The following is a 107,907-nucleotide window of genomic DNA, read 5'->3' on the forward strand; positions in this document are numbered from 1 at the left end:
GAGACAAATACTACTGGCTCCCCAATACCCACCACCAATACCACCCTCATCTGGGGTCGCCCATTTGAGGACCCACTGATTGAACAGACGTAAGTCCCATATCATTTTGGCTTTTTGAAAGGTCAGTTCACCCAAAATTGTACATTTCAGTTACGACGGTGAAGAGACAAATCACTCACTTGCTTTTTAAATTTTTTCATGGTTTCCATCATTGACTTTGTGCAAGTAGCCTAGTGCCATAATGTACTGATATGTGCCAGATATTAACACAATTTAGCAGGCAAACCTGCCAATCGATCCCCTCCAGCGGCAGGGTGCAAACGCTTCTATCAAACACTGGCACTTCCATCTTTAACTTATCTTCCTTCTGGATCTTGATGTCCTAGTGTAGCACCCTCCTATTGTATTGTAGGCTGCTAGGAAAATGTAGCTAGCTCCTCTGTAATCAGGGTTGATTATCTAGGGCTGCTCAGTGTTTCACGTGCTGCTGTTCTGTTGCTTCCCCCTGTCTTCTAGAGGATTCTAGAAGTTTAATGAGAGGAAGGGCAGAGCAAGCAGCCTGAATATTTATGGGATTCTAGCTCATCCCTGGGGTGGTGCGCCCAGAAGGTGGAGAGAGAGCCCATAAATAGTCAGAGGCCTGGGCAGCAGGGTGCAGTGTTCCTGGTCCCAGTCCTGTAGAAGGGAGACCCCTGTGCAGGGGCTATACCCCTTGAAACAGGAGTGCATGAGAAGCCTTTGTGAAGACATCAAGGTCCCAGCTAGGCTTAGCTGGGGACCTAAACGCAAGTCCAGGGATTAAGTTAAGTCTGGAGAAGCTCACTAGAGAGAGCCAGGAGGAAGATGGTAGGACAGAGTCCAGCTGTACTATGGTGGTGTGAGTCTACATCTACCACACTAGGAGGATCCTGGTGAATATCAGCAGGAGGCAACCAATGATACAGTGGTTGAGTGAATAGTTGACCTTCAGTGCTGGAGAAAAGTGTGTAGCTTTTAACTCTACAAGGAGTACTGGTCACCAACAGCATAAGAGATCCTGTGGGACATTCAGTAGATTGTGCAGTATAGTCAGCAGTTTGTACAGTACAGGCAGCAGTTCTGTGCAGTGTAGCCAGAAATTGAGGAGTCCTCAAGTTATACAGTTCTACAGTTTCGGGGTATCCCCTGCTCTCTCTCCCTATTCAAGTTTGTTGTTTCCAATAAAGCCCCAAAACGAACCCCTAGACTGTTTTCTGAGCCTCTGGAAGAATGAAGAAAATGCTGTGTGCCTGACTGTGTGTGCTCTAAGTGTAAGTCTAAGTAAAATAGGACTGTATAGGACTGCAAGCAACAAGGCAGAATGGGGGAACGCCATCACTGGAAGTTTTTTGGCCAGGCTTCGGGAGGTGGGTAAATGTCCTACACCTATGGAAAAGTCATCCAACTTACTCAAAGTTGCACAGTTTGTTTTTATCTACAGGTGCCCCTTACCTACATAGGTGGTTTGTTTGGAAAAACTAACCCATTAAGACTTGATAAAGGTGGCCTCTCCCAACCCCTGAAACACATTTTTTTTTTTTTTAAATAATAACAAATTATATCTGAGCTATAAAATAGCTTGGTGTCTATTTCCTAAATATTTACAAGACCCAAGAAAGTTCCCTGCACACCAGATAGCTGACTACGGAAAGGTCCCACACCAAATTAGGACTTCCTCCAATGTCAGGGATCCAGCACTTCACCAATCCAATTCCCTATCATGTCTGAGATAATGGTATTAGTGGGATACCGTATATACTCGAGTATAAGCTGACCCGAGTATAAGCCGAGGCCCCTACTTTTACCACAAAAAGATGGGAAAAAGGATTGACTCGAGTATAAGCCTAGGGTGAGAATGCAGGGTGGCGGGCATGGTACAGGAGAATGCAGGGTGGCTGGCATGGTACATGAGAATGCAGTGTGGCTGGCATGGTACAGGAGAATGCAGGGTGGCAAGCATGGTACAGGAGAATGCAGTGTGGCTGGCATGTACAGGAGAATTCAGGGTGGCAGGCATGGTACAGGAGAATTCAGTGTGGCAGGCATGGTACAGGAGAATGCAGGGTGGCTGGCATGGTACAGGAGAATGCAGGGTGGCTGGCATGGTACATGAGAATGCAGTGTGGCTGGCATGGTACAGGAGAATGCAGGGTGGCAAGCATGGTACAGGAGAATGCAGTGTGGCTGGCATGTACAGGAGAATTCAGGGTGGCAGGCATGGTACAGGAGAATTCAGTGTGGCAGGCATGGTACAGGAGAATGCAGGGTGGCTGGCATGGTACAGGAGAATGCAGGGTGGCTGGCATGGTACATGAGAATGCAGTGTGGCTGGCATGGTACAGGAGAATGCAGGGTGGCAAGCATGGTACAGGAGAATGCAGTGTGGCTGGCATGTACAGGAGAATTCAGGGTGGCAGGCATGGTACAGGAGAATTCAGTGTGGCAGGCATGGTACAAGAGAATGCAGGGTGGCTGGCATGGTACAGGAGAATGCAGGGTGGCTGGCATGGTACAGGAGAATGCAGTGTGGCTGGCATGGTACAGGAGAATGCAGGGTGGCAAGCATGGTACAGGAGAATGCAGTGTGGCTGGCATGTACAGGAGAATGCAGGGTGGCAAGCATGGTACAGGAGAATGCAGGGTGGCAAGCATGGTACAGGAGAATGCAGGGTGGCAGGCATGGTACAGGAGAATTCAGTGTGGCAGGCATGGTACAGGAGAATTCAGGGTGGCAAGCATGGTACAGGAGAATTCAGGGTGGCAAGCATGGTACAGGAGAATGCAGTGTGGCTGGCATGTACAGGAGAATTCAGGGTGGCAGGCATGGTACAGGAGAATTCAGTGTGGCAGGCATGGTACAAGAGAATGCAGGGTGGCTGGCATGGTACAGGAGAATGCAGGGTGGCTGGCATGGTACAGGAGAATGCAGTGTGGCTGGCATGGTACAGGAGAATGCAGGGTGGCAAGCATGGTACAGGAGAATGCAGTGTGGCTGGCATGTACAGGAGAATGCAGGGTGGCAAGCATGGTACAGGAGAATGCAGGGTGGCAAGCATGGTACAGGAGAATGCAGGGTGGCAGGCATGGTACAGGAGAATTCAGTGTGGCAAGCATGGTACAAGAGGTTGCGGGCATACTAGTGCGGCTGTCTCACTTACCTGTTCCAGAGGCGCCTTCGTTTTAAAAATGGCGCCGCCCGGCCCCGACACGTCATTGCGCACGCGCCGCCGCCGCTCGGGACAGCTGGTATACGTTTGGCTATTTCCGGCCTGCCCCGAGCGGTGGCGGTGCATGCGCGGTGACATGTATACGCCAGGCGGCGTCATTTTTAAATCTTAAACACGTCGGAGCGGCCGGGAACTTTTTTTTTTTTTTTTTGACTCGAGTATAAGCCGAGGGGGACGTTTTCAGCACACAAAAAATGTGCTGAAAAACTTGGCTTATACTCGAGTATATACGGTATGTTAGGTCAGAGTGCGTTCCATTCTTAAGTATCTCACCCTCTGTATTAGTTTAAGTTACGAGAGCTCCCTCTGAGTATTCCTGTTTCGATATGTACTCTGTCAGTTCCTTAACATGTTGGTGCTATCTAAATTTGGGAAATAACATAACAATCCAATTCTCTTTTTTCTTTCCAGCAATGAAAACTACATCTTCCACCCAGAATTATGGGACATGTGTGTGGCACCTCCCAATGTGGTGGGGTTCAACGTCATCTTTTTCTCTATCTTGATTGGAGCGAGTTCCATTGAGGTCCTCCTGGGCGCCGTCCAGCTGCTCAACGGTCTATTTGGTCTCATCTGCGGAACCTGTAGGAACAAGGATGACGACTATGAGGACATGATAGAAGATGAAAAGAAAGAATACAAATGTGAGCAACACCCTACCTCATTTATCACCAAGCCATACAAAACTGTCTGTGTTGACCCATTTCAACCAATCAGATTAAAGAGACATGGTTACTTTGCATTATCAGGGGAAATGACAAGGTCTGCACATAGCCTATCCTGATGACAGGGGAACAGTCACCCTCATCATTTCCCCACACTACTGGAGCCCTCGCTGGTTGAGTGGGGCTTCTGAATCAGAGGGAGCATGACCAGTGGACGCTGTGGTTCAACCTACTCTGTCCTGTAGTGATGTAGTGGTATTAACCAAAACACGCAGAAGGATTCTCAAGTATCCAACACACTACAAAAAAAATAGAACAAAAATATTTCTTACCTTAGATATTTCCAAGGAGAAGGTGTCATGGCTGATCCTAACAATTTCTGGACCGTCCTCACCATGAATGAGCTATTCCTAATAAAATACAATGCAGGAGGTCGGTTTCTAAATTTGAAACCCTTTGTAAGGACAGACAGTGTTAAAATCTAGTTTACAGATGATAATGAAGAACTGCGAATGCAGTACAGAGATGGCGTATCATCTATGTGTGCAGTGTGTGCGGAGTACATGGCCCCCCGAAGGAAGGGGGGGCAACTGCACCCTGATACACATTGCACACATAGAGTAATTAAACGTAAGCCAATAATGTGTCCCTCCCTGAGCCCCATCATTTCACCAGAGGTATAGAACCTACTCCCAAGGGCTGTGGCTGTATCATTCATGGTTGCACTATATACTATCAAGGAGGTCAGGGGTAGCAACGGTATGCAGTGCAACACCACCAGCAACCTGTGTCCTACTGTACTGTATACAGGCTGTACAGTACAGTCTGAATGAAGTACAGTAAGACACAGGCTGCAATTTTTCTTTTTACCAAGAGGGTCTATCAGAGGCGTAACAAGAACCTTCAGGGCCCCGGTGCAAGAAACCATGCAGGGCCCCCCGGAAACCTGGCCGGGGCCCTTCCCTTCAAGCCTTGGGCTCCTCCCACTGATCCTGGAGCCCTTCACTCTCGTTGCGGGGCCCTTTATTACGGTCCCGCAGTGGGACCCTTTTACAAGTTCTGCAGTTGGCCCAGTGAGGGGGGGGACCAGGGGAGCACACATGGGCCCAGAGACAGCAGAACACAGGTGAACTGGATAGGAGGAGTGGCGGGGGCAGCATACAGAGGAATCAATCTCCTCCATTTTCCTCCTGCAGCTACAGGAGGAAAAAGGAGGAGAGTGATTTCTCTACATGCTGCCCCCGCCGCCCCTCCTATCGAGGTATACAGTGGAGCTGCACGGGCCCCCTGGAGCATGGGGCCCGGTTGCAGTTGCAACCCCTGCAACCCCTGTAGTTACGCCCCTGGGGTCTATACTGGGGGGATCTGTATGGAGGAATGGGGTCAGTATGTAGGGATGGGGTCTGTATTAAGGAAGGGGGGCCCATGCTGAGAGGGGGGGCCTATAGGGAGAAGGGATCTATACTAAGAGCATAGGCGTGCGCACAGGGTGTGCCAGGTGTGCCTGGGCACACCCTAATCACCCCATGTACATTAACATTATCACTTTTTGTGCTGGCAGGAAGATGGCAAAAATCTCTCTCTTACTGGATCTGCCATAAGAGAAGTCTTTAGGCACTTGCCTTTCAATGTGCCGGCAGGGAGATAAATGTGCTGGGGTCATATATATGTAGACACACACAAACACATGTGTTTGAGCTTTGGGGTGCACACCCTAATTTAATAGGCTGCGCACACCTATGACTAAGAGGCAGTCTATAGTGAGGGAGGTGCCCTGTATTGAGGAGGAGGGTCTATAATGAGGAGGAGGGCTGGGAGGGGGCCTATACTAAGGAAAGGTGGGCCTATAATGAAGGAGGGATGTAGGAGGGGGCTTTGCAATTGGCTAGTAATGGCACCAAACACAAGTCCCTGCCCTGCTCCTGTCCTTTTGCTAGAACACTATCCCACCTGATGAGGCCTAACCATCCGCCATATTGTGCCCACTCAATATCTGAGGCCTCCACACAGCATTCCCTGCCATTGACCTTTATATCCTAAAGAAGGAATGTCCATGCATGAATAGGGTTGCTGCAGTTTACTGTTGGTACTCAGGAAATGGCACAACAGTCACATCACATCGACATACACTTGATATTACATAGTCAATCCCATTTAGTGGGTAGTTTGCAGCAGTCACATGTGAAAGCATATGCAGCACTTGGAGCAGCCATCTCCCTCTAACAGTCTCTCCTTTCAAATTCCACTCCATAGCTCTACCCAGCTGGGTATGCTCCTTACAGTTACTCCCCCGCTCCCAGACTTATTAGTAATCACCCAGAGGGCTCTAACTTGCCCATTAGGCTCTAGGCATCCAGCTCAGGACTGTCTTTTAGTCGTTCCAGAGGCAGGATTGATGCAGCTGGTCCTACTGAACTCTGCAATCCTCTCCTAGGACTTCTGCCCTGAGCAGGGCCTTGGCTGTGCTGACTACATCTGCATAGATGTGGGGGACTTGGCTCCCAGGCCCAATCCGGTCTAGGGCTCCTCCCAGCCTGGCTTATATATAGGTGCTGCCTCACCCATGACATAACTGCAGAGGGCTCTACCTAAAGAGAAACTAACACCTGATGACACTGTCTATTGTAACTAGACACTATTCTGGCACAGAGCCACCTGATGGCAGGTGAGCTAACTGCACGTGCCTACATTGGGCTGTATTGATGAAGAAGGGTCTGTGCTGAGGGAGAGATTCGATACTAAGAAGGGAGTCTGACCCAAGGGAAGGGCTTTTCTAAGGAAAGGGGTCTATTTTCAGGGGGGTGGGGGGCTTTATATTAAGGAAAAGATGCCATGGGAGGGGTGTCTATACTAAGAGGGTGGGCTGGGAGGGGGTTCTATATATAGAGGGGATCTATAGTGAGGGAGGGGGTCTGTACTAAGGAAGAAGAGTCTATAATTGGGGGTCTGTGCCGATCAAAGGGGTCTGTACTGAGGAAGCGGGTCTATACTGAGAGGGTGGGCTGGGGGAGATCTGTTCTAAGGAGGGAAGGGGACTGTACTGAGGAGGTGGTCTGTGCTGGGGGTCTGTACTGATGAGGTGTTCTGTACTGGGGGTCGGTACTAAGGAGGTAGTCTATACTGGGGGGGTCTGTAATGCGGGGTCTTTACCGGTGGTCTGCACTGAGGGTCTGTACTGAGGAGGTGGTCTGTACTGGGGGTCTGTACTGAGGAGGTGGTCTGTACTCGGGGTATGTACTGAGGAGGTGGCCTTTACTTGTGGTCTATACTGGTGTTCTGTACTGAGGAGGTGGTCTGTACTGGGGGTCTGTACTGAAGAGGTGGTCTGTACTAAGGAGGTGTTCTGTACTGGGGGTCTGTACTGAGGAGGTGGTCTGTACTGGGGGTCTGTACTGAGGAGGTGGTCTTTACTTGGGGTCTGTACTGAGGAAGTGGTCTGTACTGAGTAAGTGGTCTGTACTGGGGGTCTTTACTGAGGAGGTGGTCTGTACTGGGGGGGTCTGTACTAAGGCGGTGGTCTGTACTGGGTAGTCTGTACTGAGGAGGTGGTCTGTACTTGAGGTCGGTACTGGGGGTCTGTACTGAGGAAGTGGTCTGTGCTGGGGGTCTGTACTGAGGAGGTGGTCTGTACTTGGGGTCGGTACTGGGGGTCTGTACTGAGGAAGTGGTCTGTGCTGGGGGTCTGTACTGAGGAGGTGGTCTGTACTTGGGGTCGGTACTGGGGGTCTGTACTGAGGAAGTGGTCTGTGCTGGGGGTCTGTACTGAGGAGGTGGTCTGTACTTGGGGTCTGTACTGGCGGTCTGTACTGAGGAAGTGGTCTGTACTTTGGGTCTGTTCTGAGGAGGTGGTCTGTACGTACTGAGGAAGTGGTCTGTACTGGGGGCCTGTACTGAAGAGGTGGTCTGTACTAGGGGGTCTGTACTAAGGAGGTGGTCTGTCCTGGGTAGTCTGTACTGAGGAGGTGGTCTGTACTTGGGGCCTGTACTTGGGGCCTGTACTGAGAAAGTGGTCTTTACTGGGGGTCTGTACTGAAGAGATGGTCTGTAGTGGTGATCTGTACTGAGGAGGTGGTCTGTACTGGGGGGTCTGTACTGGGTAGTTGGTCTGTACTGAGGAGGAGGTTTGTACTAAGGAGGTGGCCTCTACTGGGGGTCTGTACAGCACTGTACATTCCCTTTTCAACACTACCACATTCAGACTCTGTTTAACAACACCCCTTTAAGCCATGCTAAGTATTTCGAGCGATGTAAATCAAACCTGTTTTTTACTGTGGTGCTCTATACATGCCACGTTTTCTTTTTCCCTAGGCTTAGGGCCCAATTTATGATACTGCACAGAGGCCTGAATACATAAAACACCCCTGATAGACAGGGTTATTTATTTAAAAGAATATGTTAACTCAACATTTCATATTGCTGAGCACATCCATCTCAGCGTGGTCAGTTTTCTGGGTGTGCTGTGAGAGCAGCCTGCCTGTTTTCCTTGAGCTGACATGCTCTCCTGCACAACCATTTGCTGGGAAGATCAGTGTTCTGCTGTTTCTCCACCACCACCTCTCTAAGCCCCTTATGTAGCTGAGAAAAAAGATTATGTGATCACTTATAAGAAAAAAATAAATAAAAAAGGTATTTATACTTTCTAATTTATATCTATACACAAATGTTTTGCTTTTCATTTCTGTTGTAAACTAAAATGGGTTGTTTTACAAGGTGGGGATTCACATATACTTCAAAGCCCCCTCCTAAACATTACAAAGCAGGGAAAGCAAGTGAGGATTTTTAGGCATAAAGTAAAAAGCACCTAAAAAGGTAACTAGCAATTTTATTTTTTAAGTTATGCTATGTTAATAGAAGCATGTAGCAAATCTAAAGTATGTGTTAAGACAATTTGGCTGCAAAAGGTTTCCCCCCACACTTCCTTTTCTGGTGACAACTGAAAATATCAGATTTCCCATCACTTTTTGTCATAATGACAATGGTAATCAGGCAACCTACTCATACCTACTTACAGGGGAACAAACAACAATACAACAGGGGTTCTAATTGCAGGTAGGCTTTTAACATATTATTTGCATTTGATTAGTTTGAATGCATTTTTAATTGTTTGTTTGTGTTCTCATTACAGGTTAATACGGTGACCATTCTTGGAGCAGGAAGCACGTTCCTTATAAACCTGTAATTTCCCCTTAAATTGACTGGTTGTGGACTGGTTGCTCTAGAAAATGAATCTACAGTAGATCTATACATGAGGCCCCATGTGTCCTTCAAAATCTCATCTATTACAGCGGAACTAAACTCTCCTATCCTTTTCAGCAATGGAAGCTGCCATCTTGGCCTCTGTTTGATCTGCAACTGCCATGGTGCTGCACATGTGATCAGTTATGACACCAGCTGTTTGATGGTTTGAAGGTTTTTTTTTTAAGATCACAAGCAAATGTAACAGTTAGAACTCCCGACATGCCGAGAATGTAACTGTTTTTTGAAACTGTTAAATTGATGGGTTTAGTTCCACTTTAAGCTAATAGAGGGTAAAAAAAAAAAAAAGTTTCTGCAGAAACGAGCATCCTGGGTTCCCACCACTGCTGCTTGGCCGAATACCCAAGTGCTGGCCATGTGGTCTCTGTCAGAGGGACATGTGAGACAAAGCCAGCCAATCAGCAACTCACCTGAACATTGATCCTCTCTTTCAGAAGAGATTACTTGACCAGCCCTGGTATTAGGTCAACTGCCTGGCACTGGGCGGAACCTGGGGTAACCATTTCTGTAAGAAGTCTTTTCAGATTTTATTTTATACCATTGGTCATCTTAATAGAGTAGAACTGGAAGAACACAAGGGTCTTTAGAATTTGGGTATAGGTCCACTTTAAGTAGATTTCTCCACCCTGAAGTGAGCGTGTTTTAAGTGAGAACTCCTGATACAGAACAACATGCAAAAATATATATATAATGTCAATAACTAAAAATAGATTAAAGTACACCTGTCAAGAGGACTGACCTATTACTATCACAAACTTTGTTACACTTGGCCTTACCTAAAGCAAACCCGTGGCAATAAAGGAGGTACTAATTAACATGATCCTAAGTTTTCCTTTTATGATCTGATTGGAAAATACCACTCTAAGCATCTTCACCCTCCCCTCTTCCCTATCCTCCAACTCCCTACCCCATCCTTCACCCCATTCCAGATCCTCCACCCATTTACCCTATCCTTCATCCTCCTTCCCTATCCTCCACCCCCCTATCCTATCCTCCATCCCCCTTCCTTATCTTCCAACAGCCTACCCTATCCTCTGCCCTCGTTCCCTATCCTCCACCCCCTATCCTATCCTCCATCCCCCTTCCTTATCTTCCAACAGCCTACCCTATCCTCCACCCTCCTTCCCTATCCTCCACCCCCCATCTTACCATCCATCCCCCTTCTCTTTCTTCCAACACCCTACCCTATCCCTATCCATCACCCCGTCTCTATCCTCTATCTCCCTTTCCTATCCTCCACTCCCAAATCCAGATCCTCCACCCCCAAATCCAGATCCTCCACCCCCTTCCCTGTCCTCTATCCCTCTTCCCTATCCTCCACCCCTATCCTCCATCCCCCTTCCCTATCCTCCATTCCCCTTCCCTATCTTCAAATACCCTACCATATTCTCCACCCTCCTTCCCTATGCTCCAGTCCCCATCCCTATCCTTCACCCCTTCCCTATCCTCCATCCTCTATCCCCCTTCGCTATACTCCATCCTCTACCCTCCTTCCATATTCTCCACCCCCTACTCTAACTTCCATCTCCCTTCCCTATCATCCACACACCTTCCCTATCCTACACCCTCTATCCCCCTTCCCTATCCTCCACCCTCCTTCCCTATCCTCTACCCTCTTACTCCATCCTCAACCTCCCTACTCCATCCTCCACTCTCCTTCCCTATCCTCCACCCCCCTACTCTATCATCCACCCCCTACCCTATCCTCCACCCCCTACTTCATCCTCCACCCCCCTACTCTATCCTCCACCCCCTACCCTATCCTCCATCCCCTACTCCATCCTCCATCCCCCTTTTCTATCCTCCACCCTCCTTCTCTATCCTCCTCTTTCTGGTTGTAAGAGATAACAATGGTGCCTTCCCACCCCACAATGTAGTGTATTTTGCAACCTAAGAACTGTAACCTTATTCACGTACTGTATATATTTATAACATTTTATTACCACAGTTCCACCTAAAAATTTGCACTGCACACACTGATGTTTCTTGCATCATTGGCCCTTCCTTCTGATACTTTCTCTTAATCATAAGTGGTCTTTGAATGTTAGGCTATTTTCTCTCCAGTTCAAATGTAATTCATTCATACAGAAGAGAGGGAATCAGAGAAATACCAATGGCTGCTAGATGGAGCTGGTGATTGTAGGAAATAAATATTATGAGCATCAGCTCCATCTAGTGGCCATAATGTGATATTTTCCCAAGCCGCTCTACATTTATGAATTGACAACATTTGACCTAGAGAGAAAATAGGCTAATAACATTAGATTTTGCCCCATACACAGAGGACACATGTGCATGCAGTTTTAGAAGATCTACGGCTCTGTGAATTTTTTGTAAATTGTATCAGAAACAACAAATGTTTATTTTCTGATTTTATGAATGTTTTTACTGACTGGAGTTCTGCTGTAAACACCTTGCAGACAGAAGAAGAAAAAGAACCTGCGTAAATAGCAACTGGCCCCTCCCTCCCCGACTGACCAATAAACATCTATTGCAGCAGAAAAGGGCTAACTGAGTTTTTTTTATGATGTACAGGATATGTAAATAGCTTTATTCATTATTCTATATCTTTGTGCTGACTTGTGAGATAAACTAATTATACATTTTTGTGTTTAAGCAATGGACTCCTTTGTGTTTTCTACAGTTTGATCTATAAAACATTCTTTGATAAAACTGGTTTTAGTATCAAAAAGTCTCAAATAGATAAAATGCAACACCAACATGCACAATCCTTAGTATTTAATACAAGAAAAACAGAAAATGTTAAACTGGCCATACATCTTACAATCTGATTGTACAATCTCCTTTAGATATACCAACAACTATGTAGTGGAATGGCCTGCCTGATTGGATTCAAACTGATTGGATAGATTAGGTAGGTCCTTATATTACACAGTTTTGGTAAATCTAAGGCCCATTTCACACTTATGCGACCTACAAGTTGCGTGATTTTACCGCGATTTTGACTGGACTTGAAGCAATGCCTATGTCTTTGGGCCTCAAAACACATTAAAATCGTCCCAAAGTAGTGCAGGGACTGCTTTGAAGTCGTACAGATATGAACGGTACTCATTGGGAAATCATGGGGTACGACTTGTCATGTGACTTTGCGGTCCCAAATCGCAGGAGAAGTCACACAAGTGTGAAAGGGGCCTAAAGTTGATAGTACAGGGATTGAACAGATAATAATGTAATGTGTATGGAGAACCTTAGAGAAGACATTTGCAGATGTTAAAATGATGATGGCAAGGCAAATGAATAAAAAGAAATAGAAGGAGAGAAGGTTCAAGATCAGTGGTCTCCAAACTGTGGCCCTTTGTTTGCCATTATCTGGCTCTTGGGCACTATTCCTCAGACGGACATTAACAATGGAGCATTATTCCGCCCACTAACACCAACTACGGGCCAGTTTTCCTCCCACTGACATTAACTATTGGTTAGTATTCCCCCCCACTGACACCAATGATGGGGCACTATTCCTCCCACTGACACCAATGATGGGGCACTATTCCTCCCACTGACACCAATGATAAGGTACTATTCCCCCCCCCCCCGACACAAATGATGGGGCACTACTCCTCCCACTGACCTGACACCAATGATAAGGTACTATTCCTCCCACTGACACCAATGATGGGGTGCTATTCTTCCCACTGACACCAATGATGGGGAACTATTCCTCCCACTGACACCAATGATGGGGAACTATTCCTCCCACTGACACCAATGATGGGGCACTATTCCTCTCACTGATACCAATGATGGGGCACTATTCCTCCCACTGACACCAATGATGGGGCCCCATTCCTCTCGCTGACACCAATGATGGGGCACTATTACTCTCCCTGATACCAATGATGGGGCACTATTCCTCCCACTGACACCAATGATGGGGCCCCATTCCTTTCGCTGACACCAATGATGGGGCATTGTTACTGATGCCAGGACTCCTCCTCCTCCTACTGACCACAGTCTGGCCCCTCTCTGAAGTCTGAAGGATAATAAATTGGCCCTTTGTTTAGAAAGTTTGAAGACCCCCTGCTCCTTGTCAGGCTCCTTGTCAGATAAGCAACAGTCCATTAAGAGCAGTAACTCGGATTCCTTGAAGTGTAGCTCAGATGTAGTGAAACATAATGTAACTTCTCCTCTGTGGCCACTGATCCCAGCACCACCTCTTCAGGCACTTCCAGCCCACCTGGCTGCAGCTGCCCCTTTCACTAGCCCTCCTGGCTGCCTATCTTCACCAGCCTCAGGAGGTCTCTCGGGGAAAGGGCTGAAGAATTAAGCACCCGACTGCCTTCAAGGGAGAGTTACTTCCTCATTTGTTAGTCCCCAACAGTGTTGATTATTCACTCTGTCCTCTCTTGCTCCCATGCCTCCAGGAAGACCTCCTCCCATGTGTTTTGTCAGGATCCTTCCAGCACCCGAGCCTGAGGCCAAAGCAGGACACTCCCCGTCCCCAGACTAGGGGGCACCACCGAGGGCCATTGACAGTCTCCTCAACACTGTATCTCCATCTTCCACCAGACTGACTCTGCTGGCATGGCCCATATCTATTTATTAGGTTGTCTCAGCCCCCTGCCAGCCCACCAGTGGGAATTGGCTGAGGCCTAATAAATATGCATGGCAGCTCCTCCTAGCCCCTACCCTCTAATTCTAGAAGATTCTCCAACCTTCCAAATCAGGGGGAGGCACCATAGGGCTGCCACGATACCCAGCCTTGAACTCTAATAAACCCTGACCCAATTAAGACTCACCAGTTTACAATGGGAATCATATGGTTTGCCTACACTTACTTCTAGCACACACTAGAGGGTGCTACACTTTTTTTTTTTTTGTAACTTTACCCATTTTGTTTCTTCCTTTATTAATCCTATGTTTTATATTTATAATTATATATTTTTGGAAGTAACAGATTATTATATATACTTTTATACATACAAAACTTTATTGATGTCCCATACCTCTTACCTCTCATTTTGTAAACTTTTGTAAACTTTTTTAACCACTTCCTGCCCAACGACTTCATATGACATCATACACTTTGGGTGGAGATACAGTTGTCATCGAAAGTTTGGGCACCCAAGGTAAAAATTTGTATTATTGTGCATAAAGAAGCCAAGGAAAGATGGAAACATCTCTAAAAGGCATCAAATTACAGATTAGATATTCTTATAATATGTCAACAAAAGTTTGATTTTATTTCCATCATTGACACTTTAAAAATTACAGAAAACAAAAAAATGGTGTCTGTAAAAGTTTGGGCACCCTGCAGAATTTATAGCATGCACTGCCCCCTTTGCAAGGCTGAGACCTGCCAGTGTCATGGATTGTTCTCAATCATCGTCTGGGAAGACCAGGTGATGTCAATCTCAAAGGTTTTAAATGCCCAGACTCATCTGACCTTGCCCCAACAATCAGCACCATGGGTCCTTTAAGCAGTTGTCTAGAAAACTGAAACTGAAAATAGTTGACGCTCACAAAGCTGGAGACACCTATAAGAAGATAGCAAAGCGTTTTCAGATGTCAATATCCTCTGTTCGGAATGTAATTAAGAAATGGCAGTCATCGGGAACAGTGGAAGTTAAAGCAAGATCTGGAAGACCAAGAAAAATATCAGACAGAACAGCTCGCAGGATTGTGAGAAAAACAATTCAGAACCCACGTTTGACTGCACGATCCTTCCAGAAAGATCTGGCAGACACTGGAGTTGTGGTACACTATTCCACTGTAAAGAGATACTTGTACAAATATGGTCTTCATGGAAGAGTCATCAGAAGAAAACCTCTTCTACGTCCTCACCACAAAAATCAGCGTTTGAACTTTGCAAATGAACATATAGACAAGCCTGATGCATTTTGGAAACAAGTTCTGTGGACCAATGAGGTTAAAATTTAACTTTTTGTCCGCAATGAGCAAAGGTACGTTTGGAGAAGAAGGGGCACAGAATTTAATGAAAAGAACCTCTGTCCAACTGTTAAGCATGGGGGTGGATCAATCATGCTTTGGGGTTGTATTGCAGCCAGTGGCACAGGGAACATCTCACGAGTAGAAGGAAAAATGGATTCAATAAAATTTCAGCAAATTTTGGATGGTAACTTGATGCCATCTGTGAAAAAGCTGAAATTAAAGAGAGGATGGCTTCTACAAATGGATAATGATCCTAAACACACCTCGAAATCCACGGGGGATTACATCAAGAGTCGTAAACTGAAGGTTTTGCCATGGCCTTCACATTCTCCTGACCTTAACTTAATTGAAAATCTATGGATAGACCTTAAAAGAGCAGTGCATGACAGACAGCTCAGAAATCTCAAAGAACTGGAAGACTTTTGTAAGGAAGAATGGGCAAAGATACCTCAAACAAGAATTGAAAGACTCTTGGCTGGCTACAAAAAGCGTTTACAAGCTGTGATACTTGCCAAAGGGGGCAGTACAAGATATTAACTCTGCAGGGTGCCCAAACTTTTGCAGACGCCATTATTTTGTTTTCTGTTATTTTGAAAGTGTAAATGATGGAAATAAAATCTAACTTTTGTTGACATATTATAAGAATGTCGAATCTGTAATTTGATGCCTTTTGGAGATTTTTCCATCTTTCCTTGGCTTCTTTATGCACATTAACCACTTTACCACCGGAGGATTTTGCTGTCTTACGTCCAGGCCACTTTTTGCGATTCGGCACTGTGCAACTTTAACTGACAATTGCGCGGTCGTGCGACGCTGTACCCAAACAAAATTTACGTCCTTTTTTTCCCACAAACAGAGCTTTCTTTTGGTGGTATTTGATCACCTATGCGATTTTTACTTTTTGCGCTATAAACAAAAAAATAGCGTAAATTTTGAAAAAATAACAATATTTTTCACATTTTTTTATATGAAATCCCCCCCCCCCCCCAAAATGTAAAAATCAAAATTTTTTTTAAATTTTGGCCAATTTGTTTTCTGCTACCTATGTTTGGTAAAAAAAAATCACAATAAGCGTATTTTGATTGGTTTGCGCAAAAGTTATTGCTTTTACTAACTAAGGGAAAGATTTCTGTCATTTTTGGTGTTTTTTTTTAACGAGTAATGGCGGCGATCTGCGAATTTTATTTTGCGGGACTGCGACATTGCGGCGGACAGATCGGACCCTTGACTGACATTTTTTACACTTTTGGGGGTACCAGTGACATTACTAAAGTAATCGGTGCTATACATATGCACTGTTACTGTAAAAATGACACTGGCAGGGAAGGGGCTCATTTTATTGGAGAGGGAGGGGTTAATGTATGCATGGTGCTTACTAACGTGTGGGGGGGGAGGTGACTGAGTGACACAGGGACAGATCGCAGGTTCAGAACCCTGCAATCTGACCCTGTCTGTCACTTAGGAGATCCGCCCGCTCTGTTTACACAAGCGGGCGGATCTCTAGACTCGATTCCCCGACAATCGGGGAAGAGCGGCTGTGATCACCACCGCTCCTCCCCTGGCCAGACTCCCGCTGTGACTGAAAACAGCGGGAGCGAGCCTCCGGCGGCGCGCTCGCGCCGCCCACAAGGGGAGGAGTCGCTGGACGGGAACGAGCCACTGTGCCGCAGTAGAGGCACAGTGAGCGGGAGTAAAGTGGTTAATACAAATTTTTACCTGGGGTGCCCAAACTTTCGATCCCCACTGTATCTGTATGGTGGGTGCAGCTGCAGGCATCATTCAGATATCTTCTTTTTTAGCCAGCGATTCCCTGCACCGTGAAAACAATTATAGCGGCTGTTCAGCTGCTTGATTGTTCTTACAGACAGCGGCAGGGGACATTCCCTCGCCCTCCGATGCTTCTACTTGGTCGCCGAGCTAGAGAATGAATCGGCCTTTTACCATAGAGCTGACCGAGGAGCAGATGGTCCCCGGTCATCTCTATGACCTTTGAAGGCCGGGCGTGACGTTATAACGTCATGTCCGGCCTCGGCAGTTGTAAACACTGTCGTTACCACGGTTGGAAAGCCAAGATAATTTTTTTTCTTTTTTTTTTTTTTTTTAGGCTTTCCAGCCGAGAGGAGAGATGTAGGGACTTATAGACCCCAGATCTCTCTGTAAAGAGGACCTGTCATGCCCTATTCCTATTACAAGGGATGTTTACATTCTTTGTAATAGGAATAAAAGTGATAAAAAAAAAAGAAAAATTTAAAGGGAAAGTGTCAAAATATAAAAATAAAAGTAAAATAAACTAAAAAAAAATTACATTCTTTGTAACAGGAATAAAAGTGATAAAAAATGTAAAAGGGAAAGTGTCAAAATATAAAAATAAAAGTAAAAAAATCTAAAAAAAAAAAAAGTAAAGCGCCCTCGTCCCTGCGTGCTAACACGCAAACGCATACGTACGTTGCACCCACATATGTAAACAGCATTCAAAGCACACATGTGAGGGATTGCCGCGAACGTTCAATAATTCTAGCTCTGTAACTCTAATCTGGGTAAACTGTAAAAAAATTTAAATGGTCGCCTATGGAGATTTTTAAATCCTGAAGTTTTGGTATCTATTTACTTGGCGTACCATCATCTTTCACATTATACAAAAAAATCAGGCTAATTTTAGTGTTTTGTGTTTTTTTTTTTTTTTAATTCATGTAACAATTTTTTTCCAAAGAAAATGCATTTAAAAAATTGCTGCGCAAATATCGTGCGACCTAAAAAGTTTCAACGACCACAATTTTATTCCCTAGGGTCTCTGATAAAAAACATACATAATGTTTGGTGGTTCTGAGTAATTTTCTAGCAAAAAATGTTTACATGTAGGAGAGAAGTGCCAGAATTGCCTGGGTGCCAAGTGGTTAATACAAGTTTGTAAACAATACATTAAAGAGATACTAAAGTTTTTTTTTTTATTATTTAAAAATAACAAACATGTAAAATTTACCTCCTCTGTGCAGTTGGTTTTGCACACAGCATCCCAGATCCTCTTTTTCTCATGTCCCACGCTGGCGCTCCTGGCCCTTCCTCCTGCCAAGTGCCCCAACAGCAAGCAGCTTTCTATGGGGGCACCCGAGCCGAGTCACAGCTCCCTGAGTCCATTCAGAAAAGGAGCCGCCATTTGCTCCCCCCCCCACTCTCTCCTTATTGGCTTACAGGCTTTGATTGACAGCAGCAGGAGCCAATGAGGAGGGAGAGTCCCTGTCAGCCTAGACTCTTGTGCAACATCGCGCTGGATCGAGTTGGGGCTCAGGTAAGTATTAGGGGGAATGAGGGGAACTGATGCACACAGAAGGTTTTTTATCTTAATGCATAGAATGCACCTTCTGCCTTTAAAACCACTTTAACTTCTTCCTGCCCACACTATAGCCGAAAGATGGCTACACATGGGCCTAAATCGCCGGGGAGCGTCTATGTATGTCTTCCTGTGCATGAGCTGCCTGTGCGCTCCCTGCGGAGCACGCGTGGCTCACTCAAATAGCGAGTCCATGAGACTCGGCTGATCACAGATCAGAGTAAGGGGCCAGTCCCAGCCCCTTACTATGTAATCAGCTGTCAGCCAATGACAGCTGATCACATGATGTAAATAGCAGCTGGCGTTCGGCTTTTTTTTCTCCTCATACTGTCAGCGTGAGGAGAAAAAAAAGCCGATCGCCGGCTGCTGTCAAAGGGACATCGATCCCAAAGAGGAACAGCAACGGTGCCCACCAGTGCCACCTACCAGTGACCACCAGTGCAAACTACCAGTGCAGGTCAGTGCCACCTATCAGTGCCACCTACCAGTGCAGGTCAGTGCCACCTATCGGTGCCCACCAGTGCCACCTTACAGTGCCAATCAGTGCCCCATCAACAGTGTCACCTATCAGTGCCCCATCATCAGTGCTGCCTATCAGTGTCACCTACCAGTGCCCATCAGTGTCACCTATCAGTTCCCATCAGTGCCACCTATTAGTGCCCATCAGTGTCCATGAGTACCGCCAAACAGTGCCACCTATCAGTGCCACCTATTAATGCCCTTCAGTGCCACCTATCAGTGTCCTTAAGTGCCACCCATCAGTGCCCACCAGTGCTGCCTTATCAGTGCCCATCAGTGCCAACTATCAGTGCCCATCAGTGCCCATCAGTGCCGCCTATCAGTTCCCATAAGTGCAGCCTATCAGTGACTATCCGAGCCCATCAGTGCCCCTCATCAGCGCACATCTACGAAGGAGAAAAATTACCTGTTTGCAAAATTTTATAACAAACTATAAAAACAGTTTGTTTGTTTTTTTTTCAAAACTTTTGGTATTTTTTGTTCATTCAGCAAAAAATAAAAACCCCAGTAGTGATTAAATACCACCAAAAGAAAGCTCTATTTGTTTGCAAAAAATTATAAAAGTTTAATTTGGGTAGTGTTGCATGACCACGCAATTGTCATTCAAAGTGTGACAGTGCTGAAAGCTGAGAATTGGCCTGGGCAGGAGGGGGGTTTAAGGGCCCTGTAGGCCAATGGTTAAATTAAAAAAAAAATCTAAATCTATCATTTATAGAAGAATGGAGCGTATATTTCTCTGCAGATCATCTGGGCGCTCCCCACCCAGTGTCATAATGTAGGTGAGAATTGTTGTGATCAAAGGTAACCAAGGTACAAGTAGTGACCATTAGCAGTAAAAAAGATAACTGAATTCCTGATTGGGAGTCACATCCATTTTCACTGAGCAGCAGTGAGACAAAGTCCAATCTACAAGGTGTCACAAACTAACTGACGTAAAAGAAAAATATCTGAAATTCCACAGAAGGGAAACTACAGATAAACCTTTTTTTCCAGGGAATGAATATTACACCACCCAAGTGTATTATATTTAAAGAGACCCGATATATCAGATATATACTACAAGATATGTTTTGCCCCACCTTTATTTATATGTCCCGTCTTATTAAAATGCATGAGGTTATCATTATTTAATAGTATGCTGATATCCAGCGGAGGTTGTGGGCCTTAGCTTATTTACTATGTGATTTTGTTTTCTTTCCTTAGTTCAGTCCTAGCTAGACCATGCCCATTCCATGATCCCTCTGTCATCGTTGGTTATTTACAAAGATGGGGCCAAGGAAAGCTATGTTTTCTTCTACTTCGAAAGACTGAAGAAAAAAAAAACATCCTTCTGCAATTATCTGCAGCAAAATTGTGTTGGATTCAACTTTTGTGTCTTAGTGAAAAGTTAAGCTGCCTGTGGATGGTGACAAGTCAGCAAGTGACTATAATGTCCTGACAGACTGGGTCTATGGAGGTGTGCCAATGCATAAAGTGGCATTTGAAACAGAACAAAATATATACCTACCTCAAGAATAGGATCCTGTATCAAATCCACATGGCCATTACAAAAATGTTACATTTTATTAATTAGATCTAATTAGATGATATCGCACATTCAAGCAGTTGAAAAGTTATTTTGATTCCTAAAATAACAAACAAACATGTTACCTACTTACCTGCTCTGATCAATACCGTGAACCTGAACCTCCTCTTCTGGGGCCCCCCGTCAGCACTCTAGGCTCCTCCTCTTCTGGAAGCTGCTTCCAATGGTGGCACACATGTGGACTCGACCCCACCCACTGAAACACACATTGTAGCTTGGCCCTGCCCCCTGATCTCCTCACTGGATTTGATTGACAGTGGCGGGAACAGTGGGGTATCATCCATGAGTGCAAGGTGTTCACTGCACACGGGGCCCGGGAGGGGGGGGGCCCACTGTGACTCACCCTGCACACATGGATGATCTCCTGGTACACAGGTGGTGTGGCGGGAGGGACAGCTGTGAGAACCGATCGTCTGGCAAGGCTTTTCAGCTGACAGCCGCTTCTCTTCCTCTCCCTCCCGCAGCTGCCAATTGAAAAGCCATGCCGGGAGATAGGTGCTCACAGCTGTCCCTCCCGCCCCACCGATTCCTGGCTGTTCCCTCCTTCTCCAGCCCCCCTCTGTGTCCTCTTCTTACACCTCTGCCCCCCCCCGTGTTTCACCGGCCCCCTGTCCTCTTCTTCTCCCCCCCACCGTGTCCTCCTCTTCCTCCTCTGCCCCCCTGTGCTCCTCCGGCCCCCTGTCCTCTTCCCACGCCCCCCCCATGTCCTCCTCTTCCTCCTCTGCCCCCCATACTTCTCCAGCCTCCTGTGCTCCTCCTCTGCCCCCTCCGTGTCCTCCTCTTCCTCCTCTGCCCCTCATGCTCCTCCGGCCCACTGTCCTCTTCCCACACCCCCCCATGTCCTCCTCTTCTTCCTCTGCCCCCCCCTACTCCTCCGGCCCCCTGTCCTCCTTCTCTACCCCCTTGATGTCCCCCTCTTCCTCCTCTGCCCCCCCCCCATACTCCTCCAGTATACATACTCCACACTCCGCACTCCTCACCTGCACATACTACCCACCTCTATACACTCCGCACTCCTCTCCTGCACATACTATCCACCTCCATACACTCCGTACTCCTCTCCTGCACATACTACCCCCCGCTGTACACTTTGCACTTTTCTCCTGCACATACTATCCGCACTCCACTTCTGTACAACAACCCACCTTCATACACTCTGCACTCCTCTCATGTACATTCTATCCACCTCCATACACTCCGCACTCCTCTCCTGCACATACTTCCCACCGCCGTACACTCCATACCCCTCTCCTACACATACTACCCACCTCCACACTCCGTACTCCTCTCCTGCACATACTACCCACCTTCACACTTCGTACTCCAACACTGTCCCAAACAGCCATAAAAAAAAAATTGTCTCACAAAGCTAAAGAGGGAAAAAAAAAAAATTGGACATAGATATAAATGTCCAGGCTGACCCCCCAACCCTTCAACCTCTGCAGCAATGCTGGCAGCACTCATACGTCTATTTCCCAAAGACAAACTCTGGATATGACGCTAAGCATGTGCACTCAACTTCTTTGGCGAGGCCTGTTCTGAGTAGAACCTGTCCTGGTAAACCGCTGTATGGTCTTGGCCCCCATGCTGCAGCTCAGTTTCAGGATCTTGGCATTCTTCTTATAGCTTAAGCCATCTTTATGTAGAGCAACAATTCTTTTTTTTTAGATCCTCAGAGACTTCTTTGCCACGAGGTGCCATTTTGAACTTCCAGTGACCAGTGTGAGAGAGTGAGAGCGATAACACCAAATTTAACACACCTGCTCTCCATTCACACCTGAGACTTTGTAAATTTAATGAGTCGCATTACACTGGGGAGGGGGGGAGGGTGGCTAATTGGGCCCAATTTGGACATTGTCACTTGGGGGTGTACTCACTTTTGTTGCCAGCGGTTTAGACATTAATGGCTGTGTGTTGAGTTATTTTGAGGGGGACAGTGAATTTACACTGTTATACAAGCTGTACACTCACTACTTTACATTGTAGCAAAGTGTAATTTCTTCAGTGTTGTCACATGAAAAGATAGAATAAAATGTGTACAAAAATGTGAGGGGTGTTCTCACTTTTGTGAGATATTGTATAAATATTCATCTAATGTGTTCCCTGAAGTAAATGTAAGGCTGAGGGCGTTAATCTTCCATGTGGGAATCCTGAGTCCAAACTTCACTTTGTTGTATTGCTGTGATTAAGAAAGCAATAAGGAAGTACAGTAGCGAGATACCCAGAAAGATCAATATATCTCTTCTTATTGCATTTGCCGTTTTTTTGCCTCCTGTAGGCTTTCAGTGACCATTCCAGAGGTCTTCTCTCTTCAATCCAATCTTTTAGAAACGCTGGGACATCATGTGTACGGGTCACTGTGCGAAGTTTATTGGGGTGGCCCTGTATCCATTTTGTGCTTTATGTATATTCTGTAACATTCTCCTCCTGTTCCCGGGGTGGAGTACAGATGCTGTGACAAATCCCGGAGAAAAACTCACAGAGGAAGTTCTGTACCTCGGCGGCTTCTTCGGTAGCGGATTCCTGGTGAGTAGAACTGGGTGGGCATTTGGTGAACTTAAAGGGCCAGTCCACCCAAGTCAGGTATTTCAGGGCAATGTGGTGAAAACTAAACCTATTGTGATTTTACTGTTATTACTATGGAGTAATAATTGAGTTGGAGGGTTTTTTTGATGGTTTTAGTCCATTATCACCATCTCCTGTAGGGATATTCTGTCTTGTTGGCTCCAAAACCCTACTCTATAGAAGCCATGGTTTCCATACACTGCACTGATGATGGCCAAAAAGTCTGAAACAGCTGTATACTTGCATCGCTTCTTGGCCCTTAGATGGGTACAGTGGGAGATTAGGATGTAATAAAGTGGGCAGTATGGGGGATTAGGATGTAATAAAGTTGGTACGGAGGGAGATTGGGCTGTAATAAGGTGGGTACAGTGGGAGATTAGGATATAATAAGGTGGGCACCGTGGGGGATCAGGCTGTAATAAGATTGGTACAGTGGGATATTAGGATATATTTAGGTGGGTAAAGTGGGAGATTAGGATGTAATAGGGTGGGAGATTAGGATGTAATAAAGTGGGTATGGTGGGAGATTAGGATGTAATAAAGTGGGTACAGTGGGAAATTAGGATGTAATAAGGTGGGTAGAGTGGGGGATTAGGATGTAATATAGTGGGTACAGTGGGAGATTAGGATGTAATAAAGTGGGTACAATGGGAGATTAGGATGTAATAAGGTGGGTAGAGTGGGAGATTAGGATGTAATATAGTGGGTACAGTGGGAGATTAGCATGTAATAAAGTGGGTAGAGTGGGGGATTAGGATGTAATAAAGTGGGTACAGTGGGAGATTAGGATGTAATAAGGTGGGTAGAGTGGGGGATTAGGATGTAATAAAGTGGGTACAGTGGGAGATTAGGATGTAATAAGGTGCGTAGAGTGGGGGATTAGGATGTAATAAAGTGGGTAGAGTGGGAGATTAGGATGTAATAAAGTGGGTACAGTGGGAGATTAGGATGTAATAAATTGGGTACAGTGGGAGATTAGGATGTAATAAGGTGGGTAGAGTGGGGGATTAGGATGTAATAAAGTGGGTACAGTGGGAGATTAGGATGTAATAAGGTGGGTACAGTGGGAGATTAGGATGTAATAAAGTGGGTAGAGTGGGGGATTAGGATGTAATAAAGTGGGTACAGTGGGAGATTAGGATGTAATAAATTGGGTAGAGTGGGAGATTAGGATGTAATAAGGTGGGTAGAGTGGGGGATTAGGATGTAATAAAGTGGGTACAGTGGGAGATTAGGATGTAATAAGGTGGGTACAGTGGGAGATTAGGATGTAATAAAGTGGGTAGAGTGGGGGATTAGGATGTAATAAAGTGGGTACAGTGGGAGATTAGGATGTAATAAAGTGGGTACAGTGGGAGATTAGGATGTAATAAATTGGGTACAGTGGGAGATTAGGATGTAATAAGGTGGGTAGAGTGGGGGATTAGGATGTAATAAAGTGGGTACAGTGGGAGATTAGGATGTAATAAGGTGGGTACAGTGGGAGATTAGGATGTAATAAGGTGGGTAGAGTGGGGGATTAGGATGTAATAAAGTGGGTACAGTAGGAGATTAGGATGTAATAAAGTGGGTACCGTGGGAGATTAGGCTGTAATTAAGTGGGTACAGTGGGAGATTAGGATGTATTTAGGTGGGTACAGTGGTACATTAGGATATAATAAAGTGGGAGATTAGGATGTAATAAAGTGGGTTAAGTGGGAGATTAGGCTGTAATAAAGAGGGTTCAGCGGGAGATTAGGATGTAATAAGGTGGGTATAGTGGGAGATTAGGATGTAAAAAGGTGGGTACGGTGGGAGATTAGGATGTAATTAGGTGGGTGCGGTGGGAGATTAGGATGTAATAAGGTGGGTACGGTGGGAGATTAGGATGTAATAAGGTTGGTATGGTGGGAGATTAGGATGTAATAAGGTTGGTATGGTGGGAGATTAAGCTGTAATAAAGAGGGTTCAGTGGGAGATTAGGCTGTAATAAGGTGGGTATGGTGGGAGATTAGGATGTAATAAAGTGGGTACAGTGGGAGATTAGGATGTAATAAAGTGGGTACAGTGTGAGATTAGAATGTAATAAGGTGAGTACGGTGGGAGATTAGTATGTAATAAACTGGGTATGGTGGGAGATTAGGATGTAATAAAGTTGGTACGGTGGGAGATTAGGATGTAATAAAGTGGGTACAGTGGGAGATTAGGATGTAATAAGGTGGGTACAGTGGGAGATTAGGATGTAATAAAGTGAGTACAGTGGGAGATTAGGATGTAATAAAATGGGCACGGTGGGAGATTAGGATATAATAAATTGGATACGGTGGGAGATTAGGATGTAATATGGTGGGTACAGTGGGAGATTAGGATGTAATAAAGTGGGCACAATGGGAGATTAGGATAAAATAAATTGGGTACGGTGGGAGATTAGGATGTAATAAAGTGGGCACAATGGGAGATTAGGATAAAATAAATTGGGTACGGTGGGAGATTAGGATGTAATAAAGTGGGCACAATGGGAGATTAGGATAAAATAAATTGGGTACGGTGGGAGATTAGGATGTAATAAAGTGGGCACAATGGGAGATTAGGATGTAATAAGGTAGGTACAGTGGGATTAAAATAAAAAAACAAATTTAGGGCGCACCGGCCAGGCGCATTATCCTCAATATTAGGCTTTATTAAATGTAAGTGCATATACTTAAAAAAACAAAGGTTTAAAAAGGCACATCAAATGCGAACATCAGGAACAATCTGTATCTGTATACAATGTCCTCAATAAATGATGGCTAACGTGTTTTGAGGTTTAGCCCCTTCTTCAGAGCCAGCAGGCCATATCCAAATCACTCATTTAAATAGCAAGATACCCATACCACCTAGGTGTGGTCTAAAGAAACTGGGGGTGATCTAGACATCTCTATGAGACCCTAACGGGTGTAACAATAGTCCATCAGTCCATAATCCACAGTCCACTATTAGATACAGCACCCTTCTGAATAACCTTGGGTAAGTAAAAAAAAAAGCAATTTTGAAAAAAGCAAAAAAAAAAAAAACAAATATGTTCTACTTTATGCTATAAAATACATCCAATAAAAAAAAAAAAAAAATTGGAAAAAAAAGCTAATTTCTTCACAAAGTTTGGCCAATATGTATTCTGCTACATAATTTTGGTAAAAAAAAAAATATCCAAATAAGCGTATATTGATTGGTTTGCGCAAAAGTTATAGCGTCTACAAACTATGGGTTATATACTGGAATTTTTACTTATTTATTTCGTTTTTACTAGTAATGGGCGCGTTCAGCGAGTTATATTGGAACTGCAATATTGTGACAGACAGTCTGACACTTTCTGACACTTTTTGGGGAGACCAATGACACTAATACAGTAATCAGTGCTAAATATATGCACTGTCACTGTACTAATGACACTGACCGGTGATCGACATCTGCTGTGTTTAATCGCATCATAGCCGGATCGCCTACCCAGACGTGTCAGATCACATACTAGGTACCTGACTTGGCATATCCGAGCCCCCTTGCCGCCATATATGAAAGTTATATGATCGGAAAGCGGTTAACATGCAATATTTCTTAAAAAGTGGAAAAGAGCGAAATTCTGTCTATAAAATCCTTGCGCCGTCCCCTGGAAATTCAAAAATTCTGAAGTTAAACCCAGGTCTGGTGGGAAAACAAAAACAAAAAGGGGGGAGAGAGATGCCAGTAGATCCTGGAGATGGGAATTTAACTGCTTGCGGACCGCCCGCCGCCGTTATACTGCAGCAGTGCGGCCCTCCTGCGCGAACCAATGTAGGTATAGGTCGGTCGCGCGCCTGCAGCTAGGGGGCGGTGCGCTCCCGCCCCCCCTCGGCAGCTGGGACTCTGATGCACGGGGGAGGCGGCTCCGATTGTGGCCTGACACCTACGATCGCTCCCTGCTGTGAGAGGATGGTCAGCTGTTGTAAACACAGCTGACCGTTCTTCTCTCTGGAATGATCACAGAGCCCCTGTGATCCTTCTATGAAGGATGATTTTTTCTGTTAGCAACTGCAGTGAAACACCACAAAACGTATAAATAAAACGCTCCGGAATGCATTACAGCAAAAAAAAAAAAAAAACAGGAAACGTAAAAGAAAAGCTAGAAAAGAAATGCAATGGAATGTATTGAAAATGCATCAAAAACGTGCCAAAACATTAAAAAAGGCATCAAAAACGTGCATGTAGAAACGCATCCAGACCGCTGTGGTCCAGTAGATGCTATAACGAGTGGACATTGTTAGTCTGGAGGAGGTTGCCGGTGTTCTGTGAAAACTCCAAGTGGCCAAAATCTCCAATCATTCCTGGTGTGCACTCACCAGAAGTAACGTTGTTGGAGTTCTCGGCAGAACATTACACCAACCAGCAGGCAGCAGCTAGGATAGGTTAGAATGGAACTGTATGGCCAAAAATTCTTCAAGTTTAACGTGTGTTCTAATGCGTTGGCATGCATCATGACGTGCAGTTTTTAACATATGCATTAAGATGTACTGTATTTTGAATAGAGAATGCATCAAGAAAAAAATGCAAAGATGTGAATCCAGCCTTAGGACCGGGTCACACTTGTAACATTCTTCATGAGGTCCCCAACCTCTCCTTTTTCTCCTCACTTCCGTTTCTTTGGAACGAGCAGCACACGTTATTTGCCATCATGTGCTCTGCTCTATGCCCACTATAAATTCCATGGTCCATAGTCCAATTTGGGAGCAAGCAAGAGCGGGTGGGTACATTCCTACATCTGGTGGGACCATGGTAGCCACCCTCTCACAAGAAATCAGATCAGAGCAGCAAAAAAGGAATTTAGAGATTCGGAGAAGACTGAGAGCAAGGGACTTTTATAAGCTAAAGTGATTCTAAGCGTCGGTTCACATTGGTGCGATGCGGGAACCATGCGAATCCACTGCGGGTTCCCACATCGCACCCAACTCACAGGCAGTTTACACTGCGGTATGCAAACTGCTGGGAGTGTTAAATGTTAAAGAAATTATGAATGTTTCATAATTATTATATGTGTTATAATCATTTATGCTTCCCTAGAACTGTATTTTTTCAGCAGATTCTGCTAATAATTTAAACAGTGGCTACTGCATATCCTGCCATATGTTCTTTGTTAAGACCTTATATGAAGTTTTCACATTAACAAAGACTTACTACATTGCCTGACTCCGTATATCCTGTCCAGATGTTCGTAGACGAGGAAGAATACAAAAGACTACTGTTCAAACCCCCCCCCCCTTAGGATATATTAAAGGCGGTACAGGCCATCAATAATTGTCCAAAGGAAGGGGGGGTTTCAATCTTAACGATGTCCAAAATGAAAATGTATATAAGGATATGAGACACGTATGCAAACCAGACGGGTCATAGTAGCTAATAGTAGTATGTCAGTATAACCTGTCTCCTCATATACGGGTATTAAACCTGTCTTATCTTGTATCAGCTTGTGGTCTAAAGGTGATTTCCCTTACATTAATACAAAGTTAATGACACCCCCAGATATCACAGTGCGAACTGTCAGTTCGGACATGAACCGGGTCACATATGTGTGAACAACAACAAAGAGCAGAGCCGCTCAGGTGTCAGTTCAATGGCTGGTGCTGGTCAGATCCGCCGTCCAAGCAATAGAAAATCCAAGAAAGTAGACCGCACTCAGGAAATGTAAGATAAAAACAATCAAAACTCCTTTATTCTTCTTCGGTACAGCAGACAGACAATACAATGCACATAACAGACGTGTCGGGTTGACGCGTTTCACAATGTAGATCGCTTACTCATAACCACACACTATGGAACCGTGGAAGCCGACATACATTTGTAGGTAAACCAAAAAAGGGAGGTGACCGAAGAATGTAATTGCATGCACCTTGAATTAATTGATTGATAAGAAACAGGTGTAGGTTCAGCAAGTCCACAGTTCCACAGTGAAAGACAATTAGATACAAAACTCCTTCACCACATAGGGGAATGGAGATATACATACAAACAATATAAAACCATATGTGTGACTAATACAAAGATATAATGCAATAGCTGAAAAAATAGGAACCAATAAATAAATGAATCATACATGAGTGAATAAAAAACCCCATCGTTGAATGCTTTAAACTCTGGTGGCAAGGACATAATAAATAAGAAACAAATATATGTAAAAAGTGGTTGTCCAATGTATGGAAAGGATCTCTCAGATGTAGTCAGTGGCTATATAAAAAATCATATATATGAAAAAGATAATTTATTGAAGCAACGTACCAGATCTTACACTGATATTAATCCTAAAAAAGAGAGGATGACTCCCATGCATATAAAGAATATTATGTGTGAGAAATAAAATGTGAAAAATGTGAAAAAAATTTGAAAAAGTGAAAAGAACTCGTGAAAAGAAAAAACAACATTTTTGACAATTGATGAAAAAACGTAAAATCAATGTGAATAAAATTAGATGATGATGGTAAAAAATGTGGAAGTATGTATACTTCTAGATATAAAATGTGAAAGAAATAGTGAAAAATTTAAAAATATTTAAAAAATATATTTATTCTTCTTCCAAAAACGTGTGAAGAAGGATGATCAAGTGAAAAAGATAATGATGTAATGTGATAAAAAATAACAAAAAGTAACAATCCGTCAAGTGTGTATCGTAATCAATGAAAATTGATCTATATATAAAAAAACGGAAAAGACGGGATAAAACTAAGAGTAGTGTGCATCTAGTGTGCGTGAGAGTGAAATGTAATGCAGTGTTAATTTCGTCGACTAAAACCGACTAAAACGTTTTCGTCGACTAACACAATTCAGATGACTAAAATACGACTAAAACTAAAATGGCATTTTAGTCTTAAGACTAAAATACGACTAAAACTAAAATGGCATTTTAGTCAAAAGACTATAACTAAAACTAAATCGAAATTTGCTGCCAAAAATTAACACTGGTGCATGTTCAAAGCATAAATAATAACATATTAGATTTTTCACTCCAGGACCAGCAGTAGTATATAATGAGTTTGGAAATTGTAGAGAAATGCTTAAATAATGCATTACAAATTACAATTGAACTACACCCATTTGATTATAGATGACTAAAATGAGTTTTAGTCGACTAAAATGTAGGGCGTTTTAGTCGACTAAATACGACTAAAACTAAAACACTTGCAGAAGACTAAAATGGGACTAAAACTAAAATGCCATTTTAGTCCTAAGACTAAGACTAAAACTAAATTGAAATTTGCTGCCAAAATTAACACTGATGTAATGGAAGTATAGGTTAACATATCAATGAAGACGACTCATATAGAAAATATAAAATATGTATTATCATGCCACCAGAGGATAAGCACCAAAAAGAAGCCTATAGGTTCCCATTTTTGCAGATGTATCTAGACTGACACCAAAGTCGCCATGTATAAATTCACTAATTAAGCATGTAAATAATTGATCGGCCAAATACATAGTTCAAAGAAACACTCGAAAACAGAAACGCATGCATACAAAATATATATAATATAAAGAAGAACCATTTCATGAAGGCATGTTCTATCTATTCGAGTGCGTCCGTGAATGTAATGGGACATATAAATATAGTGAAGAACCAGTAAACATTAATTTAACATAGAAAATCACTATATAGTGAATATAATAAAATATAAACTGGAATGGAAAAATATATAAAACATGGCGAGATGGTGTCAAAGAAAGGGAAGACCCCCTCTTCCAATGGTGACTTTAATAATCAAAAAGTCATTGAAAAAATATAGAAATTTTAACTAATAACTAGGGTTGAGCGGACACCTAGATGTCCGTGTTCGACGGGTTCGGCCGAACTTTAAAAAAAAGTCCGGGTCCGTGTCCCGGACTTTTACCGAACTTTTCCCGGACACCGAACCCCATTGAAGTCAATGGGGACCCGAACTTTAAGGCACTAAAATGGCTCTAAAACACCAAAGGAAAGGGCTAGAGTGCTGCAAATGGCAGCAAAACGTAATTAAGAGCATGGCAAGTGCTCTGCAAACAAATGTGGATAGGGAAATAACTTAAAACAACAAAAAAAAACAGAAAAATAAAACAATGTTCTTCTTCATCTCTGAAGGACGAGGCCCATATGGAGTAGGAGGGAGGTTGAGGTGGTGGTGGATGTGGCGGTGACATAGGCGTGCGCACAGGGTGTGCTGGGTGTGCCTGGGCACACCCTAATCACCTAGGGCACATAGCATTGCCAGTGAGGAGATGGGAAAGATCTCCCTGGGACCTGCTCTGCTCTATTTCTCCTTGCCTACAGGTACATGGCCCCGATACATTACTCTCCCTGCTGGCAAACACATGCATGTGTATTTCAACTTTGGGGTGCACACCTTAATGCAATAGGCTGCGCACACCTATGGGCGGTGTAGGTGGAAGCGGCGGTGGAGGAGGACCAGGGCCGGATTAACAGCATCATGGGCTTGGTGCTGAGGATTTTGAAGGGCCTTAAGGGCCGTGCCTTGCCATGCACCCAGAGGAGGAAGGGTGCAGCCATGCATGCCTAATTCAACATGGGATGCTGTCTCTGAAGCCCATAAACACATCCATGCATCGCCAACTGTCCCTCCTTGTCCGGCCTTCACGCTGTGTGGGGAGGTTCTGAGGGTGCTGCCTGGGGAAGCGAGCATAGAAGCCAGACTTCTGTGTTTACAAGTGACAGAAGAGCGGTAACAGTGAATATGGCCAACCCGGGGCCTATATAAAAGGTAGGGGCCTGGAGCTGCAGCTCCAATAGCCCCTACATTAATCTGGCCCTGAGGAGGAGGACGAGGTAGCCAACACTGCTTCTTTTCAAAAATTTTAAATGAGGGTACACCCCAAAAGAGTGAGAAAGAGCAAAAATGGAACAATGGGTGGGTAAGGTCGGTATCCATTGCTATTCTGCATAAGGTACGGAAAAGTCCCGTGGGATCCATGCCTGGTTCATTTTAATGAACGTGAGCTTGTCCACATTGTCTCTGGACAGGCGGCTGCGCTTGTCTGTTATAACGCCCCCAGCCGTGCTAAATACCCGTTCAGATAATACACTGGCTGCAGGGCACGCCAGCACCTCCAAGGCGTAAAGGGCAAGCTCAGGCCATGTGCCCAATTTGGAGACCCAGAAGTTGAAGGGGGCAGACCCGTCATTCACTACATGTAGGCGTGTGCACACATACTGCTCCACCATGTTGGTAAAATGCTGCCTCCTGCTAAGACGTTCCATCTGAGCTGCTGGTGCTGCTGTTTGTTGTGGCGTGCTGACAAAGCTTTTCCACATTTCGGCCATGCTAACCCTGCCTTCTGAGGTGCTGGCGGTGCCCTGGTTGCGTTGGCGACCTCCTCCTCCTCCTCCTCTGCCTTGTGCTTCCACTGTGGCCCCGCTGTCAGATGGGAATGCCAGCAGCATGGCGTCTACCAGCGTGCGCTTGTACTCGCGCATCTTGCGATCGCGCTCCAGTGAGTGAATTAAGGACGGTACGTTGTCCTTGTAACGGGGATCCAGCAGCGTGGCCACCCAGTAATCAGCACAAGTTAGAATGTGGGCAACTCGGCGGTCGTTGTGGAGACACTGCAGCATGTAATCGCTCATGTGTGCCAGGCTGCCCAGAGGCAACGAAAGGCTGTCCTCTGTGGGAGGTGTATCGTCCGTGTCCTCTGTATCCCCCCAGCCACGCACCAGTGATGGCCATGAGCTGGCCTGGGTGCCACCCTGCTGTGAACATGGTTCCATCTCCTCCTCCAGCTCCTCCTCCTCCTCATCCTCCTCATCCTCCAGAACTGTGCCCCTGCTGGACAATTGCGTCCCTGGCGTTTGCGTGTGCAGGAACCCACCCTCGGAGCCCCTTGCGAATGACTGCCCTGAAAGCCTTGGAAATGTTACCTCTTCATCCTCCTCCTCCTCCTCATCCTGTGCCACATCCTCTTCCATCATCGCCCGAATTGTTTTTTCAAGGAGGCATAGAAGTGGGATAGTTAAGCTGAGAACGGCGTCATTGCCACTGGCCATGTTGGTGGAGTACTCAAAACAGCGCAACAAGGCACACAGGTCTCGCATGGAGGCCCAGTTATTGGTGGTGAAGTGGTGCTGTTCCGCAGAGCGACTCACGCGTGCGTGCTGCAGCTGAAACTCCACTATGGCCTGCTGCTGCTCGCACAGTCTTTCCAGCATGTGCAAGGTGGAGTTCCACCTTGTGGGCACGTCACATATGAGGCGGTGAGCGGGAAGGCCGAAGTTACGCTGCAGCGCTGCCAGGCGAGCAGCAGCAGGGTGAGAACGCCGAAAGTGCGCACAAACGGCCCGCACTTTCTGCAGCAGCTCTGACATATCGGGGTAGTTTTTAAGGAACCTCTGCACCACCAAATTCAGCACATGCGCCAGGCAAGGGATGTGCGTCAAACCGGCTAGGCCCAGAGCTGCTATGAGATTTCGCCCGTTATCGCACACCACCAGGCCGGGCTTGAGGCTCGCTGGCAGCAACCACTCATTTGTCTGCTGTTCCATGCTCCTCCACAACTCCTGCGCGGTGTGTGGTTTGTCCCCCAAACAGGCAAGTTGTAAAACTGCCTGCTGTCGTTTACCCCTGGCCGTGCTGAAGTTGGTGGTGAAGGTGTTACGCTGTCCGGATGAGGAGGCGGTAGAGGATGAGGAAGCGGAGTAGGAGGAGTTAGGAACAGGAGGCAAACTGAAGCGCCCTGCAATCCTCGGTGGTGGAAGGACATGCGCCAAATTGCTATCCGCCTCAGGCCCATCCGCCACTGCATTTACCCAGTGTGCCGTTAGGGAGATATAACGCCCCTGACCGTGCTTACTGGTCCACGTATCCGTAGTTAGGTGGACCTTGGCACAGATGGCGTTGCGCAGTGCACACCTGATATTTTCCCCCACTTGGTTGTGCAGGGAAGGGATGGCTTGCCTGGAAAAGTAGTGGCGGCTGGGCACGACGTACTGTGGGACAGCCACCGACATAAGGTTTTTAAAACTGTGCGTCTCCACCAGACGGAATGACAGCATTTCAAAGGCCAATAATTTTGAAATGCTGGCATTCAGGGCCAGGGATCGCGGGTGGGTAGGGGGGTACTTCCTCTTCCTCTCAAGTGTTTGGGAGATGGAAAGCTGAACGCTTCCACGGGACATTGTGGAGATGGTTGTTGGTGACCCAGGTGGTGGTGTTGCTGACAGATCGTCTGTTTGCGGGGTGGCAGGTGCCGGTATCACTACAGATGTGGCTGGAGCGGCCGAGACTGCAGCAGAAGAGGAAGCAGGATGAGCCAGAGACGTTTCTTGGTTTTGAAGGTGTGTACTCCACTGCAGCTCGTGCTTTGCACTTAGATGCCTGATCATGCAGGTTGTGCTCAGGTTGAGAAGGTTTATGCCTCGCTTCAAGCTCTGATTGCACAGGGTGCAAACCACTCGTGTCCTGTCATCAGCACATTTTCTAAAGAACTTCCACGCTAGAGAACTCCTTTGAGCTGACTTTGGTGCGCTCGTTCCCTTGCTGCGTTGGGCAGTAGCGGGCGTAGTGTCTAGGGCACGGCCGCTCCGCTTCTGCACCCTGCTCCCTCTTCTGCTGTGCTGGTGGCTCTGTGCGACCACCGCCTCTTCCTCCAAACTACTCAGGTCACCTGCATGACGTTCATTCCATGTGGGGTCGAGGACCTCATCGTCCTCCACATCATCTTCAACCCAGTCTTCACCCCTGCCCTCCTTGTCGGTCTCCACAATGCTGAACGCCGCAGCAGTTGGCACCTGCGTTTCGTCATCATCGGAGACGTGCTGCGATGATCCTTGCATGTACTCATCTTGAGAAATAAGTGGTTGGGCATCGCTGCACTCAATCTCTTCCACTTCTGGGGCAGGGCTAGGTGGATGGCCCTGGGAAACCCTGCTGACAGAGTCCTCAAAAAGAATAAGAGACTGCTGTATGGCTTGGGGCTCAGACTGCTGGCCTGATTTGCAAGGGGGTGAGGTGAAAGACGGTTGGACATTGGCTGCAGGTGCCAACTCTGACCTTTCTGCAGTAGACTGGGTGGGAGACAATGTGAAGGAACTGGAGGCACTGTCAGCAGCAAACCAATCTACTATCGCCTCAACTTGTTCTGGCCTCATCACTTCTAGGGGCGTTTGATGCCCTACCAAATACTGATGCAGGTTCTGTCGCCTACTCACACTTGAGGAAGGTGTTTCACTTGTGCGTGTAGCTGGCACAGATCGACCACGTCCTCTCCTTGCAACAGGAGCTCTACCAGCAGCACCACGACCCAGGCCACGGCCCTTATTTGACGGTCTCCTCATATTTCTGTAATTTAAGATCTTGCCCTAGAAAGGTTTTTATTGAATAGCGGAATAGGAAATATGATCCAAAAAAGTGTATGTATCTCGCACGTACAAAACCACACTAGGCCCCAATTACTATTGTTTCTACCCCTAAAAGGATGGATGAGGAGTAGGAGGAGTATGGAACAGACAGCACCCTCAAATCTTCAGAAGTATGAGATGAACCCCAAAAACTTGGAAAGGTGGATCTCACACGTACCGACACAGACTATCCCGCAATTCAATTGATCCTCAAAGGTTTTTATTGAATAGCGGAATAGGAAATATGATCAAAAAAAGTGTATGTATCTCGCACGTACACAACCACACTAGGCCCCAATTACTATTGTTTGTACCCCTAAAAGGATGGATGAGGAGTAGGAGGAGGAGTATGGAACAGGCAGCACCCTCAAATCTTCAGAAGTATGAGATGAACCCCAAAAACTTGGAAAGGTGGATCTCACACGTACCGACACAGACTATCCCGCAATTCAATTGATCCTCAAAGGTTTTTATTGAATAGCGGAATAGGAAATATGATCAAAAAAAGTGTATGTATCTCGCACGTACACAACCACACTAGGCCCCAATTACTATTGTTTGTACCCCTAAAAGGATGGTTGAGCAGTAGGAGCAGGAGTATGGAACAGGCAGCACCCTCAAATCTTCAGAAGTATGAGATGAACCCCAACAACTTGGAAAGGTGGATCTCACACGTACCGACACAGACTATCTCGCAATTGAATTGATCCCCAAAGGTTTTAATTGAATAGCGGAATAGAAAATATGATCAAAAAGAAAGTGTATGTATCTCGCATGTACACCACCACACTAGGCCCCAACTACTATTGTTTGTTCCCCTAAAAGGATGGTTGAGCAGTAGGAGGAGGAGTATGGAACAGGCAGCACCCTCAAATCTTCAGAAGTATGAGATGAACCCCAAAAACTTGGAAAGGTGGATCTCTCTCACACGTACCAACACAGACTATCCCCCAATTTAACTGATCCCCAAAGGTTTTTGATTAAATAGCGGAATAGAAAATATGATCCAAAAAAAGTGTATGTATATCACACGTACACAACCACACTGGGCCCCAATTACTATTGTTTGTACCCCTAAAAGGCTAGATGAGGAGTAGGGGGAGTATGGAACAGGCAGCACCCTCAAACCTTCAGAAGTATGAGATGAACCCCAACAACTTGGAAAGGTGGATCTCTCTCACACGTACCAACACAGACTATCCCCCAATTTAACTGATCCCCAAAGGTTTTTGATTAAATAGCGGAATAGAAAATATGATCCAAAAAAAGTGTATGTATATCACACGTACACAACCACACTAGGCCCCAATTACTATTGTTTGTACCCCTAAAAGGCTAGATGAGGAGTAGGGGGGGTATGGAACAGGCAGCACCCTCAAACCTTCAGAAGTATGAGATGAACCCCAACAACTTGGAAAGGTGGATCTCTCTCACACGTACCAACACAGACTATCCCCCAATTTAACTGATCCCCAAAGGTTTTTGATTAAATAGCGGAATAGAAAATATGATCCAAAAAAAGTGTATGTATATCACACGTACACAACCACACTAGGCCCCAATTACTATTGTTTGTACCCCTAAAAGGCTAGGAGTAGGGGGAGTATGGAACAGGCAGCACCCTCAAACCTTCAGAAGTATGAGATGAACCCCAACAACTTGGAAAGGTGGATCTCTCTCACACGTACCAACACAGACTATCCCCCAATTTAACTGATCCCCAAAGGTTTTTGATTAAATAGCGGAATAGAAAATATGATCCAAAAAAAGTGTATGTATATCACACGTACACAACCACACTGGGCCCCAATTACTATTGTTTGTACCCCTAAAAGGCTAGATGAGGAGTAGGGGGAGTATGGAACAGGCAGCACCCTCAAACCTTCAGAAGTATGAGATGAACCCCAACAACTTGGAAAGGTGGATCTCTCTCACACGTACCAACACAGACTATCCCCCAATTTAACTGATCCCCAAAGGTTTTTGATTAAATAGCGGAATAGAAAATATGATCCAAAAAAAGTGTATGTATATCACACGTACACAACCACACTAGGCCCCAATTACTATTGTTTGTACCCCTAAAAGGCTAGATGAGGAGTAGGGGGGGTATGGAACAGGCAGCACCCTCAAACCTTCAGAAGTATGAGATGAACCCCAACAACTTGGAAAGGTGGATCTCTCTCACACGTACCAACACAGACTATCCCCCAATTTAACTGATCCCCAAAGGTTTTTGATTAAATAGCGGAATAGAAAATATGATCCAAAAAAAGTGTATGTATATCACACGTACACAACCACACTGGGCCCCAATTACTATTGTTTGTACCCCTAAAAGGCTAGGAGTAGGGGGAGTATGGAACAGGCAGCACCCTCAAACCTTCAGAAGTATGAGATGAACCCCAACAACTTGGAAAGGTGGATCTCTCTCACACGTACCAACACAGACTATCCCCCAATTTAACTGATCCCCAAAGGTTTTTGATTAAATAGCGGAATAGAAAATATGATCCAAAAAAAGTGTATGTATATCACACGTACACAACCACACTAGGCCCCAATTACTATTGTTTGTACCCCTAAAAGGCTAGGAGTAGGGGGAGTATGGAACAGGCAGCACCCTCAAACCTTCAGAAGTATGAGATGAACCCCAACAACTTGGAAAGGTGGATCTCTCTCACACGTACCAACACAGACTATCCCCCAATTTAACTGATCCCCAAAGGTTTTTGATTAAATAGCGGAATAGAAAATATGATCCAAAAAAAGTGTATGTATATCACACGTACACAACCACACTAGGCCCCAATTACTATTGTTTGTACCCCTAAAAGGCTAGATGAGGAGTAGGGGGAGTATGGAACAGGCAGCACCCTCAAATCTTCAGAAGTATGAGATTGTGTTCACTGTACCCCACAAAGATTGAGTTCACTGCACCCCACAATGATTGTGTTCACTGCACCCCACAAAGATTGTGTTCACTGCACCTCACAAAGATTGTGTTCACTGTACCCCCCAAAGATTGTGTTCACTGCACCCCACAAAGATTCTGTTCACTGTACCCCACAAAGATTGTGTTCACTGCACCCTAAAAGGATGTTGTTCACTGCACCCCACAAAGATTGTGTTCACTGCACCCTAAAAGGATGTTGTTCACTGCACCCCAAAAAGATTGTGTTCACTGTACCCCCCCAAAGATTGTGTTCACTGCACCCCACAAAGATTGTGTTCACTGCACCCCAAAAAGATTGTGTTCACTGTACCCCCCAAAGATTGTGTTCACTGCACCCCAAAAAGATTGTGTTCACTGTACCCCCCAAAGATTGTGTTCACTGCACCCCACAAAGATTCTGTTCACTGTACCCCACAAAGATTGTGTTCACTGCACCCCAAAAAGATTGTGTTCACTGTACCCCCCCAAAGATTGTGTTCACTGCACCCCACAAAGATTCTGTTCACTGCACCCCACAAAGGATTTTGTTCACTGCACCCCAAAAAGATTGTGTTCACTGCACCCCAAAAAGGATTTTGATCACTGCACCCCAAAAAGGATGTTGTTCACTGCACCCCAAAAATGATTTTGTTCACTCCACCCCAAAAAGATTGTGTTCACTGCACCCCACAAAGATTGTGTTCACTGCACCCCAAAAAGATTGTGTTCACTGTACCCCCCAAAGATTGTGTTCACTGCACCCCACAAAGATTCTGTTCACTGTACCCCACAAAGATTGTGTTCACTGCACCCCAAAAAGATTGTGTTCACTGCACCCCAAAAAGGATGTTGTTCACTGCACCCCAAAAAGGATGTTGTTCACTCCACCCCAAAAAGATTGTGTTCACTGCACCCCACAAAGATTGTGTTCACTGCACCCCAAAAAGATTGTGTTCACTGCACCCCAAAAATGATTTTGTTCACTGCACCCTAAAAAGGATTTTGTTCACTGCACCCCAAAAAGGATGTTGTTCACTCCACCCCAAAAAGATTGTGTTCACTGCACCCCAAAAAGATTGTGTTCACTGCACCCCACAAAGGATTTTGTTCACTGCACCCCAAAAAGATTGTGTTCACTGCACCCCAAAAAGGATGTTGTTCACTGCACCCCAAAAAGGATTTTGTTCACTGCACCCCAAAAAGATTGTGTTCACTGCACCCCACAAAGGATTTTGTTCACTGCACCCCACAAAGATTGTGTTCACTGCACACCAAAAAGGATTGTGTTCACTGCACCCCAAAAAGATTTTGTTCACTGCACCCCAAAAAGATTGTGTTCACTGCAGCCCAAAAAGATTGTGTTCACTGCAGCCCAAAAAGATTGTGTTCACTGCAGCCCAAAAAGATTGTGTTCACTGCAGCCCAAAAAGATTGTGTTCACTGCAGCTCACACACAGAAAAATGGATGTGGATCACTGACACCTGCCTATCTCCAATCCCACACCACACAGCAATATCGATTGTAGTTTGTAGAACACAGTTTCCCTAAAATTCAGCAGACTCTGTCCCTAACAGGATTGAGAAGAGATCGTAGATCAGGATTGAGTGCAGATTCACCCCACCCCCCACACAGCAATATCGATTGTAGTTTGTAGAAGACACTGACCCTATAATTCAGCAGACTCTATCCCTAAAATGCCTACAACTCGCCCTGCCTAAACACTCCGACCTGTCCCTCAATTCTATCCGGACACAAATGGTTTTTTCCTGCCTATCTTTCCCTAATCAGCAGCCAGCACATTGATGTGTGCTCTGTCCCTTAGCTAAGCAGCAGAATGACGCTGCTGCGGCGGCTGCCTCGAACTTATAAAGACTTGGTCACATGCTTCAGACGGCCAATCACAGCTACTAAGACATTTGCAGGCATGGCTGGGATGGCTTAAGGCACACCAGTTAAACGATTGTTGATTGGCTGTTGAAAGCCCGCCATGAAAAGAGCGCCAAAGCATGCAAAACCCGGAAATAAAACGACCGAACACGGATTTTTACCCGAACATACAGTAAAGTGTCCGTGTCCGTGTTCGGGTAAAAAAAATCCAATTATTCGGTACGAACACGAATAATACAGTCCGTGTTCGCTCAACACTACTAATAACCATTGTTGACACTCAGACAGCTTGTTGACCTTAAATGAATGCATATTGATGAATAGCAAAATATGACAATAGAAATAAAGTGACTGGTGCATAGAATATATCAAGAAAGGAAGGGCTCGAAGAAGCTCGGAACGAGCTTCAAATAGAGCCTCAAAACAGGGAAATGGCAATGACCTGATATGAGACTAAGGGCCTAAAAAAACCTTATTATTTAGAGAAAAGGAGAAAAGTAAAAGGTAAAAGGAAAAAGAAAAAAAGGAAAAATCTCAAAGCTATATGAAGCTACATGGCAGAATCCTTCAAACCATTACATTTTATTTCGCACACATAATATTCTTTATATGCATGGGAGTCATCCTCTCTTTTTTAGGATTAATATCAGTGTAAGATCTGGTACGTTGCTTCAATAAATTATCTTTTTCATATATAAATGGATTTTTGTAAGATCTTACCGTAAAATCCTTTTCTCTTAAGCTCATTGACAGACGTAGTCTTCTTGATTCTCAAGAGCTGGGTTATGTTGTCTCCGCAGGAGTAGGACTAGGCAGAAAGACAAAACGTTCTGGCTCCACCTTAGGGGCAGTCCCTGAGGGTATATCCTCCCTCTCTCTGCTACAGGGAATCAGTTCTGTTTTAAAGCAGTACAGAGAATTTAACCCAACCCAACTCAATGATAGAGGGGCGGGTACTACGTCTGTCAATGAGCTTAAGAGAAAAGGATTTTACGGTAAGATCTTACAAAAATCCATTTTTCTCTATCGCTCATTGACAGACGTAGTCTTCTTGATTCTCAAGAGCTGGGACATCCAGAAGCAGTGCCACAAAATGAGGGGTGGGATTGACAGAATCAAAATCCAATCTAGAAGGCCCAACCGGAGCCAACCAGAAGTATCAAAGGACTCATCGAGTAAACAGATGAGACCTACCCCACAAATCCTCGAGGTAGACCAACAGTCTCCTCAAACAGTGGCCTGCAGGAACCTTGCAGCCAGAAGAGGCATCTGACGATGCCATCACATAAACCTTATACAATATTGTAAAGGTATGAACCGACTAAACAGTCGCCTTGAAAACCTGAACCACTGACGCCTGATGGCGGAAGGTCCAGGAAACTCTAAGCGCCCGAGTAAAATGCGCCTTAACAGGGAACGGGGGATCCCGACCCTTAGATAAAATAAGCCTATACCACCGTCTGTCTGATCCATCTAAAGATGGTCGCAGCAGAACAGGCAACCCCTTCTTAAGGCCATCCGTGATCACAAACAGTGAATCCGTCTTACAAATTGAATCCGTAGTATTCAAGTATATCCTGATCGCCCGAACTACATCCACGGAATGCCATGCAAATTCTCGAGGATGATTGGGCTAAGGACATAGGAAGGACAATACACTGTCCTTATTCAATGAAACTTTGAAACCACCTTAGAAGGAAGGATGGATTCGGATGAAGAACAACCTTATCCCTATGAACCACCAGATCTGGGGAACAACAGGATAATGCAGCCAGTTCTGACACCCTGCGTGCAGAAGTGATAGCCACCAAGAAGGCCACCTTCTGGGATAAAGTAGGCAAGGGAATCTCCCTGATATTTTCAAAGGGAGGTGTCTGAAGAACCGACAGCACCAAATTAAGATCCCAGGATGGTAACGGCGCGTGCACTGGCAGAGCCAGGTGTCGCACCCCCTGGATGAAATTCCGCACCAAGGAATGAGTAGACAAAAGCTTCTGAAAGAAGATAGCAAATGCTGAAACCAGACCCTTGATAACACTCAAGGCCAGCTTCTGCTCAACTCCCTGTTGCAGAAAGCCAATATTCGGACTACCGAATAAAGATGTAGATGGAACCCAAGGGATTCACATCACACAATATAAGACTTCCATGTACGATGATAATCTTTCTGGAAGTCGCTTTCCTTGTTTTAACTAGAGTAGGAATAACTGAAGCTGACAATCCCTTGTCCTTCAGCACCTGGGTCTCAATAACCAGGCCGTTTAAAACCAGCGATCGTAAAGCAGGATGGAAGATCGGTCCCTGAGACAGTAGATCCTCCCTGAGAGGAAGTCTCCACGGGACGTCCGCCATCAGTCTGACCAAGTCGGCGTAACAAGCTCGACGAGGCCAGTCCGGAGCTGCCAGGATTACTGGAATTCCTTCCTCCTCTATCTTGCGAAGAAGTCTTGGCAGTAACCCAAGAGGAGGGAAGGCATACATTAGCTGGTATTGCCCCCACGGGGCGATCAGTGCGTCTGCGGTTTCTGCTAGAGGATCGCGGGAGCGAGCCACGAATCTCTGAACTTTCCTGTTGAATCGAGATGCCAACAGATCCATATCCGGGGTGCCCCATCTTAGGCACAACTGGTGGAAAACGTCTGGATGGAGGGACCATTCCCCCTGATCCAGAGTCTGACGGCTGAGATAATCTGCCTGCCAATTCTCCACCCCCGGAATGAACACCGCAGAGATTGCTGGAACAAATCGTTCCGCCCAGCGAAGAATGCAAGCCACTTCTTTGGCCGCTCGGACACTCTTGGTGCCCCCCTGGTGATTGACATAAGCCACGGCCGTGGCGTTGTCCGACTGGATCCGAACCGGGCTGCCCTGGAGCTGCTCGGTCCAGTGAATCAGACAAAGTCTGATCGCTCTCAGTTCCAATACATTTATCGGTAACCTGGATTCTTCCGGGGACCAAAGTCCCTGGACAGATAACTGACCGAGAATTCCTCCCCATCCGGATAGACTGGCATCCGTGGTCACTGTCGTCCAATATATTGGCAGAAATGACTTTCCCTGGCTGAGCATCGGAGACCGAAGCCACCAGACCAGAGACTCTCTGGTCTGTTTGCTCAATCGGATCTGATTGTCCAGGGATTCCGGATTCCATCTGAGAGGAATCTCTTGCTGAAGAATTCGGGTATGGGACTGGGCAAATGGGACTGCTTCGAAGGAAGCCACCATCAACCCCAGACCCCTCATGCAAGTCCGAAGGGAAGACCAGCTGTTGGTGGACTGCTGATTGAATCTTTCGGAGTTTCCCTACCGGAAGAAAAACTCTTGTCCTGACTGTGTCTAGAATTAGACCCAGATATTCGAGCCTCTGGGTGGGAACCAGAAATGACTTTTGCTGGTTCACCAGCCACCCGAATTCCTGTAAAGAAATCATAGTAATTTCTATGTTTTGTAGCAAGGTCTGAGGAGACTCTGCATGAAGCAGAAGATCGTCTAGGTAACCTAGAATCGATATGCCTCTTTGGCACAGAAGTGCCAACATTGGGGCCAACACCTTCGTGAAGACCCGCGGAGCCGTGGCGAGACCGAAAGGTAACGCCACAAACTGATAGTGGTTCTCTTCTACGGAAAAACGTAGAAACCGCTGATGTCCTGCGAAAATGGGAATGTGAAGATATGCGTCCTAGATGTCTATGGACGCTAGGACATTCCCTGGATGCAGAAAGGCTGCTACTGTGCGAATGGACTCCATTCTGAATCTTCTTATGTAGAAAAAAGAATTGAGTGCCCTTAAGTCCAGAATTGGACGCACTTTGCCCTCTTTCCTGGGTATTGTAAATAGGTTTGAATAAAAACCCCTGAAAGCGTTCTGTCCAAGGAACGTGGACTACCACTCCTTGTTGTAGTAAATCTGTGACTGCTCTCCACAGATCGTCTAAACGATCCGGGGATAGTCGGCTATTGGAAGGGAAGAATCGCGCCGGTGGGAGAGATCGAAACTCGATCTCGTACCCTGACCTTATGACTTCGCAAACCCATCTGTCCGGGATTCTGGAAAGCCATGGATCCGGGAACCGGCGAAGACGTCCCCCCACCCCAGTTATGGGTGGGGGGCGCACCTTCAGGCTTTGGACGGTTTATCTTCAGGTCTAGAGGGGGCGGGCTTTTGCTTGCCCGACCAACGACCCCTGACGCCTCCTGCAGCAGCTTTGGAGGACTTAATTTTTTCACCCGCGGGACGAAAAAAACCTCTTGTGAGCAGAAAAAGAAGGCCCTCGTCTTTGACGAGTTCCTTTACCTTTAAAATTTTGCGGTAAAAAGGTGCTCTTTCCACCCGTGAGATCCTTAATGATCTCATCTAAGTTGGCTCCAAATAGACGCTCTCCTAAAAAGGGGAAATTAGCCAATGCTTTTTTGGAACCTTGGTCGGCTAACCAACCTTTTAGCCACAGTGAACGCTTGAGAACCACCGCTGAGACAGATGCTCGCGCCAATAATGAAGTGGCGTCTAACGCCGCATCACACACAAACTGTAATCCCTGTATCATCTGTTCCAACAAATCTGATACCGCCTGAGGGACCTCTTCTAGGTCCCGGCGTAACCACTTGGTCCACACAGTTACAGCCTGCGAAACCAGACCAATAGCAATTATTGGTCTGAAAGCTGATCCAATCAAGGTAAACATGGTGCGAGACATAGCTTCTATCTTGCGATCCACTGGATCTTTAAAAGACGGAGCGTCTTCTAGAGGAATAACCGTGGCTTTATTCAATCTAGCAATTGGTGAATCCACCACAGGTGGTTCTGTCCATTTCTTAATGAGGGTTTCCTCAAACGGATAACGCCTGTTAATGCGTTTAGAAATAGTAGAAATGCGTTTTGGCAGACTCCATTCTTCTTTGATTGGATTGCCAAAACATTTGGGCAATGGAAAAAACCTTCGCCACTAGATGCATTTTTAGTCCCAAAAGGGATTTCAGTTTCAGCTATTTCTGACGGAATACCCTGTAATCTTAAGGTCTCTTGAACAGATACCATGAGTGCGTTTACCAACGCTTCCTCTCTGGCTATGGCTGATGCCGAAACATCCTCCTCACTGTCTGAAAAGACAGTACACGAGACACCAATACCAGATGAAGTACCTGCAACTGCAGAAATAGGCTCAGAGTCTGAATCCGAGGTTTCAGATAATAAGGGGTTAGGCGGGGGTCGCTTACTTGCGCCCTGTCCCTGACAAGCCACTTCCACCCGGGACACAAGCTTCCATAATAGCGGACAATGATTTAATCGTCAGTGGGGTGCTGGAGGATCCCGCAGACCCCTCGAGGGGATCCGGAGGAGATACATGAGTGGCAGGGTCCATGATAATTCAGGACACCTTTGCCAGAAAACACAAAAAAACTTTTTTTTTTTTTTTTTTTAAATAAAAAATACCTCTTTTTTTTTTTTTTTTTTTATAATTTTTTTTTTTTTTTTTATGTGTCTCCCCCTAGCGCAATAGCGCCCCTCAGAGTACCTGCTTCTCGATCCCACAGAGAGAGAGAGGGACCCCCAAGGCTCACCAACCGATGCAGTGAAGTTTCCAACCAACTGCAGTCAGCGTCTGTCTTTACAGACTGGAAGGAGCTGTTGCTTTTTCCCGGGTAGAAGGACGTGGCTCCGCCCCCTGTGTACGCCTTCCGGCGTTCCCAGCTCTCCACGAGGTAGCTGGGCTCATGAAACATGGCCGCCCCCATATAGGAGACATTAGACTCCAAAAACATGGCGGCCGGCGTGACCTGAGGACATGCATGCACCTGGTCTACGGCAAAATGGCGGCGGACCGCCGAAATCGTTTTTCCCAGCACATCCACCTGCATCTCTGCTGAGTGGCGATTGATAGATCTACAGGAGATACACTACAAATAAGGTAGGATTATACCTCCTATGTCTGCTGTAATGCTACAGTCTGCTGGGTAGAGTGTTAGCTCTCAAACCAAGTCCACTTCCCACAAACACATACTGTATTTACAAGGGGGACTTTTAGTGTCAGATATATACTGACCATGTATGGAGGGGCCCATAATACATACTGCCTCATAACGAGGAAAGAAAAAAGGTAACGTTTACTCACCATACCGAACCGACAGGCACCCTCTCTTCACAATACCCTCTCCACCGGGGTGGGGGTTTGTGGACCACTCCGGACGCCTCGACTCTCTGGTTCCTGGCGTCCAAGCGAGACTTTTAACTCGCAAGGTCAGTCCCTCCACTGGGACTCCGTCGCGGCCGACCCAGCGCGGAGCTCTGGTCTGCACGCGCTCGTAGGCAGAAACCGGGGTGACCACTGGATCTCAACATCCAGCCCGTCGCCCGGCCCCGCATACTTACTTGAATGTGTCGCGGCCGACCAAGCGCAATGCAATGGTCTGCGCGCGCTCGTAGGCCGGCTGGGGTGACCACTAGTGTCGCCCAGTCCGGCGTTTTTTGCTTGAAGATCTCACAGGAAAAACACTGGAGAAAAAACTACCTAAAAAATATTTCTTCTAAAGAAAAAATCTTGCCAGGACCAAAAAGATCCCAGCAAGGAGCTTAGGTCCTTACTCCTGACTAGACAGAAAAAAACTGATTCCCTGTAGCAGAGAGAGGGAGGATATACCCTCAGGGACTGCCCCTAAGGTGGAGCCAGAACGTTTTGTCTTTCTGCCTAGTCCTACTCCTGCGGAGACAACATAACCCAGCTCTTGAGAATCAAGAAGACTACGTCTGTCAATGAGCGATAGAGAAATTATTTTTTATATAGCCACTGACTACATCTGAGAGATCCTTTCCATACATTGGACGACCACTTTTTACATATATTTGTTTCTTATTTATTATGTCCTTGCCACCAGAGTTTAAAGCATTCAACGATGGGGTTTTTTATTCACTCATGTATGATTCATTTATTTATTGGTTCCTATTTTTTCAGCTATTGCATTATATCTTTGTATTAGTCACACATATGGTTTTATATTGTTTGTATGTATATCTCCATTCCCCTATGTGGTGAAGGAGTTTTGTATCTAATTGTCTTTCACTGTGGAACTGTGGACTTGCTGAACCTACACCTGTTTCTTATCAATCAATTAATTCAAGGTGCATGCAATTACATTCTTCGGTCACCTCCCTTTTTTGGTTTACCTACAAATGTATGTCGGCTTCCACGGTTCCATAGTGTGTGGTTATGAGTAAGCGATCTACATCGTGAAACGCGTCAACCCGACACGTCTGTTATGTGCATTGTATTGTCTGTCTGCTGTACCGAAGAAGAATAAAGGAGTTTTGATTGTTTTCATCTTACATTTCCTGAGTGCGGTCTACTTTCTTGGATTTTCTATCACATATGTGTGAACACCCATGCAATCTAATTCTGGTGCGGACCAAAAAAGGGTCCTGTACGACTTTGATCTGAATGCGATGCAAGGGGGAGCGTGGCCATGCAGCGGAAGAAGTCAGACGTTCTTCCATTTCTCTCCACCGGGCATCCGAGCATTGATCCTTGTACCGACTATCCTGCACACCCGTTTGTCTCCCAAACCTATCTGGTGAGCTTCCCTAGACCCTGCTCGTCACTTACTTACCTTCCACGGGGTCCTGCGACATGTCATTCCAGAGCAAGGCCCTCGGTTCCTTGGCCGAGGAAGCGACCCAAGATGGCGCCCAACCCCAGCGGTACAAGGAGCGGTACAAGGAGGCTGCACAAAAGCTGTTTTCGCTGGCCCACATCAAAGATTCAGCTGCTGTCAGCCCTCCGGAGGGTTCCTCGGGTGGTCAGTCTTATGCAGATGACACGGTCCCATTGGAGGATGATATGGGCACACACATGGACTGGAACGCAGTGAGTACCCCAGGGGATGCATCGGCCTTACACTCTGCCTCCATAGCTAATCCAGAGCCCACGCTGCCAGATATCTTCTCAGCGGTCACATCATGCAATTCCTCCATCACTGCTCTCACAGATGAGCTTAAGGGGTTCAAAACTGAAATTTCTTTCCTAAGACAAGATATGCAGAAATGAAGAGACCGCACTACTGCATTAGAACTAGGGAGGGTCAGCACCATCGAAGATGATATGGAACCATTGCAGAGGGATGTCAAATATAATACTCATCTTACTGCTCAACATGCAGCGTGCCTTGACGACCTTGAAAATAGAATGAGGCGCAATAATGTGTGGGCTATTGGCATTCCAGAGAGGACTGAGGGCAAAAACCCGGTGACCTTCATTGAACAGTGGCTAATTTCTACATTTGGCAGAGACTCCTTTTCCACCATGTTTCCTGTGGAACGTGCCCATAGGGGGCTAGCACGCCTGCTGCCTCCTGCCACCCGTGCCCATTCTTGTTTAAACTCCTGTACTTTAAAGATCGAGACGTTATCCTATCTAAAGCCAGAACTACTGGCGACAAGCTCACCATAGATAATTCTAAAATATCTTTGTTCCCTGACTTCTCCGCGGAAACAGCGTGCAAAATTTGTTGATGTCAAAAAGTGCCTTAGGGCCTTGAACTTACAATATGTAATGCTGTACCCAGCGTGCCTTCGAGTTGTGGCGAGGGGAAAAGTGCACTTTTTTGACCAGCCCACGTATGCTACTCAGTGGCTTGATAGAAAAGAAAGATCTTTGCGGGCCGACATGGCTCTTAGACCATCTGCTACCTGAATGGCTGGAGGACTACAACTGATTCTCTTATTGGAGACTTCATGTTCCTTCTGCATTTTGAATGAATCTTCTAAGACGAGGCGGGACACATGAGACTATTGTTGTTCGAGTAATTGCATGTCCTCTGCTGCCTGTGAAGCGTGGTATGATCTCTCTACGCTTACACCGTTCCCCCCAATGGAGGTCCTATGTGGACTGTTCAAGTTTTGGCTACAACTACTTTGGGCCCTGTTGGCCCTGGCAGTGCCTTTTGGATGTCTCAGTTTTTGTTCTTTTTTTCTTTCTTCCTATGCCCCTTGACCGACCTGGATGGTTGGTGTATACCTTACCTGCGGAGTGGCTGTCATGGGCTTGCAATAGTGTTTGGCAGCTTACCTGCTCCTTCAAGTCTGCATTAGAGGCCAGATTCCCCTTCTGGCTCCTTTTTATCATCTCTCCTTCCTGTTCGGCCCCACCCCAGGCCATCACAGGAAGTCTATATTAACCATTGCACTGCAGGTCTGCTTTGCTGTTCAACAGTGTTTGTTTCCTGTTTCCTGTCTGCCGTGTGCTTGATCTACCTTTCAGTGTACCGACTTTGGCTTGTCTCTGACTACTCCTGTTTGCCTGTGACCCTGACCTTTGGCCTGTCCCTTGGTTTCCCTTGTCTGCCTGTTGTCCCGACCTCGGCTTAATCCTCACTATCCCTTGTGTCCTGAATGACTGCTTCCCCTCTCTCCCTACGGAGCGTGTCACCCGGGGGACTCCAGGGGCCGCGACCTGGGACCAGCTACAGCCTAGTCCATCCTCACCACTAGAGGCTCTGGTGAACACCTGCTGGGTCTTAGACTCTGCGCCCTGGGGAATCTTGGGCTCACGTCCCGGTCCATCCGCAGCAGTCAGCTATTGGGTTTGCTACCTTGCGCTGCACCCATGCCTCCAACAGTGTGCAGTTGTCACCTGGCCACAGGTGACCTGACAGTGTCCCTGATGAACATTGTAGGGGGACCCTCTGTGGGGTATGGCTTAGACGTTGGCTCCATGGCTGATTTCAGTTCAGATGTACCCCAAACCCTTCACGGCTTTGCTGTGGCCTGGTTTCCACATGACTCTCTGGACACGGGTACAACCCACCTTCTCTTTCTTCAGTGTACATTATGGATACAATTGTGCGGATAGTGTCCTGGAACATTAGGGGACTTAACTTAAAAAGCTAGCAGTGTTTTGGGCGGTTAAGAGACTTAATGATGCCATTATCTGCTTACAAGAGACACATCTACCTCCTACACCACAACCTCGCTTGTCGCCACGCCAATTTGATAATCAATATCACTCTACTTACTCCTCATATTCCAGAGGGGTGAACATTTTTGTCCGCAGGGGAGTGGGGTTTACTTGTCTGAGGGATGTGGATACTGATAGGAGATATGTTATCTTGCTATGTAAGTTGCAAGGCCAGCTGTGTATTTTAGCCAATGTTTACATCCCTCCCCCTTCTCTTTTGAGGTCCTTAGACATCTGGTTAGCTATGTAAAACGTTTCCCTGACATGCCTTTGCTGATAGTGGGGAATTCCAATAATTATTTGGACTCTGGCTATGATAAGTTTCCTCCTCCGGTGCGTCCTCCAGTTGGGCGTGATGGACTTACCTCCTTTGCACGTTTCCTTAAGGAGCTGGGCTGGATAGATGTCTGGAGGATGAGACACCATATACAACAACTTACTCTTGTTATTCAGCTACGTATGGTGGGCTCTCTAGAATAGATCTTGGCCTAGGTAATGCGTTATTTATTTTGTTCCTGGGCTCTTCTCAGTTTGAACCTAGGGGTGTGTCAGACCACTCTTCATTTTGGGTGGATATGGTCATACCTGTCTCTCCTAAGCCTAGGTTATGGAAGCTTAATCCCTTTTGGCTCTCGCTGTCTCCACAAAGAGATCTGATACCGGCAGCCCTTGCCACCTTTTTCTCCTGTAATGCCAGCACTACGCCGGTGGATGTAGTGTGGGACAAACGAAAGCGCATCTGCAAGGCCAGTTTATAAAAATTCTCTCTCTGATAAAATCTGACACTAGGGCTTGGGAGACATCAGTGATGGCTGAGGCTAGAAGAGCAGAGGAGGCATATATTGCGGATCCCACTGACGACACAAAACTAGTCTGGCTTGAGGCTCAAACTATGTGTGGACAGATGGAGCTGCAAATGGCCGAAAACAAACGATTTTTCTTGCAACAAAAATTCTTTGAAGAGGGTGAAAATACTGGCCATACGCTGGCACTGTTAGATTGATCCCATCAATCTGCTCTAGTAGTGGCATCTATGCAAGATGCCACGGGAGCCATCCAATTTATGCCCTCTGCTGTTTTGAATGTTTTTCGTGCTTTTTATATGGACCTGTATGCCTCTAAGGTGCAGCCCTCCAGTCTGGAGATTGAAAATTTCTTGGATGGGTGTGAGTTACCCTGAATGCGATGCTAATCCAGCCATACAATCTGTACAATCGCACAGACATCGCATGTGATTTGCAGAGCAGTGCGCCCTGAATCACACGCGATGTCTGTCATCGCTATAGTGTGAACCGGCACTAAAGGACATTTTTTTCTTGACCACTTCAATACTGGACACTTTCACCCCCTTCCTGCCCAGGATAAATTATCAGAAATAGTAATTATTCTTTTTTTATATTTTTTACCTCCATGACTAAGCCCTGTGGATGGGGTGGCTGGCTTGGATAAAATTAAGTGGGGTACACACTAGAAGAAAATTGGGCAAACAATGATTTTCCTCATTTGTTTCAGAGCAAGTTGGAACCGATAAAGGACACAATGTATGACAATTTTCGTACGACAAGGACTTTTTTTTGTTGTTTATTGTTTCTGATCATGCACAGTCTTTCGTTTCTCATTTTTCCCATATGAAAATCGTACAAAAACGGTACACAGTAAACGAAAAACTTTTAGTTCTGTTCACGTACGAGAAAATTTTTGGAGTTTGTCCCTTCGGAAATTTTTGTTCAGAAAGTTGGAATCGGCTGTGGAAAGTTGTATACACACCATCAGAAAATCGTACAATCGTTCCTCGATTCACCGGATTTTCTTATAGTGTACGAGCCTTGAGGCTGCTCTCACCTATTAAATGCTGGGCTTGTATGCTCTGCGGTGGCTGAGATTTTTCTCTATTTGTTCTGTGGATTTTTTTCTTTTTTATTACATTTGTTTTCTTTTTTACAATTTGTTTTTTACATACTGTGACCAGAGCAATACAGTGTTATCATAGTAACCCTACTACTCTGGGGAGGTGAATAGGAATTTTTTTTTTTTTTTTTTACTCGCTATGATTGCTTATAACAGTGAATTTCACGGTTATAGGCAACCATTTTTTTCTAAATAAAACTATTCATTCAATGTTTAAATGTTTACTATTGTGATTAGCTGTGATTGTCTGTACCATCTGATCACTGTGACCAACACAATAGTACACAATGAATGACATGAATGAAAGCCATTCATTGTGTACAATTATCATTTGAACTGCTGTGATTGGTCACAGCGATCACATGGTACAAGCAGCTGTCCGGTATACTGATCTGTCATCTGCCATGTCCGGTGGACACAATGGGTGACAGAACGGCCCACATCGCAGCCTGTGGGGCGTGCACGAGGATGTTCTGGGGAGGACGTCATGTGACATCCACCCAGAACAAGAGAGCTCCCGCCCAGGCTATAGTCAAATGAAGGTGGTAAAAACAAACATGTTACACTTACCTGCCCTGTGTAATGGTTTTGTACAGAGCAGCCCTGATCCTTCTCTTCTCGGGTCCCCCCCCCTCACTCCTGGCTCCACCCACCCACTGAGTGCCCACCACAGCAAGCCACTTTCTATAAAGGCACTTGTGCGGTTTCGCTCCTGAGCAGGGCTATGTGTGTCCATTCACACACAAAGTGCGGCTCAGCCCCAGTCCTGCCCTTTCTTCACTGGCTGTGATTAACAGCAGAAGGAGTCAATGGCTCCTGCTGCTGCCTTGATCTCCGGTGATGAGAGAGGAGATAGCCGCTGCTCTTGTGCACAGGGCTGGATGGAGGTGGGGCTCAGGTAAGTATAAGGAGGGGGGGGGGGGAGCTGCACATAATGCAGAGAATGCATTAAGGTTTTTTAGCCTTAAGCACCTTTAGCCTTAAGAATGATTTTAAAGCTGCTCTCCAGCCAAAAAAAAAAAATTCCCATGCAGTGAGGCTGCGCCTGCACTGCACGGGTCAACTGTTCACTTTTGTCTAGGGCAGGGGTATCCAAACTGCATGTCTTTACCTGGCCCTTGGGTCACAATTCCTTCACTGATATGAGGCACTATTCCTCCCACTGATACCAATGACGGGGCACTATTCCTCCCACTGATACCAATGATGGGGCACTATTCCTCCCACTGATACCAATGATGGGGCACTATTCCTGCCACTGATACCAATGATGAGGGCACTATTCCTCCCACTGATACCAATGATGGGGCACTATTCTTCCACTGATACCAATGACGGGGCACTATTCCTTCCACTGATACCAATGATGGGGCACTCTTCCTCCCACTGATACCAATGACGGGGCACTATTCTTCCACTGATACCAATGACGGGGCACTCTTCCTTCCACTGATACCAATGATGGGGCACTCTTCCTCCCACTGATACCAATGATGGAGCACTATTTCTCCCACTGATACCAATGATGGGGCACTATTCCTCCCACTGATACCAATGATGGGGCACTATTCCTTCCACTGATACCAATGATGGTGCACTATTCCTCCCACTGATACCAATGATGGAGCACTATTTCTCCCACTGATACCAATGATGGGGCACTATTCCTCCCACTGATACCAATGATGGGGCACTATTCCTCCCACTGATACCAATGATGGGGCACTATTCCTCCCACTGATACCAATGATGGGGCACTATTCCTCCCACTGACACCAATGATGGGGCACTATTCCTCCCACTGATACCAATGACAGGGCACTATTCCTCCCACTGACACCAATGATGGGGCACTATTCCTCCCACTGATACCAATGATGGGGCATTATTCCTCCCACTGATACCAATGATGGGGCACTATTCCTTCCACTGAAACCAATGATGTCATGTTTGTTTTTTTTAAAAAAAATGGAGCTCTAGCTACCTATAAAAAGTGTAGCTGCTGACTTTTAAAAACAGCCAATCACCTGTCCTACGGTCCAGCAGCGAGCTCTCATCAGTGGGCTGCTCCCCCCCCCCCCCCCCCCCCCACACACACACTTCTCAAAAGTGCCAATTGTGCAAGAGGAGCGGGGGGACAAGTCCTTAAAGCGGAACTTACCCTTTTAAGTGGAGTTTCTCTTTAAGTCAATGTTATGAAATAACTCTGATTACTCATTTTGCTATCTCTTTCCTGTATCTGCCTAAATCTCAACTAAGTTTATTACTGACATAAACAGATTGCACAAGACTGATATCCTGGGTGTGGTATTGATAGCCTACCTGATACATCAACTGTCTATCCTTTTAATGCATGTAGAAGATAACTTGCTGGAACACCACTGGACGCCATGTTTATGATGAATGCCCTTCTGCATCCAAATCCAAATCCAAGTCCAAATCAGTTCAGCATTACAGTAAATCATTACATTAGTGTAGCACCCTTCTAGTGTAGAGGGGGCTGCTAGATAAATTTGGTTAGCTCCACTGTAAACAGAGCAGCAAGGGGTTGATTAATTAGGGCTGCTCAGTGTTTCATAGGCTACTGTTCTGTTACTTTCCCCCCTACTCCTAGACCAGCGGTCCCCAACCTCCCCGGCATCAGCAGGGACCATCCACTTTGGGAGGTTCCTGGGTTTTGGGGAAGAGGGGGGTTGGTGATTACTTGTGTGGCGGTTGCAGCCTGTCATGGAGGTAGGGGGACAGGGGAATGCAGCTTGTCACCTAGAGGGGGGGGGGGGTGCAGCCTGGGTCTCACCGGTTGTATTAGATCCTGTCCCCTACCCGGCTCCCCTCTCTCCCCTTCTCCTTCTTTGTGCCCACAGAGTGGGAAGGGTGTAGTGTGGTGCTAGGAGAAGGGGAGCCTCTAGTGGTCAGAGGGTGGCAGTGCAGGTTGCCCAGCTTGCTCTGCCCACCAAGCCTCGTCGCATGGCCCGGCTCCCAGCACGCCACAGACCTGCACCAGTCCGCCGCCCGGGGGTTGGGAACCAATGTTCTAGAGGGTTCTAGAAGTATTGGGGAAGGAAGAACAGAGCAAGCTTACTTAACTCACTTGCCGCCCGCCCACCGTCAAATGACAGGGGAGCGGTGTGGCTCTCGTTCTGGGAAGACGTCATATGATGGCGCCCCAGGACGGCCGCTCTCGTGCGCCCGCAGGTGCACGCAGCGCGACAATCGTGGCCGCGCCATGTTCCTAGAACACGGCGAGACTCCGATCTTGGTAAAAAGCCAATGACGTGGGTCTTTACGCATTTGATCGGCTGTGTCCAATCACAGCCGGTCACATGTAAATGAGGAAGTGCCGTTTATCAGCGCTCCTCGCCTCACACTGTCAGAATGTGTGGCGAGGAGAGCCGATCAGTGGCTCCTCCCCAAAGGGAAGTCCAGGACAGGTAATCAGTGCCCATTAGTGCCCCCCATCAGTGCTGTCCGTCAGTGCCTATCAGTGCCACCCATCAGTGCCCATTAGTGCCACCTCATCAGTGCCCATAAGTGCCACCTCATCAGTGCCCATCAGTGCAGCCTATCAGTGCCCATCATCAGTACCGCCTCATCAGAGCACATCAATGAAGGAGGGAAATTACTTATTTACAAAATTTACTAGCAGAAATTAGGAAAACTTTTTTTTTTTTAATTTTCTGTCTTTTTTCTTTTTTTTTAGTAAAAAAAAAAAAAAACCCAGTGGTGATTAAATACCACCAAAAGAAAGCTCTATTGCGTGAAAAAATGAAAAAAATTTAATTTGGGTACAGCATTGCATGACCGCGCAATTGTCATTCAATATGCAACAGCGGTGAAATCTGAAAATTGGCCTGGGCAGCAAGGGGGTGAAAGTGCCCTGTATTGAAGTGGTTAAGTGGTTAATATTTATGGAACTCCAGCCCTTGCCTGGGGATGTGTGCCCAGAAGGTGGTGAGAGAGCTCAAAAATAGGCTAAGGCCTGAGTAGCAAGTTCAAGGTTTCTGAGTCTAGTCCTGCTGGAGGAGACCCCCTGTGCAGGGGTTCTGCTCTGGGACAAAATTCTGGAAGGATCCATCAGGAAGACACCAAGATCCCAGCTAGGCTTAGTTGGGGGGGGGGGGGCCTAATCCCAAGGGATCAAGTTGGGTCTGGAGAAGCTCACTGGAGAGAGTCAGAAGGAAAGTGCTGGGGAAGAGTCAATTTGTCCTATGGTGGTGTGAGTCTACGTTCCCCTCACTAGGAAGAGCCTGATGGATATCGGCAGGAGGCAACCTATGATCCTGTGGCTGTAAGTAAGCAACCTCATCGCTGAGGAGTCAGTGACTGTGTGTAGCTTTTTAACTCTGGATGGAGTACTAGTCACTATCAGCATAGAAATTCTGTTTCATCTTAGTATTACGCAGCAAAAAAGTAAGAAGCCCTCAAGTTGTCCAATTTTACAGTTTTTGGGGTATCCCATGCTCCCCCTCCCTATCCCAGTTCACCATTCCCAATAAAAACCCTAAAAAACCCTAGCCATAAGAGGAATGAAGAAAATGCAGCGTGCTTGGCTGTGAGTGTGCTCTAAGGGGAAAATAGAACTGCTACCACCAGCAGCTCCTTAGGGGGTGTGCTACACTAGAAAAGAGTGTTTGGATAAAGATCCCAAAGCTGGGAGTGGTAGATCCACATCACAGCTTTATGTTTGCAGGCATCCACTTTGAAGCACCACCACACCCTTGAGAAAAGTTCTGAATAACGGGTGAGGACTTTTGGGCATGGCACCTGTCTCCTTCCTTCACCCACATGCTCAGTGCTTAAATCGGAGTTCCGGCCTCAAAAACCACTTTGGGCCATTCGCTTGCTGACAATCACCTGAAAAAGAAATGGATAGTCCCGATTTTATTTTTTGTTTACTTAACCTTGTTATTGAAGAAAATATACTTACCTTTCTTTCACTTCCTCCCTCTGCGGCCGCTGCCCGCGCCGTCTCTTCCTGCTTGCATTGACTCCTGGGAGCTAAACGGCATCGCTCCCAGGAATCAATGCGCTTGCACCGGCCCCGCTCATCAGTTGCGGTGAAGGCACGTCATTTCCTGCTAAACAGTTTCTGGGCAGGCCTGTGCAGGGATGACGCGCCTGCACCGGAACTGACGAGCGGGGCCAGTGCAGGGCATTCTGGGACCGAAGAGGACGCTCTGGCTTCAGCTGGCCACACCTGAGATGGCAGCGCTGGACAAGACATTTTCAAGGTAAGTATTTCTTCTATAAGGTAAGTGCAACCCGGGACAGATCAGAGGCTATCCATTATGAAATGCACTAGCCCTGACTGTCCCGAGGGTATTTTTATCTAAAAAAATGTTTCCAAGGCCAGAACTCCGCTTTAAGCAGCTTGTCATCAGAACCAAACATTGTCACATAAGAGTGACAGCAGGGGCACATTGTCCCTAATATTTTCTGAGGCCCATTTAGGCAAGATGTGGGTTGGTAGGGGTTCCATTGTCACTTAGACTGGACACTGCTGTTAGATAGGGCAGGGCGAAGTTGGAGGCAGTATACCAGTCCACAAACTGCTTGCCAAACTTCCACACTTCCAAATTGCAAGGAAGGAGGGGTGGCATCAGTCACTCATTTTTGGAATACCACAGGAATACTGAAACTCGACAATCAAGTAACATGGCGGCCATCTAGCTCAAATATTGCCTTTTCATTTTCATGGTATCCTGCTTTATTTTAGCATTTGCCCTTCTTAGATTATCAATGGACCAATCCAAAGGTAGGAATTATTGTAAGTACCAAAAAATCCCACATTTTACTACATAGGTAACTCATACCTATGTTTGTTGTAAAGATAAAAGTCATTTTTGTTCTTGGATGAAAAAAAAGGCTACTTTGAGATCCACCAATCAGCAGGTTTTACAAAGAAAGTCAAATTCATCAGTTGGCTTTCTTGAATCCCTGTAAAAAGAGGCTTCAGTCTGGGATCACTTTCTAATGGCTGCACTTGGTTGGCTTCCTTAGGCATCTGATGGGTTTTAGCACTCCAAAGAGACCCACAGCGAGAGGCAAATATCTGAGATTTCTAAAAAGTGTTCCACATAAGATAAAACAAAGCTGTAGAGCTATATGGAAGAAGCCATACGTATAGTATTTAGGTGTTTAGTCTGCTAGGCCTGATAAGTTGTTAAATTGTTGTTAAATTGTTTTAGGACTATAAAGGATGCCAGCAGTTCAGGTTTACAAAACGTAGAATTCTTCAATTACTATCAAAAGTATTATGTTTGGGCACTCTACCTAGCAACCCAGATGCCCCCTACTCTTTCATTGTACCCACTCTGCCCAATTTAATCTGCAACGTTCATCCATTGGTTTTACCACCAGATCTCACTCTGTGTTTCTGGAATGCCAACAATGGCTACTGTATGAATAAAGCTTGCAGTGTTTGCAGGCTTTATTCATAAATCCATCATAACAATGTTGTCTTGTGGTTAGAGCCTATGTGCAGATCAAAGCTTTTAATCTGCACATTATATCATATCTGGAAAACCTGAGGAAAACCTCTTCAAAGCCCAGCTCAAACTTGGGCAAAAACCTAAAAGAATACTTCTCAGCATGATTTAAAAAAAAATGTAATAAAGTAACTTCAGCTGCTATATTCGCCAGGGCTGTCACTTGCAGACTCACCAATTCAGTCATAACAGAGGCGACTCTAGGCTTTGTGAGACCTAAGGCAAAACTTGGACATGAGGCCCCACTCACGCCCATAATGGGAAAAATAATTCAAGTGATAAAAATTAACTGTATAAATTGCATATATTAAAAGCCTTAACCTTTGTACTATAAATTCACAGTTTCTAGAATGTTCTCTAACCAATTATTCTTTAATCAATGATTATTAAACATCGGGTATGTATGTATATATATATATATATATATATATATATATATATATATATATATATATGTCTGCTCTTACATCACAGTCCCCAGCATTTCCCTATAGGTCATGATTCCCTGAGTCTCTCCTTACATCAGAGTTCAGTGTCCCCCCCTTACATAAGAGTTCTCCTTTAAATCAGATTCCCCCCAGCATCTCCTCCTTACATCAGAGTCCACAGAATTCCTCTTTACATTAGAGTCCCCCCCTTTAATCAAATTTCACAGAGCCCCCTTTACATCAGAGTCTCCAGAGTTTCCCCCTTACACTGTAAGAGGGAACTCTAAAGACTCTGATGTAAGAGGAGTTCTGGGAACCCTGATTTAGGGGGAATGTTGGGGACTCTGAAATAAGGGGAGTGTGACGAGACCAACCTCGCCACATTGCATTGGAGGAGCCTGGTTGCCCGCCTGCTGCCTTTGGATTATGGACCGGCAGCTAAAGGGTTAATTTTACGGTGCAGAAGGATTTATTTCTCCCTTTCTGCACAGCCATTCTGTAGATTCTATCTACCGAACAAACAGCCCCTGGTTCTAATTCGTATGGATTTGGTGAATGCAGGGTGACCAGGAGGGTGTTGTACAAATGGGACAGTCATATTCAGGAAAAATGTCTCCCTTGTAATATGAAGATTTTTGTTCCCATTTGCCATGAGGTCTCTGAACAGGAAGTCAACTCCTAATATGGTCATTACAGGAAGTTCTGAGGAGACGGGCTGTCTGAGGTGGCTCTCCATTCACCTATTGTCAGGTGTGCTAATGACCTCACCTGTTGTCTGCTAAGGGATGTATTGACACTCAGAGTAATGTGTATTGAGGGCTCGTTAGGGAACCATTGTTCTGTATCTGACCAATCCCTGTTGACTCATTTTCAAGTCCTCATTTGCATGGCAGTGCTTCTGGTCAAGTTATCTGACCAATCACTGCTGACTCATTTTCAAGCCCTCATTTGCATGGCTGGAGAGGACCTTATTGGGAACTGCAGGTACTGTGCAATTGACCAATGGGAAAGCGGTTGTTGGGGGAAGGATGTTCCAAATTCTGTATAAAAGTGTGCTGTGTTCTTCCAATAAATGTTGTTCCTGTTTTACCTTCAACTCGGAGCGTTGTCTCGTTCTTGGGGGGATTCACTGTATGCTGTTGGAGACTGATTGCTAGGAGTGTAAGCTGATGTATGCTTTTCCTGTTCGTCTGCTAGCAGCTATTCGTGAGGTTCCAGGTTGGAGTGCTATTTTGTATCCAGTTCGGGTGTTTGGTGTTCTGCAGTAGCTGTGCCTGTCTCTCAGAAAGGGGCATATCGCCTAAACGGATTTTAACCCCTTGTCTGCTGAAAGGTCCGTTACAGGGAGTTCTGGGAACCCCGATTTAAGGGGGAATGCTGGAGACTCTGGTGTAAAAGGGAACTCTGTGGTCACCAAAGCTCCCCCTTGCATCAGAGTTTCCAGAGACCCCCTTACACTTCCCTTCCTCAGTCCGCCACAGTCTAGGGCATGACAAATCCAGCTGCAGAAGGCTGAGTCCCCACAGAGGGCACTGTAAATTGCAGTATAGTGCACTGCTATTCCTCCCTGAGGAATGGAAGCCTGCTATGCTTGGACTTGTACTGCTCTCTGTAGGGGACCGAGGAACTACTGCCTGCTATGCTAAGACTTGTAGTGCCCTCTGTGGGGACTAAGGCATGGCAGCCTGCTATTCTGGAACTTGTAGTGCCCTCTGTGAGGGACTGAGGATTGTTCAGTCCTCCACATTCTAGGGCACTATAAGTCCCAGCATAGTGGGCTGTCATTCCTCAGTCCCTCACAGCTGGGGGGAAAAGCAACAGAGTTAAACATCTAAAGGACAACTCCAACCAAAACCACCAATAATGTACAGAGTCCTTATGCTATATAATGTCACAGCCCCGCTACCCCTCACCTTCCACCTCAGGTGCTGTCATTGTGTAGGGCAAAGGGCTCCAACTCCACCATGTTTGGCTTTGATATCAGATATGCAGGACTGGCTCAGCTCCACTCTCTTCCCTGGTAACTGACTCTGGCGTCACGGGGGCCTCTCCTCCTCCCCCAGCCACCCAGGGGCCCTCTCCTTCTCCCCCAGACACCCAGGGGCCCTCTCCTTCTCCCCCAGTCACCCAGGGGCCCTCTCCTTCTCCCCCAGCCACCCAGGGGCCCTCTCCTTCTCCTCCAGCCACCCAGGGGCCCTCTCCTCCTTCTCCTCCAGCCACCCAGGGGGCCTCTCCTCCTTCTCCTCCAGCCACCCAGGGGCCCTCTCCTTCTTCTCCTCCAGCCACCCAGGGGCCCTCTCCTTCTCCTCCAGCCACCAAGGGGCCCTCTCCTTCTCCTCCAGCCACCAAGGGGCCCTCTCCTTCTCCTACAGCCACCCAGGGGCCCTTCTCCCCCAGCCACCCAGGGGCCCTTCTCCTTTTCCCCCAGCCACCCAGGGGCCCTTCTCTTTCTCCCCCAGCCACCCAAGGGCCCTCTCCTTCTCCCCCAGCTAACCAGGGGCCCTCTCCTATTCCCCCAGCCACCCAGGGGCCCTCTCCCCCCAGCCACCCAGGGGCTCTCTCCCCCCCAGCCACCCAGGGGCTCTCTCCCCCAGCCACCCAGGGGCTCTCTCCTTTTTCTCCTCCAGCCACCCAGGAGCCCTCTCCTTCTTCTCCTCCAGCCACCCAGGGGCCCTCTCCTTCTACCCCAGACACCCAGGGGCCATCTCCTTCTCCCCCAGCCACCCAGGGGCCATCTCATTCTCCCCCAGCCACAGGGGCCCTGTCCTTCTCCCCCAGTCACCCAGGGGCCCTTCTCCCCCAGCCACCCAGGGGCCCTTCTCCTTTTCCCCCAGCCACCCAGGGGCCCTTCTCCTTCTCCCCAGCCACCCAAGGGCCCTCTCCTTCTCCCCCAGCTACCCAGGGGCCCTCTCCTTCTCCCCCAGCCACCCAGGGGCCCTCTCCCCCAGCCACCCAGGGGCTCTCTCCCCCCAGCCACCCAGGGGCTCTCTCCCCCCAGCCACCCAGGGGCTCTCTCCTTCTTCTCCTCCAGCCACCCAGGAGCCCTCTCCTTCTTCTCCTCCAGCCACCCAGGGGCCCTCTCCTTCTACCCCAGACACCCAGGGGCCATCTATTTCTCCCCCAGCCACCCAGGGGCCATCTCATTCTCCCCCAGCCACCCAGGGGTCCTCTCCTCCTCCCTCAGCCACCCAGGGGTCCTCTTCTCCTCCCTCAGCCACCCAGGGGCCCTCTCCTCCTCCCTCAGCCACCCAGGGGCCCTCTCCTCCTCCCTCAGCCACCCAGGGGCCCTCTCCTTCTCCCTCAGCCACCCAGGGCCCCTCTCCTTCAGCCACCCAGGGGCCCTCTCCTTCAGCCACCCAGGTGCCCTCTCTTTCTGCCACCCAGGGGCCCTCTCCTCCTCCCTCAGCCACCCAGGGGCCCTCTCCTTCTCCCTCAGCCACCCAGGGGCCCTCTCCTTCAGCCACCCAGGTGCCCTCTCCTTCTCCTTCAGCCACCTAGGGGCCCTTTCCTCTTCCTCTGGCCACCCAGGGGCCCTTTTCTCTTCCCCTGGCCACCCAGGGGCCCTTTCCTCTTCCCTAGCCACCCAGGGGCCCTCTCCTTTTCCCCTAGCTACCCAGGGGCCCTCTCCTTTCCCCTAGCCACCCAGGGGCCCTCTCCTTTTCCCCTAACCACCCAGGGACCCTCTCCTTTTCCCCCAGCCACCCAGGGGCCCTCTCCTTCTCCTCCAGCCACCCAGGGGCCCTCTCCTCCTTCTCCTCCAGCCACCCAGGGGGCCTCTCCTCCTTCTCCTCCAGCCACCCAGGGGCCCTCTCCTTCTTCTCCTCCAGCCACCCAGGGGCCCTCTCCTTCTCCTCCAGCCACCAAGGGACCCTCTCCTTCTCCTCCAGCCACCAAGGGGCCCTCTCCTTCTCCTACAGCCACCCAGGGGCCCTTCTCCCCCAGCCACCCAGGGGCCCTTCTCCTTTTCCCCCAGCCACCCAGGGGCCCTTCTCTTTCTCCCCCAGCCACCCAAGGGCCCTCTCCTTCTCCCCCAGCTAACCAGGGGCCCTCTCCTATTCCCCCAGCCACCCAGGGGCCCTCTCCCCCCAGCCACCCAGGGGCTCTCTCCCCCCAGCCACCCAGGGGCTCTCTCCCCCAGCCACCCAGGGGCTCTCTCCTTCTTCTCCTCCAGCCACCCAGGAGCCCTCTCCTTCTTCTCCTCCAGCCACCCAGGGGCCCTCTCCTTCTACCCCAGACACCCAGGGGCCATCTCCTTCTCCCCCAGCCACCCAGGGGCCATCTCATTCTCCCCCAGCCACAGGGGCCCTGTCCTTCTCCCCCAGTCACCCAGGGGCCCTTCTCCCCCAGCCACCCAGGGACCCTTCTCCTTTTCCCCCAGCCACCCAGGGGCCCTTCTCTTTCTCCCCAGCCACCCAAGGGCCCTCTCCTTCTCCCCCAGCTACCCAGGGGCCCTCTCCTTCTCCCCCAGCCACCCAGGGGCCCTCTCCCCCAGCCACCCGGGGGCTCTCTCCCCCCAGCCACCCAGGGGCTCTCTCCCCCCAGCCACCCAGGGGCTCTCTCCTTCTTCTCCTCCAGCCACCCAGGAGCCCTCTCCTTCTTCTCCTCCAGCCACCCAGGGGCCCTCTCCTTCTACCCCAGACACCCAGGGGCCATCTATTTCTCCCCCAGCCACCCAGGGGCCATCTCATTCTCCCCCAGCCACCCAGGGGTCCTCTCCTCCTCCCTCAGCCACCCAGGGGTCCTCTTCTCCTCCCTCAGCCACCCAGGGGCCCTCTCCTCCTCCCTCAGCCACCCAGGGGCCCTCTCCTTCTCCCTCAGCCACCCAGGGGCCCTCTCCTTCAGCCACCCAGGGGCCCTCTCCTTCAGCCACCCAGGTGCCCTCTCTTTCTGCCACCCAGGGGCCCTCTCCTCCTCCCTCAGCCACCCAGGGGCCCTCTCCTTCTCCCTCAGCCACCCAGGGGCCCTCTCCTTCAGCCACCCAGGGGCCCTCTCCTTCAGCCACCCAGGTGCCCTCTCCTTCTCCTTCAGCCACCTAGGGGCCCTTTCCTCTTCCTCTGGCCACCCAGGGGCCCTTTTCTCTTCCCCTGGCCACCCAGGGGCCCTTTCCTCTTCCCTAGCCACCCAGGGGCCCTCTCCTTTTCCCCTAGCTACCCAGGGGCCCTCTCCTTTCCCCTAGCCACCCAGGGGCCCTCTCCTTTTCCCCTAACCACCCAGGGACCCTCTCCTTTTCCCCTAGCCACCCAGGGACCCTCTCCTTTTCCCCTAGCCACCCAGGGACCCTCTCTTTCTCTTCCAGCCACCCTCTTCTCCCCCAGCCACCCAGGGCCTTCCTCTTCTCCTCCTCCTCCACTAACCATTCTAAGACTCTTCCAACTTCCCTGGGGCTACTCACACCCTTTGCATAGTAGACACAAATCTATGACCAGCCTGCAGAGTGACAAGTCGGGGCCTGGTTACCTGTATGTTCCTGGGCCAGGGCAGAGCTCTCCTCCCAGAGCAACAACCGATGATAGCAGAGTGAGCTGACCGGGCAGTCACTTCCTACTGATGCAGGTACACGCCCACCGATTCCTCCACATCTTAGGATTACATGATCAGATGTCCAATCCTCAGGCAGAGAAGGCGGGGTAAGTGTCAGCGGACAACAGACACCTGGCAGCCGCAGTGAAGGGACTGCAGCACACTGCTCCAACTTTTATATCCGAGGATTTAAAACAATCTTTTACTTGGGAGATTTCCCTGACTACATCCTTCTAAATGTTGTCGCTCCACCACTGGCCGCGAGGCCCCTGTAGGTGCGAGGCCTTAGGCTACCGCCTAATTTGCCTAATTAGAGAGCCGCCTATGCTGCAGCACTCCTCTAGTAAGTCCAATGACTCCAAGTGTTGTTCAACCCACTTCCTATGAGCCCTGGGTATCAAGGATCTACCTTCTGCCCTGGCCTTTAGAGGAGAATGCTGAAGCATTTAGGATCTGCCCACCATCGATGGAACAAGAGGTGAAAGTGGACATGTAATGTCACTGGCCCAGACTGAGGACACTTGAAACAAAAGTGAGTATAAAGATTTTAGGGTGTGCTCCTTTATGGGTAGGGACAAGTGGGGGTTCTCTGGTGAGCCCAGAGCTGGGAATTACTGTAACTTCTCTTCCTTTAAAAATATTTTTTGAATTTTTTTCTTTTTTACTGGGGGCTGCTTGTTGGCCAAGTTAAATGCTAGTTTCAGCCCAAACTTTTTTGTTATAGGTTTTGACAATTCTGTGGAAGGCTAAGAACTTTTTTCAAGTTTTAAATACAGTTTGCATCGACACTGGGGTACTTTTTCTTCTCTTCCTGTTCTGTATAACACCCATCACAGGATATAAGGGAAATCTCTCGTGAGGATATAGACAGCAATAAAATCCTGGTGCACAATGAGGAGAGCCCAGATACTTTTGGGACATATTCATAAAGCAGTGAACCTTACATGGACCAAACATTCACTGCAGATGAATCTTCCTGATGCATTTGTAGTAAATGTCAGTAAAAGAATAACCACCAGCAAAAATTTGGTGAAAATCACATTTACTGTTTTATAAATATGCTCCATGTCCAAGGTCCGGGATCTACTTTGGACTTTACAAATGGGGTGTATTTATTAAAAATTTGCATAGCTATTCATCCAACAGAACCACACATATATATTCATTCTGTGCAAATTATTTGATTGTTGTGAGAATGGGGCAAAATTTCATATTCTTAGGATGTTTTCTCTTCTGGTCGAATGTTCTTAGGCTGTTTTCTCTGCTGGTCAAATGTGATGAGGAGGATCATCCACATGTTGGTCTACTACAGGAATTAGAAAAAAAATGAACCTACTTGCAAGTAAAGTAGGTAAAAAAACATGTTACAGGGGGGACTCTGAAAAAACAAAACGTTAGTGCATTTTGCAAGGTAATGCTAGTGACCTACTGTGTCATATATAACTTTTTTTTTGGGCACTTTAACCACTTGCCGACCAGTCACGTTGACTGTACTGCGGCAAAGTGGCTCGTTATCGTCTGGCGACGTAGACCTACGTCACCAGACATTCCCCACTCTCGGCGGCGCGCGCGCGCCGCCGGAGGCTCGCTCCCGCTGTATTCAGTTACAGCGGGAGTCGGGCCAGGGGAGGAGTGGCGGTGATCACCGCTGCTCTTCCCCGATCGTCGGGGATCTAGTGTGGAGATCCGCCCGCTTGTGTAAACAAAGCGGGCGGATCTCCTAAGTGATTCGTACAAAAATCCTGGCGCTGTGGTGCAGGTGACCAGAGATCAAGGATGGGAAGGTAGGGACAGACGATGCCCAAAGAAATCCACCATCAGCTAAAAGTCCATGTCCGGGCTGCAGCCTACCCAAACCCAGTCTGGGAGCGCCAGTATACCCAATTTTTGTTGCAGGATCTCCAAAGTGACAGGCAGGGACAGATTACAGGATTTAGCATAGCTAAACTTGCGATCTGTCCCTGTGTCACTCACTCACCTCCCCCCACTCACGTTAGTAAGCACCAGGCATACATTAACCCCTCCCTCTCCAATAAAAATTAACCCCTTCCCTGCCAGTGTATTTTAACAGTAACAGTGCATATGTATAGCACTGATTACTGTAGTAATGTCACTGGTACCCCCAAAAGTGTCAAAAATGTCAGTCAAGGTTCCGATCTGTCTGCCGCAATGTCGAAGTCCCGCAAAAAAAAAAATCGCAGATCGCCGCCATTACTCCAAAAAAAAAAAAAAAACGCCAAAAATGACAGAAATCTTTCCCTTAGATAGTAAACGCAATAACTTTTGCGCAAACCAATGAAAATACGCTTATTGCGATTTTATTTTACCAAAAATATGTAGCAGAAAACAAATTGACCTAAAATTATAAAAAATTTTGATTTTTACATTTTTTGGGGAAGGGGGGGAATTTCATATAAAAAAATGTGAAAAATATTGTTATTTTTTAAAAATTGTTGCTCTTTTTTTGTTTATAGCGCAAAAAGTAAAAATCGCACAGGTGATCAAATACCACCAAAAGAAAGCTCTATTTGTGGGGGGAAAAAAGACATAAATTTAATTTGGGTACAGCCTTGCACGACCGCACAATTGTCCATTAAAGTAACACAGTGCCAAATCGTAAAATATGGCCTTGTCAGGACCTTCCGGTCATAAAGCGGTTAAAAATATGCTCATTGAGAATTTTTTTGTCAAAGACATGTAGCTAAATACATTTTGGCCTAAATATATGACAAAAATTTAATATATTGGATATTTTTTAACTGGCAAAGAAGAAAAATATTGTTACTTTTTCAAAATTGTCGCTTTTTTTAATTAATATCGCAAAAAATGAAAATCGCACAGGTGATCAAATACCACCAAAAGAAAGCTCTGTTTGTGGGAAAAAAAGGACGTAAATTTCGTTTGGGTATGGCGTTGCATGACCGTGCAATTGTCAGTTAAACTCGCACAGTGCCGAATCGCAAAAAGTGGCCTGGACGTAAGACAGCAAAATCCTCCGGTGGTAAAGTGGTTAAAGCTGAACTCTGACCATTTTTTAAAATGTATTTTGGTATAGCCACAATGATTTAAATATACCTCTTGCTTTTGCTAACGCAGTTATTACCTTGTAAAAGTAGCAGCAATATCATTACTGTGCTGTACATAGCCTGTGCAGAGAGCAGAGCTGTGGGAGGGGCCCAGAAGGCCCACCCACTACAGGATGCCTGCAGAGAACCAGAGGAGGGGGCGGAGACAAGACCAGTCACCCTGCACAAGGAGAGAAAGCAGAAGTGAGCAAGAAACAGGAAAATCTCACGCAGGATTATTGCATACATCTGGAGGAAATGCACAAAGCACACCAAGATTCAAAAAGAAAAAAAATTAGGCAATATTTACTTATTCTGGAGTTCAACTTTAAGCAGGAATTTGAGTAAGGGCCTGGAGAAGATTGGGGAGCTCTATAATAGGTTGCATTAAATTGATTGACTCCTATTCTTTGTCTTGTAGGTGTTAATTCCAGCCATCTGTATCCAATGTGTGGGCCGACGTGGAACATGCAACAACCGATGTGGGGTAAGAGAACACACTGTAGATAATTTAAAGGGGCCCATTTCATATCTCTAATTTTTCAAGAGAAATGGAAATTATGATTGTTTCACCAACTTATAAGGATATTATCTCCATTCATGTTCACCGACGAAAAGCAATTAGATTGCTAGTCTTTAAATATGGTTCACATGAAACTGACCAATACAAAACTGCTGTTTCACTTTAGACTGGATGTTTGAAAGTTCAGGTATTCACTAGCTTCTTCTGTCTCCGGACATCTCCATAAGAAATCCATGTACCCTTGCACTGATGTCCTCAGATTTGCCAATGAATTCCAGCACTTGCAGTGTTCCATTTCCCTTTACAATGAACCCCCTGTATGCTACCATTAGAGTGTTCCATTTGCCCTTAATACTGGATCCCATGTAGGGTACCATTGGAGTGTTCCATTTTCCTTCATACTGGACTCCAAGTAGGGTACCATTTGATTGTTCCATTTCATCATGCTGGACCCACGTAGGGTACCATTGTAGTGTTCTTTTTTCCCTTCTAACTGGACTCATGTAGGGTACCATTTGAGTGCACTATTTCCCTTCATACTGGACTCTAAGTACGGTACCATTTGAGTGTTCCATTTCACTTATGCTGGACCTCATGTAGGGTGTTCCATTTCCCTTCATACTGGACTCAATGAAGGGTATCATTAGAGTATTACCTTTTCCTTCATACTGGACCCATGCAGGGTACCATCAGAGTGGTTCCTTTCCCTTCACACTAGACCCATGTAGGGTACCATTGGAGTGTTTCTTTTCCCTTCATACTGGACCCGTGTAGGGTATCATTGGAGTGTTCCAGTTCCCTTCATACTGGACCCATGTAGGGTACCATTGAAGTGCAAAATTTCCCTTCACACTGGACTCCAAGTAGGGTACCATTAGAGTGTTCCATTTCCCATCATACTAGACCCATGTAGTGTACCATAAAAGTGTTCCATTTCCCTTCACATTGGGCCCCATGTTAGGAAACAGTGTACAAGAGCGTTATCCTGATATCACTCTCCACTCCTTCTTCCCTAGATGTTGGTCTCTGCGGTCATGTCAGCGGTGGCAGTGGGCGGCTCCATCTATGGCTTTGTGACTTCCCTGCTGGGCCTGGTCCATGGACCTAAGTGCTACTACCAGTTCATTTCAGGAGTTCAGCGATGGACCAGCCCCTTCAAAGTGGAAAGAGAATTCCTCGAGTGAGTGTGATCAAAGCATCTTAAAGCCTGAGAATAGCTAAAAACACAAACATAAACACAAACATAAAAATCAGAACAAGGGACATAAGTTACAGTTAGTACCATGTGTCCCTTGTGTTGATTCTTTTTGTTTTAGGAGAAATCTTCAGCTCTCCTTACTACAGCTTCTCTGAAAACAGAATCTCTAAACGGAGGGGGGGGGGGCTTTCAATCATGTGCCCATCCCCTATTCTGAGATTGCTTGTCATTCATAGAAGCTGTAGAAAGGCTTCTATGAATTACAGATCTGCCAGGAAAGGGCAGGCATAGTCAAGCTCTGTCGATGAGAGCTCCTGACAGCCCTTTAGTTATATTACACCTGCAGCACCAGAAGAATCCAATGGGGATGGGAAGTCAGGGTAGAAACAGAAGATCTCCCCTAAAACAAGAATCAACATAAGGGACCCATCATACTAACTCTAAGCTATGTCCCTTGTGCTGATTTTCCTGTTTGTGTTTTTAGCTAAAATTAGGCCTTATAGTAGAAATAAACTCCACAACCAACGTGTTGTATATTGATATTCACCAGTCCCAACATGTGGTGCTTGCATTAATTTATTTTTTTTTTTTCAGGCTGAGAACATTTTAGCAAGTACAGAAAATACATTTAATATGCCAGAAAATCAGTGTCCTTGTCACTTTCTGTACGCTTAAAAGAAAGCACAAATAACTTATCTGTCTGTCTGTAAACTATTGATCTCATCAACTCCCAGATAATGGAGGTGAAGAGAGGAGGACTCCTTTGAGGTTCAGCCTGGGTCAGTGCTGGGACAAGCCCATCCAGCGCCTAGGGCAAAGATGCCAAACTGGGCCCCTCCATCCCTTACGGTTAGGATAAGGGCGCCCAAATCCCTGCAAAAAACCATTGCGCCCAGGCCAGGGTCCCTCCTACCCACCTCTTGTCCTGGCCCTGGCCTGGGTAAAAACAATGTCTCCCTCCATAGATACAGTGGAGAACAGAGTGTAATCATCCTATAACAAGAAGGTTGTTATTTCCAAGATTACCAAGTGAAAACATAGAAATAAATATCTGAAAAGTGAAAACGAATTCAGCCACAACCACATCTAAGGACTGCTGAACTCCAGTATGCAGAATTAACTCCAACATGTGCAGCTTTCTTTTTACTCGAGGTTTACTGCAATAAAACTAATTAAAAAGGGGCCAGGTGATCCTCCATGCCTTTTTTTGTCACACTGCTGTACACTGGCTGTGGGTAGGTAGGGGGAACTTTGGTGCACTGGTGTCAGGTAAGCAGTGATGAGGGCACCCTGACTGCACCAAGAGCAGTAGAGATCAGAGACGGGCCACAAGGCAAGCTCTGTAACAGTTGACCAGAAGGCACCAAATCACGAGCAGGAGATGAGCAGAGGTTGGCAGTGTGTAAGCAGAGGTGGCTCTTTAATTAGACAAATTAGGCGGTCGCTTAAGGCCTCACGGCCGCCTACATTGCCTAACAAACATTACCCCATTTTCGAGGGACAGGGGACCGTAATGTTGCTGTGCTCAGGCAGCGTTAAGAGCCCAGTCTCACTCAAGAGCAGGGCCGCCAGGGTTCTTAACAACCAGTAAATAGCTGGTTGTTAAGGAGCGGCCCAGGAAGCTGGCCGCAGCATCCTTAACAGACAATAAGATCATCAGCTGTCAGCGGGGTTCGCTGCTGACAGCTGAATGTAAAAAACCATTGCTTGCAATAATAAGATGTGAAAAAAAAATGGTGTGGGGGTTCCCCCAATCCATACCAGGACCTAAGGGTCTGGTATTGATTTTAAGGGGAACCCCACTCCAATATTTAAAATAAAATGACGTGGGCTCCCCCCAAATCCACCTCTAGGTCTGGTTTAAATTTTGAGGTAAACCCCCACGCCAAGATTTAAAAAAAAAAAATGGCATGAGGTCCCCGCAAAATCTTTACCAGATCCTTATCCATGCATGCAGCCAGGCAGGTCAGGATGGGGATGGGGGGGTGAGTGGGCGACTATCCCCCTCTTGAACCATACTAGGCTACATGCCCTTAACACAGGGGACTACTTTGGGTAAGGAGGGCTCTGCCCCCCCCCCCCCCAAAGTACCTTGTCCCCATGTTGATGGGGACAAGGGCCTCTTCCCCAAAACCTTGGCCAGTGGTTGTGGGGGTCTGTGGGCATGGGAGACAGGTCACTGTCTAAGGTGTGCTGACCCAAGTGACTGTAGTGATGAAGAGTACATCAAGAGAGTTTATTAGAGTTCGTTCATGTTTAGTCATCTGTCTGGGTCATAAATGTGGCTTACAGTGCCTTGCGAAAGTATTCGGCCCCCCTTGAACTTTGCAACCTTTTGCCACATTTCAGGCTTCAAACATAAAGATATAAAACTGTAATTTTTTGTGAAGAATCAACAACAAGTGGGACACAATCATGAAGTGGAACAAAATTTATTGGATATTTTAACAAATAAAAAACTGAAAAATTGGGCGTGCAAAATTATTTAGCCCCTTTACTTTGCAGCAAACTCTCTCCATAAGTTCAGTGAGGATCTCTGAATGATCCAATGTTGACGTAAATGACTAATGATGATAAATAGAATCCACCTGTGTGTAATCAAGTCTCTGTATAAATGTACCTGCACTGTGATAGTCTCAGAGGTCCGTTTATAGCGCAGAGAGCATCATGAAGAACAAGGGACACACCAGGCAGGTCCGAGATACTGTTGTAGAGAAGTTTAAAGCCGGATTTGGATATAAAAAGATTTCCCAAGCTTTAAACATCCCAAGGAGCACTGTGCAAGCGATAATATTGAAATGGAAGGAGCATCAGACCACTGCAAATCTACGAAGACCTGGCCGTCCCTCTAAAATTTTAGCTCATACAAGGAGAAGACTGATCAGAGATGCAGCCAAGAGGTCCATGATCACTCTGGATGAGCTGCAGAGATCTACAGCTGAGGTGGGAAACTCTGTCCATAGGACAACAATCAGTCGTATACTGCACAAATCTGGCCTTTATGGAAGAGTGGCAAGAAGAAAGCCATTTCTTAAAGATATCCATAAAAAGTGTTGTTTAAAGTTTGCCACAAGCCAACTGGGAGACACCAAACATGTGGAAGAAGGTGCTCTGGTCAGATGAAACCAAAATCAAACTTTTTGGCAACAATGCAAAAGGTTATGTTTGGCGTAAAAGCAACACAGCTCATCACCCTGAGCACACCATCCCCACTGTCAAACATGGTGGTGGCAGCATCATGGTTTGGGCCTGCTTTTCTTCAGCAGGGACAGGGAAGATGGTTAAAATTGATGGGAAGATGGATGGAGCCAAATACAGGACCATTCTGGAAGAAAACCTGATGGAGTCTGCAAAAGACCTGAGACTGGGACAGAGATTTGTCTTCCAACAAGACAATGATCCAAAACATAAAGCAAAATCTACAATGGAATGGTTCACAAATAAACATATCCAGGTGTTAGAATGGCCAAGTCAAAGTCCAGACCTGAATCCAATCGAGAATCTGTAGAAAGAACTGAAAACTGCTGTTCACAAATGCTCTCCATCCAACCTCACTGAGCTCGAGCTGTTTTGCAAGGAGGAATGGGCAAAAATTTCAGTCTCTCGATGTGCAAAACTGATAGAGACATACCCCAAGCGACTTACAGCTGTAATCGCAGCAAAAGGTGGCGCTACAAAGTATTAACTTAAGGGGGCTGAATAATTTTGCACACCCAATTTTTCAGTTTTTTATTTGTTAAAAAAGTTTGAAATATCCAATAAATTTCGTTCCACTTCATGATTGTGTCCCACTTGTTGTTGATTCTTCACAAAAAATTACAGTTTTATATCTTTAAGTTTGAAGCCTGAAATGTGGCAAAAGGTCGCAAAGTTCAAGGGGGGCCGAATACTTTCGCAAGGCACTGTAAGTAAAGTTACCCCATGTGTATGGCAGTGACTCTGTACAAAGTGCCTAGCATAGCCCAGAAGAACCCACCCCAGGGTAGGCCTCTCATGTGACCCTTGCTTGACGCCCAACGAGGAGAGAAACACAGAGGACCTGACGAACACCTCAACTTCCTACCCTTACAAACATGCAGATAATGAGGTATGGGATTGAAAGGCAGAATCTTGGTCAAGAGTCTAGGCCAGGGTCAGTAACACAGGTAAGCAGCATACATAAACAGGCAGGGGGTGGGGGGTCCAGAGGCAGGTCAGATGAAAATTAGGTCAATAACAGAATCAATCAGGATTCGGGATCAGGGATGATCCCTCAGGTTGAAATAGTCCACTAGGCACCAGAATCTTTGGCGGATGTGCCCATGGGTTTATGTGACAACATTGTTCCTATGGGGAATGATCTCTCTGACCAGGTTCCAGACACTTACTGCATGCAATAGGAGAGTGGATGAAAAACCTACAGTATGTAGATATCCACGTAAAGCCATGTGTAACAGTAAAATAATCGAATGTCATATCAAGTTTTTGAATTACACTAAAATAGAATTCACAAAGCAGCAGTCTTGCCCAGAGGCGTAACTAGAACCTTCAGGGCCCCGGTGCAAAAAACCATGAAGGGCCCCCCCGGGACCCCTGGCCAGGGCCCTTTCCTTCAAGCCTGGGACTCTTCCCACTGATCCTGGGGCCCTTTACTCTCATTGCGGGGTCCTTTATTACTGTCCCGCAGTGGGACCCTTTCACAAGTTCTGCAGTGGGCCCCCTTCCTGCCATCTTGGGGCCTCCCCACGGTGGTGGAATGCCAGGGCCTGGTCGCAAGTGTGACCTTTGCGATCCTGGAAGTTCACCCACTGGTGTCAGTAGTTTTTATTTTTTGGTATTTTAATTGTATTATTTTTTTTATCATTTTATTTTATTTTTTTACAATGTCACTGACTATGACTCTGTCCATTCAGAAAAGGAAGGAGCTGGTAAATTACATATTTACCGACCCCTTCCTGGTTCTCTATTGTGACACATCCCCTGCAGCAGCCGTCAGGAGAGGGAAGGGAGCACAGTGGGGGGGGGGGGGGGGCAGGGGAGCACACAGGGGCCCAGGACAGCAGAACACAAGTGAACTGGATAGGAGGAGTGGCGGGGGCAGCATACAGAGGAACCAATCTCCTCCATTTTCCTCCTGCAGCTATAAGAGGAAAAAGGAGGACAGTGATTTCTCTACATGCTGCCCCACCGCCCCTCCTATCCAGGTATACAGGGGAGCCACACGGGCCCCCTGGAGCATGGGGCCCGGTTGCGATTGCAACCCCTGCAACCCCTGTAGTTACGCCCCTGGTCTTGCCTACTAAAAAGAAATGATGTTAGCTCGATGTTCTATTAGGCGTCTAGAGCGGAGCTGCTACTGGAGTTCTGAAATTTGGAAGAGGCTTTGTACTGCTGAGTTTTTACTTTTAACACTGTTAGATCAAGACCTAAGTGTGCTGTTGAGAGCTTTGTGATGGAAGAAATGCCATCATGACTGTTGAATCTCCATGGTGTGCAGGGCCCAAGGACTTTAATTAGGTACCCCTACTGAGATAGACGGAACTTGAGAGTGAGATTTGAGACCTGGGGACATTACAAATTAATTTACGATGGACAGTGTCAGGCAATTGGAGATCTCATCCAGATCTGGTCGTTGAACTAAGCGCCAAGCACTATTATGTAGTACAATGCAGACGTGGAACTTTTTATTTCAGGTCATGCCAGCACTACACAATGTTACTCCATCTCCAAGACCATTCACAACTTTTCCTTGTCTCCTTTCAGTTTGGATCGGAGTTACCTCTTCCACAGGGAAGTCTGGAGTCGCTGTACCGAGCCCGAAGGTGTGGTCGAGTTTAACATCATCCTTTTCTCCACCATTATGGTAGCGAGTGCAATTCAGATCTTGCTGTGTCTCATCCAGGTGATAAATGGATTTTTTGGATTTCTCTGTGGGACCTGTCAAAGGAAGGTTTTTAAAAAAAAAAGTGAGTATCCCTATTCATATTTTTGCAGTAGTAAAGTGTTGCACTGTGTGAGCCATCCTTTAATCCAGAAAGTCTGGAGCTTGAGTTACCCTTTATTGACTAAGAAGAATTCTAGGCATGGAAATTTTCACATAGTTACATTGGTACAGCCTGAACCAATGTAACTATGCATATACCATATGTGATGGACCGCCTGCCCCCCGTCCCGTCTGGGTGCCCTTGCCAAGATACAGCTTCCTTTACTCTGAAACCAGGAACGAGGTATTATAGCTGAGAAATGCACCCAAGAACTAGATGACACTAGCTTAAGTGCAAACAGGCACTCTTTTTTGGAAATTCACACAGAATTTATACCACACAAAATCAGATAAGAGCTTAATCACATTATCCTAAACACTGCAAAATGTAAAAGAGAAGTATGGTTTTATTTTTTTCTTTGAGAATTATACTTACCTAGGTGGATGCAGCATCTGTCCAATGGCGCCTCTACACTGAGAACTGAGTGATCGAATACCGCGAACGCTCAGTTCTGACAGCTCCCCGAGTAGAGAGCTGCTAACTGCCAGTCAGCAGCTCTCCGCACTGCCCCTCCTCGCTCATTGGATCGCTGAGCTGTGGAGCCTCGGCTGCTGTTAGAAATCACGGGGCCCCATACAGCCTACCTGGCAGGGGCCCCGGGCCCCCCCCCCCGAATATGTCAGGATAATATTTTCAAAAATACATTAAAATCATAATTAGTGGACACAAACATAACAGAGAACCTGTGTGAATTAGCCCTTTTTAATTGTTTTTTATATTTTTTAAAAGTTAAAAATGTTTACAATTTTTTATTTTACAGTTTTTTTATTACAATGTTTATTGTTATTTTTTTATTTCTTTTTTTGGGAACCAGGAGCATGCAGAACAGGGAGGAGGATAGGTGTCGGAAAAGCAATTACAGGAATGATGCCCTGTGTCTCTCCCTGTAGCAGCTGAAAGCTGGCAGGAGGGGGAGAAACAGGCTTTCAGCTGCTGCAGAGAGGCGCACAGGGCTTCCTTCTGTAATTGTTCCTCCGCCCGACTGCACCGATTCCCAATGCTGTTGGGGCCCCCCTGTGTGCCCGGGCCCCCTACAGGAAGACTGGTGTTCCCCCCTATCAGCGGCCCTGTGTGGAGGAGAGGGAGTGGCTGGCTCAGGCTCTCAACAGCTGACTAAGAGGCTAAGCCAGGTATCAGTCCAGGCACCTGGCGGATCCCGACTCCGTGGTTGTGACGACACGGTGCCTGGGCTGACATCTGTGACATCAACAGAGAGTGGACTCCAGCTTTGGCTTTACATCTCTTTTAAACAGTAGTATCATCAGTACATCTAATGAACAGCTAGCAGCTAACAGCAACCTAATTAAACAGTGTTCTAATTAACAGTAAGCTAATCAACAGCCAGGCACCCAGAAAAGCTTCGATTAGTCATAGAACCCACCTCTGACAGTCCGGCAACAAGTCCACAGCCCTGGATACACCAAGTACATTACACATGCTATCATTCAGGTGTTTAGCTTTCACTGGTGTCCAGTGGCGTAGCGTGGGTTGTCAGCGCCCGGGGCAAGGTAAGTAATTTGTGCCCCCTACACAAATCTACACAGACCACTACACTGACACCTACACTGACCTAGCTGACCACTACAGAGACCTACCTTATTCCTACACTAACCTACCTGATTACTATACTGACACCTACACAGACCTACCTGACCACTACACAGACACCTACACTGACCTACCTTATTCCTGCACTAACCAACCTGATCACTACAAAAACCTACCTGACAATTACACTGACCCCTACACTGACCTACCTGTTTCCTGCACTAACCTACCTGATCACTATACTGACACCTACAGAGACCTATCTGACCACTACAGAGACTTACCTGATTCCTACACTAACCTACCTGATTACTATACTGACACCTACACAGATCTACCTGATTCCTGCACTAACCAACCCTGATCACTACACTGACCTACCTTATTACTACACTGACCCCCTACACTGACATTCCTGATTCCTACACTGACCTACCTGACACCTTCACTGACCCCTAAACTTACACCCCTACACTGACCCCCCCCCCCACCACACACTGACCCCTTTACTGACCCTTTCACTGACACCTACACTGACAACTACACTGGCCCCCCTTCTTCCCTGCCCCTCATTCACTAACCCCCCTAGACTGAACCTCCCCCTACACTGACCCCTTCACTGACACCTACACTGACACATACGCTGGCCCCCCCTTCACTGACCCTTCTTCACTGACACCTACACTGACCCCTACACTGACATTCCTGATTCCTACACTGACCCCTACAATTACACCCCTACACTGACCCCCCCCCACACTGACCCCTTCACTGACCCCCCTTCACTGACCCTTCTTCCCTGCCCCCTAGACTAGCCCCTAGACTGACCTCTAGACGGACCCCCCTTCTACACTGACCCCCCCTACACTAACCCCCTACACTGACCCCTAAACTGACCCCCCTTCACTGACACCTACACTGACCCCCTCCCCCCACATTGACACCTACACTGACCCCGCCTACATTGACCCCCCTTCACTGAACCCTTACACTGACCCCCCCTACATTGACCCCTTCACTGACCCCCTCCACTGACCCCTTTACTGACTCCCCTACATTGACCCCTTCACTGACCCCCTCCACTGACCCCTTTACTGACTCCCCTACACTGACCCCCCACATTGACACCTACACTGACCCCCGCCCCCCCCCCCCACATTGACACCTACACTGACCCCCCCTTCACTAGCCCCCGCTACTGATACCTACACTGACCCCCCTTCACTGACACCTACACTGACCCCCCTACAGTTCCACTTTCACTTTACTGCAGTCAGTGCTCTCCGTTCCAGGCTGCTCCCCCCCCCCCCCTCCTCCTCCCTCCCTCCCTCCCTCCCTCCCTCCCTAGATGCCTTGTGTGTCTGTCAGTCCAGAAAAACATCTCTCAAGGTCTCACCTCTCACAACTCTCTCTTCAGTCCTCTTCACGCTGTGCTGGCTGAGTGCCACAACTGGAAAGATAGAGATGAATGATTCCTGTGACAGCGCCGGGCGGCTGAGTGAAAAGAAGGCTGCTGATTCGCTGAGCTGACTGAGCTGTGCAGAACACGCAGCCGACAGACGGGGCTTGGCTTGCAAAGCTACGCCAATGGGCAGGGGAGGCACAGTCCAGCTCCGCCCCGCCTCGACCCGCAATTTCCAGCCATAGGGCGCCCGCCGGCTGTCTCCCAGCCTAAAGATGGCGGCAGCCGCAAACAGTGTTGACACCGTGTTAGTAATATATATAATGTCAGACAGAGTGACATTGCAGGATGCGCCCCCCCAGATGTTGCGCCCAGTGTGGCCGGCCCCCCCTGCACCCCCCACGCTACGCCACTGCTGGTGTCCACTAGAAAAGTCATCATAAGTCAAAACTCATACAATGTTCCAACAGTCTGAAAAAGTGGAAATCATTTTTTTTCATAGATTTCTTGAGGGAGATTGTTGATAAATATTTCTGTCCAAAATAGAGGAGCTTCTCCAACCCAGTCTGCAGGAGGGCCAGCATATTTCCTCCAACTATTAACCCTGTATAAGATTAATATTACACCTTTCCATCCACTCCGGAAGGGAAGCCTTATTGTCTTTATTCAGAGAATTATTCCATGCCTCGCTCTCAGTGTTCATCACATTGTTGTCCATCATTAGCCACTGTACCACCGGAGGATTTTGCTGTCTTACGTCTGGGCCACTTTTTGCGATTCGGCGCTGTGCGACTTTAACTGACAATTGCGCGGTCGTGCGACGCTGTACCCAAACAAAATTTACGTCCTTTTTTTCCCACAAACAGAGCTTTCTTTTGGTGGTATTTGATCACCTGTGCGATTTTTACTTTTTTGCGCTATAAACAAAAAAAAAAGCGTTTATTTTGAAAAAATAACAATATTTTTCACATTTTTTTATATGAAATTTCCCCCCCCCCCAAAAAATGTAAATATCAAAATTTTTTTTAATTTTTGGCCAATTTGTTTTTTTGCTACATATTTTTGGTAAAAAAAAATCACAATAAGCGTATTTTTATTGGTTTGCGCAAAAGTTATTGCGTTTACTAACAAAGGGAAAGATTTCTGTCATTTTTGGTGTTTTTTTTTTTAAACGCGTAATGGCGGCGATCTGCGATTTTTTTTGCGGGACTGCGACATTGGGGCGGACAGATCGGACCCTTGACTGACATTTTTGACACTTTTGGGGGTACCAGTGACATTACTGCAGTAATCAGTGCTATATATATGCACTGTTACTGTAAAAATGACACTGGCAGGGAAGGGGTTAATTTTATTGGAGAGGGAGGGGTTAATGTATGCCTGGTGCTTACTGACGTGTGGGGGGGGGGAGGTGACTGAGTGACACAAGGACAGATCCAGGGTTCAGCTATGCTGAACCCTGCAATCTGACCCTGCCTGTGACTTCAGAGATCCGCCCGCTGTGTTTACACACAGCGGGCGGATCTCCAGACTCGATCCCCGACGATCGGGGAAGAGCAGCGGCGATCGCCGCTGCTCCTCCCCTGGCCCGACTCCCGCTGTGACTGAAAACAGAGGGAGCGAGCCTCCGGTGGCGCGTGCGCGCCGCCCACAAGGGGCGGTGTCCAGCGACGTAGGTCTACGTCGCTGGATGGGAACGAGCCACTTTGCTGCAGTAGCAGCAAAGTGAGCGGGGGTAAAGTGGTTAGAGAATGATCTGCTCTCTCTATGGGATCAGAGGCTGAACTGAGATCTTTACCATGCTCTGACCAGGAGAAGCAGACAAAATCCCCGGTCTCCTCCATGGGCCATAATCCGTGAGTCGAAGGCTAGCCCCTAGTCTCCTCCAAAAGCCACAGTCACAGTGGTTACTGAGACACCATCCATGTGGGATCCCTGTGAAAGCTGGAAATCACTTTCTTTTTCTTACCCGTGGTGGTTCGCAAAAACAAAACACCAATATGTACAAAAAAAAAGCACTTAAAAGTGTGTCTTGAGGTGCAAGACTCCTGACAGACGCAAGGTTCAAAATTGGTCCGCCTAGCCAAAAGGCCTTGGATCCCTGTCCTCAAGGTTAGTCAAAGCCGAGCAATGAGTACCAAGTGCGGGGCTCCCCAGAAGAGGGATCCCCCTGTTTTAGGGGAGGAAGGAACCTAATGGCCACACATCCCCACCGTAGACTTCAGGGTAGGCCCAAGGACCCACACCCTCCATCCAAGTGAAAACAAAACACACAAAAGTGCAAAGTGACAAAATGTGAAAGAAAAATAAATTAAATAAATGCCAGTGCAGGTACTTTAATCACTTCAGTAGGCACCACCACTACAGTCAGTGTGTCTCTAGTCCACCTCCCGAAGAAATAGGATTCTACGCTGACCCCCCCGGGGGGGGGGGGGGGGGCGCAAGGCTCCTGACAGACGCAAGGCTCAAAACTGGTCCACTTAGCCAAAAGGCCTGACAGATCCCTCTTCTCATTGTCAGCCAAAGCCGAGCAATGAGTACTAAGTGAGGGGCTCCACCAGAAGAGAGACCCCCCTGTTTCGGAGGAGGAAGGAACCTAATGGCCACACATCCCCACCGTAGACTTCAGGGTAGGCCCGAGGACCCACACCCTCCATCCAAGTGAAAACCAAACACAGCCAAAAGTTCAAAGTGACAAAATGTGAGAGAAAAATAAATTAAATAACTATAATTGCAGCCTCAGTGTAGGAGAAAATGTACTTCTTTAACCACTTCAATACCGGGCACTTCCCTCCCTTCCTGCCCAGGCCAATTTTCCCCTTTTAGCGCTGTTGCATTTTGAATGACAATTGCGCGGTCATGCAACACTGTACCTACACCAAATTTATGTAATTTTCCCCCCACAAATAGAGCTTTCTTTTGGTGGTATTTGATCACCTCTGGGTTTTTTCCTTTTTGCTAAACAAATAAAAAAAGACAGAAAAGTTTGAAAAAAAAAAAAAAGTTTTTTTGTTTATGTTATACAATTTTGTAAATAAATAAGTTTTTTCCTGCACTGATGAGCACTGATGAGACTGCACTGACAGGCACTGATGAGGAGGCACTGATGGGGTGGCACTGATGGGGTGGCACTGATAGGCGGCACTGATAGGCACTGATATGTGGCACTGATATGTGGCACAGATATGCAGCATTGGTGGGCACTGATAGGCAGCACTGCTAGGCACTGATAGGCGGCATTGATGGGCACTGATAGGTGGCACTGATGGGCACTGATAGGCATTAATGGGCACTGATAGGCGGCACTGGTGGGCACTGATGGGCACTGATGTGCAGGACTGATGGGCACTAATGGGCACTGATAGGCGGCACTGGTGGGCAATAATGGGCACTGGTGGGCGACAATAAAGGATGGCAATGATGGGCACTTGTGGGCAGCACTGACAGGGAGGGCACTGGTGGGCAGCACTGATGGGGAGGGCAATGGGGGGCTCCCTGAGCCCTGATTGCCATCCCTGGTGGCCATAGTGGGCATCCCTGGGGTCATAGTGGGCATCCCTGGGGGATCTAGTGGCATCCCCCCCCCCCCGAGGGTCTGCACTGGTAATCAATGATCTGATTACCAGTGCCGACCCCCCCCCCTATCAGGGGAGCCGCCGATCGGCGCTCCTTTACTCGTGCCTGTCAGGCACGAACTAAGGAAAGCCGATCAACGGCTGTTCCTATTTACTATGTGACCAGCCGTGATTGGACACGGCTGATCACATGGTAAAGAGCCTCCGTCAGAGGCTCTTTACCGAGATCGGAGATGCAGGGTGTCAGACTGACACCTCGCATCACCGATCGCCGCTCTGCGCGCCCCTGGGGGGCGCCCAGAGCTGTGTTATCCTGCCGCCGTCATATGACGTCCGGTCAGGATAACACAACCACATTCCCGCCGTCATTTTGTAATAGGGCGGGCGGGAAGTGGTTAAAACATTTGCCGACAGAAACTAAGAAAAACATTTTTTTTTACCAAATTTTTGGTCTTTTTTTTTTTTTTTGCAAAAAATAAAAAACCCAGTGGTGATTAAATGTCACCAAAAGAAAGCTCTATTTGTGTGAAGAAAACTTTAAAAAAATAATTTGGGTACAGCGTTGCATGACTGCGCAATTGTCATTCAAAGTGCGACAGCACTGAAAGCTGAAAATTGGCCTGAGCAGGAAGGGGGTGAAAGTTCCCAGTATTGAAGTAGTTAAGCTATTACCTGATTTTATTAACGCATTTGTCTATGTGCCAGGCAGGACATTCACTGTTCTGGGTGGATGTCATATGAAGTGCTCCCCAGAAAGGGCCGGCTGTGTCCACCGGATGACAGTTCAGTGTACTGGCCCGCTTCCGGTACCATGTGATTGCTGTGACCAATCACAGCAGATTACATGATGATTGTACACAATCGGTGGCTTACATTCATGCCATTCATTGTGTACTATTGTGTTGCTAGCTGTGATTGGTCACAGTGATCACATGGTACAGACAGGGTCAATCACAGCCCATTGGAACCATGTGATTAGCTGTGGTCAATCACAGTTAATCACAACAATATACAATGAATACATTTACTTCATTCAGTAAAAATGGTTGTTTATACCAGTGATATTTACTGTTATAAGCAATCATAATGTGTAAAAAAAAAAAATCTTGATCACCCACCCAGAGTACTATGATAACACTGTATTACTCTGGTTGCAGTATGTGAAAAGAAAAATCGTAAAATAACAGAAAAAATATGTTTAAAAAATGTTTCTTGTCCCCAACCACCGCCACACCAGTTATATGTGTATGCTGTACTGTTCTGGGGACAGCATGTAAAAAAAAAAATAATAAATTGTGAAAAAAAAATTTTTTTTTTAATTTCCTAATTTTCCAAAACTTCAGAAAACTTGTCCTGCCTCCTACTAAATCCATTGGACTGTCTACTTTCCAAAAAGTGGTAATTTGGGTGGTATTTGTAATGTCCTGGCATTTTTGGGCCTTATAAAATGAGATAGGCCATCAGTACATCAGGATTGATCAATTTGTAGATGAATATACTGTACCATAGTTTGTGGACTCCTTATCTTTCCTACAGACTAAATATTATACACTGACCACCCTTTGCAGCTATAACAGCTTTAACTCTTCTGGGAAGGCTGTCCACAAGGTTTAGGAGTGTGTCTATGGGAATGTTTGACCATTCTTCCAGAAGCGCATTTGTGAGGTCAGGCACTGATGTTGAACGAGAAGGCCTGGCTCACAGTCTTCGCTTGAATTCATCCCAAAGGTGTTCTATGGGGTTGAGGTCAGGACTCTGTGCAGGCCAACCAAGTTCCTCCACCCCAAATTCACTCATCTATGTCTTTATGGACCTTGCTTTGTGCACTGGTCCAAATCATTGGGTGGAGGGGGGATTATGGTGCGGGGTTATTTTTCAGGGGTTGGACTTGGACCCTTAGTTCCAGTGAAGGGAACTCTTAGACTGGGTTCACACTGATGCGAATTGGATGGTGGTTTCCCTGCATCCAATTCGCATGACAGGAGAGTGTGACCGTCTCCAAATGGAGATGATCCACACATCTCCGGGGCGGCCACGGTCAGCATTGGAAAAGGGTCCTGTGAGTCTTTGGTTCCGTTTCAATTACAATTTCATGCTCCCAACTTTGTGGGAACAGTTTGGGGATGGCCCCTTCCTGTTCTAACATGACTGCGCACCAGTGCATAAAGCAAGGTCCATAAAGACACGGATGAGTGAGTTTGGGGTGGAGGAACTTGACTGGCCTGCACAAGAGTCCGTACCTCAACCCGATAGTACACCTTTGGGATAAATTAGAGTGGACACTGCGAGCCTGGCCTTCTCTCCAACATCAGTGCCTGACCTCACAAATGCGCTTCTGGAAGAATGGTCAAACATTCCCATAGACACACTCCTAATCCTTGTGGACAGCCTTTGCAGAAGAGTTGAAGCTGTTATAGCTGCAAAGGGTGGTCAGTGTATAAAATTTAGTCTGTAGGAAAGATAAGGAGTCCACAGACTATGGTACAGTATATTCATCTAAAACTTGATCAATCCTGATGTACTGATGGCCTATCTCATTTCATAAGGCCCAAAAATGCCAGGACAGTACAAATACACCCCCCCCCTCAAATTAGAAGAATGGTCAAACATCCCCATAGACACTCCTAAACCTTGTGGACAGCCTTCCCAGAAGAGTTGAAGCTGTTATATCTGCAAAGGGTGGGCCAACTCAATATTGAACCCTACGGACTAAGACTGGGATGCCATTAAAGATCATGTACATGTAAAGGCAGGCGTCCCAATACTTTAGGCAATATAGTGTATATAATGTCTTTACATAATCTTCAGGTCTAAAGTTATTTTTTAAACATATGTGCAAAAAATGCAAAAACAGCTTTGGCAGTGAAGGGGTTGATGGTTGTATTTGATCGCTCTTCTGCTGGATTGGCATTTCAGGACTCTGATTGAAGGTGAGGATTATGCCTTATCTCTGAGCCAATGACACCAATAATACTTCTAAACTCTGATCTCTCTCTCTATTGCCAAATCCTTTTACGACACTCTTTACCACTCAAGTGCGTAAAAAAAAATTGTTAGTACTTTTTTTTCTTTAAATATTCATTATTCATTGCTCCCATGTGTAACCCTGAGTATAAATATTTGCATAGCTTCCAACTGTCCCTGATTTTGAGGGACTGTCCCTGCTTTGGAATAAAGTCCCTCTTTCTTCCTCATTTGTCCCTCATTTTGGTCTGATCCAGTGGCATGCCAACGGGAGGTGCGGGGGGCTGGCCCCCTCAGTGCTCTTAACTAGGGATGATCGAACTTTTGAAAAGTTCGGTTCGACCAGAACACCCGAACTTCCCGAAAGTTCGGGTTCGGAATCCAGAACCCCATTGAAATCAATGGGACCCGAACTTCTGGAATCAAAAAACACCATTTGAAGCCCTAAAACCCAATAAATGCCCCTAAAAAGTACCTAGGGTTCTGGGTCATCCCCCAGGGACTATTAATCACACAAAAAAAAGTTCTTAAAAATTGTCGTTTTTGATACAGAGCCAATTATTGAAGAAACTATTGAAAAAAATGAGATTTCTTTGGATTTAGTGTCTGGGGGGTCTAAAAAGTGTACCTGTGAAGTTTCAGCTCTGTAGCATGTCCAGAACCAGAAAAAAAAGATAATTTTTCTTAGAATTTCAGTAGCGCAGGGATGGGGCTCCGCTCATTTCACATCTGGGCGTTTTTGTTTCAGGCGTTTATTGGGCGTTTTTTGGGCGTCTTTGGAGGCAGGCATAACTTCTGAACTTCTGTATAGGGGTATATATATGTGTGTGTGTGTATGTGTATATATATATATATATATATATATATATATATATATACACAGTATATATATATGTATATAGAATCAAAAAACACAATTTTGAAGCCCTAAAACCCAATAAATTCCCCTAAAAAGTGCCTAGGGTTCTGGGTCATGCCCCAGGGACTATTAATCACACAAAAAAAAGTTCTTAAAAATTGTCGTTTTTGATAGAAGATCATTTTTCTTAGAATTTCAGTAGCGCAGGGATGGGGTTACGCTCCTTTCACACCTATATGTGTGTATGTGTGTATATATATATATATATATATATATATATATATATATATATATATGTGTGTGTGTGTGTGTATATATACAGGAGCGGAGCCCCATCCCTGCGCTACTGAAATTCTAAGAAAAATTATCTTTTTTTTCTGGTTCTGGACATGCTACAGAGCTGAAACTTCACAGGTACACTTTTTAGACCCCCCAGACACTAAATCCAAATCTCATTTTTTTTTTTTTCAATTATTCTTTCAATAATTGGCTCTCTATCAAAAACAACAGTTTTTAAGAACTTTTTTTTGTGTGAAAAATAGTCCCTGGGGCATGACCCAGAACCCTAGGCACTTTTTAGGGGCATTTATTGGGTTTTAGGGCTTCAAAATGGTGTTTTTTGATTCCATATATATATATATATATATATATATATATATATATATATATATATACACATCTACATTACGGTCACCCTGACATGGAAGAGTTCGGTCACCCTGGCATAGCAGAGTCAGTTCACCCTAAACTACATTACGGTCACCCTGACATGGAAAAGTTCGGTCACCCTGGCATAGCAGAGTCAGTTATCCCTAAACTACATTACGGTCACCCTGACACCAAAGCTTTCCCTACAGAAACTAGATTATTGAATCTAACTATAGTGGTATATAGTACCCGAACTACACTGCATATCCCTTTCCTCACACTTATAATTGCAAAATGACACTGGAGTAGCAGGAGTAACAGAAATGCTTCCACTCTATTCCACAGCCTCTCTATTTCTGTGCTAGAGATTTGGCGGGGGTATGTTATATACTGCGTATGCGTATTCACTCCTGATTGGCCTCTGGACCCCCTAGTCACTCCAATTTGCTTTTACTGATGTTTCTGGGCCAATCACTGGCTTTTAAAGCCCAGTTCCTGTCCCATTGCATTTTGGGCGGTTCTGGTGGCCGAATTCCGAACTTTTACTGCAAAAAGTTCGGAATTTGGCCGAATTTCAAACAGCCAATCTTCGGGTCGAACCAATGGTCGACCCGAACTGTTCGATTATCCCTACTCTTAACCCCCCTCAGTGCTCTTAACCCCCCCAGTGCTCTTAACCCCCACAGTGCTCTTAACCCCCCAGTGCTCTTAACCCCCCAGTGCTCTTAACCCCCCAGTGCTCTTAACCTCCCCAGTACTCTTACCCCCCGTGCTCTTAATCCCCCTAGTGCTCTTAACCCCCCAGTGCTCCTAACCCCCCAGTGCTCTTAACCTCCCCAGTGCTCTTAATCTCCCCAGTGCTCTTACCCCCCCCCCCAGTGCTCTTACCCCCCAGTGCTCTTTAGCCCCCCATGCTCTTAACCCCCCTAGCGCTCTTAGCCCCCCCAGTGCCCTTAAGCCCCCTCCCCGTGCTCTTCAGCTCCCCACAGTGCTTTTCATCTCCCCCCATGCTCTCTGGCTCCCCCAGTGCTCCCCCTCAGTGATTTTCAGTTCCCCCCAGTGCTCTCCAGTTCCCCCCTCCCCCCTGCTCTCCACCCCCCTCGTTTTCCCTGACCGCCCCCCACCCAGTGCTCCCTGTCTCCCCCCCCCAGTACTCTCCACCCCCTGCACCTTCCAACCCCCCTTTAATTCTCTCCAGTCCCCCCCATGCCCTTCAGCTCCTCCAGTGCTCTCTGTTTCCCCTGTGCTCTCCGCCCCCCCTTGTGCTCTTCTATCTTGTATCATGTCCTTAGTCTCTGACCATCTCTTGTATCATGTCCTCAGTCTCTGACCATCTCTTGTATCATGTCCTCAGTCTCTGACCATCTCTTGTATCATGTCCTCAGTCTCTCACCATCTCTTGTATCGTGTCCGCAGTCTCAGATCATCTCTTGTATCGTGTCCGCAGTCTCTGACCATCTCTTGGATCATGTCCGCAGTCTCGGATCATCTCTGGTATCATGTCTGCAGTCTCTGACCATCTCTTGTATCACGTCCACAGTCTCCGACCATCCCCTGTATCATGTCTGTAGTCTCTGACCATCTCCTGTATCATGTCCTCAGTCTCTGACCATCTCCTGTATCATGTCCTCAGTCTCTGACCATCTCTTGTATCATGTCTGTAGTCTCTGACCATCTCCTGTATCATGTCCTCAGTCTCTGACCATCTCCTGTACCATGTCTGTAGTCTCTGACCATCTCCTGTATCATGTCTGCAGTCTCTGACCATCTCCTGTATCATGTCTGTAGTCTCTGACCATCTCCTGTATCATGTCTGTAGTCTCTGACCATCTCCTGTATCATGTCTGCAGTCTCTGACCATCTCCTGTATCATGTCTGCAGTCTCTGACCATCTCTTGTATCACATCCATAGTCTCTGACCATCTATTGTATCATGTCCTCAGTCTCTGACCATCTTTTGTATTAGGTCCATAGTCTCTGTCCATCTCTTGTATCTTGTCGGCAGTCTCTAACTATCTCCTGTACCATGTCCGCAGTCTCTGACCATCTCCTTTAGCATGTCTCCAATCTCTTACTCAAACTTAAACACATTGCTAATAATATTAGCTGTTTATGCCAAAGGTAGGACTGTGCAGGGGAGGCGGAGAGTGCAAAAGGGGAACTGTGATTAGAGAGACGGGGGGAGGGCAGACTGCAAGGGGCATTGTGATGGGAGGGCTGTGAAATGTGTGCACTAAATATTCTTGAAAACATTACAAATTTTTGTGGGTGTTTTTACATTTTAAAGTTGGGGGGATGCCAGATATAGGATCCACCCCAGGTGCCAAATTTACACTTCTTGGGTTCCCGTGGGTTACCATTAGCACCTGACAGCAGATACATGGCATTAAAAGTGTTTGGTTCAGACAATGATCAGTCCAGGGGATTTGGTTTTTGTGTTTTATTTAGAACTGGGATAGGAGAAGGGATGAGTGGGATACTCCAACTAGTAGCTATGCACAATTCTGAGGACAACTGACTGCAGAATGCGACAAGGCCACTGCTTCACCCTGCCACTGAAGTATAGTTAAGTTGACTGTTCCCGTTTGAATATTCTCTTCAGGGTTAACAACTTGGCACCCCATTTTCGCTCAATGCCTGTGTGCTGACACCCGTCTGCTGACTCTAGCCACTGGAGTGGTCCCCTTTGTAGGCAGACCCCTTGGCAAGCCCCCCTGTACTCACAGACATTGTTTTTCCAGTGTTGCTCTGCCTTTACCTCCACAGTCAGCTTCACTGGACCTCTGGGTTCAGCCACACCACTGATTCACTAGGTCGACTGCCTACGACCACCCTCACAGCTGCAGAAGAGGAGACAGCCGTCACCCTCCTTCTGGGACTTGGCTTCCCACCCAAAGACCCCCTTTCACATGTGCCCTTGGCTTTTATAACGTATCCCAGGATGCACCAATGCCTGTGCCAACCCACTGAGATAGTTACAAAAGCCTGTGCGTCACTGGTTGGGTTTCCTCCACTGTCCAACAGGCTCCCCTATTGGATGCAGTGGGGACACTCATTCAGCCCATATGAATCACACCCTGGACACATGTAACAGGCCTAACTATTAATCAGGCTCTCCTGATAAGCAGACAAAGCAACTACACTTTCTCTGCCTAGCACCTATCTAGGAGGGTGCTACGTCCACCCCCCACCAAAATGAGCCATGTCCCTTTTGGCTCTGGGGCAGCCGCCCCTACAAAAATCCTACTGGAAAAAAATATGGAGCACCCCACAAACTTGGAAAAGAGGAAAATGGAAGAACGAATATACAATAATAAATTACATGAAAAAATAGAGGTATTTGCTGTACAAAATACACATATATACGCGGCGCATTCGAAGAATGCATCCCCCACCAAACAAACTCTGTTCGGTGGGTACTGTAATTCCCTGACTATCTAAAACTATACAAAAACCCTACACAACCTGTAAGGAAAGGACACAAATTAGTCACTTCAGCAAAAGCACATAATCAGCACTATTTTTGCTAAGGCCGGTGAGAAGATCCTCTCCGCAGAGGCGACCTTCTCATGCACTTCCCTAACTAAGGGATGCATCAAGCTTCTTTTCTCCACCGGTCTTGATTCGGAGTTCTAATGCCACTCCTCCGAGGCGACACTAAACCTATCACTGTTTACCTACTCCAACCATGGCCCTGAGGTCAAAAAGACATGCGATGTCCAATAATCAGTGCCTGTAGCTTCCCTTCTGCCTGCAGCACTGTGACAACCAGTTTTCTCTGACAGGCATTCTTTGCTGGAGCCCAAGCAACCTGTCCGACCTGTGAGGGCAACAATCTCTTTAGGGGTCCCTGGCACCAGGGCACCCCCCACCAAATAAGCTTCCGGCTTTTCTCCATCCTCCTTTAAATGGCAGCCTGACACAGTTTTCACTTTTAGCCCAAACAGTCCATAATATGGTCCTTTAAATGGAGAGAACAACCTGATCCCGACCCAATGGCCTTAAGGATCTCCTCAATAGCAAACTTTAATAAATGGCAAACTTGTACAGTGTCCTTCTTTAGAAATTAGAGGGTCGGTCCTCTGAAATGAGTCCACTCGGAAGTGGTATTTTGTAAGTCCCTCAACCCCTCCTGTAAGAGAAGAGGAAGAGGCAATGGGAATGGGGTTTGAGCCCCAACAACAGTTTAATGAGCACTTCCAGACAGTACACAGCTTTTGAACTCAGGCTAGCCAGCCTTGAAGCGATTTAGCAGTCGGTCTTTCAACAATAATAATCCGGATGGGGAATTCGCACTACATTCCCCTCTTTGTCCTGCACACGGACTGACCATGCCTGGCCAGATCCATCTGGACGGTGGACCTCCACTCGGTCCACATGAATGGCTCACCCATGATTCCAGTTAGCCTTCACTGACTGGAAGGTCTTCCATAAGTCCATCCTAGATTGATTGCGGTGGGATTTTGAGAGAAAAGGAAGATCCCACACTGCTTCATCACACAATGTCTGTTTTATGGATTCTATTTTCAGCATGACCTCCCGTGAAGCATATGGATAGTCATACCCAAACTCCAATGCAACTTTCTTCTGTATCATTCTTTGCATCCTAGAAAGTCTGGAAAGGTTTGACAGTTAACCTCTCCCAGGTGGGGAGTATAGGGTCTCCACTCTCTGGATGAGGGAGGCATAGGCCTCATTTTGATCCCGAGCCCGGGCATAGCTTCTCGGTGGGGAAAAATCTGAGACCCGATTAAAATAGGCCTCACAGAAACCCAGATTCCAAGCACACTGACCTCGCACCACAGAATCCGTAGCCTCCTCATCAGGTGGGCCTAGACTGGCTGGACTGCTCCGATCTTCAGACCCCCAGTCCCATTCAGTCTCATCTTCTGACTTCCAGACATCCAATCCCTCCTCCAAGGATCCAAATCGATTCTGAAAGCTGGGAGACCCCACATCAATGACCCCAGCCTCTTCCTCGCTGCTCACACTCACTGTTGCAGCCTCGGTCACTGCTGGCCATCTTCTCCCCTCTGCCTGTATAGGAGCAGACTTTATCTCTGCTGCTGCAGTTTTCAATGCACCAGGTGGCCGCTCTCCGGCCCGCACTACCTGCATGCATCCTGGCTTGGACACTCGGGCCTCTCTCCATTTGCACCCTGGATCACTGACGGATTGCATAGAATCTATTTGCATAAGGAACCTCAACACTCCTCTTCCTCAGCCCATGAAAGGTCCCGACTCCGCAGCCGACAGGGCGTGAGTGACCCCGGTCTCCCAAGACACATTCAATCTTCTGGGCCAACTTCTACTCTCTTCCACCCGCAGCAGCAGATTGCCACAATGCCCGCACTGGCCCTACACTTGCATCCGCATGGTCACATTCAGACACTGAAGACATTCAAGGCCCAAATGCTTCACGCCTCCTCCTGTGCACAATGCCAGTCTTCCATCGGGCACCATCCGCACCCCTGTATCGCACAGGGTTGATGTTGTTGGCTTTCTGGTCTGCTCCGCAGTTTCTCCGCCAGCACGTGGGAAAGCCTCTGCACTCCGACTCGCTCCGGTACTCGCCATCTTGCTCCTCCACACTTGTGTCTCCCTCTCAGCTCCACCCGAAGGCGGAAGTCATTTATAGACTTTCTTTCCTTCCCCGGATTGGTTGTGCGTGAGCGGCGTCTCCGCCCACAACTCCAGATTGGCGGTGGCTCCTCCTGCTAGGCAGAACCCCTCCGATGCCGCTCCATCTCAGCTCAGCCTGCATGGAAGTTACTGTAAAGCGGACCGTGCATCTCAGCTTGCACGCATCCACCATCCTTGTCTGTACTAGGGTCCCAGCTGCTCCTCCTTCACAATGAACCAGCTGGCCCTCTTTGCCATTTACCCTAACTGTCCTGCTGTCAGGCATTGCACGGTCGACACTCCTATTCACAGCACTTGTACAGGCAAGACTCACCATACTTTATTGGAAAAATGTCCCACTGTCATTGAATGCATGGTCAACAGTTTTCTTTACAGCATCCACTTTGCCACTACTTTCAGTGCTTTAAGTGGCCCAAAAAAGGTGCCGGTACTCTATTTTATAGCCTATACATTTCTTTTACCTTACACAACCATAAATACTCCAGATGAAAGCATACATTACTTTACTTACTAGAAACCTTGCTGGGTGCATGTCTTCTTTCATTTATAGCAGAAAACAAACCACTACTTTTGCCAGAAAAAATGTGTTTTAACTGGATTAAATAGAACTATTTTGCTAAAAAAAGAAATTGCAAATAAACCAATAACCAAGAGGAAAATGAAAGCCAATGACATTAACTTTACGATGGTTAATCTATAAGCAATAACTGTGTTTATCCCCAAAAAATTCAGCTAACAGCCTATTAGTCTCATGATAGGATTGAGGCACACTGGTAGCATACTGTTCCATAACTCATCTTTTTTACAAGGCCACATAAACATGCATGAAAATGTGATCAAGTAGATATAATAATGATGTGTAAAAAGCTCTTTTACTGGCACATATTACACTAACTGTGCATATAAAAATGTGGCACGACACGAGTATTGACAAAAATTTAGGGATACATTAAGCTCTGGATAGCTTTGAGAGGCCAAATTCCAGGAACTAAGATGAAGCCAGGTTGGTTTTGGGCTAGTAACTCACCTAATGTGCTGTGCTGGTGGCAGGAAGGATGGCAGGGCACTGACTGTGGTGGCACTGGCAGGCCAAGCAGGTGCTGTGGTGGCAGGCGGCAGGCAGCTAGGGCACTGTGGGGTGACAAGCAGCGGCAGCCAGGCTTTACTTTCTCGGAGTCGGCAGGAGTCAGGACACCACCGCGCAGGGCACTGCTGGAGGGGGTGGGGGATGGAACACTGTTTAGGCGCGCGCGGAGGAATAAGTTCCTCCTCAGCTGTGAATGCTGGGGCGGCAGGCCAGGCGTATGACGTCACTGGTTGCAACCAGTGATACAGAGGGAAGGAGGCATAGCAGAGGCAGAGCGGTCAGCGGTGTGACCGGACGACACCGGCATCGATGTGGGATTTACTTTTCTGTCTCCAGAGCGGCGCCCCCCCCTTTTCAACAGTGGATCGGCCCTGCGTACCGGTACGCTAAAATCACGTTCTGGGCGCAGGGAGAGGTAGCGGTACTCTCAAGAGCTTTTTGCAGAAGTGGCGGTACTGAGTACCGGTGCGTACCGGCCCACTTAAAGCACTGACTATTTTGGAAGAATGTCCCCCTGTCATTGGATGCACGGTCAACATTTTCCTGCATAGTTCTGGCACACACATGGGCCCCAGCACACCGATCCATGTGCCCTGGGCCACCATTTTCTCCGTCCACACTTGCACCTTCTACTGTTAAGCAGACACAGTCCATTTGTACAGCAAGATGCGTTTCTCCCACTCTCTGACACATGGCTTGAGCAGACAATTCGCGCAAAGATTCATCCGTTGCCGCTGGCAACCATCACTGTGCGTTTGATTCTTCATCCCACTCTCCCTATCTCCTGTAGAGCAGGCCTCACACTTCTCTTGAGCATTAAAACACAGTTCTTGAGAGGAAAATTACATTTTCAAAAGTTTTCTTCGGTCGTTTGCCATTAGCAACCATTCCGGTAACCCAGGGTGACATCCCGGACGAGCCCCCAAATGTAGCACTGCCCCCTAGAGAGCTTCTGAGAATTACACTTCTTGGGTTCCCCTGGGTTACTATTAGCAACTGACAGCAGATACACAGCATTGTGGAGGTGGGGAGGTGGAGAGGTGTGGAGGTGGGGATGTGGGGAGGTGTGGCGGTGTGGAGGTGGGAGGTATGATATGTGGGTTCCAGAACCATTTTCAGAATTTCCTTAACTTCTGAAAAAAAGGGATCTGAGGCATTTAAAAAAAAAAACGTAAACCCAAAAAGAAAAATGTATCATTTTGCAGCTTACCAATTCTTAGATGCGGTGACTGCATTAGTCCTTTTTTATGTTTTAGACTTTTTTTTCTTTATTTTCACATGTTGATCCTGCCAGTAAGTCTGGTGTTTTTCAACTTCCTTTACCAGAACAAGCTGTCCAGCAAAAGTGGCAGTTAGAGGGTTGAGACAAAAAATACCTAAAGGGGGTTGTCAGTCACTCTTTAAGTATGAGAGAAACAAATCAAAGCCTAACTGTGGCTAAGCAATGTAATGTGGATTGTCCCAACCCCTCTAACAGTTACGTTTGCTGGACAGCCTGAGTTGTAACAGGAGGAGGAAAAATAATGGATACGCTGGTAATAAAACTCCATCAGAGTCCCTCATTATATCGGGTTCCTAATCAGAGTCCCCCTTATATCAGGTTCTCCATCAGAGTTACCCCTTACATCAGGGTCTCCATCAGAGTCACCCCTTACATCAGGGTCTCCATTAGAATCCACACTTATATCAGGTTCTCTATCAGAGTTACCCCTTACATCAGAGTCGCCATCAACGTCCCCTTATATCAGGTTCTCTATCAGAGTCACCCCTTACATCAGGGTCGCCATCAGAGTTCCTCTTATATCAGGGTCGCCATCAGAGTTCCCCCTTATATCAGGTTCCCCATCAGAGTTCTCCTTAAATCAGGTTCTCTATCCGAGTCACCCCTTATATCAGGGTCGTCATCAGCGTCCCCCTTATATCAGGTTCTCTATCAGAGTCCCCCTTATATCAGGTTCTCTATCAGAGTCACCCCTTATATCAGGTTCTCTATCAGAGTCCCCCTTATATCAGGTTCTCTATCAGAGTCCCCCTTATATCAGGTTCTCTATCAGAGTCACCCCTTATATCAGGTTCTCTATCAGAGTCCCCCTTATATCAGGTTCTCTATCAGAGTCACCCCTTATATCAGGTTCTCTATCAGAGTCCCCCTTATATCAGGTTCTCTATCAGAGCCACCCCTTACATCAGGTTCCCCATCAGAGTTCCCCTTATATCAGGTTCTCTATCACAGTCTCCCCTTACATCTGGTTCTCTATCACAGTCACCCCTTACATCAGGGTCGTCATCAGCGTGCCCCTTATATCAGGTTTCCCATCAGCGTCCCCCTTATTTCAGGTTCTCTATCAGAGTTACCCCTTACATCAGGGTCCCCATGAGCGTCCCCCTTTATGTCAGGTTTCCCATCAGAGTCCCCCTTATATCAGGTTCTCTATCAGAGTGCCCCCTTACATCAGGGTCCCCATCAGAGTCCCTCCTTATATCAGGTTCCCTATCAGAGTCCCCCTTATATCAGGTTCTCTGTCAGAGTCCCCCTTACATCAGGCAGGAGTCTCTAAACTTTTCAGTATGAGGACCACATCATATTTAAAAGAAAAATCTTGTGGACGAAAAATAGATCCACATCAGAATCGCTCTTATATCAGTGTTCCTATTAGAGTCCCCCCTTACATCAGCATCACCATCAGAGTCTCCCTTACATCAATGTCCCTATTAGAGTCCTCCCTTACATCAGTGCCACTATCAGAGTCTCCCTTACATCAGTGTCCCTAATAGAGTCCCCCCTTACATCAGCTTCACCATCAGAGTCTCCCTTACATCAGTGACCCTATTAGAGGACCCAAGAACTTACCTGTAAGGGTTTCAGTGGTTATACCGGGATAAATGGCCAATTAGCTGCTCGATCTCTTCTGCGGGTGGCGGAAGGGGGGTCCCACACCCACTCCCACCACCGCCGCCTCTCCAGGGCTCTTCGGTCCCATCGCGGTGCCCAGGAGCGATGCGGCCGGTGGCAAAGGCTGCCTGTACAGAGAGAGAGGAACTGATGTTTTTCCCCCTCTTTCTCTAACCCTGGAAACTGGGAGTGACGAGTAGTTATCATTGCTGCTTCCGCCACTTTGTTTACCTGGCCACCAGCAGCCAATCGGACCGATCTGCGTCTGGTCGCCTGCATGGGGGGGGGGGGGGGCTAGAGGAGAGATTCAGGGTCTATTAGACCCTGTCACTGCCCATGCTGTCACAAGGGATGTTGTTCATCCCTTGTTATAGCAGTAAAGTTTGTACAAAGAAAAATGTAAAGAAAATGCAAATAAAAAATAAAATTTTGTATAAAATAAATAAATAAATAAAAAAATGTAAAGTGCCCCTGTCCCACTGTGCTTACACGCAAATGCGAATGCATACGTTACTCCCGCATGCATATGTAAACGGTGATTGCACCACACATGTGAGTGAGGTATTTTCGCGAACATCAGAGTGAGAGCAATAATTCTAGTGCCAGACCTCCTGTGTAACTCTTAACTGGTAACCTGTAAAGGAGTTTAACCACTTAAGCCCCGGAAGATTTTACCCCCATTCCGACCAGGGGGTATTTTGCGATTCGGCACTGCGTGACTTTAACGGAGAATTGCGCGGTCGTGCGACGCTGTACCTAAACGAATTTGGTGTCCTTTTTTTCCCACAAACAGAGCTTTCTTTTGGCGGTATTTGATCACCTGTGCGATTTTTTGATCACGCGCTATAAACAAAAAAAGAGCGTCCATTTTGCAAAAATAGCAATATTTTTCCCTTTTTTTTATATGAAATTCCCCCAAAAAAAAATGTAAAAATCAACATTTTTTAAAATTTTCGGCCAATTTGTTTTATGCTACCTATGTTTGGTAAAAAAAATCGCAAAAAGCGTATTTTGATTGGTTTGCGCAAAAGTTATTGCGTTTACTAACAAAGGGAAAGATTTTTGTCATTTTTGTTGTTTTTTTTTTTAACGCGTAATGGCGGCGATCTGCGATTTTTTTTGCGGTACTGCGACATTGCGGCGGACAGATCGGACCCTTGACTGACATTTTTGACACTTTTGGGGTTACCAGTGACATTTCTACAGTAATCAGTGCTATACATATGCACTGTTACTGTAAAAATACACTGGTAGTGAAGGGGTTAACTTTATTTGAGAGGGAGGGGCTGTGTGTGTCCCTAGGGGCGTGATTCTAACTGTGATTGGCTGGGGCTTCAGCTGTATGCAGAGTGATCAACGGATCTACATAGTAGATCCAGATGATCAGCTCTCATACAGCGAGGAGAATGACAGGCAGCTTGTTTACACAAGCTGCCTGACTTTCTCCCTCTCCCCCGCCGATCGCAGAGTGGCCGGCGGACATCGGGTCCGCCGGTCACACGCGCGGGGGGGTCCGTGACCACTCGGGAGCGGGAGCGCGCCTCCGGGGGCGCGCGCTCGCTCCCTAGACCCTCACAAGCTAGTGACGTAGCCCTACGTCACTTTGCCTGTGAGGGGCTGACCGCCGACGTAGATAGTCGTGCGGCGGTCGGCAAGTGGTTAAAGCGTCCCCTATGGAGAATGTTAACCACCCCCCATCCGCGCTACAGCCTATACACGGCTGCAGCGCGGACTCACATTTTCGGGAGGCCGTCTTTATACGGCCTCCCAGTAACCCGCTCCCCGCGCGCTCCCGCGAGCGCGCATCGGGGAAAATCTGTGTCGGCCGTGTCATCACAGATCGTGGTGAATGGCCAATCACAGCGGCCATTCACCACATGATCGGACCGTCCAATGAGAGATGATCTCATATGTAAACATATGAGATCATCTCTCATCGCCGGCGCTCCTTCCTCACACGGAGCCTGCAGTGTGAGGAAGGAGGGAGAGCCGTTAGCTGCCGGGGACACAGAAGAATGTAATCAAGGCACTGATCACCAGTGCCCTGATTACTAAAGGTAAAACAAATACACAAATTGCCCCCCATCAGTGACCACAGTGCCCGCCATCAGTGCCCCCCATCAATGCCCACAATCAGTGCCCATAGTGCTGCCAGTCAGTGCCCATCAGTGCCTGCTCATCTTTTTTGGAGGTTCTAAGTAATTTTCTAGCAAAATAAAAAAATAGATTTAGATATGTAGGAGCGAAGGGTCAGAATAGGCTTGGGAAGGAGGTGGTTAAAGCAAGGTGCAATACCGCATGGCGCTATGCATGGTAATGCGCATGTGTTGGTGCATCCAGGGATGGAGAAGTGTGATTGGACTCTCTGTGTCAGCTGGCAGCCTAGTTGTGAATGCCAGGGGGAAGGATTGACAGTTGTGATGAGAATGATCTCAGGCCAGATAGGACTGAGGTTTGCCCTCAGGATTTTTCCAAGTGTTTGCATGGTGCTAAAAAAATATTATTATTATCATTATTTTTTTTTTTTTTTTCTTTAGGTTCCATCCCAGAAAAGCACAAACCCGATGACCCTCAAAGTCCCTGACTGTCACATATAGAAATGGGCTGTTATACAGAATACAAATACGGAATAGATGGGAAATAAGAAGTATTGCCGGAAATACAAAGGAACAAAAAGCAAAATATATAAATAGTGAACAAATATTTAAACTTTTCCTGTTGCTGCCTGATGTGTAAATAAAGAATGGACTTTCTCTCTGTCTAGAAATTGGGATTTAATTTAAAAAAAAACTCAAACCTTATAGGTTACATTTTTTTCAGACATAACTGTCATATTATCACTTCTTTGCTGTTTCATGTTTTGATTTTTAGTGTATGGCAATCAGATGATGAATACGTGCTTAGCTCTGTTCTATACATCACATGATCTGATCAGTATCTCCATTTAGCCTGGGTTCACACTGGGGCAGCTTCAAAGTCGCCCAACTCTAAAGCCACCCTGTGCAGCATGGCTTGCAAACGACTTCTCTAATAGAAGTCAATGCAAGTCGCCCCCAAAGTAGTGCAGGAACCTTTAGTCAGAGCGACTTGAGTTGCTCCGATTAGAACGCTTCCATTGCACTGAATGGAGCGCGACTTGTCAGGCGGCTAAAGGATCATACACACTATAAGATTTTCTGAAGACTTTTTCCTTCAGATTTACCTTTTCTATGTAGTGCAAGGGCCTGCCAGATTGCATACAAATTGAAAGTGTTTAGGTTTGACCTCATATTATATGGTTTTGGTAAATCTAAAGGAAAAAGTCTTCAGAAAATCTTAGTGTGTATGGCCCATAAGTTGCCTGACAAGTTGCCCCAGTATGAACCGGGACTTAGACCCCTTTCACACTTGTATGACTCCAAAGTTGCAACTTTGGATGGGTGCAACTTGGATATGACTTTGGCTTTGACCAGTTTTAATGGACAACTGTTGCACACAAAGCTGCATTGTATAACATTCAGTTACTACTTCTGAGGTTTAACATTGAAGTCTATGGCCCTCAAGTTGCATGAAAGTTGGACCAAAGTAGTGCATGAACTACTTTGATGTTGCTGCAACTTTTAGGCCTCATGTACACTGGACGTTATCAAAACATCAGTAGAAAGTAGGGATCGACCGATTATTGGCACAGCCGATATATCGAGGGCCGATATTCACTTTCCCCTGGAGGTGACCGATATTACCGATATCACCCCGGTACCGGCGTCCATATCCGACGGTCGGTTGTCTTGTAATGACAACCGATGAGGCTGAGAAGCCGCCCGGCTGTCATTACTAGGAGGGGACGGGGACGCCCCCCGCCCCCTCCCCCTCCCGGCCGCCTTCTGCGGCTCACCAGGGTCTCCCGTCCCACAGGGAGACCTGGGCATCCTACCTGCATGGCCGCCGAAGACCCGATCAAAGCCGCATTCGGCTCTGATTGGGTCTCCATGTAAAAAACTGGCGCCAAATTAAAAAAAAATGACAGCATTCAAAACAGCCAAACTTGCCTGTTTAGAATGCTTTTAAGTGCAGAGGAGGGCTTTGGGGTCTTTTAGACCCCCAGATCCCTCCACAATAGTACCTGTCAAGTGTAAAAATAAAAATTGTATTAAATGTACAAAAATATTGGCCCATACCGATGTTCAATGGCCAAAATATCGGTATCAGCAACGAAAATCCGATATTTAGTATCGATCACTAGTGGAAAGCTGTAGCTGTAGAAGGAATTTTTCTGCTTTTTTGCAGTAGCGTTTTTCATCGTTTTTTAGCTTTTTTCAGTTGTAGCATTCTTTAGCTTTTTTGTAGCAATACTATACTCCCACAAAAGCTTATGGCTCAAAAATGTTGATAAATGCTAAATAGCCAAGTATTGCATTTTTCAGCTTTTATCAGAGTTGGAGCAGTTTTACAGCTGAAAAACGCCTACTAAAACCCACTAGTTCTGGGGTTTTTTTCCAGCCAGAAAACGCCCCTGCCAAAAACTGCCGATAACAGCCTAAAGCCCCGTACACACGTACCGATCGTCGGCCGTCTTTTGTCTGAGGGCTGTCTTGTCTGTTGAAAAATGCAAAAGACTGCACACAAATTTTGTCGGTCAACAACAGCCGACTGCAGAAGTGATGTCATGTGATGGTTAACTTTCCGTGTGTTTTTTCTTCTCTGAGCATGCCCAGTCTTGCAAATCTGCTGTCTGTCGGCCGAATTCTGTATTGACTGGCGAACAATCGGCCGTTCTGGTGTCGGCCAGCAAAAATTTTAATGCCTGCACGACAGATTCTGTTCGGCCGAAAATGCGCTGTCGGCTGTCGGAAGCATCATAATAACAAGCCGACAATCGGCCGATCGTTCGGCGGCCGAATATTTATGGCTGACAATCGCTACGTGTGTACGGGGCTTATGTGTGCATGGAGAAATAGGATAACATGCTGGGGTGTTTACTGACTGCAGAAAAAAAAACATTTGACGCCAAAAACAGCCGCTGTGAAAACGTCCCGCGTGCATGAGGCCTAAGTTGGGCATATACAAATGGGTATCATTGGAAAGCATGAGGAACGACCTGTCGTGCCACTCTGATGTCCAAAGTTGCATGACAAGTTGCACAAGTGTGAAAGGGGCCTTAAAGTGAACTTTTCCTCTACTAAATTGGGCTGAAGTTGGGTTAATCAGGGTCCATAACCAAAGTCAGACATGAAATGGTGTTGTCAGTCATTGGCTTTAACCTTCCTAGCGGTATTCCCAAGTGTGGCTCGGGGGTTAAATTTCAGTGCCAAAAGCGGTAACCACCAGCCACACTTGGGGTACCGCTAGGAAGATCGCTGGATCCTGGTAGAGGGGTTACTTACCTTTTCTCCGGGATCCAGCGATGTATCTCGGTGGTGAGCGGCGGCAGAGCTTCCTCCCGATCCTCTGTGAGCCCCGGCTTCTGTCTCCTGCGACCTGACGTTCGCAGGGGGGTGGAACCGGTGGCAAATTCAAATGTAAAACACACCAAACACACTGATACAATGCAAAATAAAATATAGTCAGATTAGTTTGCCCCCCAGTGCCCTTTCCTGCAGTTTTACTATACTTTATATATATATACACACACACATGTATACTATATGTATATATATATATATATATATATATATATATATACATACATACTTTAACTTATTTATAGTTTTTTATTATATTATAATTTATGATTTTTTGTTTCAAACTTTATCATACCCGAGATGTTATAAAGAAGAACGCACAGTAAAAAAAAAAAAATCATATGTATACAGTTGGTTTGGGCTGCTCATTCTTAAGAATTCCATGCAAAATAATGGTACTGCTTTCAGCACCTAAAATCCGAAAGAATCATACCGCCAGGGGAGGTTAAGAATGTTGGGTGGAAGGGGTTGCCTTAATATGCCAGAAGACATTGAAAGGTGAAAGCTGCCTGCTTTGGAATATCTGTATAGAGAGTCTACTGTTTTACCGAAGTCGCACCTGACCCATAGACTTGCACTGAGAGAGGGGATTAGTAAGATCCAAGTCCCAGGTGCAAATCAGGGCAAACAAGGACTGAAAATTGTTCATATGAACAGCTGTGGGTGGGAAGCCCTATACAAAGCAATGAGAGGCCGACAAAGCCTGCAGCCATTCATATGTCTTCAGACATGTACCGATCACATGCCAATGATTGGCCCGATCGTCCACAGGTAAGTCCTGGGAAAAATACCAGTCCACTGTATAAAAACGTACATTGGTAGAAAACATGTTTAGATTGCTCTTCAGAGAGTATTTCACAGGCGGTGCCTCCTCGTCGCCAACTTTAACCCCTTGATCCCAACAATGCCACAACCACATGCATTGCACACGGTTGCAGGGCTCTTGCAGGACACCCTCATTCAGGCCTGATTCACACCTATGCAGTTTGCTTTTGAGCTGTTCCTGCAGTGCGTCTTGCATCTTTGATGCGTTTTTTTTTTATATGTTTTGCATATAATGCTTTTTTTTTTTTTTGGCCGATTTTTGGGCAGAATAAAAAATGCAAATCACAGCAAAAACGCACTATTTTCTGCCGCTTCTCTATTAAACCAAAAAGCACTGGGTTTTAAAAAGACCCTGACCCTTTCCAAAAACACAGCTGCTGAAAAATGTGATGGGGTTGCAACCTAATCTCTTGAATCCAGGACACATATTAATTACACAGGTTCTGAGGCTGATTAAGGTGGTAATTAAACTCACTTAATGCCTTATCTGCATTATATCAGCCTCAGAACCTGAGTAATTAATGTGTGGAGGTTCACCTTCCAGCAGGACAACGACCCTAAACCTACAGCCAGAGCTACAATGAAATGGTTTAGATCAAAGCATTTTCATGTGTTAGAATGGCCCAGTCACAGTCCAGACCTAAATCCAATTGAGAATCTGTGGCAAGACTTGAAAATTGCTGTTCACAGATGCTCTCCATCACATCTGACAGAGCTTGAGATATTTTGCAAAGAAGAATGGGCAAAAATGTCCCTCTCTCTAGATGTACAAAGCTGGTAGAGACATCCCCAAAAAGACTTGCAGCTGTAATTGCAGGGAAAGGCGGTTCTACAAAGTATTGACTCAGGAGGGCTGAATACAGATGCCACACTTTTCACATATTTATTTGTAAGAAAATGTAAAACCATTTATCATTTTCCTTCCACGTCACAATTATGTGCCACTTTGTGTTGGTCTATCACATAAAATCCCAAAAAAATACATTTACGTTTTTGGTTGTAACATGACAAAATGTGGGTAATTGCAAGGGGTGTGTGTGTGTGTGTGTGTGTATATATATATATATATATATATATATATATATATATATATATATATATATATTTTTTTTTTTTTTTTTATTTATTTATTAGGGATAGACCGATTATCGGCAAGACCGATATGCACTTTCCTCGATATATCAGTACAAGCCCCAGGACTGGCCGATATTGCCGCCGATATTTTTGTGACGTCATTCTGCCTTCTTAGGCCGCCTCCCTCGCCTTGGACAGCCTCGTCTGGAGTCGGGACTAGTCTCGCGGGAGTGTATCACAGCCATACACCCACCCACAGCAGCCCGGTGCCAACCAGCCACCCACATCCACAAGCTCTGTACCAGAGAGCCAGCCACCCACAGGCCCTGTACCAGCCAGCCACCCACCACAGGGTGCCAGGCAGCCAACCACCCACCACAGGGTGCCAGACAGCCAGCCACCCACAGGCCCTGTACCAGCCAGCCACCCACCAACAGGCCCTGTACCAGCCAGCCACCCACAGGCCCTGTACCAGCCAGCCGCCCACAACAGGGTGCCAGCCACCCACCCACCCACCACAGGGAGCCAGTAAGCCAGCCATTAAGCATTAAACAAAAATTCACATGTGCAGTACCAGATTTGTGTCAAAAATTGTCTTTATTTTTCAAAACTTTAAATGCACAAAATATTGGCCGATACCGATATGTTGTGACCAAAATATCGGTATCGGCCCCAAAAAACCCATATCGGTCTATCCCTAATAAATAAATAAAAAATAAATAAATAAATGAATTAAAAAAAAAATATATATATAGTATCTCACAAAAGTGAGTACACCCCTCACATTTTTGTAAATATTTTATTATATCTTTTCATGTGACCACACTGAAGAAATTACACTTTGCTATGTAGAACCCTCCTAGGTAGGTGCTAGAGAGAAAGTATAGTTTGAGCTCTGTCTGCTTACCAGAGGAGCTGCAGGTAAATCTATATTATTCTCTGACTACCAGAGAGCAGGATCTGTTAGTGAGGTCTGCTCATAATTAGAGCCTTCAGGGCCCCGGTGCTAGAAACCACGAAGGCCCCCCCCCCCCCCCGATCCCTGGCTGGGGCCCATCCCTTCAATTCTGGGGCCCTTCCCACTGGTCCTGGGGCCCTTTATTATGGTCCCGCAGCAGGACCCTTTCACAAGTTCTGCAGTGGGCCCCCTTCCTGCCATCTTGGGGCCTCCCCATAGTGGTGGAATGCCAGGGCCCGGTTGCAAGTGTAAACTTTGCGATCGTGGAAGTTCACCCACATGACTCTGTCCATTCAGAAAAGGAAGGAGCTGGTAAATTACATATTTACCGACCCCTTCCTGGTTCTGTATTGTGACACATCCCCTGCAGCAGCTGGCAAAGGAGGGAGCACAATGGGGGCGGACCAGGCAGAGGCGCAACTAGAACCTTCAGGGCCCGGTGCAAGAAACCATGAAGGGCCCCCCTGACCTTTAAGCCTGGGGCTCTTCCCACTGATCCTGGGGCCCTTTACTCTCATTGCGGGGCCCTTTCACAAGTTCTGCATTGGGCCCCCTTCTGCCATCTTGGGGCCTCCCCATGGTGGTGGAATGCCAGGGCCCGGTCGCAAGTGTGACCTTTGCAATCCTGGATGTTCACCCACTGGTGTCAGTAGGTGAGGGGGACCAGGGGAATAGACAGGGACCCAGAGACAGCAGAACACAAGTGAACTGGATAGGAAGAGTGGCGGGGGCAGCATACATAGCGGAGAAGGATCTGGGTTTTCTGGTAGATCCTAAGCTTAATAATGGCATGCAATGCCAAGCTGCCGTTTCCAAAGCAAGCAAAGTCCTTTCTTGTATTAACAGAGGTATGGACTCCAGAGAGAGAGAGAGATATCATTTTCCCCCTGTACAAATCATCTGGAATATGCAGTTCAGTTCTTAAAAAGGATATCGGGGAACTGGAGAAAGTGCAGAGAAGGGCAACCAAACTGATAAGAGGCATGGAGGAGCTAAGCTATGAGAAAATATTAGAGGAACTCAATTTATTCTCACTTGAAAAGAGGAGATTAAGGGGGGATATGATCAACATGTATAAATACATAAGGGGTCCATATAGTGAACTTGGTGTTGAGTTATTCACTTTAAGGTCAACACAGAGGACAAGGGGGCACTCTTTACGTCTAGAGGAAAACCGATTTCATCTCCAAATATGGAAAGGTTTCTTCATCGTAAGAGCTGTGAAAATGTGGATAAATCTCATAAACTTATATTTTATTCACAATTAAGTATAGATAACCTATCAAATGTTGAAAGTGAGACATTTTGAAATGTCGTGCCAAATATTGGCTCATTTTGGATTTCATGAAAGCTACACATTCCAAAAAAGTTGGGACAGGTAGCAATATTAGGCCAGAAAAGTTAAATGTACATATAAGGAACAGCTGGAGGACCAATTTGCAACTTATTCGGTCAATTGGCAACATGATTGGGTATAAAAAGAGTCTCTCAGAGTGGCAGTGTCTCTCAGAAGTCAAGATGGGCAGAGGATCACCAATTCCCCCAATGCTGCGGCGAAAAATAGTGGGGCAATATCAGAAAGGAGTTTCTCAGAGAAAAATTGCAAAGAGTTTGAAGTTCTCATCATCTACAGTGCATAATATCATCCAAAGATTCAGAGAATCCGGAACAATCTCTGTGCGTAAGGGTCAAGGCTGGAAAACCATACTGGATGGTGGTGATCTTCGGGCCCTTAGACGGCACTGCATCACATACAGGAATGCTACTGTAATGGAAATCACAACATGGGCTCAGGAATACTTCCAGAAAACATTGTCGGTGAACACAATCCACCGTGCCATTCGCAGTTGCCGGCTAAAACTCTATAGGCCAAAAAAGAAGCCATATCTAAACATGATCCAGAGGCGCAGGCGTTTTCTCTGGGCCAAGGCTCATTTAAAATGGACTGTGGCAAAGTGGAAAACTGTTCTGTGGTCAGACGAATCAAAATTTGAAGTTCTTTTTGGAAAACTGGGACGCCATGTCATCCGGACTAAAGAGGACAAGGACAACCCAAGTTGTTATCAGCGCTCAGTTCAGAAGCCTGCATCTCTGATGGTATGGGGTTGCAGGAGTGCGTGTGGCATGGGCAGCTTACACATCTGGAAAGGCACATCAATGCTGGAAGGTATATTCAAGTCCTAGAACAACATATGCTCCCATCCAGATGTCGTCTCTTTCAGGGAAGACCTTGTATTTTCCAACATGACAATGCCAGACCACATACTGCATCAATTACAACATCATGGCTGCGTAGAAGAAGGATCCAGGTACTGAAATGGCCAGCCTGCAGTCCAGACCTTTCACCCATAGAAAACATTTGGTGCATCATAAAGAGGAAGATGCGACAAAGAAGACCTAAGGCAGTTGAACAACTAAAAACATGTATTAGACAAGAATGGGACAACATTCCTATTACTAAACTTCAGCATCTTGTCTCCTCAGTCCCCAGACATTTGCAGACTGTTATAAAAAGAAGAGGGGAGGCCACACAGTGGTAAACATGGCCTTGTCCCAACTTTGTTTGAGATGTGTTGATGCAATAAAATTATAAATCAATTTATTTTTCCCTTCAAATGATACATTTTCTCAGTTTAAACATTTGATATGTCATCTATGTTGTATTCTGAATAAAATATTGAAATTTGAAACTTCCACATCATTGCATTCTGTTTTTATTCACAATTTGTACAGTGTTTCAACTTTTTTGGAATCGGGTTCGTGTGTGTGTGTGTGTATGTATGTGTGTATATATATATATATATATATATATATATATATATATATATATTTATATAGCTTTTTTTCAGCTGGAACTTGGTGGACTCGGAGCCCGGCTTCTGTATTTAAAAGTGACAGTCTTAATCCATAGGGTCCAATATTGAGTTGCGGCAGAGTAACCGTGGACTTTGTTCACCTGCACCCGTAGGTATGGAAGTGGAGCTCATATGGTGGAGGAGGCAAGTGTTGACTGACCTTGATGAGCCTGTTTCTGCACAGGATGAGTTTGGATGGAGGAATGCATCTGTCCAGCAGCTGTATAAGCATATGGGAGATGGAGCAGCCGGCTCATCTTCCATGCTGTAGTTCAAGGGCTCGGGAGAAGAGGAAGCCATCCTCATTCCCCAGTCACAGAAAGCATGGATTTAATTGACTTTTCATTGAAGGATGTAATATTTACTGAAATTCCAACTGAAGTGCTAACAGGGCAGAGCTCTGCTAGCCTCTGTCCAGCACTAGCACATCTTCAGGGTCCCATGGACAGGAGATGGTGAACCTCTATCCCCCAAACACCAGTTCCAGAGACTGGGGATTTAATAGACTTTTCTGCTGAGGAAGAACAACCTGGTGAGCCTTCAGCAGAAAAGCTGGTATCCAGGCCAAACCTCACTGAGCTCCGCCCAGCACCAACAGCAGCTTCAGCCTTCCTTAGAGAAGAGGCAGTCGGCCATTCTCCCACAACACATGGGCATGGGATTTCCTGCCGGCAGAGTTTCAAGAAACTTCTCCAGTTGAAGTGCTAAAAATGGCACAGAGGGTCCAGGACCTTTGCCCCACACCCGCAGCAGTTCTGGAGGCCCAGGGTGAGAAAATGGC

At 46.6% G+C, this 107,907-nt stretch overlaps 2 protein-coding genes across 2 annotated transcripts in view; both read left to right on the forward strand.

Annotated features, from left to right (window-relative positions):
- LOC309554691 (uncharacterized protein) overlaps positions 1 to 9,089 on the forward strand; it is a gene marked incomplete at its 3' end in the record, with an annotated part of 139,282 nt that extends 130,193 nt beyond the window's left edge. The window contains exons 7-9 of the mRNA XM_082256398.1: positions 1 to 89; positions 3,657 to 3,933; positions 9,036 to 9,089. The exon at positions 1 to 89 is cut by the window's left edge and continues 114 nt beyond it. Of these exons, the coding sequence (XP_082112524.1) occupies positions 1 to 89; positions 3,657 to 3,933; positions 9,036 to 9,089 (420 nt within the window). The remainder of the gene's footprint in view (positions 90 to 3,656; positions 3,934 to 9,035) is intronic.
- Positions 9,090 to 22,851: 13,762 nt separating this feature from the next.
- LOC309554692 (transmembrane 4 L6 family member 5-like) lies at positions 22,852 to 78,432 on the forward strand (the record flags this gene model as incomplete). Its single annotated transcript, XM_082256399.1, has 5 exons — positions 22,852 to 23,034; positions 68,032 to 68,097; positions 69,150 to 69,313; positions 75,074 to 75,276; positions 78,320 to 78,432. 5 exons carry the CDS (start codon positions 22,852 to 22,854, stop codon positions 78,430 to 78,432), a joined length of 729 nt encoding a protein of 242 aa, XP_082112525.1.
- Between the last annotated feature and the right edge of the window lie 29,475 nt (positions 78,433 to 107,907).

The sequence above is a fragment of the Pelophylax lessonae genome (genome assembly GCF_965119305.1).
Source record: "Pelophylax lessonae genome assembly, chromosome: 4".
Lineage (NCBI taxonomy): Eukaryota > Metazoa > Chordata > Amphibia > Anura > Ranidae > Pelophylax > Pelophylax lessonae.